The 144,179-nt window shown below is 42.5% G+C and overlaps 6 protein-coding genes across 13 annotated transcripts in view; all 6 read right to left on the bottom strand.

Annotated features, from left to right (window-relative positions):
• Positions 1-2,458: 2,458 nt before the first annotated feature.
• rapgefl1 (Rap guanine nucleotide exchange factor (GEF)-like 1) lies at positions 2,459-17,399 on the bottom strand. Its single transcript, XM_034057219.3, has 15 exons — positions 16,769-17,399; positions 12,886-12,964; positions 12,418-12,568; positions 12,091-12,188; positions 11,852-11,961; positions 9,220-9,387; positions 8,676-8,773; positions 7,619-7,741; positions 6,105-6,283; positions 5,848-5,938; positions 5,411-5,461; positions 5,087-5,174; positions 4,378-4,442; positions 4,199-4,253; positions 2,459-3,448 (listed from the first exon to the last, which is right to left on the bottom strand). Exons 1-15 carry the CDS (start codon positions 17,226-17,228, stop codon positions 3,324-3,326), a joined length of 1,941 nt encoding a protein of 646 aa, XP_033913110.1. The 5' UTR covers positions 17,229-17,399; the 3' UTR covers positions 2,459-3,323.
• A 15,173-nt stretch (positions 17,400-32,572) lies between these two features.
• On the bottom strand, positions 32,573-53,069 carry LOC117434616 (protein CASC3-like). Its single transcript, XM_059003099.1, has 14 exons — positions 52,847-53,069; positions 50,281-50,308; positions 49,614-49,663; positions 49,293-49,514; positions 47,943-48,094; positions 47,472-47,648; positions 45,897-46,665; positions 44,329-44,527; positions 44,049-44,110; positions 43,737-43,845; positions 42,851-42,949; positions 41,460-41,665; positions 36,571-36,734; positions 32,573-33,252 (listed from the first exon to the last, which is right to left on the bottom strand). The coding sequence occupies exons 1-13, from the start codon at positions 53,036-53,038 to the stop codon at positions 36,600-36,602; spliced, it is 2,400 nt and encodes a 799-aa protein (XP_058859082.1). The 5' UTR covers positions 53,039-53,069; the 3' UTR covers positions 32,573-33,252; positions 36,571-36,599.
• Positions 53,070-55,350: 2,281 nt separating this feature from the next.
• Positions 55,351-64,785, bottom strand: LOC117434457 (male-specific lethal 1 homolog). Of its 5 annotated transcripts, none has more exons than XM_034906870.2 (10): positions 64,465-64,785; positions 64,274-64,380; positions 63,406-64,168; positions 61,177-61,340; positions 60,337-60,698; positions 59,889-59,953; positions 59,563-59,630; positions 58,486-58,610; positions 58,208-58,280; positions 55,351-56,795 (listed from the first exon to the last, which is right to left on the bottom strand). In XM_034906870.2, exons 3-10 carry the CDS (start codon positions 64,069-64,071, stop codon positions 56,705-56,707), a joined length of 1,614 nt encoding a protein of 537 aa, XP_034762761.2. In that variant the 5' UTR covers positions 64,072-64,168; positions 64,274-64,380; positions 64,465-64,785; the 3' UTR covers positions 55,351-56,704. The 5 variants fall into 5 exon arrangements, with proteins under 5 accessions (XP_034762761.2, XP_058859119.1, XP_033912908.3 ...); XM_059003136.1 differs by having other exon boundaries at positions 61,177-61,346; positions 64,465-64,782; XM_034057017.3 differs by having other exon boundaries at positions 61,186-61,346; positions 64,465-64,781.
• Positions 64,786-68,721: 3,936 nt separating this feature from the next.
• si:dkey-225f5.4 (uncharacterized) lies at positions 68,722-78,104 on the bottom strand. 3 transcript variants are annotated; one of them, XM_034057063.3, is made up of 10 exons: positions 77,983-78,104; positions 77,288-77,378; positions 76,532-76,646; positions 75,674-75,840; positions 74,870-74,926; positions 73,181-73,341; positions 72,027-72,174; positions 71,627-71,769; positions 70,564-70,726; positions 68,722-68,898 (listed from the first exon to the last, which is right to left on the bottom strand). In XM_034057063.3, the coding sequence occupies exons 1-10, from the start codon at positions 78,009-78,011 to the stop codon at positions 68,833-68,835; spliced, it is 1,140 nt and encodes a 379-aa protein (XP_033912954.2). In that variant the 5' UTR covers positions 78,012-78,104; the 3' UTR covers positions 68,722-68,832. The 3 variants fall into 3 exon arrangements, with proteins under 3 accessions (XP_033912954.2, XP_058859203.1, XP_058859204.1); XM_059003220.1 differs by having other exon boundaries at positions 77,288-77,405; positions 77,983-78,102; XM_059003221.1 differs by having other exon boundaries at positions 77,288-77,402; positions 77,983-78,102.
• A 2,411-nt stretch (positions 78,105-80,515) lies between these two features.
• On the bottom strand, positions 80,516-130,605 carry LOC117435152 (insulin-like growth factor 2 mRNA-binding protein 1). Of its 2 annotated transcripts, none has more exons than XM_034058144.3 (15): positions 129,992-130,605; positions 128,646-128,706; positions 96,542-96,590; positions 96,309-96,360; positions 95,909-95,972; positions 92,863-93,153; positions 92,528-92,662; positions 91,744-91,866; positions 91,154-91,289; positions 90,872-91,000; positions 90,151-90,270; positions 89,734-89,808; positions 88,797-88,928; positions 87,996-88,109; positions 80,516-87,529 (listed from the first exon to the last, which is right to left on the bottom strand). In XM_034058144.3, exons 1-15 carry the CDS (start codon positions 130,164-130,166, stop codon positions 87,332-87,334), a joined length of 1,854 nt encoding a protein of 617 aa, XP_033914035.2. In that variant the 5' UTR covers positions 130,167-130,605; the 3' UTR covers positions 80,516-87,331. The 2 variants fall into 2 exon arrangements, with proteins under 2 accessions (XP_033914035.2, XP_058858929.1); XM_059002946.1 differs by having other exon boundaries at positions 90,151-90,267.
• Positions 130,606-143,505: 12,900 nt separating this feature from the next.
• Positions 143,506-144,179, bottom strand: part of LOC117434695 (ubiquitin-conjugating enzyme E2 Z-like) — a 7,324-nt gene continuing 6,650 nt past the window's right edge. The window contains exon 7 of the mRNA XM_034057310.3: positions 143,506-144,179. This exon is cut by the window's right edge and continues 943 nt beyond it. The gene's annotated coding sequence lies outside the window, so the exon portion shown is untranslated.

The following is a 144,179-nucleotide window of genomic DNA, read 5'->3' as shown; positions in this document are numbered from 1 at the left end:
TTTACCGCGGGGTCGTGCAGTAAACCCCCAGACGGCTGTAAGTTAGCTAATAAAATCACTTTAAGATATCGAACACAAAGGAAAACACACAGAAACACGCCTTCTGGATTCGACACACGTTTTTATTTATTGAAAATCTGGATTGACACGCCAGGTTCACGCGGAATACACTTTTCGCCGGCGAGGGCAGAGGCTGAGGGGATGGGATCAGAACACAGGCTGTGCTCGGGAAGTAAAGTGACCTCCAGTGAGGCCGACTTACAAGACATACAAACCCAGAGGCTTCTGTTAACAACAAACAAACAAACAAACAAACAAACAAACAAAAAGGTCACCCTTGGAGAAGAGGTCCTTGCAAAAGTTTTTAGTATGCATTGTTGTTGTTTTTTTTTTTAATATGCTTTACAATGCTTCCCTATATGTCCTTATTACACAGTACTATGCTTTACCAGACCTCTCTGTGCTTTACAATGCTTCCCTTTGCTTTACCAGACCTCTCTGTGCTTTACAATGCTTCCCTATGTTTTACCATACCTCTCTGTGCTTTACAATGCTTCCCAATGCTTTACCAGACCTCTGTGCTGTACAATGCTTCCCTATGCTTTACCAGACCTCTCTGTGCTTTACAATGCTTCCCTATGCTTTACCATACATCTCTGTGCTTTACAATGCTTCCCTATGCTTTACCATACCTCTCTGTGCTTTACAATGCTTCCCTATGCTTTACCAGACCTCTCTGTGCTTTACAATGCTTCCCTATGCTTTACCAGACCTCTCTGTGCTTTACAATGCTTCCCTATGCTTTACCAGACCTCTCTGTGCTTTACAATGCTTCCCTATGCTTTACCATACCTCTCTGTGCTTTACAATGCTTCCCTATGCTTTACCATACCTCTCTGTGCTTTACAATGCTTCCCTATGCTTTACCATACCTCTCTGTGCTTTACAATGCTTCCCTATGCTTTACCAGACCTCTCTGTGCTTTACAATGCTTCCCTATGCTTTATCATACCTCTCTGTGCTTTACAATGCTTCCCTATGCTTTACCAGACCTCTCTGTGCTTTACAATGCTTCCCTATGCTTTACCATACCTCTCTGTGCTTTACAATGCTTCCCTATGCTTTACCATACCTCTCTGTGCTTTACAATGCTTCCCTATGCTTTACCAGACCTCTCTGTGCTTTACAATGCTTCCCTATGCTTTACCAGACCTCTCTGTGCTTTACAATGCTTCCCTATTCTTTACCATACCTCTCTGTGCTGTGCTTTTACTGTGGGACACCTTTATAAGGGTTCTCCCAATACATTGCTGTGTTAATGCAGATTATGCAGCTCTGGTCTCTGTTCTCTTAACGCAGCTCTGAGACAATCCCCCAACCCAGTGTGATGTCACAAGACGACGCGTCTGTCTGCTTGACTAAGTTTCTTACAACAGAACCACAAGAAATGAAGCTGGGTGTGTCTGGGTTAGGGCTTTACTGGGATGAAACAAGTTTAAACAAAAACCCATCAACAATACAAGCCTTTGTTTAGAAAAAAACAACATAAAACCCCAGCGTTGTGATGTGCACAGCCCTTCTGAGCAGCGCTGAACATGGACGCGTTCTTCTGTTCATCTCCTCCACTGTCTCCATCATATCTGAAGAAGGACTTGTATCCCAAACGTCCCCATGTCATTCATTTCTTTATTAATTCATTATTCACATTTTTGTGTACCTACATTAACTTTTTTCTTTTTGGTACACAGCAATTTTCCTTTTTCAAATTGTGTATTATATATATATATAATTATATATATACATATATATATACTTTGCCATCTTTCCAAATGCTTCCTACACAAAATATACTCTCTTAAATATTTACATATATATATATATATATACACACACACACACACACACACTTACTCTCTTACATAAATCACTATAATACAGGTGTCTGGCAGTGGGGGGGGGGGGGTAAGTGCACTGATCATGATAATCAAAGGGGGGGGGGGGGTATTCTGTTGGCTTCGAAACTAGCCTTACTGCTGCTGCACCCAGTCCTGGGTTTCAGAACTCCCCTCAGTGAAATCTATTATTAATATGATTATTGAAATGATCAGGAGCCAGGAGTTTGAGCAGGGTTACAAACTCACTAGCCCTGCTGCTGCGCCTGGTCCTGGGCTTCAGGACTGCCTTCAGTTCTATTATTGAAACAAGTTTAAATAAATGATTCCTCCCTCATAGCTGCATGAGCAACTCCTATCAGTGAATCTACAGACTCTCAGGAGAGACGTGTTCACACTGCGATGAGAGTCCGTTCATTCAGAGCAGATTCTGGGCCTGATTGTTCAAACTCCTGCCACCTACCTGGTCATTTCAATAACAGATCACTGCCTGACTGTAGCGCTGTCTAGCGCTATCTGACTGTAGTGCTGTCTGACTAGCGCTATCTGACTGTAGTGCTGTCTCACTGTAGCGCTATCTGACTGTAGTGCTGTCTCACTGTAGCGCTGTCTCACTGTAGTGCTGTCTCACTGTAGTGCTGTCTCACTGTAGTGCTGTCTAGTGCTGTCTTACTGTAGTGCTATCTGACTGTAGTGCTGTCTCACTGTAGCGCTATCTGACTGTAGTGCTGTCTGACTGTAGCGCTGTCTGACTGTAGTGCTGTCTGATTAGTGCTGTCTAGCGCTGTCTCACTGTAGTGCTGTCTAGCGCTGTCTAACTGTAGTGCTGTCTGACTAGCGCTGTCTAGCGCTATCTGACTGTAGTGCTGTCTCACTGTAGCGCTATCTGACTGTAGTGCTGTCTGACTGTAGTGCTGTCTGACTAGCGCTGTCTAGCGCTATCTGACTGTAGTGCTGTCTCACTGTAGCGCTATCTGACTGTAGTGCTGTCTGACTGTAGCGCTGTCTGACTGTAGTGCTGTCTCACACTGTCTGACTGTAGCTGTGTCTGACTGTAGCGCCGTCTCACTGTAGCGCCGTCTCACTGTAGCGCCGTCTGACTTGCTCATAACAAAAGAATTATACCTGAATGCAGACAGCCATCTTTAACCAAACTTCACCCAGACCAGCCAGCTCAGCTGTACCTGGAGCAAGGCAGTAGAAACCAGGCCTTCGTGGCTTACCCAGGGAAATATAACACTTGTACAGTTCACTGTCAAGCATGGACCAAGCCAATGAGTGAATTATCGATGGGTGAGATATCAGGGGGGCGCTGTACCCCAAAAACAGAGTTCTGCCCCCCTGGACTGGGTGCAGCCCCCCGGGATCTGTTCCTAAGGACCCCCCCCCCTCCCCATGACTGTCCATGGTAAGTGCCCGATGGGGTGTGTCTCAGGTGTCTTTGGGCTCCAGTTTGTAGGACATGTTGAACAGCAGGTTCTGATTGTCGATGACCTGCAGCTGCCTGACGAAGGCCTTCGTCTGCAGGTACGAGGGAGTGGAGTCTGTGTCCAGATCTGGGGGGAAAAAACAGAATTCAATTCAATTAAACGAAATCAATACAAAAAATTAAACAGGCAAAAGACTGGTGTAAAAGTTCGTGTCGATGTGCTGATAGAATTCTTGAAAAATTTACTGCACTGTGTGACTTTTCTTTCCACGCAGCTGAAGGAACTAAATAAATTCAATGACAAACATTGTTGAAGACCACTCCGCATCAACAGCAACTTTCTTCAGGTCGCAAACGTTTCAGCTAGCAGTCTTTCTGCTTCAGTCAAGAGATTAAGAAAGTCTTTCAGTCGAATTGTTTGAATTTTACGTATTTCTTTAATTAATTCAAAATTGGACACTTTTCAGAGTTTAATAGGTTTTTATTTCCTCCTTCTTTCTAATATATTCCCATGCATTTGCCAGAGCTGGCCAGCAGATGGCGCCCCAGGACTGTATTTGTGTCAAGTGCACGGTCATTGGTCTAGTCCGAAATCTCAACTTAGCGGAACGCCAATTCAAATATTGATTTTTCTCTCGTGTTTTATTTGTACATTGAACTTGAGGTAACATTTAATAGGTAATGCCTGTGTCTGGCATGTGACTTTTAGCCTCCTCCCGTTGTTCAGTGCTGTCAGATTGGCGTTTTCCAGCCACATTTTGATTTTTTTCAAAGCATCTAGCCGGTAAACGTTGTCTCTGAGGTTTTGCTATTGTTGAGTGCACAGTTCAGTAATCAGAGGGCTGTATTTTGCAGATAGCTGCTGTGCGATACTCACTGGGTGGGGAGCTCCTGTACCTCCGAATGGTCCGTACCATCTCTGCAACCTTGTGCTGCGGGGGGGGGGGGAGAAAGCAGTCATTATAGCAGCGAGCTCAGGATCAAGAGACTGATATCTGATACTGCAAAACTAAATCACTGTGATTGTGTTCGTCTCGTTGTTTTACATTCACTCACCATCTTCTCGAAGTTCACCAGCGGCCCGTGGAAAGTCTTGCTGCTCTCGTGAAGGAATGTCAAGTCTGAGAGAGAGAGAGAAAGAGAGAGAGAGAGAAAGTGATACAAGTTTACCACAGTATTTTTCACTGTTTTTGCAGATCCCCCCTCATACTTTTCCCATGGATATACTCTGCATTTCCCACAGTTTACCCTGGCTTGCCAAGTTTATTAATATCCTTTACCCAGTGGTGTAACTTTGGTTTCAAAAGTGTGTGGGGGGGGGGGGGGGGGGGCAGTTTCTGTAGCTGATGCATGCATAAAGATTATTCTATCTTTACCAGACCTCTCTGTGCTTTACAATGCTTCCCTATGCTTTACCATACCTCTCTGTGCTTTACAATGCTTCCCTATGCTTTACCAGACCTCTCTGTGCTTTACAATGCTTCCATATGCTTTACCAGACCTCTCTGTGCTTTACAATGCTTCCATATGCTTTACCATACCTTCTGTGCTTTACCATGCTTTCACTGTACTTTATTACACTGTGCTGTGCTTTTACTGTGGGAATTTTTGATGAAGCACAGTTCACCCCCCTAGTCTCTGTAAGTTGCTTTGGATAAAAGCGTCTGCTAAATGTACAATTAATAATAATAATAATAATAATAATAATAATAATAATAATAATAATAATAATAATAATAATAATAGTGAAGACAGGGTGCCTTACCTTTGAGGAGCAGGGGGGTGAAGGGGATGATGGGGGGCCTGAGGCTGGAGAGAAGGTCCCGGTAGGACTTGTGATTCCGGGAGGGGTCCTAAACTCGGAAAGAGAAGAGGGGAGAGGCGTCAGAGCCCAGGGCAGCAGCAGCAGCAACAGACTCAGAATCACCGTTCTGATTATGAACCTGATCATCTCAATGCTTCTACTGTGTTTCACTACGCCTTGTTATGCTTTTACCACATCATGGTACTGCAGTAACCTTTACGCAGGGGATGGTTCATTCTCTTCACTGTGCTTTACCGCGCTCTGTTCAGGCTCTCTCTCACTCACCGAGATGCTCTCCAGCTGCTGGAACTGTTTCTTAAACTTACTGGGCAGACCCTGAGAAAGAGAGAGAGAGAGAGAGAGAGAGAGAGAGAGAAAGGGGTTAGAGGCACAGTCACACACCCCCTTCTCTCCCCTCCGACACAGACAGGTTAGAGTCACTACCGCCCCTCTCCCCTCCCCTCCTCCCCTCTCCTGTATTGAAAGCTGGTGTTCACAACTGCACCAATCTCTTCAAATCTAACAAAACTATTAGCATGATTTAGCACAGCAAAAAATATAATAGAGCCAAAGTGCCTCCCTGCCTCTGCCCCCCCAGCCCTCTCCCCCTCCCCTCTCCTCCCAGTCTGCCCCCCCAGCCCCCTCTCCCTCCCCTCTCCTCTCAGTCTGCCCCCCAGCCCCCCCTCCCTCTCCTCCCAGTCTGCCCCCCTCTCTTCTCTCACCTCCCAGGTTTGGCGCAGTCGGCTCAGCGCCGGGTTGTTCAGCCCCAGCACCACAGAGAGGAAGGACAGCAGGTCCTGGTTCTGTTTGCACCTGACAGGAGAGACAGAGACGAGTGAAGTGAAGTGGAACAGGCCAGCGGGTACGCCAAGTAAGAGGGAAGGGAAGGTGCAGTGACGTATTCCGACACAAAGAAGGAAAAACTACAGAACAAAGTGAAGCGAACATTGAAGTGACAAAGTAAAGTGTTTCCACTCACAGTGCCGCGATCTTGATGAACTTGCGCAGCAGCTGCCCCCTCTTGGGCAGAGATTGGCACTGCAGGATCTCAGTGCCCACCCAGTGCTGGACCTCACTGCAGCGCTGCAGTACCAGCTCCAGATTGAGAGGGCGCCAGCGAGCTTCCTCTCCACGGAACACGTAGCGCACAAACTCCACCTGCAGCACAGCACAGGGAGAGTGTTAGAATACAATAAATACAGAGAGATGCAGAGACACAGCACAGAGAGACAGGGACACAGAAACACAAAGAGACAGCACAGAGAGAGAGAGAGAGAGAGAGAGACAGACACAGCACAGAGAGACAGGGACACAGAAACACAAAGAGACAGCAGAGAGAGAGAGAGACACAGCACAGAGAGACAGGGACACAGAAACACAGAGACACAGCAACAGAGACACAGAAACACAGAGAGAGAGAGAGAGACAGACAGAGACACAGCACAGAGAGACAGGGACACAGAGACACAGCAACACAGAGAGAGACAGCACTGAGACACAGGGACACAGCACAGCAAGCTAGGGTTACAATATCATCCATAACTGGTAAACACTCAACAGCACTGAATTTAGAAATGTTAAAAAATCAAATAAATAATTAATTTCATGACGAGAAGTCATTAATTCTTGATGTCTTCAATTTTAAACTGTGTGCTGGGTTTGTTTTGAGTCCTCGTGTGACAAATCACACACACACACACACACACAACGCTGCATGTGCATGCTCTACAGTACAGAAACATCCCCACCCCCCTCTGGCCTTGGCTGAGCCCAGCAGACAGTGCTCGGAGACGGGGTAGACGGAAGGGCGCTGGTGCAGATTACCAGCTCCTGCAAGGCCGTCTGAGCCCAGACGACGCTTTTCTAAACTATATTTAGGAAAGCTAAGAGAACCCTTGCAACAAACTCAACGACAGCAGTTTCCACTAGAAGTATTTCCAAGAGCTCAGGACAGCAACAAGAGCTCAGGACAGCAACAAGAGCTCAGCTCAGCAACAAGAGCTCAGCCCAGCGACAAGAGCTCAGCCCAGCGACAAGAGCTCAGCCCAGCGACAAGAGCTCAGCCCAGCAACAAGAGCTCAGCCCAGCAACAAGAGCTCAGCCCAGCGACAAGAGCTCAGGCTGGCAAACAAAAGTTTTGCATCCACTCGAATTTTAGGATTTAACATCATGTAATCAAAGAAACTACAAAATGATATTGCAAAAGTCTACCGGAAGCCATAACAGCAGTACAGTATTTCATGTTAGATTCCGAAATGTCACATTTTTCCATTTTTGTCAGTTTTTGTCTATGAAAAACTACAAAGCGGTATGTAATTCAATATGTTAATGTAACTTTATGAAGCAAAATTTGTGAATTCTACAGGGTGATGCAAAACTCTTGCCCATAGCTGTATAGCAACAGTATGTTAACACAGACATAGTAACACATGTTTTTTTTTTTTTTATCCCAAGCCCCTCCCAGTCCCCTCGGAGGCCCCTCCCCTCTCTGACCTCATGCACACAGCTGAAGAGCTCCCAGTCGAATGCTAGCAGCTGATTGGCCACCTCCTCAGCGCTCATGTCGTGCAGCCTGCTGTCACCAGGGGACCAGTGGATCTCCTCTGGCAGGGGAACCTGGAGAGAGAGAGACCGAGGGAGGGAGAGAGGGAGAGGGAGAGGGAGAAGGAAGGGGAGTGAAAGTAAGAGGGAGAGGGATAGAGGAGGAGAGTGGAGGGAGGGAGAGAGAGACCGAGGGAGGGAGGGAGAGAGAGGAAGAGGGAGAGGGAGAGGAGAGAAAGTGAGAGAGAGGGAAGGGGAGAGAAAGTGAGAGGGGGAGAGTGGAGAGAGGGAGAGAGAGAGAGAGGAGGAAAGGGAGAGGGAAAGGGAGAGAAAGTAAGAGAGAGGGAGAGAGAGGGGGAAGAGAGAGGCAGAGGGGAAGAGAGAAAGGAAAAGGGAGGGGAGGGAGAGAATTATCTTTGTAAATGTTTACCTCAGTAAATTTACACTGTACGGTCGTTTGAATTGTTTTGCTCTTTTCCCTTATTCCCCTGGGTTTTGCTTCATTCATTCTGAGCAGTTCTGAGTTCTGCTGCTCCAACACCAAGTTATCACCTTTTTCCAGTTGGCTTTGAGCTGCTCTGAGCTCTGACAGAGAAACTGAGTGCTGCCATTTAGCAATTCTGACAAACACTCATGTGTTATTTTAGTTTTTATATCCACTGCCTGTAGACAGCCTGCCCTGTGACCTTGTTTAACTTTGCACTGAATTCCAAAGCCTTGGTGTCTGTCTGTCTGTGTGTGTGTGTGTGTGTGTCTGCATGTGTGCGTGTGTGTGTTTACTGCATTCCTGCAGTGAGGAGTTGTACTCTTTGTACTCTCTCAGAGACAGAGACAGAGAGAAAGCCTTGACAAGTTATGACAGGAATGTAGAATGAAGTCTTTTGAAAACTTGTTTCAAAAACACGTTTTGGGAGGAGTGGCTCAGATAAAAGTAAATGCCTGGCGAACTCGAGTGAACTCTGGGAAATGCAGAATATATAAAAGTGGGGGGGCAGGGAGCCTCACTCACCAGGGCCCCCAGTCGCTCGGGCTCACAGGCAAACAGGTGCGTATTCACTCCCAGTGTGGTGAACACAGAGTCTTCACTGGGGCGGAACACAGCCTTCTCTGAAACACAGGGCAAGCAGAGAGACTCAGTCACTCACAGTCTTACTGAGACACACACACACACACACACAGCAAGCACAGACACTGCCAGTCACTCACAGTATCACCCATCACTGATACAGTGTTTGGTGGTTCTCTCTATCTCTTGCATTCTGTGTATGACAGACCCTGACTCCACATGTTGGCCCTTTAGCAAAAGCCCCTCCCAGTTGACTTACAAGCCCCTCCCATTCCTTAAACCACCCCCGTGTGCATTTAAAACACACCCCTCTCACTTCAAGCCCCTCCCATTTCACCTAACCTTTCTCCCTCCCCTTTAGTTTACACAGACAGTATCATGGCAATGGATTACAGCTCCCGCTTCTTGACCCCCCCCCCCGCCCCCGCCCCCGCCCCCGCCCCCGCCCCCGCCCCCGCCCCCGCCCCAAGGATCGTGGCGCACTTACCCCCAGAAGAGGTGACTGCCACAAGCACCATCGCCCCCTGCTGGCCCTCCTGCTCCTCGCTGTACTGCAGCTTCTCCGAGACCAGAGCCAGGATCTCCTGCACGCTGGAGGACAGGCGACTGCGGATCGTCACGTAGGAGTGATCAGGGGTGTACACACGGCAGAAAACTGAGGGGAAGAGGGGAGAGAGAGGAGGGACAGAGGGGGGGAGAGGGGAGAGATGAGAGAGGGGGGGGGAGACAGAGGGGGGAGAGAGAGGAGGGAGAGAGGGGGGGGAGGGGGGAGGGGGGAGAGAGAGGAGGGAGAGAGAAGGGGAGAGGGGAGAGATGAGAGAGGAGGGGGGAGACAGAGGGGGGAGAGAGGGGAAGGAGAGAGGGGGGAGGGGGGAGAGAGGGGGGGAGGGGGGAGAGAGAGAGGAGGGGAAAGAAAAGGTGAGATTTAACAGTTTAGTTATTTACACTCTACATCTGAAGCCTGGTTGAATTTTAGCCTGTTTCTCTGTCCCTATTGCGTCATGGGATAAATCTGGCCACCCTCTCCCTCTCATCCCTCTCTCCCCTCCCTGTCCCTCTTTCCTTCTCCTTCCCTCTCTCTCTCCCCCACCCCACCTCCTTCACTGCCCTACCTACAATGCCCTAGATTCAAAATATGAGAAAAAACATTTTCTTTAAACCACAAAACACACTGAGACACACACACTGAGACAAGCACGCACGGAGACACACACACACAGAGACACACACACACACACACACAGACACACACACACACACACACACACACACACTGAGACACACACACACACTGAGACACACACACACACACACAGAGACACACACACTGAGACAAGCACGCACGGAGACACACACACACACACTGAGACACACACACACACACACAGAGACACACACAGACACACACAGAGACACACACACACACACACTGAGACACACACACACACACACTGAGACACACACACACACACACTGAGACACACACACACACACTGAGACACACACACTGAGACACACACACACACTGAGACACACACACACACAGAGACACACACACACACAGAGACACACACACACACACACTGAGACACACACACACACACACTGAGACACACACACACACTGAGACACACACACACACTGAGACACACACACTGAGACACGCACACTGAGACACGCACACACACACACACTGAGACGCACACATTGAGACACACACACACACTGAGACACACACACACTGAGACACACACACACACACACTGAGACACACACACTGAGACACACACACTGAGACACACACACACACTGAGACACACACACTGAGACACGCACACACACACACACTGAGACGCACACATTGAGACACACACACACACACACACACACACACTGAGACACACACACTGAGACACACACACTGAGACACACACACACACTGAGACACACACACACACACTGAGACACACACACTGAGACACGCACACACACACACACACTGAGACACACACACACACACACACAGACACACACAGACACACACACTGAGACACACACACACACACAGAGACACACACACACACACACAGAGACACACACAGACACACACACTGAGACACACACACACACTGAGACACACACACACACTGAGACACACACACACACACACACTGAGACACACACACACACACACACAGAGACACACACACTGAGACAAGCACGCACGGAGACACACACACACACACTGAGACACACACACACACACACAGAGACACACACACACACACACACTGAGACACACACACACACACACAGAGACACACACAGACACACACACTGAGACACACACACACACACACACACACACTGAGACACACACACACACACACTGAGACACACACACACACACACACTGAGACACACACACTGAGACACGCACACACTGAGACCCACACATTGAGACACACACACACACACTGAGACACACACACACTGAGACACACACACTGAGACACACACACTGAGACACACACACACACACACTGAGACACACACACTGAGACACACACACACACTGAGACACACACATTGAGACACACACACACACACTGAGACACACACACTGAGACACACACACACTGAGACACACACACACACTGAGACACAGACACACACACTGAGACGCACACACTGAGACACACACTGAGACACAGACACACACACTGAGACACACACTGAGACGCACACACTGAGACACACACACACTGAGACGCACACACACACACACTGAGACACACACTGAGACACAGACACACACACTGAGACACACACTGAGACACAGACACACACACTGAGACACACACACTGAGACACACACTGAGACACAGACACACACTGAGACACACACACTGAGACACACACACACACATTTTTTAAATGAAGAATTTTTTTTTTTTTATCACCTATCCCACCCAGTTGATCTGCACCTGATCTGTCTCACTCTCAGTGTGTGTGTGTGTCTCATTATCTCTGTGACACTCTCTCTCACACACAGAGCGACCCACTCCTTCACTCTCACTCCCTGTCCCACTCTCACTCTCTCACTCTGCGTGACTCACTCTCGTCGGAGCCCCGGAAGGCCTCTCTGGGTTGCAGGCAGGCGTCGACCCGACGGAAGTGTCTGAACAGCGGCCGGACCGGCTTCTTACTGTCGCTCTCCTCCAGAGCCCTGCGGAGAGCAGCCGGGGAGAGACACATGCAGTCAACATCAAAACCCACAGCGTGTAGGGCAATGCACCCCCCCGCCCACCAGTCCCAGTTAGTTCCCAGTGGATTCTCAGTGGAATGAAGCACTCACTGGTCTTGTAGGATCTCAGTCCAGCGTTGCAGTTTGAGAACCTCTTCCACCAGCTCAGGGTACCGAGCAAGATCTTGCACCACACACGCACACAGCTCCTGGGAGAGGGGAGAGGGGAGAGGGGAGAGAGGGGGAGTCACTCATCTCAACTGATAAGCAATATAACGAGGCATAGAGAGAGGCGAGGGAGAGAGTGCATCTGTGCGTGTCTATGTCTGTGTGTGTGTGTCGCTCTGTCACACTCTCTGTGTCTCTCTCTCTCTCTCTGTCTCTCAGTCCTCTCTCTGTCAGCATCTCTCTCTCTCTCTGTCTCTGTCTCTCTCTCACCTTGGGGAAGGTGTGTGATTTCTCCCCCTCATCTTGCAGCAGGTGGCGGTACATCTTGAGGTATCGGAACGCCACGCTCAGCACGGCCTGCTTCCTGTCAGCACTGTCGAACCCGCGGCAGCCCTCGCGAGACTTCCTGTCTGCACGGAACCTGGGAGGTGGGGGGGGTCAAGGAGCAAACCAGGACAGGCAATCTCTATAGGTATAACTACAGGACAGCAGGATCGGGGGGGGGGGTATACCCCTCAAGTATCTTTTAACTTGCAAACTTTCTAAATTGTTATTCAGAGACCCAGCTTCTGTGCTTTTATGTTAAGACCGATGATTAATAATTTCCCCCAAAAGGTGTAATTAACAATTAATTAAGTCAGCAATTGACGACAGACTTTGGAAACTACCAGGAAGTTCCCTCCCCCTCCCTGGCTGTGACAGACGTCAGGGCGGGGTGTGGCATTGTGGGAAGGATACTCCTTCAGGAGGACCTGCTGCAGCTTGTCTGCAGAGAGGAAAATGGGGTGAGTGAGCATGAAGTCATCAAGCAGGATTTCTGAAAGAGAGAGAGAGAGAGAGAGAAGGGACATATTCTTTAAAAAATAAATTGTAATATCAACACTCTGTCTGTCCGTCTCTGCCTGTATCTCAAATTCAAATTCAGATGGACTTTATTGGCACCATAAGTTATTCAAGCATTGCCAAAAGTTATTGTAGAAAATGTACTGGACTCTTTTTCACACAGCCTCTGATGGGAAACGCATAGGGGGAATCTGCCAAAACAGTAAAAAAAATACTGTGGTAAACCTGCATCACTTTCTCTCTGGGCTTTATTGGCATGACAAAAATATTAAAGTTTTGCTACAGCAGTTTATAGCCAATACACATAAATAAGGAATAACATGCATGTTATAATATGTACCATGTGTAAAGGTAGCATATACAGTATGTGCAGTATTTCAAAATGTTCTCCCTCCCTTTCTCACTTCCCCCTTTCTCTCTCCCTCCTCTCCTTTCTCTATCCCTTCCTCCTCCCTCTCTCACCTACCTATCTCCCCCTTTCTCTCTCTCCCTCCTACCTCTTTCTCACCCCCCCCTCTAGCTCCAGACCCTGTTGCTATGAAACCCAATGCTGTCTCTACATGCTTCGCTGGTCCTGGAATCGACTCTCCCTGAAGCACAGCCCTGATCACAAGACACATCCCTCCCCTCTGTGTCAGAGTGTGTGTGGGTGTGTCACTGTGTGTGAATGTCTCCGTATGTGTATTTCTCAGTGCGTGTCTGCATGCATGTGTGTGTGTGCCAGTATTTCTTAGTGTGTGTGAGAGTGTGTCCTTGTATGAGTGTCTCAGTGTGTGCGTGTGTGATAGTGTCTCTCAGTGTGTGTGTGTGTCTCAGTGTGTGTGTGTGTGTGTGTCTGTGTGTGTGTGTGTCTCAGTGTGTGTGTGTCTCTCGGTGTGTGCGTGTGAGTGTCTCTCAGTGTGTGTGTGAGAGTGTCTCTCAGTGTGTGTGTGAGAGAGTGTCTCTCAGTGTGTGTGTGAGAGTGTCTCTCAGTGTGTGTGTGAGAGAGTGTCTCTCAGTGTGTGTGTGAGAGTGTCTCTCAGTGTGTGTGTGAGAGTGTCTCTCAGTGTGTATGTGTGAGAGAGTGTCTCTCGGTGTGTGTGTGTGTGAGAGTGTCTCTCGGTGTGTGTGTGTGTGAGAGTGTCTCTCGGTGTGTGTGTGTGTGTGAGAGTGTCTCTCGGTGTGTGTGTGTGTGTGAGAGTGTCTCTCAGTGTGTGTGTGAGAGTGTCTCTCGGTGTGTGTGTGTGAGAGAGTGTCTCTCGGTGTGTGTGTGTGTGAGAGAGTGTCTCTCGGTGTGTGTGTGTGTGTGAGAGTGTCTCTCAGTGTGTGTGTGAGAGTGTCTCTCGGTGTGTGTGTGTGTGTGAGAGTGTCTCTCGGTGTGTGTGTGTGTGTGTGAGAGTGTCTCTCGGTGTGTGTGTGTGTGTGTGAGAGTGTCTCTCAATGTGTGTGTGTGTGAGAGTGTCTCTCGGTGTGTGTGTGTGTGAGAGTGTCTCTCGGTGTGTGTGTGTGTGTGAGAGTGTTTCTCTGTGTGTGTGTGTGAGAGTGTCTCTCAGTGTGTGTGTGAGAGAGTGTGGGAGTGCGTGTGGGTTTTGCAGAGTTGTCAGGAGTGTTGAGGTGGGAGAGTGTTAGCAGGGGTTGAAAATACTTTTTTTTTATATATACAATAACAGGCTTAATGGCTCTCAATTCTCCACTCCAGGGTTGTGAGGGGGAGAATGCATTTTACAAAATCAATGCAGACAGAATACTAAACACCAAACTCACTCCCACACACACTTCATGCTGTTTACTTTCCAAAAGCAGTTTTATAACATAAAATAAAAAGTTACGTTTCTGTAATAGTTAAAAAAGTACACCGAAGCAAACGTTTCCTTCCATTTTGAACCTTTTTTTTTTCTGCATAGTGTTGAAATATTTCTCAGATAATTGTCTACTTCATAACCCCCTCATGATGAAAGTTTCCGCATGCTGTAACATGTGATCAGTACATCACCACTTTCACTAAGTCAGACGTCATCAGATATTTAGTAACATTTTGGAGTTTTTCTCTCCCTCTCCTTCTCTTTCACTCACCTGTAGCAGGCACAGATTTTAAAGCAGTTCAACCCCCCCCCCCCCCAGTCTTCCCTCTTTTAATATTAATTGTGTCTATAAAACCTGCATGATATAACACACACACAAACACACACACACTCACAAACATGCAAACACAACCCTGACATTTCACAAAGGCCCAATGCAACAGTCTCACGTGCATTCAGTTCAAATGTCCTGCTGCTGAACACAGGTTTTGCTAGGTGCTTGATCAGCCCCAGTGTGTACAGGTAAGCAAGCTCAGACGTGTCTTATTAAACTCGTAGTGAAGCTAGGAATGGATCAAAGCGCTATGCAATGGAAGTCTTTTTATTTTTTCCCCCTCACCCCTGCTTCATGGCAGAATTCTGTATTTGCAATGTGATTATGACTGACAGATGCTCCACAAACGCTCTCATTTCGCTTGAAATGACTGACCTGTTTTTCTCTACGCTTAAAGGTTTTTTTTAGTTTTTTTTTAACTATTTCAACACTACAGACCACACTATGCAGGTCTACAGGAAACAGAACTCAACGCTGAACAGCTGTATAGAGCTCTATAGGAAAGAGAACTCCACTCAACGCTGCAGAGCTGTATAGAGCTCTATAGGAAAGAGAACTCCACTCAACGCTGCAGAGCTGTATAGAGCTCTATAGGAAAGAGAACTCCACTCAACGCTGCAGAGCTGTATAGAGCTCTATAGGAAAGAGAACTCCACTCAACACTGCAGAGCTGTATAGAGCTCTATAGGAAACAGAACTCAACACTGCAAAGCTGTATAGAGGTCTATAGGAAAGAGAACTCAACACTGCAGAGCTGTATAGAGCTCTATAGGAAAGAGAACTCAACACTGCAGAGCTGTATAGAGGTCTATAGGAAAGAGAACTCAACACTGCAGAGCTGTATAGAGGTCTATAGGAAAGAGAACTCAACACTGCAGAGCTGTATAGAGGTCTATAGGAAAGAGAACTCAACACTGCAGAGCTGTATAGAGCTCTATAGGAAAGAGAACTCCACTCAACGCTGCAGAGCTGTATAGAGCTCTATAGGAAAGAGAACTCCACTCAACGCTGCAGAGCTGTATAGAGCTCTATAGGAAAGAGAACTCCACTCAACGCTGCAGAGCTGTATAGAGGTCTATAGGAAAGAGAACTCCACTCAACAATGCAGAGCTAATGTTTGCTGAAGTTATGACAGGAAACTATATATAAATGTATAGAAATCCTACACTTGTTGCAATTTCTATAGGGACCATAGTTTAACACCCAAATAAATACATTAATTGATTCATTAATTAACCCAGCCCTACACAAGACAACAGAAAACGAATGAACTGTGAAACACTTGTAACTACTGTGATTAATGTACTTTTTAAATGATTATTTGTGTGTATTCCTTCATTCATTATGTATTTGTTTTTGCCTGTTGAAACGTTTCCGACACCCACGAATTAAAATCAATAAACCAAACGGTTAAACATTCACAGGAGTTTTTTTTTTTTTCCAACTGCTAAGAAAACAATTATTTACCAAGCTATATATATGTAGAGTATAGTGAAAGCTTAATAATACTTATGACAGTGTGTTGTTACAATTTACAGCAAACTATCAGGGGCTGACAGAATGGGGTTACCCCACAGACCTCCTTGCCAGAAACCGGCTTTGAAAAATGAGATGCATATTAATCCTGGTTAGATATCTGAATCACTTGAGATGTGAAATTTACCTGCGCAGCTCCCGCTCTGTCTCTTGCTCGCCGTGACGCTGTCGAGCAGCGCGAGCACCAGGTTCTCAGGTGTGTCGGGCGCGAGCGGCGCTTCCCCCCAAGCGGCGGTGGCGGTTGTTGGGGTCTCGAGGCTGCCCTCGAGGGCGCTCTGCTCGTCGCTCGAGAGCGAGGGGCTCCGGGAGTCGGAGCGGGAAGAGGACGAGGAGGAGGCGGCGGCGGGAGCTCCGGAGACCGGGCCGGGGTGCCAGGACGGAGTGTCTTCCGCGTCCGGGCTGAACACCTCCCGCGGCGGCTGTGCAGACTCCGGTGACAGGTCCCTGAAGAAGGGAAGGACGCGGGAGACGCTGGTTCTCCTTCGGGGTCCCCCGCTGCCCACTTTGTCACCGAACCCCCCAGCGCGGCTCAGAGCCGAAGTCTGCTTCTTTAAGAACTTTTCCAATGGTTTTATTCCAGCCGGCATATTGAGTCGACAAATGTAATAATAATAATAATAATAATAATAATAATAATAATAATAATAATAAATCCACAATTCCTATGATGTTCTCACGGAAAAACGTTTGTGGAACCCATTTTATGGTATCTTATTAAAACAAAAATAATAATAAAAAAATCTAAATCCACATTTAAATTATATATATATATATATATATATATATATATATATATATATATATATAATTTAAAAAAAAACAAAAAAAAAAAAACACGGTATATTGCTGTATCTACAATAATAACAGTATCTTCGGGTAAACTGAGTATTAAACCCAAGCCCAATGCATGCACAGCGCTCGCTGTATTGCACAGAACCGGTTTACCCCCAAAAATAATCCTGCTTGATTCGACGTCCCTTCTTCTGCTCCGGCTCGCCTGTTTACTTGAATTTTAGTGCCTTCTTGTAACCCTTATCCCAGCACGAAGCAGGCTTTCGTTTTCCATGCAGCGAGGGAGGTTTTAAAAAAAAAAAAACAAAAAAAAAAACACGAGCAGATAAAAACGAGCTTCAAAACGTATTGTTGCTGCTTGTATTACTATTAAATAAAAATATACAAATAATAATAATAATTCTAATAATCCGATAGATGAATTATAAACACAGCAACTTCGGTGGCGTGGCAGTTCAAGTCGGCCAGGAGTCAGTCAGTCGCCTTGTGTATTAATCTTTACCTTTGCACAGGTACGCTGCTTGATGGCTGATCTTTACTGACGATTAATGGCTCTTGCTGGCAGTATTGTTATTCTCCTCATCGTGTAGTGCGTGGGGCTCAGGCGCCTCCCATATTGTTGTGCGATCGGGTTTCATGCCACAGTACCGTGTGTCAGTGCTGCAGCCCGGCTAACACAGCAGCTACACACAGAAGCGAGGAGCAGCTGCATTTCTTTGTTAATACAGGGCAAACGCACGGGCCGCGTCTGCAGCAGCGGGGTAGCCGTGTTAACGATTAAAATCCCTCTGAGTAACCCCCTCCCCCCGTTTTTTGTAACTCCTTAGTCGCCGCACAGGTTTTTTTTTTTTTTTTTTTTTTTGTGTTAAACAGCAGATTTAAGAAAGCATTGCAATACAATTACGCTTAGATCAGTTGCATAAATGCAATCTTACTACTGGTAAAGCAAGAGTATAGATAATGTGCAAATGAACCTTGACAAAAACACAGAGAAAGAGAGAGAGAGAGAGAGAGAGAGAGAGAGAGAGAGAGAGAGAGAGAGAGAGACCCTGATATTGAGGCGATACAGCCCTCTGAAATGTCTTTATAATATACAGCAGACCCTGATATTGATGCGACACAGCCCTCTGAAATGTCTTTATAATATATAGCACTAGACCCTGATATTGATGAGATCCAGCCCTCTGAAATGTCTTTATAATATACAGCACTAGACCCTGATATTGATGTGATCCAGCCCTCTGAAATGTCTTTATAATATACAGCACTAGACCCTGATATTGATGAGATCCAGCCCTCTGAAATGTCTTTATAATATACAGCACTAGACCCTGATATTGGTGAGATCCAGCCCTCTGAAGTGTCTTTATAATATACAGCACTAGACCCTGATATTGATGTGATCCAGCCCTCTGAAATGTCTTTATAATATACAGCACTAGACCCTGATATTGGTGAGATCCAGCCCTCTGAAGTGTCTTTATAATATACAGCGCTAGACCCTGATATTGATGAGATCCAGCCCTCTGAAATGTCTTTATAATATATAGCACTAGACCCTGATATTGATGAGATCCAGCCCTCTGAAATGTCTTTATAATAGATAGCACTAGACCCTGATATTGATGAGATCCAGCCCTCTGAAATGTCTTTATAATATATAGCACTAAACCCTAATATTGATGCGATCCAGCCCTCTGAAATGTCTTTATAATATTCAGCAGACCCTGATATTGATGCGATACAGCCCTCTGAAATTCCTTTACACCAGACGGTTTGTATCACATAGTTAACAGCCCATTACAAGTAGCTCAAATGAAGTAGCTACTCGATTATACTGCCGCTGTGCTGCGAAATGACTGCATCCCCAGTGCTGTACAGGGGGCCAATGCCTGCAATGCAGTGCAATGTGTTCCAACACAGCATCGCACCCGCTCCAGAAAAACAACACCACCCATGTTCTGCATTCATAATGCATTAGTTAGGGAGTCTGTTTAATATACATTATGTATAGGGGATGGACATAGACCCCACCCCCCATCCCATTGCATAGCGCTTTGATCCATTCCTAGTTTCACTACGAGTTTAATAAGAACATAAGAACATAAGAAAGTTTACAAACGAGAGGAGACCCCATTCAGCCCATCTTGCTCGTTTGGTTGTTAGTAGCTTATTGACCCCAGAATTTCATCAAGCAGCTTCTTGAAGGATCCCAGGGTGTCAGCTTCAACAACATTACTGGGGAGTTGGTTCCAGACCCTCACAATTCTCTGTGTAAAAAAAGTGCCTCCTATTTTCTGTTCTGAATGCCCCTTTATCTAATCTCCATTTGTGACCCCTGGTCCTTGTTTCTTTTTTCAGGTCAAAAAAGTCCCCTGCGTCAACATTGTCTATACCTTTTAGGATTTTGAATGTTTGAATCAGATCACCGCGCAGTCTTATTTGTTCAAGACCGAATAGATTCAATTATTTTAGCCTGTCTGCATACGACATGCCTTTTAAACCCGGGATAATTCTGGTTGCTCTTCTTTGCACTCTTTCTAGAGCAGCAATATCCTTTTTGTAACAAGGTGACCAGAACTGAACACAATATTCTAGGTGAGGTCTTACTAATGCATTGTAAAGACACACCTGAGCTTGCTACCTGTACACACTGGGGCTGATCAAGTTCCTAGCAAAACCTCGAATGGGTGACAGTGCTACGCAGTAGGAGTCTGGGTTCAGTTGTGACTTGCTGTAGATTTTGTTCGTCACTCCTTTCAGTTCTGCAGCAGCCAATGACTGGAATGAGTTTCAACCAAAAGTTAGTGTTAGAAACGGTTCGTGTCTGACCCTTTGCTGACTGACATCTGTGCTTGCTGAGTTGCTGCTGGCTTTATATCTAGGAGGCGGTGTGGTCTGGTGGTTAAAGAAAAGGGGCTTGTAACCAGGAGGTCCCCGGTTCAAATCCCACCTCAGCCACAGACTCGCTGTGTGTGACCCTGAGCAAGTCACTTAACCTCCTTGTGCTCCGTCTTTCGGGTGAGACGTAATTGTAAGTGACTCTGCAGCTGATGCATCGTTCACACACCCTCGTCTCTGTAAGTCGCCCTGGATAAACAAACACATAATAATAATAATAATAATAATAATAAGTGATTGATTTTGTTGTTTGTTTTATTTTACTCCTTATTTATGTCTGGTGTTTGGTGTTGTTTGCTGTATTTGAACCCAAAACCTTCAGAGGTAAAAGAACGAGAGGCCAGTGAACTGACTGCTCAACTTTCATTTAAATATAATATATATATTAAAAGACACTATACATGTTATGCAACAGTTTTTTTTCTTATGTAAAATAAATAATAATTTGTGGGAATTTCCAGAACGCAGTTCCCTGCAGACAGTTCAGTTGTGTTATTTATTACAGACACACCTCTTAGGGTAATTGAGGTGAGTCGGGGCGGAGAATGATGACATCACAAAGGTAAACGGAACTCCCTGAGCACGCCCTTATTTGGGTGGCAAAGATTCAAGTCTTAAATATACCATAGTGTATAGCAGAATTAGAATGCAGAAATACATCCGCATTGTAATTTATTATTCAAATGTATACAAAACTACCCAGCGTGACTGTTAATGTTCATTTTAAAGAAGATTGTAAAAATAATGACACAAGTACAGTGTAGAGGACTCTGGACCAACTGCACAGGGGAGAAAGGTCACGGCTTGGCAGGATGTTCTGTGGTGAAGGGACGTGGGGGTGGGGCTAGCGAGGAGAAAAAGCAGCAATGTGAGAAAAAGAGTAATAGTGCAAGCTAGGGCTGGTGAGAGTGAGAGGGGGAGAGGGGGAGAGGGAGAGGGGAGAGGAGAGGGGGAGAGGAGAGAGGAGAGAGGAGAGAGGAGAGAGGGAGAGGGAGTGGAGAGGGGAGAGGAGAGGGGGAGAGTGAGGAGAGGAGAGGAGAGAGGAGAGGGGGAGAGGAGAGGGAGAGGGAGTGGAGAGAGAGAGGAGAGAGGAGAGGGAGTGGAGAGAGAGGGGAGAGGGGAAGAGTGGAAAGGAGAGGAGAGAGGGAGGGGAGAGGAGAGGGGGAGAGTGGAGAGGGGGAGAGGGGAGTGAAGAGAGAGGGGAGAGGGGGGGTGGAGAGGGGGAGAGTGAGAGAGGAGTGGGAGAGGGGGAGAGGGGAGTAGAGAGATGAGAGGGGGGAGGGGGGGAGGGAGAGGGGGAGGGGAGTGGAGAGGGGAGAGGGGGGTGAGGGAGAGAGAGGAGAGAGAGAGCCCAGGCTGTTATTTCATCTGCAGAGCTTAAAGGGAATTGCCTTGTCGGTCTTAAAGGGAAAGCCCAATCTCATTCCTCTGCTTGCTACCCTGACCATTCTCTCTACACTCTTCATATCACCTCCCTCTCTCTCTCTCTCTCTCTCAGCAGTACTCTGTTGGTTCCTATTAATCTCAGCTCTCGCGCTTGTCGGTTCCATTCACAGCAGACTGGCTGTTTCAACAGGAGAAATCTGCACAAGAGGCTGGAGGCATGGAGACTGAACTGCTCCCTCTCTCCCTCTCTCCCTCTGTCCTTCTCTCATCACTCAACCCCTAAGAGAAAGGGTGCTCCCTCCAACCCAGGGCAGTTCCCTTAAGGTGAGCTACACACACACACACACACACACTCACACACTCACACACACACTCATGCACACACTCCTGCAGTGCCTCTGGTTTCATCTATTTGAAGGTTGTTATTTTTCCAAGCAGGTTGCACCTGTTTAAATACTCCCCAAAAATAATTAAAATAGAAAATAAATTATAAAACATGCCACAGCCTGACTAGCGCCCCAGGACTGTTCTGTTCACTGCGAGTACAAGCATTGCACATGGCTAGCTGTTATCCGCGGTGAATAAATCAAGTCATGCAAGCATGGCTAAAGTCAGTGCAGCAAATATATACAATGCAGGGCTTGTCATGCCGATAAAGACCATTTGAATTTAACTGAATTTAACAGAGAGAGAAGAGATCGGGAGATCAAGAGAGAGAGAGAGCATGGAAATGAACTGAGAGGAGAGACTGTGAGTTGTCAGCCTGGTTATATAATCCACTGCATGATCTGACTTGCTCGCTCGCTCTCTCTCTCTCTCTCTGTGTTTTTGTCAAGGTTAATTTGCACATTATCTTTGCAGCCTGTTCTGTGCATTCACAAGGCTCCTTATTACACAAGCTGCTTATTGTTACAAATATTGTTGTGAAACTACATCTCGTGTGAAATAAATCCATAATAATAATAATAATAATTCTTTTTCGGCATGGGAGCAGTTCAGTCTCTGTGCCTCAAGTCTGCCCAGGTAAACTAACCCTTCCCACAGTACAGCACAGTGTAATACAGCACAGCGAAAGCATGGTAAAGCAGGGGGAAGCATTGTGAAGCACAGAGAGGTATGGTAAAGTATAGGGAAGCATTGTGAAGCACAGAGAGGTCTGGTAAAGCATAGGGAAGCATTGTGAAGCACAGAGAGGTATGGTAAAGCATAGGGAAGCATTGTAAAGCACAGAGAGGTCTGGTAAAGCATAGGGAAGCATTGTAAAGAATAGAGAGGTCTGGTAAAGCATATTAAAAAAACAAACCGTGGTAAACGCATAGCATAACCATTGGAAAAGCAAAGAAAGGTGTAATAAAGCACTTGTCACCAATGTAAAGCACACACAACACAAATGTTAAAAACATAGTAAACTATGGAACTGTCAATGCATATTATAACCATGGGAAAAGCATGAGGTGGGGTAACTGCAAAGATCCTGTGCTAATTTACCGCAGTAAACTTGTTGGAAGGTGTGCGCCAGGTAAATCCGTGCCTCCCCTGCAGCTGCACCCAGACTGTCACTCTCCGTCACTCAGCAAATATTTGTCTTTTGTAGTAAAAGAAAACACAATGTCCTGGCCAGCTGTACTGCGTCAACATGCAAATCCTGCCAGGTACAGACTGCACCAGCCCTCGCATCACACCCTGCCAGGTACCGACTGCACCAGCCCTCGCATCACACCCTGCCAGGTACCGACTGCACCAGCCCTGACATCACACCCTGCCAGGTACCGACTGCACCAGCCCTGACATCACACCCTGCCAGGTACCGACTGCACCAGCCCTCGCATCGCACCCTGCCAGGTACCGACTGCACCAGCCCTGACATCACACCCTGCCAGGTACCGACTGCACCAGCCCTCGCATCGCACCCTGCCAGGTACCGACTGCACCAGCCCTGACATCACACCCTGCCAGGTACCGACTGCACCAGCCCTCGCATCGCACCCTGCCAGGTACCGACTGCACCAGCCCTTGCATCGCACCCTGCCAGGTACCGACTGCACCAGCCCTCGCATCGCACCCTGCCAGGTACCGACTGCACCAGCCCTCGCATCGCACCCTGCCAGGTACCGACTGCACCAGCCCTCGCATCCCACCCTGCCAGGTACCGACTGCACCAGCCCTCGCATCGCACCCTGCCAGGTACCGACTGCACCAGCCCTTGCATCGCACCCTGCCAGGTACCGACTGCACCAGCCCTCGCATCGCACCCTGCCAGGTACCGACTGCACCAGCCCTTGCATCGCACCCTGCCAGGTACCGACTGCACCAGCCCTGACATCACACCCTGCCAGGTACCGACTGCACCAGCCCTGGCATCACACCCTGCCAGGTACCGACTGCGCCAGCCCTCGCATCGCACCCTGCCAGGTACCGACTGCACCAGCCCTCGCATCACACCCTGCCAGGTACCGACTGCACCAGCCCTCGCATCGCACCCTGCCAGGTACCGACTGCACCAGCCCTGACATCACACCCTGCCAGGTACCGACTGCACCAGCCCTGACATCACACCCTGCCAGGTACCGACTGCACCAGCCCTGACATCACACCCTGCCAGGTACCGACTGCACCAGCCCTGACATCACACCCTGCCAGGTACCGACTGCACCAGCCCTGACATCACACCCTGCCAGGTACCGACTGCACCAGCCCTGACATCGCACCCTGCCAGGTACCGACTGCACCAGCCCTGACATCACACCCTGCCAGGTACCGACTGCACCAGCCCTCGCATCGCACCCTGCCAGGTACCGACTGCACCAGCCCTCGCATCGCACCCTGCCAGGTACCGTCTGCACCAGCCCTGACATCGCACCCTGCCAGGTACCGACTGCACCAGCCCTGACATCACACCCTGCCAGGTACCGACTGCACCAGCCCTCGCATCGCACCCTGCCAGGTACCGAGACTGCACCAGCCCTGACATCGCACCCTGCCAGGTACCGACTGCACCAGCCCTGACATCGCACCCTGCCAGGTACCGACTGCACCAGCCCTCGCATCACACCCTGCCAGGTACCGACTGCACCAGCCCTCGCATCACACCCTGCCAGGTACCGACTGCACCAGCCCTGACATCACACCCTGCCAGGTACCGACTGCACCAGCCCTCGCATCACATCCTGCCAGGTACCGACTGCACCAGCCCTTGCATTGCACCCTGCCAGGTACCGACTGCACCAGCCCTGACATCACACCCTGCCAGGTACCGACTGCACCAGCCCTCGCATCACACCCTGCCAGGTACCGAGACTGCACCAGCCCTGACATCACACCCTGCCAGGTACCGACTGCACCAGCCCTTGCATCACACCCTGCCAGGTACCGACTGCACCAGCCCTGACATCACACCCTGCCAGGTACCGAGACTGCACCAGCCCTCGCATCGCACCCTGCTAGGTACCGAGACTGCACCAGCCCTCGTATCACACCCTGCCAGGTACCGACTGCACCAGCCCTCGCATCGCACCCTGCCAGGTACCGAGACTGCACCAGCCCTCGCATCGCACCCTGCCAGGTACCGACTGCACCAGCCCTCGCATCGCACCCTGCCAGGTACCGACTGCACCAGCCCTCGCATCGCACCCTGCCAGGTACCGACTGCACCAGCCCTCGCATCGCACCCTGCCAGGTACCGACTGCACCAGCCCTGACATCGCACCCTGCCAGGTACCGAGACTGCACCAGCCCTGACATCACACCCTGCCAGGTACCGACTGCACCAGCCCTCGCATCGTACCCTGCCAGGTACCGACTGCACCAGCCCTCGCATCGCACCCTGCCAGGTACCGACTGCACCAGCCCTCGCATCGCACCCTGCCAGGTACCGACTGCACCAGCCCTCGCATCACACCCTGCCAGGTACCGACTGCACCAGCCCTGACATCACACCCTGCCAGGTACCGACTGCACCAGCCCTCGCATCGCACCCTGCCAGGTACCGAGACTGCACCAGCCCTCGCATCACACCCTGCCAGGTACCGACTGCACCAGCCCTCGCATCGCACCCTGCCAGGTACCGAGACTGCACCAGCCCTCGCATCGCACCCTGCCAGGTACCGAGACTGCACCAGCCCTCGTATCACACCCTGCCAGGTACCGACTGCACCAGCCCTGACATCACACCCTGCCAGGTACCGAGACTGCACCAGCCCTCGCATCGCACCCTGCCAGGTACCGAGACTGCACCAGCCCTCGCATTGCACCCTGCCAGGTACCGACTGCACCAGCCCTCGCATCACACCCTGCCAGGTACCGACTGCACCAGCCCTGACATCACACCCTGCCAGGTACCGACTGCACCAGCCCTCGCATCGCACCCTGCCAGGTACCGACTGCACCAGCCCTCGCATCGCACCCTGCCAGGTACCGAGACTGCACCAGCCCTCGCATCGCACCCTGCCAGGTACCGAGACTGCACCAGCCCTCGCATCACACCCTGCCAGGTACCGACTGCACCAGCCCTCGCATCGCACCCTGCCAGGTACCGAGACTGCAGTCCAGCAGTGACACAGCACACCTGTCCCTCCCTGGGTGGATCTGTTTGTTTATATTGGGAGATATATTTATGTTCTAAATATGTATTGGGGAATGAGGATTTTATTTGTGTGTGTGTGTGTGTGTGTGTATATAATATAATATATAATGTTATTGTTGATTTCTAGTGTGTGTTTAAATGCCTTGGCAATACGGAAGCATCCATTATGCTAATAAAGCTAATTTGAATTTGAATTTGAATTTCAGACTCCGATGAGCTGCGCTGTGATTCTCTCCACCCTGCAAATCAATACTGACCAAGACGGAGAGGACAGGGAGTTGAAACGAGACTGCTTTTAAAATCTAGCATCTCTACCTATAATTTTCACTTGTAGTATTATCATTGGTCTGTCACACACCCCCCCCTCCTCCTGCCAGCCCACCCCACCCCACCCCACCCCACCCCTTTGATATTTTATTTGTAAACACCAACTATTTCAAAGAGTTGAAATATTTAAATATACATATGCTTGAATAAATCAAATTTGTTTTTAAATATTCAAATATTAAAAGTCAAATATTACAAAAACATCTTCAGCTATTCCCAAATAGTTCATGAATAATCAAAAACTAAAACCTAATTATTACCCTGAATGTTTAATTATCTAAGTCTTGTAATTACCACCTGGTGGTTGAGGAGGATTTCTGAGGAGGAAAAACAAAAAATGGTCAATTCAGTAACTTCAAAACAGGCCATTAAAGCAGTGATTAAAGATATATCATTGTTTTCAAATATTTACCCCACTGCAATAAAATATTTCAACTAATTCAAATGAAATATAGATAGATAGGGGCAGTGGTGTGGAGTAGTGGTTAGGGCTCTGGACTCTTGACCGGAGGGTCGTGGGTTCAATCCCAGGTGGGTGACACTGCTGCTGTACCCTTGAGCAAGGTACTTTACCTAGATTGCTCCAGTAAAAACCCAACTGTATAAATGGGTAATTGTATGTAAAAATAATGTGATATCTTGTAACAATTGTAAGTCGCCCTGGATGAGGGCGTCTGCTAAGAAATTAATAATAATAATAATAATAATAATAATAATAATAATAATAATAATAATAATAATAATAATAATAATAATAATAATAATAATAGCTAGATCTCCCAACAGAAAAACCAGCAGTTGTGTTCGCAGGTCAAAGTGAAGTTTCTACACACTGTCCTGTAGGCTGTGGCAGACAGATATTATGCAGCTATGCTTCTCCTCGCACCCCTGCTCTCCAAGCACGATTGGGAGTCTGCTGGGTGTATGAATTGGGTCAGGAATTTAGGGGAAATACCGTCCCTTATTTCTGCCTCTTACTGGCACCAGCAACACTGTCTCTCTCACAGTGTAGTTGCACTGTGCTTTCATCAAGTGAGCATTGCAGAGCCCCAGGTTTGATATTCTTCAGGGTACAAGACATGGTACACGGCTGCAGGGTTAGCAAGGGTTAATTTGCCGAAATGCACCGCGCAAGCAGGAATGGAAACTGTTATAATCTTTGTAGGCTCTAGGAAGGTAGCTACCGACACATGTAATAAATGGGTAAAAAAAAATAATCAGAATAGAAGTAAAACAATGGTTTTAATCCTCCCCTCCCCTCCCCTCCCTCTCCTCTCTTCTAATCGTCATGGAAACTCCACCATGTGTTTGTTCTGTAAATTCATTACATCTCCAGTGTGACGGAAACATGCAGTCAGTGTAATGAAGCAAAAAAAAAAATTCATTAAACAGAAACGAATTTCATTGCGAAAGGGATTCATTAAAATCCATTAAAACATTGAAACCGCAGCGATTAGCGCTCGTTTGTGATGATGGTGTTTTAACAGCAGCGCTCAGCGAGGCTTTAAAATGCATCTTTTGTGCTTCAAATAAAGAGAAAAATTATACATTTCCCCCTCCTATCTATTTATCACTTGTTTTTAACCACCCAAGGTAGTCCCCCCTGTTCACCCCCCAAAGAAGGTGTGACCGGGATTCAGCCCTGCCAAGCTCCTGATTGCAAGACTCAGCCCCCCCCCCCCCCAAAACAGCGTGATCACCCAGCATTTGTTTAGTCTTGAGTATTTATTTATTGAACTGAAAAATGATAACAATTCTCACTGGTCGACAAACATTTCAGGATTGAGAAAACAATAGAAAACGAAATGCCAAGAACCAAGCCCTGTTAGGACTGCTGTTAAGTGGGGAGTGTGTTTTCTTTCTCTCTCTCTTTGGATCCTCTCTTTGTTTCTGGGCAACATCACCACAGATCTGAGAGCATGTCTGAAGCCAGTCTGTGTTCCCCAGGGAGCTGCTGATTGATGCAAAGCAAGAGAGCCGTCTGTTTTTAATAGTGACTCAGGACTAGACCACCAGTCTCCTCCGCTGTGTGACAGAGGCAGTCTCAACGCTGTGTGACAGAGGCAGTCTCCTCCGCTGTGTGACAGAGGCAGTCTCCCTGCTGTGTGACAGAGGCAGTCTCCCTGCTGTGTGACAGAGGCAGTCTCACTGCTGTGTGACAGAGGCAGTCTCCTCCGCTGTGTGACAGAGTCAGTCTCCTCCGCTGTGTGACAGAGGCAGTCTCCCTGCTGTGTGACAGAGGCAGTCTCCCTGCTGTGTGACAGAGGCAGTCTCACTGCTGTGTGACAGAGGCAGTCTCCTCCGCTGTGTGACAGAGTCAGTCTCCTCCGCTGTGTGACAGAGGCAGTCTCCCTGCTGTGTGACAGAGGCAGTCTCCCTGCTGTGTGACAGAGGCAGTCTCCCTGCTGTGTGACAGAGGCAGTCTCCCTGCTGTGTGACAGAGGCAGTCTCAACGCTGTGTGACAGAGGCAGTCTCACTGCTGTGTGACAGAGGCAGTCTCAACGCTGTGTGACAGAGGCAGTCTCAACGCTGTGTGACAGAGGCAGTCTCACTGCTGTGTGACAGAGGCAGTCTCCCTGCTGTGTGACAGAGGCAGTCTCCCTGCTGTGTGACAGAGGCAGTCTCCCTGCTGTGTGACAGAGGCAGTCTCCCTGCTGTGTGACAGAGGCAGTCTCACTGTACACACTGCAGTCAGACTCTGACTCAACCAGAGTGAGTAGGCCAAGAACAGTAATTAAACACGAACCTTACCCTAACCTACTACCTAGTCTGCTTATCGCTGTGGCAGATCAGGGACACCAGCTCAAGAGCACAGCAGTGTTTTTTTTAAACTGTGAAAACTTTGAAAAGGACTTCCTGGTCGAAACGTTTCTCATCGAAAATTCAAAAGAAAATGCAACTATTGCAGTTATATTCAAAATAATTCAAACAAAACACATAAAAAAAAAGTTTAGTTTACAGTTTTTTTTTTTACTCTTTAAAACAAACAACAACCAAAAAAAGACAAAAAATAATTTTAAAAAAACAAACAAAAAAAAAAAAAAAGACTGTATGACTCCCCCTGCACACCACGCGGTCTTGTCGTTACCAGGGGGGACCCCTGCACACCACGCGGTCTTGTCGTTACCAGGGGGGACCCCTGCACACCACGCGGTCTTGTCGTTACCAGGGGGGACCCCTGCACACCACGCTGGAGGCTGTCAAGGTCCCTTAGGATCTACCCCTACAAACACACTTGTGTTTTACGTGCAAGCCGTCCACTCCATGGAGCCCACAAGCCTGCAAAACACAACCGCCAAGGTCAGGTGATCAGAGTTGGCAAAACAAAATGACTAACACCATGAAGCCAGGACTGACACCGAAGCATTGCAATAATAACCACCACTATCATCATCATTATCATTGCATAACCACTCTCGCATTACTCCACGATTACACGTTGCTGTTGTTTGTGTGAATTCTTTCACCTCTGCCGCTCACGCATCAAGCAACACCTTTGTTTATCCGGATGAGTCAACTGGGAATCAAATGACGACTCAGCAACAAACACATTAAATAAGGATTTAAAAAACAAACAAAAAAAACACAACCATAAAAAAAAACTCATCAGGCAGGTGTGTCGACCCGGCGGCAAAAACCAACCTCACACACGAACCGTTTCTAATTTTAACTTTTCTTTTGAAACTCATTTCCGTCATTGGCTGCAGCAGAACTGAAAGGAATGACGAACCAAAAAAAAAAAACTGTTTATGCCCCAGGGAACAACCTGTTTAATACAATTACTCGATCTTCAGCAGTGCAATTAAGAAGAGTGATCCAGAAAACTACGGAAGGAAGCAGCTGGTGTTTTTTTTTTTTAATTTTTTTTTTTACCAGGAGTACTTTGTCCTTTCAAAAGAGGGTGAAAAAATCGAGTCTGTTTACCTCAGATATGAAGCATGAAAAAACACATCAAAACATTATATACCTTAGTACCCATAATCTGCGCAACACTGCCCTCTTGTGGATACACGCAATATAACAATTCATCACCATCAGCAACGAATGCATGTGAAGTCTTTGTAACGCCAGAGAATTTTTTGTTCTGCCAAACGTTCAAGCAAATTGCTGCAAGGGGACGTTTTTAAACAATTTTCAGTTAGCAGCTCTAGAGAGGAGTCTCTCCGAACAGCCGGCTCCTCTGATAGAGAAGTGATCTTTAGCCTCACAAACCGCGGTAGAGGCTAATCGAGCGACCACGTAACTGTGAAGTAATGTCGTGGAGCCCACGCTTTGGACGGAAGCGCAGTTGCGGTCGCTGCGCACATCCCATACATACGTACACACATGTAAAGCAGTCTTTTTCCACCCGGCTGAACAAGGACCTATAGTCTGAAACTTCCTGCTAATATATATATATATATATATATTTTTAAATTAATTTAATCACATTATGTACCTCCATTACCTTTCTGTTTCATCCTTTTTGGTACATAGCAATTTTCCTTTTTCCAATTAAATGTGTGTAATTTATATATATATATATATATATATATATACACACACACTACTGTGCAAAAGTCTTAGACATTTTGCATTTTTCTACTCTGATGCATAAGGAAACAAAAACTTTGTGTTCAATTCATTCAAATACACCTTTATGAAAAATAAAATCTTTTTCTTTTCTTTCAAAACCATTGAAGTTCTTCTCGGGACACTTTCAAATCATTGTGTTATGAACTCTTGTGGAAGGTGTTCCACGACCTTCCAGAGATCATCGAAGTCCTGGGAGTCTTTGTCACTTTTTCTTTGTCCAAATAGTCCCATACAGCTTCAGTGATATTGAGATCTGGGGTTTGAGGGGGCCCGTCCATGCGTTGATGGACTTCAGCTTCCTCTGTCTTTTGCAAATTAGTTTTTTTTTTATCATTACCTTGCTGTAAGACGACGTTTGGACCATAGCATGGTGGATTATACCAGCAATTTTCAGCAATTGTCCCAACACCATTTGAGGACATGCACCCACAAACCTGAACAGAACCTCCTCCATGCTTAACTGTTGGCTTCAAGCAAGGCTCTTTCGAAGTTCAGTTGTTTGTCGTTTCACATGCTGTCTTCAATTAGATCCAAATAACTCGAACTTTGTCTCGTCTGTCCAAAGCACCTTTGACCATTGCTCCATAGTCCAATGTCTGTGTTCTTGTGCATGTTTTAGCCTTTTAGTCTTGTTCCCCTTTCTTAACAGAGGTATTCATACTGCAACACATCCTTCAAGTCCTGATTTCAAGAGTGACCTTCGTACTGTTGATTTGATGGACAGTGACACCTGTGCCTTCTGCCAGTTCTGTTGTCAATTCAACGCTTGTCTTCTTTCTGTTCCTTAAGGATATTATCTTCAAGTATTGCTCATCCTTGTTAGACAAAGGAAAGTGAAGCAAATCTAGAACTTTGAGTTTATAATATCCGCCCCCCCCCCCCCCAAATAATGAAAACATATTAAACAAAACTGGACTGCCCCCCCCCAATAATGAAAACATATTAAACAAAACTGGTTAAACAAACCACGCAAGTATGTGTGCAGACAGGCATCTATAACAGTGGTACTCAACTCTGGCCCTCGAGATCCAGTCCAGCCTAATCCAGACCAGGTTTTTACTCCAAGCAGGTTCTAATGTAGTTAACTGGAGCTGTTAAGAGGCAATGAACTAATTTAGAACCTGGTTGGAATAAAGACCAGGACTGAAATTACTCTCGAGAGTTGATACCACTGAGCTATAAGATGCTCAGGTAATACTTGACTATACCTGGAATCAAACACACAGGGGCACCTGACACTTCAGAAAGCCCAACATCAAACTAAAAGCCTGGCATATTACTGAATTGATACCCATTTGCTTAGTGCATTGTGGCTATTTCCACAGATACCAAAATAAAAGCTTGCTTTTCGTAAAAAACAAACAAACAACTGTTTAAATTGTTTATTTATTTAGGTCTTCAATAAATTGGTCTCTTTCTTTTCAAAAAGAAATTACAGTTTTAGCTTTACATTGCTATTAAATACACAGAACAAAAAGGCTACTGAACATTCATTCAAAAAAATAATATAAATTAGTCTGGGTAGGTTTTGGTGTCACTTTATATTGGTATTTAGCACATTATTTTGACAACACTTTTTTTAAATATAAAAAGGGTGTGTTGGGTGTTGTGCTGTGTGTTGCAATACCTCAGTTTACCACAGGGGGGCACTAAACTACAGGGGAGTAAAACCGTGCAGCAATCTTTAGCAAGTATTCTAGGCTTTGATATCTGGGCTAGATGGTCTAGCCAGCTTGCATCAGGCTGCATTGAGAGTGGGTGATCAATTCTGGGAAAGCAGAATGGATGAGGAGGATTAGGAGGGGGGGGAGGATTAGGAGGGGGGGGGGGATTAGGAGGGGGGGGAGGATTAGGAGGGGGGGGGGGATTGGGGGGGGTTTGGAGGGCTTTCTGAGAGACATTAAAATTAAAAAATACAAGTTTAAAATAAAACATTAAAAATAAAGTGTTCAAAGATTGTTCCTGGTCCGGTCCGGTCCGGTCCGTACTGACAGCACCCGGCCCAGTCCAGGTGCTGCTCTTCTAATTCACCGTTTCATTTTTCATCCTGAAAAAAATTAAATAAAATAGGAGGAGTCAGCACTCGCATACCCAACACTATAAAATTCTGACTTGAGTGACGGTTAAACGCGTGCGACGCATATCTGATTATTTTATTTTGGCCCGTCCAACCCTTGCCCGTTTTTCAGGGAACACAAAAAAGATACAATATCAGAAATATAATTTTGAAAGGACTGTTTTAAAATATGTAGGCTTCCTTTTAGATGTACTATATTTTCAAGCAGTATTTTAATTCAGAACAATAGGATTCTGAAAATATCACTTGCCAAAAGAGACTGGACATGTGGATTGTAATACAGAACATACTTTTAAATCCGGTACGTATTGTAGCAGTATGTAAAATTCCCCATTAACGACCCAACAGCAAAATGAAATCAAAATGCTACCCATGCAGAGAAATGTAAAAATATAAAAGGCAATGCAATTTAGCAAAAGATAAAAAAAAAAAAAAAAACAGTTTCCAGAATTAACAGTATTCCAAGTCAGTATTTAAAACTGCAGAATGTAGTGCTCAATACGGCCCTAACTCCAAATGAAAATGCACAAAAACAACTAAAGACCACGGTATCTCAAACTGTTTAATGCTTAACTGCTACATTACCCTGGCCCGTCTCGATCGTTTTGTTTTGGCTGCATTTTTGTCGGGTGAAGCTGGAGGAAGCGCTGTGTAACTGCACAATAAATGACTAACTGATTTGCGCACTCGAAAAAATGCAGACTGTGACGGATAATCAAATAAATTGTAACATTGAAGAGATGGGCTTTGTATCAGAAAACTGGTGACGAAGTCAGAAATCGTGTGTGACGGGTAAATGTGTGAATTTGTTAGAGAGAGAGATGTCGCTGTCCATCAAATCAACAGTATGAAGATCACTCTTGAAATCAGGACTTGAAGGATGTGTTGCAGTAAGAATACCTCTGTTAGGAAAGGGGAACAAGACTAAAAGGCTAAAATATGCACAAGAACACAGACATTGGACTATGGAACAATGGTCAAAGGTGCTTTGGACTGTTGATGGATGGACGACGACACCTGTGCCCTGTGCCAGTTCTGTTGTCAATTCAACGCTTGTCTTCTTTCTATTCCTTAAGGATATTATTTTCAGGTATCGCTCATCCTTGTTAGACAGCTTTTTGTGTCTTCCAGTCCTGGGTTTGTCAATTACAGATGCTGTTTCTCTGTGCTTGTTGATTATGTTTTGGATACCACACCTTGAAAATCGAGTGATGTGAGATATTTCACTCAATGCGTTTCCTTCTTCATGCAAGTCAAGGTTGTTATAAGAGTAGAAAACACTAGTGGAGGCTTTGAGTAAAATGTTGATGCTCATAATGCATCAGAGTAGAACAATGCAACATGCCTAAGACTTTTGCACAGCAGTGTGTGTACATATAAAAACACACAACATGGGAATTGATTTTATTCTTAATACAAGGATGGTAAACAGGACTGACGTGTATCTGGGAATCGTATAAGAGTGTTGACTATCTAGAATACACATTATTATTAGTGGCTGGAGTGCGCAAGTTAATGTTTGAGTTTAAATTTGTTCTCCCTATGTATTCAAATAAATAAAAATCAGGACCAGCATGTATAAAGTTCAGGGATGGGAACATGACTCCCATTGCAGAGCAGTGTGATCCATTCTAATACGACACACCTGAGCTTGTTACCTGTACACTGTGGCTAAAATCAAGCTGGTAGTAAAACCTGGATTGGGTGAAACTACTGTGCAACAGGAGTCTTATTTCCATCCCTTAACCCTTTGCGGTCCATTGTCGGACCTGGTCCGACATTGCAATTATTCCTATCTGGTCCATTGTCGGAACCTGTCCGACATCATCAAAAAAACGCAAAAAACGGGTTTCTAGTCGTTTTTTCTCCGGAAAAAGCAGAGAAAACCATTCAATGGCCCGAGTGGGAAAGTCAGGAGCCGAGACAAGCCCATAAAAAAAAAAAAGGCGTATCTCATGAATAGTCATACTTGCCCCTGGCATCCCATATGGGCGGTCATAAGGAAACAAGCTGGATGTTACTGTATCAGCGCACAGAGACTATCAAAGACATTTGCAGAGCTTTCTTGAGATGTTATAGTAATAAAATAATGACTTGGATCGCATTATTGAGGAGTTTGGTGATAAAACGAGTGATCAGGAGATGATCGATCGGTATGTACGACTATTATTATTATTATTATTTATTTCTTACATAGCTGAACGCTATAGCGAATGAAAGGGTGGGGCGGGGCTGGAGATGCCTAGTGAGTGCTTTGTTGATATGCAGGGCCTTTTAAACCCGTTTGACTGTGGAAAAAAAATACTTTTAAACAGCGCGTCTAAAATTAACTGCGTGTGAAAATAAATTAGACCTGGCGTGCCTGACGCGCATTTAATAAATGGACTGCAAAGGGTTAAGTTATATTTAAGCAAACCTTTTCTTTTATATAGTTACACAAAAACGGTGCTGTTTTATTAGATACAAGCTGTCATTTTCATATTTACAAAAGTTAGCAAAAAAACCCAACACAGCATATAGACAAGTAATTAATGCCTGGAACATAGATGGAGTATTTGTGAGCACACAGATGTTACACACTGACCTATCTTTAGTTGATCCTATTAAAAAAAAAAAAGCAGAAACAGCCATGCTCACAAACTTTCCATGTGAACCTGCAGCACGACTACTCACACAGAACTGAAAAATAAGATATTTTTAAAATATGAAGACTTTAACTTAAAACAGCTATAGCCAAAATGTGGCATCACCCTATCTAGAGATTGAGCTCATTTTTCTTCATGAAGTCCAATGCAACCTGCTGAATAATGTTACGTTAAAATCTTGAATTACGTACCACTTTGTAGCTTTCCTATATACTTAGACAATAAGTGTGACACTTCAAAATCTAACATGAAATAATGTACTATTACTGTTTCCTGTAGACTTTTGCGATATTGTTTTGTAGTTTCTGTGTGTGTAGGTTAACCCAGCCTGCCCTGTGTGTTGTAGTTATTATTATTATTATTATTATTTATTTCTTAGCAGACGCCCTTATCCAGGGTGACTTACAATTGTTACAAGATATCACATTATTTTTACATACAATTACATTATTTTTACATACAATTACCCATTTATACAGTTGGGTTTTTACTGGAGCAATCTAGGTAAAGTACCTTGCTCAAGGGTACAGCAACAGTGTCCCCCACCTGGGATTGAACCCACGACCCTCCGGTCAGGAGTCCAGAGCCCTAACCACTACTCCACACTGCTAGTTGTATTATTATTATTTGCAGTGAGACTTGCCCCCTGAGAAGGTCAGCAGGCAGGCAGCTCTACTCCGGGAGCAGGTGCGGGACCTCAGGGGGAGGGGGCTTGATGGAGACTGGCTGGGAGGTCCTGCGAGGCGGGGAGGGCTTGGACTGAGCCTGCTGCTGAACCGTGCTGTAGTACGTGACCCCGCCGTACACCTGAGAGAGAGAGAGAGAGAGAGAGCGAGAGAGCGAACGAGAGGGGGAGAGAGCGAGAGCAGGCGAGTGAGAGAGAGAGAGCGAGGGAGGGGGGAAGGGAGGAAGGGAGGGAGAGAGGGAGGGAGCGAGCGAGCGAGCGAGAGGGAGCAGGGGAGGGAGAGAGCGAGGGGGAGGGAGAGAGGGAGAGAGCGAGAGGGGGAAGGAGAGAGAGAGAGAGAGAGAGAGAGAGAGAGAGAGAGAGAGAGAGAGAGAGAGAGAGAGAGAGACACACACACAGATTAGTCTCCCACAAAGACAGTCTAATGATACCAAACGTTTGTTAATATTCTGTATGCCAAATACAAAATAAAATATGAATCTCGAATTCAGCTACACGGTAATTGCCAGGATAAAATAGACTACAGTGTGCTTTCTCTATTACAGGGTTTCGGCAGTGCTGACCTGAGGGTTGGGGTACATGGGGGGCAGTGTGATAAAATAGACTACAGTGTGCTTTCTCTATTACAGGGTTTCGGCAGTGCTGACCTGAGGGTTGGGGTACATGGGGGGCAGTGTGATAAAATAGACTACAGTGTGCTTTCTCTATTACAGGGTTTCGGCAGTGCTGACCTGAGGGTTGGGGTACATGGGGGGCAGTGTGATAAAATAGACTACAGTGTGCTTTCTCTATTACAGGGTTTCGGCAGTGCTGACCTGAGGGTTGGGGTACATGGGGGGCAGTGTGATAAAATAGACTACAGTGTGCTTTCTCTATTACAGGGTTTCGGCAGTGCTGACCTGAGGGTTGGGGTACATGGGGGGCAGTGTGATAAAATAGACTACAGTGTGCTTTCTCTATTACAGGGTTTCGGCAGTGCTGACCTGAGGGTTGGGGTACATGGGGGGCAGTGTGATAAAATAGACTACAGTGTGCTTTCTCTATTACAGGGTTTCGGCAGTGCTGACCTGAGGGTTGGGGTACATGGGGGGCAGTGTGATAAAATAGACTACAGTGTGCTTTCTCTATTACAGGGTTTCGGCAGTGCTGACCTGAGGGTTGGGGTACATGGGGGGCAGTGTGATAAAATAGACTACAGTGTGCTTTCTCTATTACAGGGTTTCGGCAGTGCTGACCTGAGGGTTGGGGTACATGGGGGGCAGTGTGATAAAATAGACTACAGTGTGCTTTCTCTATTACAGGGTTTCGGCAGTGCTGACCTGAGGGTTGGGGTACATGGGGGGCAGTGTGATAAAATAGACTACAGTGTGCTTTCTCTATTACAGGGTTTCGGCAGTGCTGACCTGAGGGTTGGGGTACATGGGGGGCAGTGTGATAAAATAGACTACAGTGTGCTTTCTCTATTACAGGGTTTCGGCAGTGCTGACCTGAGGGTTGGGGTACATGGGGGGCAGTGTGATAAAATAGACTACAGTGTGCTTTCTCTATTACAGGGTTTCGGCAGTGCTGACCTGAGGGTTGGGGTACATGGGGGGCAGTGTGATAAAATAGACTACAGTGTGCTTTCTCTATTACAGGGTTTCGGCAGTGCTGACCTGAGGGTTGGGGTACATGGGGGGCAGTGTGATAAAATAGACTACAGTGTGCTTTCTCTATTACAGGGTTTCGGCAGTGCTGACCTGAGGGTTGGGGTACATGGGGGGCAGTGTGATAAAATAGACTACAGTGTGCTTTCTCTATTACAGGGTTTCGGCAGTGCTGACCTGAGGGTTGGGGTACATGGGGGGCAGTGTGATAAAATAGACTACAGTGTGCTTTCTCTATTACAGGGTTTCGGCAGTGCTGACCTGAGGGTTGGGGTACATGGGGGGCAGTGTGATAAAATAGACTACAGTGTGCTTTCTCTATTACAGGGTTTCGGCAGTGCTGACCTGAGGGTTGGGGTACATGGGGGGCAGTGTGATAAAATAGACTACAGTGTGCTTTCTCTATTACAGGGTTTCGGCAGTGCTGACCTGAGGGTTGGGGTACATGGGGGGCAGTGTGATAAAATAGACTACAGTGTGCTTTCTCTATTACAGGGTTTCGGCAGTGCTGACCTGAGGGTTGGGGTACATGGGGGGCAGTGTGATAAAATAGACTACAGTGTGCTTTCTCTATTACAGGGTTTCGGCAGTGCTGACCTGAGGGTTGGGGTACATGGGGGGCAGTGTGATAAAATAGACTACAGTGTGCTTTCTCTATTACAGGGTTTCGGCAGTGCTGACCTGAGGGTTGGGGTACATGGGGGGCAGTGTGATAAAATAGACTACAGTGTGCTTTCTCTATTACAGGGTTTCGGCAGTGCTGACCTGAGGGTTGGGGTACATGGGGGGCAGTGTGATAAAATAGACTACAGTGTGCTTTCTCTATTACAGGGTTTCGGCAGTGCTGACCTGAGGGTTGGGGTACATGGGGGGCAGTGTGATAAAATAGACTACAGTGTGCTTTCTCTATTACAGGGTTTCGGCAGTGCTGACCTGAGGGTTGGGGTACATGGGGGGCAGTGTGATAAAATAGACTACAGTGTGCTTTCTCTATTACAGGGTTTCGGCAGTGCTGACCTGAGGGTTGGGGTACATGGGGGGCAGTGTGATAAAATAGACTACACTGTGCTTTCTCTATTACAGGGTTTCGGCAGTGCTGACCTGAGGGTTGGGGTACATGGGGGGCAGTGTGATAAAATAGACTACAGTGTGCTTTCTCTATTACAGGGTTTCGGCAGTGCTGACCTGAGGGTTGGGGTACATGGGGGGCAGTGTGATAAAATAGACTACAGTGTGCTTTCTCTATTACAGGGTTTCGGCAGTGCTGACCTGAGGGTTGGGGTACATGGGGGGCAGTGTGATAAAATAGACTACAGTGTGCTTTCTCTATTACAGGGTTTCGGCAGTGCTGACCTGAGGGTTGGGGTACATGGGGGGCAGTGTGATAAAATAGACTACAGTGTGCTTTCTCTATTACAGGGTTTCGGCAGTGCTGACCTGAGGGTTGGGGTACATGGGGGGCAGTGTGATAAAATAGACTACAGTGTGCTTTCTCTATTACAGGGTTTCGGCAGTGCTGACCTGAGGGTTGGGGTACATGGGGGGCAGTGTGATAAAATAGACTACAGTGTGCTTTCTCTATTACAGGGTTTTGGCAGTGCTGACCTGAGGGTTGGGGTACATGGGGGGCAGTGTGATAAAATAGACTACAGTGTGCTTTCTCTATTACAGGGTTTCGGCAGTGCTGACCTGAGGGTTGGGGTACATGGGGGGCAGTGTGATAAAATAGACTACAGTGTGCTTTCTCTATTACAGGGTTTCGGCAGTGCTGACCTGAGGGTTGGGGTACATGGGGGGCAGTGTGATAAAATAGACTACAGTGTGCTTTCTCTATTACAGGGTTTCGGCAGTGCTGACCTGAGGGTTGGGGTACATGGGGGGCAGTGTGATAAAATAGACTACAGTGTGCTTTCTCTATTACAGGGTTTCGGCAGTGCTGACCTGAGGGTTGGGGTACATGGGGGGCAGTGTGATAAAATAGACTACAGTGTGCTTTCTCTATTACAGGGTTTCGGCAGTGCTGACCTGAGGGTTGGGGTACATGGGGGGCAGTGTGATAAAATAGACTACAGTGTGCTTTCTCTATTACAGGGTTTCGGCAGTGCTGACCTGAGGGTTGGGGTACATGGGGGGCAGTGTGATAAAATAGACTACAGTGTGCTTTCTCTATTACAGGGTTTCGGCAGTGCTGACCTGAGGGTTGGGGTACATGGGGGGCAGTGTGATAAAATAGACTACAGTGTGCTTTCTCTATTACAGGGTTTCGGCAGTGCTGACCTGAGGGTTGGGGTACATGGGGGGCAGTGTGATAAAATAGACTACAGTGTGCTTTCTCTATTACAGGGTTTCGGCAGTGCTGACCTGAGGGTTGGGGTACATGGGGGGCAGTGTGATAAAATAGACTACAGTGTGCTTTCTCTATTACAGGGTTTCGGCAGTGCTGACCTGAGGGTTGGGGTACATGGGGGGCAGTGTGATAAAATAGACTACAGTGTGCTTTCTCTATTACAGGGTTTCGGCAGTGCTGACCTGAGGGTTGGGGTACATGGGGGGCAGTGTGATAAAATAGACTACAGTGTGCTTTCTCTATTACAGGGTTTCGGCAGTGCTGACCTGAGGGTTGGGGTACATGGGGGGCAGTGTGATAAAATAGACTACAGTGTGCTTTCTCTATTACAGGGTTTCGGCAGTGCTGACCTGAGGGTTGGGGTACATGGGGGGCAGTGTGATAAAATAGACTACAGTGTGCTTTCTCTATTACAGGGTTTCGGCAGTGCTGACCTGAGGGTTGGGGTACATGGGGGGCAGTGTGATAAAATAGACTACAGTGTGCTTTCTCTATTACAGGGTTTCGGCAGTGCTGACCTGAGGGTTGGGGTACATGGGGGGCAGTGTGATAAAATAGACTACAGTGTGCTTTCTCTATTACAGGGTTTCAGCAGTGCTGACCTGAGGGTTGGGGTACATGGGGGGCAGTGTGATAAAATAGACTACAGTGTGCTTTCTCTATTACAGGGTTTCGGCAGTGCTGACCTGAGGGTTGGGGTACATGGGGGGCAGTGTGATAAAATAGACTACAGTGTGCTTTCTCTATTACAGGGTTTCGGCAGTGCTGACCTGAGGGTTGGGGTACATGGGGGGCAGTGTGATAAAATAGACTACAGTGTGCTTTCTCTATTACAGGGTTTCGGCAGTGCTGACCTGAGGGTTGGGGTACATGGGGGGCAGTGTGGCTCCAGCAGGGTAGGAGAAGTTTGTGTTGCTGAAGGCCATCACCCCCGGGGGGGAGTAGTACGCGGGTGCGAGGAGCGGTCCTGGGGGGGGCTGCCCTGGAGACATAGAGACGGGGGGGCCGGCGTACAGACCAGGGTTCGGAAGCGGGGCGGGGGGCTGGTGGGGGTGCAGACCTGCAGACGAGAGAAAAACAAACAAACCAAAAAAAGGGCACATTAACTGATTTGATTAACGAAAAAAAAAAAAAAAAAAAAAACACACCTTAAACAGATCTGAAAATGTGTAAAAGGCTTTATAATAATGATGGGGTAACAAACAGCCACTAAGGTACAGATTTGTATAACCAACGACAAAATCCATGAACCAGCTGGCCACTGTGACTGTCTCCTAATTCAACAAGAGATGGAAATAAGACTCCCATTGCATAGCAGTTTGATCCATTCCTGGTTTTACTAGGAGTGAAATAACAAACACTTGAGGTTGTTCTCTATACACTGTGGCCAAAAGTTTTGCCTCGCCCCACACATTAAACCTATTGAATTAAATACAGCTTTGTAGTTTCCCAATACACTTCATGTGACATTACAAAATCTAACATGAAATGCTGTGCTACTATTACGGCTTCCTTCTGGTAGACTTTTGCAATATCATTATGTAGTTTCTTTGACTATATCTAAATTTATGTTCTCAATTATATATACATTACATTACATAATATATATACACATTACATATATATATACACATTACATATATATATATATATATATATATATATATATACATATACATATATATATATATATATATATATATATATATATACACACACACACACACACATATATATATATATATATATATATATAAGGAATACAAGGAAGGCTATATTTGCATCCTGAGCCAATTGAAACAAAAGCATAATTATTATTATTATTTATTTCTTAGCTGACACCCTTATCCAGGGGGACTTACAATTGTTACAAGATATCACTTTTTTTTTTTTTACATCCAATTCCCCATTTATACAGTTGGGTTTTTACCCACAATACAGAAATGTTCATTAATGATCAACAAAATGAAACCGGGTGAAACTGCTGTGCACGAGGATTCTTATTCCCTTCCCTGCAGTGTCTATATCAGGGGTCTCCAGCCCTGGTCCTGGAGAGCCCCTGTCCAGCAGGTTTTATCGGTGTCTTTACATCATCAGTGGCCAAAGATCTGGAACACCTGTTAATCTTGACTAAGCCAATAACTGGTTCAATTAAATAACAGAGATTGGTTGCAACGAAAACTAGTAGCTCTCCAGGACTGGGTTTGTAGCCCCGTGACCCGTATGTATCGGATTGTCGGCTCACCTGGGTGCGCCAGGTGCATTTCGGGCTGGACCATCATGCCCTGCGGGGGGAGGGAGGCGGGGCTCTCGCTGTGAGTGTAGATTGGTCCTTGGAAAGGTACTGCAGTGAGAGGGCGACACAGGGACAAGCATGGATTCAAACGTTCATCCCCTAAACCAAGTTACTCTGTATAAGGACATACTGTTTATTGAACCTCTCTTCTATTCAAGTGTTAATGCAGACCAACAGTTCTTTGCATTGTAGTGTGTTATGTATTGTAACAAAAAAAAAAGTTACAGATGTAGCTTAATATACTAAAAGAAAAATAAATCTGTTGACAAAGACTAGAAGTCTTACTAAATGATTTAAATCAATCAATCAATCAATAAATCAATCGAACTTTGAGTTGAACCGTTTGTCATTGAATTTCCAGTGAAACCTCTAATTGATGTCTGTCAGTCAGGGGACCAACAAAATGTTGTCTTAATATTTTAGGTCTATTGCACTGAAGTCAACGGACCCCAGACAGTGTTTTTACAGCTGTGGCCAAAAGTTTTGCATCACCCTACAGCATTAACTCATTTTGCTTCATAAAGATGAATTAAACCTGCTGAGTAATGAAGTTGTAGTTTTTCCCCCCTATACTTAATGACAAAAAAAATGTCTCAAGCCTAAAATTCTAGACGATGCAAAACCTTTGGCCACAGCTGCAGATCCAGCACTAGCGAGTGTGATCCTGTGCTGCTGCAATGGGGGAAGCAGTTTGGGCTGACATTAGGCAGGTTGAAACAGTGGATTCTTTTAAATCTAAACTGAATACAAGCTTTTGTATAAATGGGTTGAGCTCTGGGATGCCACGGCGTGATGGGTGGGCGCTGTATTGTATTGTGTGGAGGGAGGTGCTCACGCGGGTCGTAGTAGTGTCCCTCCATGATGCCGATGTGCATGGCTGCGGGTTCGGGGACTGGGCGCTGCCGCTGGGAGGAGTAACGCTTCGCTCGGCCCACTCCCACACCCTGAGAGAGAGAAAGAGAGAGAGAGAGAGAGAGAGAGAGATTTATAATGTCCAATAAATAAAAGGGCAGTGATATAAACTTCCGTTCTCCGACCCCCAAAGTTTGTCGTTTGCTTTACTACACACCCCACAATTGACCAAGAAAAAGGCTCACACACTTATGTTCATACGGTTTAGAGAAGGTCAAACGATTATTAAACTCACCATCTCATCGATCCTGCTGTACTGATGAGAGGCGGCTCCCATGTGCATCTGATTGGGAATGCCTGCGAGAGAGACGGACAGAGAGAAAGGATTGAAACGCAACAAAATCACTTTTTAAATGCTATAAATATGCATTAACTAAATCATTAATTTATTTGTATTTTATAACAGCTTTAAAAAAGTAAAGGTGATCCAAAATCTGCAAATCATTTTTCATGCACTCTTGCAGGACAGTAAGAAAAGCAGAATTCCCCACTCCACTCCACTCCACTCCACTCACCCCTCATCTCTCCGGGGATGTAGGGAGGCTGGCTTGGGGCCCAGCTCTGCTGTGCGCTCAGGTTCATACAGGCCATCTCGTGCTCCAGTCCCCCTGAGCCCCCCGCCCCTCCAACCCCTTCGAGGGGGGGCTCCCAGGACTCCGCCTTCACCACCGGGTGGGCTGGGGGGGTCAGCTGGGCCTTCTGAGGGGGGGGCACCTGAACAGAAAGAAAGAAGAAAAAAAAAACGCATCTTAATTGTGCAAGACATGAAGTCATGATCAGGCTGTGACGATACTTCATGCGTAGGGCTTCTGATTTTCGGTGTTTCACCCCGGCAATTGATCCCTGTTAAAGACATTCGTGTGTCTCAAATCACAACTGAGAAACACGTTAACAGTAACATTGATTTAATTTACAGGGTTTTTCTGTGAAACAACTAAAAACGCTTTTTAAAAAAAAAAATCAGCCAAGCCTTAATTTTTCATTTACAAGCAGAACGTACAAACGAAATTGCAACAGAGTGAGTAATCTTTATTAATGCTTCAATAAAAAATGAAGTATTTTATGCTGGAAACACTATTCGAATCGTAATGTCTAACTGATTTACATAGAAGAGTCGCTTCTGCTTTGAAATGAAAGACTTCAGATTTAACCCTTTAAGGACCATGAGTTTCAGTGGGATGCTCCCCCACGACCAGGTTTTTTTTGGCTGTAGTTCACTCATAAATTCACTAAAAATCTGTTTTACAGTAGCATCCTGGAATTGGTGTCCTTTTCAGAACACTCTGGGGAACATTATAAAATACTTCACAAGCCAAACAAGCTTTTTGCTTTCTCAAATCTCAGCATATTTATTTTTTCTTTTAAATTTGAAGTAGTTTTTTTTCTTGTTAATGTATTCTGCTTCGAGTTACATGAATAAAAACATTTTATTCTAATGACCCAAGGTACCCTACAATACTTTTGTTTTAAAATATTGATGTTTGGGCAAATTACAAGATGTTGTTTCACGTGAGTGATTACAATGACACACTACGCGTTCGTTCTCAGGCTCTTTATAAGCAATAATGGACATTACTCTATTATTTTCGATAAATATTCATAAATAAAATAGTTCTTCGTTCCAAGAAGGAAAAAAAAAAAACATACCGGATAACTTTAGCTCATGAAATAGTATCTGCTTATATCCTGACATTTACACATGTTCCAACACATATATATTAAAACACATGACAATAAATGTTCTAATATAATCAAGTCAAATACATCGGACTTAGTGTTTTCCCATTTTTTTTAGCTGTAAGTATGTTCTTGTGTCATGTTTTACTGGACTTTACTCATGTAGGCAAATAGTTTCTCTAAGTTTTAACTATTTGCCTATATGAGTAGGTGCAATCTAATAAAATTACTAAAACTATGTATTTTTCCTATTAACCCCAAGTTTGAATTAATCAATATGAAATATAAAAGTTTAATACTACATTCAATTAAACTACTGTATAGGATCCTTAAACTGAACAGCACAGAACACCACGTAGTGTCAAATCCACACAGCGGGAAATTGCATCAATCTGGGCCCCCTAACCTGAGCAGCAGAGTCCGGCAGGGTCCCCCCGAGCTGCAGGGGATGCAGGGGCTCCTCCACCGAAGCCTGCTTCCCAATCTCCGAAGCCTTATTCCGGGTCCTCCTGGCTCGGGAATACGACTTCTTTTCCACAGTCCTTTCAGGAGCCGCGGCAGGAGACGGAGGGAGAGGGGAGGAGGCGCCACCCCGATCCCTGGCTGGGAAAGCCGTGTCTGGGTGAACGCCGCTGCCCTCCTCCTCCTCCTCCTCCTCCTCCTTCCTCCGGGACGGGGCTGTGAAATCCCTCTCCTGGGACTGTCTGGAACAATAAGACTCCTTCGTCTCTCTTCCCTCCCACTCCCCCTCGCCCCCTTCATCCTGATACTCCTCCACCACCACGTTAGGAGAAGACTGGGGCTCGTATTTGGAGCGGGTGCGGTGGTTGTTGCTGTAGTTTCGGTCGCGCTCTCGTTCGCTGTAACCGTGCTGTTCTGCAGGCTTGAAGTTCGTGCGTCCTTCTCTGTAAGCACTGGAGGAGGGCGAGGGGTTACTGGGGGCAGTCCTGCTGTTCTGGAAGGTGCGCGGTTGCTGGGAGACGCGTCCGGACCCCCCTGTGGAGTTGCGGGCTGCCCCGTAAGGCCGCGAGGACTGGGGTGTGCCGTGCTGCTGCTGCGGTGAGGGAGGTGGGGGGTGGTGGTTGGTGGTGCCGCTGGAGTGCCACGGAACACGGTTCGGCTTCTCCGCGTCGTGCCACCTCTTGTCCCGCCCCGGAGGGGGGCTGCCGCTGTACCTTGAGAGGGGAAATCGATATCAATGAGAGGAGAGACCTGGGTCAATCAGAATTGTAATGGTAGACAGAGAGGAGGAGAGGCGATATCTTTTATTAGACTAACTGAACAATAATTCAATCGCAAGCTTTCAAGATCTCAAAGGTCTCTTCAGGTGAAAGTAGAAAAGAGAGATGGTTTCATCTTTCAACTGAAGAGGAGACCTCTAAGGTCTTGAAAGCTTGTGGCTGATTCTTGTTTAGTTCATCCAATTAAAAGGTAGGAGCTCTCCTCCTCGGTGTGTCATCCCTGGCCTGCTACCGCTATTATTTCGCCCGTCAACGACCATGGAAGAAATTGTAATTGTGAATAGCAATTTACAATGCAGCTGCAGCTTAACCTAATTCTGCCATATAATTGATTCCGATTACAGTTCAAATCACACACGTATCTGTCATTCGATCATTGTTCTATTTTCAAGTTATGTAGCATGTTTCAGTACTTGTACCTGTGATCATTGCTTGGTTATTTAGAATTGAGTAAACATGTTTTTGTGTGTAGTTGCTTGTTATTTTAGTGCAATTGTAATTACTGCAGTATAAATCGCAACTGTGATTAAATAAAATGCAACAGCAATTCTAGTAAAGCATTGTAATTGCCCCTAGGTCTGCACCGTCCAACCTTCCTAGTGCTAACCAGTGTGTGTGCCTGTCTCTGTCTGTACCAGAAGGGGGCACTGCCTCTCACTTCTATAATGACACTGGCCGATCCAGTCTGTGCTACTTGGACGAGGAGTTCAGGAGCTGCCTGCACATCGTTCAGGGGGTACCTGGGTTTGCGGCAGCGCTGGGGTTGGAGGTCGGAGGGCCCGCTCGCGTGGCGGATATCGTAGCCGTACACGGAGACGAGCTCCTCGCGGGATTTGGGTGCCTGCTCGTCCTCGCGGAACTTGTCGTGAACCCAGCGGCCCTCGTCCTTCCACAGCTTCTTGTGGCGCCCCTTCGGTCTGTGGAGAGGGAGAGGGAGGGAGACCCTTTATACACACCATACAGCTTCACAAATTGCCGTTCCTGCAATCGGCAGGGACGGCAATACGACTCCTACTGCATAGCAGTTTCACCCATTCCAGGTTTTACTACAAGCTCAATAAACGCATAGTAAAAAAAAAACAAAAAAAACACCTGTATCCAATTTGATACATTTTTTTCTTTACAAGAGTAGCCTGACCTCAAATTAGGAAGTCACTTCAATAGGTTCAAAGCAGCCAGCACTACGTTAGCCGCCCCCACCCCTCCCTCACCGCATGTCCTCCTCCTGCGCCGCCCCCCTCACGTCGTGCTCGAAGAACAGCCCCTTGCGGGGGATGTAGGCCGGGTTCTTGCGATCCTCGTCATCGTCCAGCTTGCTCCCCGGTTCATCCCCAGGCTTGCTCTCCGGTGTCTCTGTGCTCTCCTTCGAGAGAGAGAGAAAGAGAGAGAGAGAGAGTTATATACGAAATATACACAACACTGTCATTAGCTTCATCTTTAAGAAACAGGTTATAATTCCAGTTTAAATGTGGTTTCCTTAGGAATAGCTAGAAAGACTGTTTATATAAAAAAGAGAAAAACAATAGTCAATAGCTCTGCTTTCTTCCCTTTACAAAACAGGGTTATAATTCATGTTTAAAGATTGAATAAACTTTGAATAAACTATAAAGCTTACAAAATGAATAATTTTAGCCCCAACCACCCCTCAAGTTTTTTCAGTATGAAACGTGACACACTGTCAAAATGAAAACATTACTAAGTTAGTATCGAGTATGACCGCCCTGAGCATTCCTGGCAGCGCTGATGCATAGACCTGATCAGCCTCTGGATAGATTGCTGTGGGATGTTCCGCCACTCTTCCTGTGCAGCTGCAGCCAGCTGGCGAAGGTTGGCTGGTCGCGGTTGTCTCCTGTGGATGGTGCTGGCGGGTTGGTCCCACAGATGTTCTATTGGACTCAGATCAGGAGAAAAAGCTGGCCACGGCAAGATCTCGACATTGTTTTCTTGAAGTCGTGCAATTGTAATCCTAGCACTGTGGGGTCTTGCATTGTCCTGCTGGAAAATCCACACTTCTGGATTGGCTTGCAGGAACGGAAAAACTGTTGCCTGGAGGACTTCGTCAATGTATCGCTGAGCAGTAAGGTTACCCTCAATCTGCACCAAAGGCCTTCTTGTGTTAAAGAAGATTCCTCCCCACATCACACTTTCACCGCCCACAGAAGTGTTCTCATTTGAATGCAAGTCGTGCCTTTTCATTTAACAATTACGCACAACGGTGTTTTTAGTTATTAGATCTTCTGTTAAAAAAAATAAGCTAACGTTTGTTTATTTTGAAAAATAAAACATCAATGCATCGATTACCGTCAATGTCTATACAATAATCGAATACAAAAATAAGGGTGCCAATTGCAGCTCTAAATAAATCTCACACATCACACAGAGCTCTCTCATTTGCCAGTTTTTAAAACTGTCGTGTCATTTCTAGTGAATATGAACATCTGATTTTTACGTGTCAAAAGATATTCGTTCGACTATTCGGATATTTGTTCCAGCACTAATATACACACACGCGTACACACAGTTAGACTGCTCGATGAGGTGTGGGAAAGCGATGGGAGTACCTGTCCATCTCCACTCTGCCTCTCCCCTGCCAGCGTCTTCCCCTTCTCCTGTGCTTTCTCCTCCTTGCTCAGGGCTGCCTCAGTCTCCTCCTCCACTGCGCCCCCCTGCTCTCCAGAGACCGGCTCGCTCTCCACTGGCTGCTCGGGTGTCTCCTCCTGGCTGAACTCTTCTTCTTCTCCTCCTCCTCCTCCTCCCCCCTGTCCCTCCTCTTCCTCCTCGGCCTGGAAGAATGACAGTCAGAGTGTGTTTATAGGAGCCCCTGTATTCAAACAGCGCAAGTATCCTTCATCATAATTTGGTTTGGACTATGTTCAACCTACCTCGGAGCGAGAGCCATTTTCTTCTGCACTTTCATAATCAGACAAGACAACTGTAATGAGAAAAAACAAGTCACATTATATTATTACTGTCACACTGATGATATCATTTCATTTACTGTTACCTGGTGACCAATTACCGTCACATAAACAAATAGGTATATAAAAAAATGTTTTTGTACTAGGGCAAAGGGTTGAAGCATCAAAGCCAACTTCCTTAATGCAAGACTATTTATATTTGTGTAGCCTTTTCTGTTATCACAAGTATTCAATAAAAGACTTACAAGGACTGAAACAGAAAACGATACACAAAGCGAACATGAACAGGGGGTCCCTCATCGCACAGCAGTGTGATCCATTCCTGGTTTCACTACGAGTTTAATAAGACACACCTCAGCTTGTTACCTATACACACTGTGGCTAATCAAGCTCAGATTAAACCCTGGAACGGATTACACTGCTACGCAATCGGAGTCTTATTTCCATCCCTGGTTAACATCAAGGAGGATGCATTTGTTGAAAACTCATAAGTGCCAAGTTGTTGTTTACAGTGCTGATAGCATCCACAACGAACCCCTATGTGCTGGGGGTGGTGTCATGCCTATTTCTACAAGGGAGTCGTCCCCCCCCCCCCCCAAAAAAAGATTTTCAAATCAGGTGGTGTACTTACCATCCCCTTCTATGCCATCTTCGCTCTCCTGCAGAGAGAAAGAAAGCCCGGTTACACGCCATGAAGAGTTCACTCCTATAATCACTTCCACAAAGTGCATCAGGGAGGGGAAGACGACTCCCCCTGCACACCACTTTGAGCCATTCTTGGGATTACTAGGACTAAAATCAGCCACACCCTGAGCTTGAGACCTCTACACTGAGGCTAACCAAGCTCCTAGCAAAACCAGGAATGGGAGGGGGCGGACTGCTACGCAATAGGAGTCCTATTTATTACAGGGATGGAAATAAGACTCCTATTGCAGAGCTGGTTCACCCATTCCAGGTTTATTATTACGAGCTTGATTGGCCCCAGCGTGTATAGGTAACAAGCTCAGGTGCGTCTTAATCAACTCCTAGTAAAACCAGGAATGGAGTAAACTTCTACGCAACGGGAGTCTTATTTCCATCCCTGGTTTCAGAAATCGGGATGCGATCTTTATTAAATCTACAGCTGGCCTCCAGGGGAATCTCTGCCAACACAGTCAAACAATCAGATCAGTTAAACAGAGGAAAGAACCAGCCATTGGTTTGTATGTGTTTCTAATTGTGAAGTGCCTGGAGGTGTTTTACATAAAAGGCGCTATACAGAAAGATTATTATATACAATAGACAGAAGAAAAAAAAATATATCAGCGGAGTGCAGGTCAGAGGTACTCCGCCAGCATCACAAGCAAACAAACTAAAGAAGCTGGATGTGCGATTTTTACTTAAAAAACGTCCGGTTTTATCATTATCATCAGTCAAAAACGGAACTGTTGGCACATTACAAAATTTTAGCTGGTCTGAATAAGTCAGCCAGACTATGAGGACTAACCCATAATAAGCCTCTACAAGTGCGGACTGAAATTCACAATTTAAGGTGTAAAGACAAAGTCAGACATCTTGTACATCATCACTACAAACATCTGATTAAAAACTTTGAGGATATTGAAAGCACCAGCCTATTAATGATAGAAGCGTGTTTATTAGGCGTGATTCGGGCCGACGCATTTAAAATCCATATTCATAATCTATTTCGAGAGGCCTGACTGTACTTGTATTTTTGTGCACATTCCACACTAGCGGATCATACTTGCATTTTAAGTCGCTGGTACTCTATTGCTGCTTTGGCACTGAACGTTAAGTTATAAATGTGTTGTTTATATAATACTAATTATACATGTGGCGTTTCCGTCGGTTAAACGGTATAAATCAAACCTGCATTTTTGTATTATTATTATTTAAATATAGGAGTATATTATTGTGTGACACTATTATAGTTTTTGCAACATTTTTAAGAATAAAACAAAAACAGTCTCTTCAGAATATTTTGTTCCTCAACCATAATAAATGAGAAAAAGTTTGAAATAAGAATGAAGCGAAACAGAATCAGGCTCAGTCGAGATATGAAGGTAAAAACAGGCGACACTGTTGTCATTAACAGATATTCCTGAGTTTAATTAGGAAACAGAATCGGTGCAAAATAACTTTAAAAAGGTACATCATGTGATCAAAGATAAAAGCAGAGAAATTCAAGCCTTAACTTATAAAGAAAGCTTTGCAGCTGCTACAAAATGTCAATCATATATTCATATATATAGAGAGACAGTAAGACAATATTTGTAAATCGCACTGCACCTTCGATCCCCATCAGTCCCCCAGTTTTTGCAGACAAAAGTGCTGAATCACATCCCAAGCAGTAAAAACACAACCAGATAGCTGGATGAGAATGTATTGTATGCATTTCACGAACTGAACAACTAGCCCAGGCTTGTTTGTTTTGCACTGTATGTTTCGTACACAAAAACAAGGTCAGTTTACACTGTCGGTGTTTGTTTAGTTTTGTATAAATCTACGAAAAAGTACCTTGTAAACATGGGATTACTGGGAAACTCCAAAAAGGCTAACGCACGCACGCACGCAAGCATGTCTTAGATTTAAGATCAATAAGAATTTGGGTTTAGAATGCAAAACAAAAAATAATTAAAAATGTTAACAAACTAAGTTAGTTAGGAACCGGTGATGCTAAAAATGTAGGACGTGCTTCTCAGCACCTGACTGACCGATACATGCTGCACTGTGTGCGTGTTGAGCGCCACGTTTTCAAATTCAATTTTGGGTCTACTACTAGTATTGCTAGTTAGTTAGCGGTACCCCTATATTTTCAAAACACGAGACCCCCCCCCCAAAAAAAACCAAATACACCAAAGCCCTTCCTCAATTACTGTTAAAACTAGACAACGTTGTGGAAAACGAATAAGACGTATTTGTTCAGACACTAAAACACCCTTATACCCCCCCCCCCCCCGGGCCTTTAAAACAGCCGTATTTGCCCCCTCCCGACCACAGCTCCCAAGCCCCACTGCTCCCAAAGCTGTGGCGGTGACTCCGCCGCCCTGCAACACCGCCCCTGACTTTCCCGGAGGATTTGATACCGTTAACCCGAGGCTCAGCGGCCTGGACGAGTTATGCTCAGTCGGCAGACTGTTTTTCAGCCCAATTAAGAAAACACTAGACCGCTTGCTTGTACGGCTGTCGAAACTCACACACTCCGACTCGTGTTCCCTGTCCGCCTTGACCCTGACGCTTATCGGCGGCAGTGCCACGGGTTCTGGGACCCGGACCCTGTTCTTCGTCGCGGCCGAACCGGACCCCGCGGTACCGGTACCGGAGCCGGACTCATCCTCATCTTCGCTGTCTTGGGACGCGCGCTTACGCCGCCGCCGCCTGTCAGCCATCTTGGAAATCGAATGGCATTTACCGGCCGCGCGCGGGCTTATGGGTGGAGGAGGAAAACACTACAATTCCCGACAAGCACCACCCGCTGATCGGGACTTGCCGCGATGGGTTCTGGGGAATGTAGTCTTTGTGAATAAAATCCCTGCATTGCTATGGCACAGCAAGCCCTGGGCAAGGATGGGCAGTATGAACAATACATGCCGTTGAAATACCGTACCTGCTTTCATTTGTGTTTTTTGTAATTTGTAATGCACATGCTAATGTAGAAGCATGTTGTGTTTTTGTATTGAAAAATACACATGCCTGATTTGTAATTTCAAAATAAAATTTTTAAAAAATACTTCTTGTTTTACTTTGCTGCTGTGCCACCCGGCGCTAAATTAATCGCAGGATCTTGACTTTTTCGCTGTGAGTTTTGTAAAAAAAAAAACAACGTTTTGTTTACACGATGTCCTTTTCTGTACCCGTATGGTTTGCATCTGAAATAAAATTAACCGTCATCTGACTAAAAACGAAATTATCTCCTAAATTCTTCCTTGTGCAGTGTACATATAACTCCAGCCAGGAATTCCCGCCAGCAGCCCAAAGAAAACACTTAACTTATCAGCACATCAGATAAGAAACCTTTCTTTTGTATCCGAATCTGCTTGTGGGAGACCCGATGACGTCATTGTTTTCAGTGATAGCAAATCCAAGATAACGACAAAGCTGAGTTGGATATACTTCATGTTTTTGAAGACACTCGGAAGGCAGGGTTTGCCAAATTGGCTTTTCTTTTAAGCCAGATTTTACAATTTTGTCTTTTTTTTTCAATGGTTGTTTGGCTTTGAAAATAACAGTTGGCATTCTTACATATTTTTGCCTTTTTTATGTCTTTGTCAAATTATTATTTTTATTTTTTAGTATGAACTTGAGATTTCTTCTAAAATGTAGTAACAGTATTCAGTCACGATACTCATACACGGCGCTAGATGGCGCACTAATCCCGATACACATCAAAACAATATCCTTACAAGTCCCCCCAAAAAAACATAATCTTGTTTGTTTTTTTTTTTATTTTCTTTCTTTATCCAGTTCCGTTTTCATGGGTCACATGTTTGCTCGCGAAAACCACGACACTCGATACCAATTTCAAAATGACATCCAAACGAAAGGCAATTACGATAGAGGAAGGAGCTATGTTCGCGTTTCAAAGGCATCAGATGGCACAGAAAACGCATTTTGTAATCTGGGTAGAGTTCCCACCCAGCCAGCTGTGAAAGCATTGGATTTCAGTCAGTTTCCTCCATTTCCAGTCTGTGTCTCCACTCACGACGGAGTTTGAAAGACTCAATGCATTTGTTCAAGCTGTCAACGCTGACCCTGAGGAAATGTATAAGGGGCTCTCCACACACTGAAGAACCTGCACAGCAGCCTTTATGATGAGCGTGGAACTCCATCAAGAGGGGAATTTGGAGCAACGTTTGAAGCCGAAGCAAAGCAGCATGTAGCCGCTCATCAAAACCATGAATGTTCTTATAGAAGCAGGTAGAAAGCCGCCTCCCTATCCAGGATGATCTCTGCATGGGAGCAGCGGCTGATACCCCAGCAAGCTCTTGAGCTAAACAGCAAGAATTCCATTAGCTCAACTTCTCTTTGCTTAGAGATCCTCACTATAGGAAGATTTTGCACACAAACTGGTGAGAGGAATCGGTATTTGGTGGAGCTGTACCAGGCGATACGGTTACCATTTGGTCTGGGATTCGAAAGCATAAAAAATCTGCTTGGACAAAATCCATTCAAGGAGTTGGCAAACTATGCGCTTGCGCAGTCGTGGAGAGAGAGAGGATTGGGATGTGGATTAAGCGTTTTTACTTTACAGCTACCTGAGGTGGGCTGTCCCGGCTGGCCACTCGGGGTGCTTCTGTCCTCTGTTGAGCGGCGGTGGCGATGGTGCGCTGGACGGAGAGGGTCCGGTTGAATCGCTCTGGGGGAGCAGCGGCGTGGTGCGTGTCTCACGGATCCCTAGTCGGTCAACAAGTCTCAGCGAAGACCCACGACAGGGCATCAGCATTGGTATGGCGCTCCCCAGCCCAGTGTTGGATCTGGTCGTTGAAGGGTGGTCTTGCTCTGTCTGGATGCCCTCACTGCCCACTGTGTGCGTGACCTCGCTCAACGAAGTGGCGCTTGTCCGTATGGAGCTTCAGCTAGCCGGCCGCCTCCAGCCGTTACATCTCCTCGCACAGGCTGTGCAGGGTCCTCAAAGGTCAGGGTTTTATCTAGTTCATATAGTATGAAAACTAAGGAACTGACCGAGACGAGAAGGCATGAAAACAGTTTTTCAATTTTATTTAAAAAAAAAAAAAAACAATTCCACTTTATCAATTATTTTTCACATACAAGCAGTTTTTTAAAAAAAATACCAATATAAACACTGAAGACATTTTTTTATCTAAGAATTCGAACTTTTAAATAATAATAAAAAATAACAGCCACTTTACAGAAGTGATCAAATTGACACCAGGTAAAGTGAGGATGAGTATGGAGTCAAAGAACGCACAGGGCGAAGAAACTGCATTGCACCAATATTAAAACCTTTGCATCAAAACAGACCAAGACAGCTACTGTACACATGTATTCAACAGAAACAGGCTTTGGGACAAAAATACCCATTAGGTGTGTACTGAGCACTCAAGTATTAGCTAGAAGACTCCCCCCTAAACCTTTTCACTGTAGGTTTACCTTTATATAGTCATCACAACCTATTTTATAAGTGCGGCTCTATATTTGAAAGCTATTGCAAAGTTCAGAATTTAGCATTACAGCAGGTGAAACGGTCAAAACACGCACGGACGCAGTGGTGGACTAAGAACGTGGTTCTACATTTAAAAAAACAACGCGTGGATACTTGCGGAGTTCAGAGCTTCCAAAGCTGTACCGGATGTGTGCAGGCTGGGTTTGCATAATGTTCAGCAGGTCGGAAAATAAAAACGAATGCATTTATACAGCATCAATCATTTTCCAACCAGAATCTTTTCACATGTAGTGTGGTATTCATCATATATTGTCTTTTTTTTTTTTTTTTTCTGGCACCAAGGTGGCTGATAACGCCGAATAAATGGGCAGCAGTGTGGAGTAGTGGTTAGGGCTTTGGACTCTTGACCGGAGGGTTGTGGGTTCAATCCCCAGTGGGGGACACTGCTGTTGTACCCTTGAGCAAGGTACTTTACCTAGAATGCTCCAGTAAAAACCCGACTGTATAAATGGGTAATTGTATGTAAAAATAATGTGATATCTTGTAACAATTGTAAGTCGCCCTGGATATATATATGCAAAACCAGAACAGAACCGTCACCGAATGCTGTTTTTAGTCTCTCCTGTGCCATTCACGTTAAAATATTAAGAACAAACACATCAGGGTTTATTAATTGGAACAAGAGTGGAGGAGGAGGAGGAGAGAGAGAGAAGGGAGGGAGGGTGGCAGAATACTGCACTGTGACAGAGACGTTATATAAAAACTTTTGTTCATTTTCTTAATATATTTTAAACTGTTTATTTAGTTTTTTTTTTTTTTTTGTCGTTTTAAAGATGTTGTCCGTGTCTTCTGCAGAGTTCGTTGAGCTTTTTGTCCTCCGGCTGAACAGCGTGAGGGGGAGGAGGAGGAGGAGATGAAGAAAGCCTCTTCCTCACTTCCGGCAGGTCCGGTGTGGGGTCTGTTTCTTCTGGATCTCGATCCGACAGCGGCTTCGCTGATCCAGCCAGGGAAGCTCGAAATTCCTGCAGGGAGACAGAGAGGGAAAGCATGGAGGAGAGGACAGTCCCAATGCCCAGGAAGGGGATCAGGTCCCGATTCATTTTAAAATCAATTGGACCTGAAAAAGAATAATTGACTCCAACCCTGTAAGTGACTGAGCCACTCCAAGCTGTACTACAATTTATTTCTCTCTTTAAAATAAACCACACACACTGCCCTAATTTGAAGATTTGAAGCAAATGTAACCAAGTGTAATGCTAGCAGGAAAGACCCTGTGCGCTGGTGTGATTTTGGCCTCTGCTTTTTTTGTTGTCATTTTAAAACTGTTGTCATTTTGTACCTCCGAAGTTAAATTAAAAATCTTAACAGCTTTTAAGTTAAATGATCTGATACAGCAAAACATTTTTCATCCAACTAACCATACATACATCCAGGCATGAAATTAAGACTCCTATTCCACGCCCGTTTCACCCATTCCAGGTTTTACTACCAGCTTGATCAGCCACAGTGTGTCTGGGTAACAAGATCAGGTGCGTCTTATTAAACTCCTAGTAAAACCAGGAATGGATCAAAGTGCTGTGCAACAGGAGTCTTAATTCCACCCCTGATACAACAACACACACATTTACAAATATTGAAAGAAACTTAATAAATTTAATGACAATCCCTTCGCTGAAAAAGTCGAGACATCTGTCATAGAATTTATGTCGTTTCTTTTATTTATTTAATTTACCCTAGTGGAGTTGTGGACAGCACAGCTGCAGTAGGCAGTAAAACAAAACAAATAAACATGTATTTATAAAACATAAATAAGGGCATTGGTGTTTTTTACTTGCATTTCGAAGGCTGCCGTTTCTGTTAAACTCTCATTAGCCCCTCTGCGGCCCTGGGATACCATCTTGAAATAAATTTACGAACACTGAAACAGCTCCTCACTCATCACGCTTCTACAGAGTGCCTTCCTCAAACCCTCCAGGACTTCTTAATCTTTGTTATCGACCTTTGAACAATGATAGCCCAGTTTGTTTAACCCTTTCAGTCCTGGCAGGACCTCACGGGACTCTGGTACAGTCAAGAGCACACTCAGAAGTGCAACACATAGACGTGATAACAGGCAAGTAAATACGAGATCAGCTGCATTGTTATACAAGCGAGTACAAACATGTTTGAGGCCAAAGGTTCCTCAACTGTAATTACACAAGTTATTTTTCATTATGTGGGGTTTAGAGTACCAACAGGATTTTAAAGTTGACCAGGTGTGTCTTATTAAACTCACTGTAAAACCAGGAATGGATCAAACTGCTTTGCAACGGGAATCTTGTTTCCATCCCTGAAGTGTCTCCATAGGTAAATGACAGAGAAGGCCGATGATTGGAGACCACAGAACAGGAGAACCAATGAAACAGAGTAACGGAGAGGAAGGGGCGGGACTTACTGCTGTGTGAGTTTTGGTAACGGCTGTCCGAACGCTACGACAGGCAGGAAAGGGGTGATCATCAGAGACTCCACTGGGAAGAGGGACAGACAGGAAAATGAACAAAAACGCAGCTTAAGATCAGAGAAGGTAAAAAAATAATTGACAGAAAAAAAAAATACTTAACATTGTGCGCCTACACCACAATATCACAACGATCTTCAAATTCACGTGGGGCTGACTTTCCCCTGCTTAAACTACTTCCTTGCTCTCCCCTCCCCTCCCTCTCCCCCTCGTACCATCGTCAGTCTCTGGGTAGAAGGAGGACACCTCTGGCTCTGACTCCTGGATGCCTTTCTTCTTGTACATGCGCTGCTGCAGCCGCTGAAACATGCGCTGCTCCCTGATGCGCTGGATATCCCACCTGCACACACACACACAGCGATCAGAAGCCATTAGACAAAGCTCACAGGATCAAAACCGTACAATTAGTCGCATCAAGCACTCATTCGTAGTGGTAATCCTGCGACGAGAAACCTTGGTTTGATACAAATCCAGGGCAATTTCACTGGTGAAATGACCCAGCTGCGGGTTACAGACGTGGTTCGCACGGGACTAAAAAAAAAGACACAGGGCGTCAGAGTTTGAAATTTTACAGGTGGTCTCGATGTCCTGTTTAAAAAAAAAATAATAAATTGCGAGGACCTCTAAAGAAAATTATCAGGGATAAAAATAAATGGGACAATTTGCGTGGTACTAAATTTATCGTTTAAAAATTTGGCGCATCCGGTAAAGGCGCTCCGCTTGGAGCGAAGGATGCGCCCTCTAGCCTGGAGGTTGCCGGTTCGAGTCCAGGCTATTCCACTGCCGACCGTGGACGGGAGCTCCCAAAGGGCGGTGCATAATTGGCCGAGCGTTGCCCGGGTGGGGAGGGCTCAGGTCGGCCAGGGTGTCCTCGGCTCACCGCGCACCAGCGACCCCTGTAGTCTGGCCGGGCACCTGCGGGTTTGCCTGTAAGCTGCCCAAGGCTGCATTGTCCTCCAACGCTGTAACTGAGGCGGCTGCATGGTGAGTCCGCAGTGTGAAAAAAAGCGGTCGGCTGACGGCACACGGTTCGGAGGACAGTGTGTGTTCGTCTTCGCCCCTCCCGAGTCCGCGCAGGGGTGGTAACGGTGAGCTGAGCCTAAAATAATTGGCTATTTCAAATTGGGAGAAAAACAGGGTAAAAATGAATTGGCGACTACTAAATTAAAAAGATAAATGAAAAGGAATTTCCCAGGCCACCTGTTTTTCTGGGGATTTTTAGTCCCATGCGAAATCGGGCTTCACACCCCAGTTGGGTACAGCCTGTTCTTAGTTTACGTAAAAAAACAAACCTTTTTCTCCTCTTTTCATCTAGCTCCAACTTCGCGTGACGCTTCAAAAAGACGCTGTCATCCAAATTCTAGAAGAAAAAAAAAAGAGACGCCAAATGATTTATTATTTCAATGTTGTTTTCCTGATACACAGAAACACTGTGCACGTGTATCTGGGTCACACAAACACTGCAGTGCTACACCGGAGCCCACCAAAGGGACTTCTGAACATTGAGGGCTGCTTATTCAAAACAGTGCCCCGGGCTTTTTACAAACCCAGAAATAAAACGTTGCAGAATTACTGTGGTTCGGCATGTTTTAATATTTTCAATAGAAGCCCATCTTACCTCTACGAAATCAGGGGGAGTCATCTCCTTCAAGGGTTCCATAGAGTGCTCTCTCCAGGAAGGGACTGGGAGGAGACCAGAAAAAACAATTAAAAACAAGGTTACGTTTTTCTGAAAATCACCGTCTAAGGCAGGAGAATGACTAGGAGAGGCAACAGTTTGGAGGAAAACAGAAAATAAACTAAATCAACACATTTATAAAAAATCCACTCGCTAGGTACAGTAGGTATAAAATGTGTAGTTTTCAAAGAAACTCTTAGCAAAAACGGGCGTGCACGTAATCTGTACTTTCATTTAACAAACTGGGCGAGCTGAAAATGAAAATACATGTTTTAGAATATGCAAAAACACATTATATAAATAAAACGTGTGTGTGGGAGGGGGGAGCATGCAATACGTATTATTTCTCAGCTATCCCCACTCTCATTGCCAGGAAGGAGGGACTCACTGGCTACGCTCCCCTCTTTCTTGCTGGTGGTCTCGCGCCGCGGGGAGGGGCGGGGCTGCTGCCAGCGGCACAGGTACATTTCAGTGGTGGACATGAAGGGCAGCTCCTCTGGCTCCACACCCGAGCTGCGGGGCTGCGGGCTCGGGGGGCTCCCCCAGAGCGGTGTGGGGGAGTCTCCCTGCACCCTCGCAGCCGCGGACACCTTCTCGGGGGTCTCCTTGCTGCGCAGCTCCCACTGGAAAGGGCCCCCCCCGGGCTCGGACTCCTTCAGCGGGGAGAACTTGGGGGTCTTGCCCCTGGCTTTCGTGAACTCCGACGTCAGCGTCTTGACCGGGGTCTTTGTGTTCCAGAAACCGAACTTCCTGCGGGATTTAAGGATTGTGAGGTCAGTGACAGTGATTGTGTCTCGCTGTGGCTCATCACCCACCCACCCCACCCCAGAGCCGTTTCAACCATTGCTGGGTGTTACTACAAACTTGATGAGCCACAGCGAGACACAACAAGCATGGATGCGTCTTAGTAAACTCATAGTTTAGAAAAAAACAAAAACAGGAATGGTTCAAACTGCTATGCTATGGGAGTCTTATCTCCATCCCCCGAATTAGGAAAACTTATTTTCTTATTAAAATAAGCAGACGCTTTTTATCGAAAGCGACTTGCAGAGACTAGGGGGTGAACTATGCATCACTGCTGCTGCTGCTGCAGAGTCACTTCCAATAAGACCTCGGTCTGAATTAACAAAATGTGCGACTTCTCGAAATGGGGAAATAGAGGGGGAGCGCTGTGTTCGGTTAGTGACAGAGCTGCGTTACACAGAACACCAGGGGAGCGCCTGCCTGCCTGCTGTACCGCTTGTGCCCCTTCCCCCCGCGTCCGAAGGGCACGGGCTTTGGGGAGGGGGGCTGCGGGGTCTCCGCCCCTCCCTCCTGAGGCTCCTCCCTCTCGCTGTGCTCCGACTCCGCCTTCACCAGCTGCATCCTCCTCTCCATCCGCTCCATCCGAGCCTGCAGCTGCCAGGGAAACAAGAAACAAAAAAAACACATTCAAACTGGAACCAGCCCTGCTGCACCCATTCCAGGGTTTCCGAGCTCCCCTTGTTTAGCTACAGGGATGAAATAAGACTCCCACTGCACAGCATTTTGATCCACTCCTGGTTTCACTGTGGGTTTAAGAAGACACACCTGAGCTTATTACCGATACACCGTGACTAATCAACACATTCAAACCTGGAATGGGTGAAACAGCTATACAACAGCAGTATCCCTGAGCTATATTATTGAAATGAAGGAATTTGGGCGCACTGCATCTGAACTGATGGTACTTCTGTAAGAGAGAACAGGATGTGCATGTGGAATAACAAAGTTAAATAAATACACATTAGAAAGAAAGAAAGAAACAACCAGGACGTGACTCAGCAAGTCAAAATAAACATTTTTTTTCTACAAGCGGTTGCAAGCAGGGTTGGGGTCAATGCCTGTTAAGCCTTCCCCAAATCCAATTGCTTTGAAGGAATTGAAACCAATAGTTTTGTGACATAACTGCTGTGCTTGTTCAGCTGCTTTCATTTTAAGCCAATTTCACCGACTCACAAAACACTGACTTCAGTTTGAGTCATTTGTTGCCACAGCGAGAAGCTCATTTCAACAGAACACTGCCAATAGCAATTGTGATCAGTGGTGTATTCGGATTAACTGAAAGGGAATGGTAATTGGAAATTGTTTATAAAAGAAATAGGAACTGAAAAACAGGACTTCACCCCATGGGTTGTAAACACACACACACACACACACACACACACACGTGGGTGCAGCAGCTGCTGCAGGCTCCCACAAAGCCAGGCCCCCTGACCGCCGGTTCATACAGACAGGCTCAGGGATACACACAAGGATTCAATCTTGGGAACTCAGAGATGGAAATAAGACTCCTATTGCATTGCAGCTTTCACCCATTGCAGATTTTACTTGACAGCCCCAGTGTGTCTAGGTAACAAGCTCTGGTGTGTCTTATTAAACTCATAGTAGAAGCAGGAAGTGACTAAACTGCTGTGCAATGGGAGTCCATCCCACTGACAGCGACCGCATTTATATGAACTATAACTGTATACACTGGGGGGCTAATCAAGCTCCTAGTAAAACCTGGAACGGGTGAAACTGCTATGCAATAGGAGTCTTAGTTCCATCCCTGTACAGTTATTGCACTAAACGAGATCACCATATCTATTGTGCAGCAGTGTGGAGTAGTGGTCAGGGCTCTGGACTCTTGACCGGAGGGTTGTGGGTTCAATCCCTTGTGGGGGACACTGCTGCTGTACCCTTGAGCAAGGTACTTTACCTAGATTGCTCCAGTAAAAACCCAACTGTGTAAATGGGTAATTGTATGTAAAAATAATGTGATATCTTGTAACAATTGTAAGTCGCTCTGGATAAGGGCGTCTATCTGCACTATGGGATAAATGCAGCCAGGAAGCATAAAGCATAAATTCATTTTCAAATTAAGCACGTTGGAACCTCTTGAAATTAACATTCTATTCTGAAGACAAACTCCTCCGATCAGATCTATATTACACAAAACAAAGCCCTTACACGTCTCTATTTTACAGACGCTATTCCATTAAGGAGTCCATCATTGTCCAGCAATATCCATATACCAGTATGTATCACAATCTACAAAAAATAAAAACTACAAACATGTCCACCGACACTTTAAAAGAGACTTTGGAGGTCTTGGAAGCTAGTGTTTGTACAATACGGTTAATCTAATAAACTATATCAAACCTTTAACATGGTTTACATGGATCCTGCCACATCACTGTTATTATTAGTACCCTTTTATCAGTTTCATAAACCCGACTGATATCTTTGCAGGCAAGGTTCACAGAACTGCAACACCACGATAAACAACGCCAGTACCGCCAGCCCTGCCAATTGTATTGCTAAACAGATGTTAACCCAAAAACACCTTTTCCCAGCGAGTGCCTATCCTAGAGTTTGCATACTAGACAGGTAATATAGCTCAGTCCTGTTATCAGCGTTATACGCGGATGCACCTTTAATTAACCCCTTTGCGTACCGTTTCCTTCTCGGATTTCAGCTCGTCGATCTCCTTGTCTTTCGTCTGCAGCTGCTGCTGCTGCTGCTCGATCAGGTCCAGTTGCAGCAGCAGGATCTGTCGGAGGCAGGTCGCCTGGGTCGGTCTTTTTTTCAAGTTTTTCCACTTGCTTTCCATGTTCAGCTCCAAAGACCCCGCTCCGCCCGCCGCAGCCTCGGTGCCCCCGGGGTCTCTCTTCTTAGCATTAGCTGTAGTGTTAACCGGGGTCCCGGTAACCGTCTTAATATTACTGGCAGCCTGTCCCGTTATGAATACGTTATTATGAATCCCCTCCAAACTCAACCAGGTCTTCCCCTGCCCGAGACCCAAGCACCCCCCCTGCGCTTTGTTCAGCCCGGCAGCTCCGCCGGGGTTGCGGCTGCCGGGTTTGTTTTTATTGCCGTTGTTCTCCTTCAGCTTGCGGTTCTTGCCGTGGTGGTGCTGGTTCTGGTTCTGGTTGGCGCCGTTGTGGATGTTGCCCAGCACGGCGGGCAAACCGCCACCGTGTCCGGGTTCCAGGACCGGCTCGCCCGGTTCTCGCTTGATGTTGACACCGCTTTGCACCTTTTCAAAGTCGGGCTTCTCCGGGTTTAAATCTCTATCAAGCTTGAGCCCCCCCGGTTTGAACACCGTGGATCTCATAGTCATGATTTACACCCCCCCCCCCCACACCCCACACCGTTTCCAGGCGTCCGGTGGGTTTTTATTAATGTTCGTGTTAAAGTGTTTTTCGAAAGCCTTCGTCCTAGAAGAGAAAAGAAAATCTAATCAAACCAACAGCACACTGACACGAGCGACTCTTATTTATTTATTAAAACACACATGCCATTTTATCCAGTTTGTGGTTTACCTGTTCGCCTGTCTAAGTTACTGTGGTCTTTACAATCCCGTTTGAAACGCATCGCAAGGCTGAAGAAGAAGCAGCCTCCATTTTGCGTGTCCTCACGCTCCCGCACTCTTTTAAAAAAACAAATAATACAGAAATACATTGTCAACTATTTTAATAAATACGACCACAAGGGAAATGTCCCGACCACTTACCTGTTTACGTGTGTCTTTGTCTTTAAAAAAAAACCTCTCTACGTGTTTATGTTTTATTTTATAAAAGGATTCGAGGTTTTCAATCACAACTGCTGCTGCTCCTCCTCCATTTTAGATCTGGCTAAGGTGTGAGAGAGATAAAACAATAACAGTTATTATTTTACTCGTTTTCACCCCATTTCTCTGCCTGTTTCAACTACAGCCCTTGATCGCCAGTACTGTTTGAAGTGCCTCTCAAGGCGCATGCGTAGCTCACTCAGAGGCGGATTTCGGCAGCTCTGCATTTTTCTAAAAGGCGTGCAGCAAAGTGAGGACCAAAAAAAGATGGGGTCGTAATTGCTGCTGCACAGGAAGTGATCCTATGAAGTGGGACCTACTGACGTCATTAACGACTGAAGGTTCGGCTGAAGGTTCTATAGAATTTCTGAAAAATCGAATTCTACACATCATGCTACTGCAGTACACTTTCCTTACCACTAGAGGGGGCCAGAAGCTAATTTGAAAACAAATGTCTGAAGTTCTGAATTTTCTTTTATGAATTACCTTCGTTTTACCACGCTCTCACTGTGCTTTATTACACGCTGATATACTATACAATGCACAGAGACGCCTTTATCCAAAGTGATTTTTGAAATACAGAGAATCCAAAAATTAATCATATATAAAAACCAGAGCCCCTCGATGCAATTATAGCGTCATATGTCACCATAATGCAGTATAAACCAGTGCTAATGAACTCCCAGATCTCTAACGCGCAGAGAGAGAGAGAGAGAGAGAGAGAGAGAGAGAGATCGAGAGATCGAGAGATCTCGCTTTGCGGCTCAAATTGGAAAAAAAAACAGCTAACTGTGATTTTGGATTCACATCGCATCCCTAACACAGACATAACGCGACCGCGGTGAGCAGGGAGGGCTGAATCCGCTTACGAACACACCAAGAGCCGCGAAGAAACCAGAGGAAAGTCCCGACTCAATAGCGTTTTTTTTGCAAAGGTGTATTTATTTCCCGCTAAAGTTCCAGAAGAAGACATAGACAATGGACCCCAATAACAACAACACCGGTGACTATCCCTTAGCGCTGCGCCGCTGCCGCACGGTGCTTATCAATCACGGACCGTGTTGTATCGGTGTTGGAAACGCTGTATGCTTATAATCTTGCTGGATCAAAGTCTGCTTGTAACTATATAGTAACGACTTGTATCCGTGCAATGGTTTGCAATGTGCTTGGTGATGCTAGTGACAGTCTTTGCTTAAATGTGAGGCACAATGTTTCGCAAACCTAGCCTGAAAACATGGACTGTTGGGCGGACAGGACAGCCACTGACATCGGTGGGTGTTATATGCAGCTTATTGTGAAAACCATGCTTTACCCTTGCAATTATTATTTTTGTTATTATCAATATTTTAATGATCTGCAATTATAATCAATCTAAGAGTAGAAATACTACATGCTTTTAAACAGCTAAAAATAGAGATAGCTAGCTAGCTAGCTAGATAAGACACGAATCAATGTAAGCAATTGACTGTCGAAATTGGATATAATTCACTTTGAATTTAAAATGCATTAAAATAATCATTGGCATCTTTGCTTAAATATTCATTGTAACACGTCTAAATTAATGTTGCGAAACGTTTCACTAAATATCTGACACACCGAACTTTATATATATAGGCACGTTTCAATTTTGCAAAGGTAAAGTACAGAAATGCCTCGACCTTGCTAGATCGGAAACAGTGCTTTTAATTATAGCCCCAGAGAATTGTACCTTCCGAGTTTCTGTCACCTCTTCAGGGAACAGTTGCGAGGATCTCATTTCCAGAGTGCCACGCTTCCCTCAGTCCTGCGCGCCCGTGTAACACCGGGACCTCGCCGCAGAGCCATGTGCGCTTTGTTTTCATTCACGGATTTACTTCCTTCCCATTGGCCGCGCCGAACCGCCCTCCTCATTATAATATTTACATAATTCGACGTCAGCTCAGTGCTCTTCGCCGGACCGGATTGAAAAGCGACATAGATCACCCCAGCATTATACTGTTTACGTAAGCTGGTATACCATGAAATGTCCTCGTTAATATACCGGTAATAATAATAATAATAATAATAATAATAATAATACCGCTACATAAAAAACGGGGCGTGGTCTGCTACAATGACGTGCCTGGTTTTCAGGAACACGTGGAGCAGGGGCGTGGTTCCGGTTGATAACTGCTCGACCAGAGTTGCCAAGTCCGCTTATAATAAGCGGGATTGGGCTTGTTTTGAGAGTCGCGGGATTGGGCTTGTTTTGAGAGTCGCGGGTTTGAATCTGCATAAACGCCCATACTCTAACATGGGTCGCGCTTGTACTGGTCTTGTTTGGAAGGACGAAGACACTATTTTCCTGTCAGAAATCTGACAACCCGGAGTTCGTTTCGTTGACCTTTATTCCAATCCTGATGAAAGCAGAATGAAACTCACAATAACTTATAAATATAGTGCATAATAATAATAACGCATGTAGGTTTTGATTTTTTTTTTTTTTTGATTCCTGAATTGGAACGTCGGTTTCACGAAAATGTAAAATACAGTAAGTGGATGCATATTGATTGACTCGTTGATTGATTGATTGATTGCAACTGTAAAATTATATTATTATTATTATTATTATTATTATTATTATTATTATTATTATTGCTATAAATATTGATTGTTACTGTGCTTATACATTGTTATATAAAAACAATATTGCTTTGGCAATACCTAAAGTCATGCCAATAAAGCACATTTTGAATTTGAATTTTGAATTTGAGAGAGAGAGAGAGAGGGAGAGGCTGCACGTGTTAAAGTCATGGTTACACCTGACACAGTGACCCTTTGACCTTTTGTTCCCTCCGTGAATTATGTCATCAGATAGAACGCCGCATTTGGAATCCCGGCTTCCATTCAGTTCCTTTTTAAAATTCAAATCTCCTCCTCACGCGGCCAAGAACGAATTTGGCAACGGTCACTTTAATCTCCGGCAGCTGGAACTGTCTGTCATGACATTAAAACAAACACACACACACACAAATAAACGAGCAGGATAAGATAAGATGCATCATACATTTGTGTATTCTTTTATTAATAATTAAATAACGCTTTCTGAGTTGCAATAAAAAAACAAAATAGAGTTGATTATATTTTAAGACCCGTAATAAAACCGAATTTCGGTATTAATAATGTAAAATGTACGGTAGTATTTATCGTGAACAACGTTTGCAATTTTGCGACGCTTCAAAGCAATTGCGGGAGATTCGTTGTTATGCATAATGTATTACTGTAGTTGGAAAAAGGGGGTAGCTGGAAAACGAAACATCATTGTAGAAGATGGACACTATTCGTAACTCATCAGCAGTATCACAATCTATGAATAATTCACGTATTTCTGGGAAACTTGTGCCTGAGGGAATTAATTCACTGTCCTGTTTCCTCCGCAACATAACACAGCCTAATCAGAGTAGATTTAAGACCTGAGTAGGAGCATTAGACTACACAGCAGTTTTCTTTTTCATTTTAGTTAACTATTTGTTTTTGGCTACATAAAATTCCTGTGACATCACTGGGTTTGACAACCACACTAAACAGACATGCAGATACATATTAAATGATTTTTTTTTTGTTATATTAAAAACAATTACGTCTGATATTATTGGTGTATTTACAGCAGTGTCTTTTTCAAATCCTCCTGTCGGCTGAATTTAGGGCTGCAGAAGACCAGTTTGGGGGCACAGCAATAGCAGTGGTCTTTGTTACAGCTGTCTGAATTTCTTTGGTGTAATATATTCATGGCACTGTGATGTTTTATTGGAGCCTCACATTGCTGTAAAAGTGTGTCTAGTTGCTGGGGTGTGTTCCCTGGTGTCTAACTAACACCGTCTCCAGGCCTGTCCGATGAACATGCACCCCCACAGCGACGGGCTTCACTCCCCCCCAGGAGATGCATGCCTCAACAGCATGCACTCCGAGAAGCTGCTCTCCTTCCGAGTGGAGGCAAGCTTTCTATCATGAGCTCAGTGTACCGCTACACCCCTGACCACAGCTGCAGATACAGGGTAGTTCCTTTCACCCTGTGATTCCCATTTCTGTAATGCTTCAGTCAGTCCTCTATATTCTTTTTTAAATCCAGTCTCACAAGCCAGAATTTTTTATATGCAGTTTGGTACAAGAAACTGAATCTAGTTACATAAATAAAAGCAGCTTTCCTCATTTAAATGCATAAACACAAGATGAGACAGCAGCTATTGGGAGACGTATAAAAACACAGAAAAATACTTTATTTAAGTAAAAAAGTTTACAAGAGGAGGGCAATTTCGAGAGAGCTAGAGGCGACGAGGAAGCAGGAAGAGACACTCAGACATCGGGAGAGGAATCGAGAAACTCCAACCAATCCAGGAGAGAGGGGTTCGGCTGTGGAGGCTGGAGAGAGGGGAGGGGGAGTAGAGCGAGGAGAGAGGGGGAGAAAAAGAGGGGGAGAGAGAGAGAGGAGATAATCAATTACTGAAACACCAAACAAGGATATAACATTTTTAAGTTGATCATATTGATGAAGACTGTTTCCTATTTTTATCCTGCTGCCACACTAAAATGCACTTCCTTCCTTCCTTCCTGTGCAGCAGATATTCGGTCCCCCCAACCCCGTATCAGAGAGAGAGAACTAGAGAGACGCCAAGGTTCCAGCTGGGGGTCCCAATACCTGGTGCACAGGACGTGAATGCTGGAGATAAACAATACATACATACATAAATAATTGGGATGGCTGAGACTGCAATTGAAGCCCAGGGATGGAAATAAAACTCCCAATTGCTTAGCAGTTTGATCCATTCCTGGTTTCACTGTGAGTTTAGTAAGACACATACCTGAGCTTGTTACCTATACACACTGTGGCTGATCAAGCTCATTGTAAAACCTGGAATGGGTGAAACGTTAGGTTATATATCTTAATCCTGGTTTCCTGAAATAGAAATGTTATTCCATTATCGATTGGGATATACGTCTGAACTGTGAGTCAAAGCACCGAGACCCCGCCCCCGAGGAGTCAAGCACCAAGACCCCGCCCCCGAGGAGTCAAGCACCGAGACCCCGCCCCCGAGGAGTCAAGCACCGAGACCCCGCCCCCGAGGAGTCAAGCACCGAGACCCCGCCCCCGAGGAGTCAGGCACCGAGACCCCGCCCCCGAGGAGTCAGCCACCGAGACCCCGCCCCCGAGGAGTCAGGCCCCGAGACCCCGCCCCCGAGGAGTCAGCCACCGAGACCCCGCCCCCGAGGACTAAAAAAAAAAACAACTAAAAGGCTCCTAGTAAAATTGCCCACACTTGATTTGAAACCAATGTATCTTATTTTTGTATGCCTAATATCAGTAGAACTGCTTGCTTTTATTCTGAGGCAGGCCTGACTTCCATAAAAGGTGTTACGATTGTAAAACTAGTAAGAAAAAACTCAAAAGAATAATTTAATTGAATTGCTCCAACCGGCAACACATTTGTTTCTTGATAGTCTCATAATATTGATGATGTTTTTTACTTTCAGAAAAAAATGGGGGCAATTACTTCAAAAATCGGACCTGTAATATCACGTTAATTTCAGCACTAATACCGCGATACTGAAAAAGTTCATATCGCGATATCCCTAGTCTGGGGGTAAATAGCGCTCTCTGAAATCTAATGATGCTGCTGTCCTCTGCTGGTCCAGAGTGGTACTTCTCCTAGTCGTGCCAGTTTTTACACCCAGAAAATACAAAAATAATAATAATAATAATAATAATAATAATAATAATAATAATAATAAGGGATGGAAATGAGACTCCTGTTGCATAGCAGTTTCACTCATTCCAAGTTTTAATACAAGCTTGATTAGCCCCAGTGTACAGGTAACAAGTTCTGGTGTGTCAAACTCACAGTAAAATGCAATGGGAGTCTTACTTCCATCCCTGTAATAATAATAATAATAATAATAATAATACAGGAAGCAGCTGCAGGTCATTAAGATTCACAATGAAACTGCATCTAATTGTATGCCATGCTGAGATGCATGAACAGCACCAGATTAGTGTTGAGTTACACAGCACGGAGAGGAGAGGCTCACCCTGAGTGAGGCCGCGTGGACGGGCTGGGCCTTGCCCTGCACCGAGACCAGCTGGACCTGCCCACGAGAGGGGAACCCCTCCTCCACGGCCAGGGTGCAGACCACCGAGGCGGACTTCAGAAACAGCAGCCTCCGATCTGCAGCGTGCCAGTCGATAGCAAACCTGGAGGAGAGGAGAGGAGAGGAGAGAATCAACTGCGTGACTGTTTAGAGAATCCAGAAATGACATGAAAAATATATCTTTAATATAATCTTCAGCCCCTATATCCCCTTCAGCTTCCTGATCACATGCCCCAGTCCCTTCCACCCCCCCACCCTCTATCTCCCCCCCAGCCCCTCTCACCTGCCCTTGCAGCCCCTCCTCACCCCCCAGCCCCTCTCACCTGCCCTGCAGCCCCTCCCCACCCCCCAGCCCCTCTCACCTGCCCTGCAGCCCCTCCTCACCCCCCAGCCCCTCTCACCTGCCCCTGCAGCCCCTCCTCACCCCCCAGCCCCTCTCACCTGCCCCTGCAGCCCCTCCCCACCCCCCAGCCCCTCTCACCTGCCCTGCAGCCCCTCCTCACCCCCCAGCCCCTCTCACCTGCCCTTGCAGCCCCTCCTCACCCCCCAGCCCCCCTCACCTGCCCTGCAGCCCCTCCTCACCCCCCAGCCCCCCTCATCTGCCCTTGCAGCCCCTCTCACCTGCCCTGCAGCCCCTCCCACCTGCCCTTGCAGCCCCTCCTCACCCCCCAGCCCCCCTCACCTGCCCTGCAGCCCCTCCTCACCCCCCAGCCCCCCTCATCTGCCCTTGCAGCCCCTCTCACCTGCCCTTGCAGCCCCTCCTCACCCCCCAGCCCCTCCCACCTGCCCTTGCAGCCCCTCCTCACCCCCCAACCCCCCTCACCTGCCCTGCAGCCCCTCCTCACCCCCCAGCCCCCCTCATCTGCCCTTGCAGCCCCTCTCACCTGCCCTTGCAGCCCCTCCTCACCCCCCAGCCCCTCTCACCTGCCCTTGCAGCCCCTCCTCACCCCCCAGCCCCCCTCACCTGCCCTGCAGCCCCTCCTCACCCCCCAGCCCCCCTCACCTGCCCTGCAGCCCCTGTATGTCAGAGAGCAGGCTGGCCTGGCTGCTGTAGCAGTGCAGTGCCTCCAGGATCACGCTCTTCACGTCCCCCAGCGGCTCCCGCAGCAGCATGGCCTCACACAGTCCCGCTCCTGCGCTGCTCATCTGCGGGGGAGATTTCAGAAAACTTTATTTTAGTGTTACTTACTGCCGTACCGACGAGTGGGTTACCCACCGCTCTGACTGCAAGCGGCTGAAAACCAGCTTGTATCTACACAGCTATACTAATATATATTAGTATATATATATATTCATGGACACTTATATGTGACTTGCCTGTAGAGCGAGTACCTGCATGTTTAGTCTGTATCCCTGGTATCTGTATGCACCTGCCTGTAGCCCTGGTCTCTCTCTGTCCTTACCTGCACGTGCAGCGTCTCGTCCCCCCTCCAGTGCAGGCTCACGTGCAGCGGTTCTGTGTGTGAGGCGGCTCGGAGCTGCACAGTGATCCCCTCCTCGCTCAGGGACAGGATCCCCACACCCTGCAGCTCCCGAAACAGCTCCAGAGTCCTGGAATAACAGAGACACGACAACATGTACAATATCAGCACTGATAATAATAATGAGGCTGCTGATGATAACAACAACGATAATACTAAGAATGGCTGTAAAAGGTTTAAAAACAAAATAAATTACAAAAAAATTAAACTCCTGTGCAACGGGAGTCTATCTCCATCCCTGCTGTATTATAAGACATTAACAATGAGCCCACAATGCATTTAAATGAACTGCACTTCAGTTTAACAAGACTCGCGATGCACAGCAGTTTGATCCACTCCTGGTTTTACTATGAGTTTAATAAGACACATCTGAGCTCTTTACCTAAACTGCTGTGCAAAAGTCTTAGACTTGTTGCATTGTTCTACTCTGATGCATTTTGAGCATCAACAATTTACTCAAAGCCTCCACTAGAGTTTTCTATTATTATAACAACCTTGACTTGCATAAAGAAGGAAACACATTGAGTGAAATCGCTCGCATCACTCGATTTTCAAGGTGTGGTATCCGAAGCATAATCAACAAGTACAGAGAATCAGCATCTGTAATTGACAAACCCAGGACTGGAAGACCCAAAAAGCTGTCTAACAAGGATGAGCGATACCTGAAGATAATATCCTTAAGGAATAGAAAGAAGACAAGTGTTGAATTGACAACAGAACTGGCACAGGGCACAGGTGTCGCTGTCCATCAAATCAACAGAACGAAGGTCACTCTTGAAATCAGGACTTGAAGGATGTGTTGCAGTAAGAATACCTCTATTAAGAAAGGGGAACAAGACTAAAAGGCTAAAACATGCACAAGAACACAGGCATTGGACTATGGAACAATGGTCAGTGGTGCTTTGGACCGTTGATGGATGGACGACGACACCTGTGCCCTGTGCCAGTTCTGTTGTCAGTTCAACGCTTGTCTTCTTTCTATTCCTGGCGCTAACCAATCTGGTGATACAAAACCTGGAAAGGGTAACTCTGCTGTGCAACAGGAGTCTCATTTCCATCCCTGACTCTGCGCTCACCTGTCGAGCTCCCTGGTGCCCTGGCCGAACTGCTTCTGCATGTCCTGCACTTCCTGTTTGAGCTGCAGGATGTTCTCGTCACAGCGCTGCAGGTTCCTCCTGCCCTGCTCCAGTGCAGCCTCCAGCTCCTCCCTCCGCTGCAGAAAACACTGCGCCCTGTCCTGCGACACACAGACAACGACAAACACAAACAAACAAATAAACAAACAAACAAATAAATAAATCTTACGCAGTGGTTCCAAACCCTGGTCCTCTGGTTTCCGTTTCAACTGAGCTCTCACTTACTTAACCCAACCCTTAACTGAACCAATCGTGAATTGGACCAGGGTTGAGAACCACTGATCTAACTGTTGAAACAAAAATGTAATTAAGAATAATCATCACATACAGCTCTGGACAAAAATTTGCTTCCGATCGGCTTTTTAAACACTCAGTGCGGGAAGTTAATTGCCATTGGTTGGTACTCGGTTGTAAAGGTGAGGGAAGGACAGCTTTTCTTATTTTGAAATCAACACATTCATGAATGCATATATTTAATACTGTCCGATAACTAATAATAACAATAACAATAATAATATGAGGCTGTGTGGTCCAGAGGTTAAAGAAAAAGGCTTGCAACCAGGAGGTGCCCGGTTCAAATCCCACCTCAGCCACTGACTTACTGTGACCCTGAGCAAGTCACTTAACCTCCTTGTGCTCCGTCTTTCGGGTGAGATGTAATTGTAAGTGACTCTGCAGCTGATGCACAGTTCACACACCCTAGTCTCTGTAAGTCACCCTGGATAAAGGCGTCTGCTAAATAAACAAATAATAATAATAATAATAATAATAATAATAATAATAATAATAATAATAATAATAATAATAACAAACTTTAATTTAAATATAGCGCCTTTCGCACCGCAGTGTCCAAAGGCACTGCACAATCAAAATGTCCAAAATACAAATGAATTTATAAACATTGTAAACTTAAATACAAACAAGATAAAATCAGAATTTTCCAAATACATTGGTAAAAAAAAAAAAAAACAGTGTAAGCATAAAAACAAGATTAAAAAAGTTAATAAAAATCTCTTATTTCATATTTCAAATCCTCGGAAACCTAAGACCAGCAGACAGCTGAAAGAGGTGTGTTTTGAGAGAAGTTCTAAACTGAGAAACTGAAGCAGAGTTTCTAATGCAGCTGGGCAGAGAGCTCCTTAAGGAAGGTGCAATGCAACTACAGCTGTGCCCACCCAGAGGAATAGGCTTGGGTGAAATGCATTGAAGAAGTCCTGAATCGGAAGACCTGAGCCGTCTCCCTGGGATGTATGGGCTCAGAAGGTCCATGATGTCAGAAGGACCCTGACCATGTAGGGTCTTGTCTGTCAGCAGCAGAATCTTGGAAGTGGCACGGGAACAGACAGCAAGCCAGCGCAAACGCGCAAGTCTAGTGCCCATCCAGAGTCCAGCCGCTGCACTGTGTGCCAGCTGCAAACGACCGAGCGAGCGAGCAGGAAGATGAAAAAGGGGCATTGCAATAATCGAAGAGAGACGTGACAAAGGCATGAACCAAGGACCTCCGCATCCTCTGCGGGTCCGAGGGTTAGCACACCCCCTATTAGCTACAAGGACTTTAACAGAGAATGGGATGCGGACACTAAAAACCTTCAAACTAAACCCGAACGCAAATAAAAAAAACGCCCAAACCTTGTCCTGCTGCTGCTTTGCCATTTGACTTTGCTGGTTTTCTTCAAATTTCGCTTTCTTTAAAAGAAAAAAATAAATAAAAGAAATAAAGTGTTAAACAAGACAGAATTGGTGAACCTCTCACCCCACCATCACTTATAAAAGCTTCCCATAGTGAAAGCACAGCACAGTGTAATAAAGCACAGTGACAGCATGGTAAAGCACAGAGAGGTATGGTAAAGCATAGGGAGGCATTGTAAAGCACAGAGAGGTATGGTAAAGCATAGGGAGGCATTGTAAAGCACAGAGAGGTATGGTAAAGCATAGGCAAGCATTGTAAAGCAGAGAGAGGTATGGTAAAGCACAGAGAGGTCTGGTAAAGCATAGGGAAGCATTGTAAAGCACAGAGAGGTATGGTAAAGCATAGAGAAGCATTGTAAAGCACAGGGAAGCATTGTAAAGCACAGAGAGGTGTGGTAAAGCATAGGGAAGCATTGTAAAGCACAGTGACAGCATGGTAAAGCATAGGGAAGCATTGTAAAGCACAGAGAGGTATGGTAAAGCATAGGCAAGCATTGTAAAGCACAGAGAGTTATGGTAAAGCATAGGGAAGCATTGTAAAGCACAGAGAGGTGTGGTAAAGCATAGGCAAGCATTGTAAAGCACAGAGAGGTATGGTAGCACATTAATAAACATGTCAAACTATGGTAAATGCACAGTAAAACTGCAAAAGTACCATGCAACAACACTGTGGTAGACTTTTACAAGGGATCCCACTCGTAAGAACGGCAGTCAGCTGTGTGGAGGCTGCACTGGGACGAATACCTTCAGCTCCAGTTTGTGCAGCAGCTCCTCGAGGGCTCCCCTAGCCTCCTGCAGGCGCCTCCCCTTCTCCAGAGCCACAGCGATCAGTGCCTCGTTCTGCTGCCTCTCCTCCTGGAACTGACGTTTCAAGCCCTTCCACACCCCGTGCATCTCCTTCTCACCCGCGCCTCGATTACAAAAAAATAAACCACCGCGCCATTTTAGATGTCCACAGAGCGGTTCTTGAATGAAGAATATGTGTGTGTGTGTGTTACAGCTGGTTGGGAAATGCATGCTATCCTACCTCATTATTTTTTTTTTTCAACTGAACAGTTCGTCATTAAATGATCGTTTTGTCTTCTTATGCTTTGCACAAAATGCACCGTATCGGGATCACCCTAGTAATAAGCAAATGACACATTGGCCAAGCAGCTGTTCCTTCTCTCTGAATGCAAACCAGCCCGATCGACACCAGCGACCATCGTCTGTGGAGAGCTCGATCAGAATCAATCGATCTGTGCCGCACGAAAAGGAAAGCGATCATCTCATAACAGCGGTCTTAATATCGGTTAAAGCGTGCTTTCTTTCCCACACGTTGCAGGGGTGGAAATAGGACTCCAGTTGCATAGCAGTTTTACCCATTCCGGGGTTTTTACTACTAGTTTGATTTGCCCCATCGTACAGGTAACAAGCTCAGGTGTGTCTTACTATTAAACCCACAGTGAAAGCAGGAAGGGATCAAACCGCTGTGCAGCGGGAGTCTCGCTTCCATCCCTGCATCGCGCTTGCCACAGAGTCAGAACATGCATGAGGGTGTCCTGTGCTTATTACTGTTTCTTTGGAAGGTGGCTGAACAGAATATTAAGAGTGGAGGCTTACGGAAGTCTTGGGGGTCTGGGTCCAGGTTTTGGGGGTCCATGGTTTCAAGCACAGACAGGAGGGAGTCCAGCACATGCAGCTGACGACACAGCAGTTGGTTCTTCCTGCAGCTTTCCTGATAAGAGAGAGAAGCCTTCATATTATCCAGCACAGGGGCCAAACTCCATTCCTGGAGGGGCCGCGGTGTCTTCAGACTTTTTGTTTCGTTTTTTTTAAATCCTCAACTGTAAAAGACCTAGAAAAATATTAATATAACAAATCATTCCATCAATTAAGTTAATTGAGAGCTGAAGTTGGAATGAAAACCGGAAGGCGACCCTCGAAGGCTGGAGTTTGACACCCGTGTTTATTCAGGGATGGAAATGACTCCTGTTGCATAGCAATCTGATCCATTCCTGGTTTTACTAAGAGTTTAATAAGACACACCTGAGCTTGTTCGCTACACACACTGTAGCTAATCAAGCTCCTAGTAAAACCTGGATTGGGTGAAACTGGGAAGTATACATAAGCAGTGCTGGGACACTCTCCCATTGTAATTTACATATAGGTTTCCTTTGCAAGATATGTTTTGATAAAGTCATTTATAAATTCTGTTTCATGAAAAAATACGAGCATGGTCGTTTATTTATTTAATACATTTAATGCAGGGTTTGCTTAGGAATATACGGATATTTGTTCCAGGGGTAAATGATCACCCCAGTGCGGGAAGGGTGTGACACACAGTGGGGCAGGGTACTGGTAGCGTCGTGTACTCACCACGAAGTATCCCAAGAGAACCTCGATTTTGTCATGTTTATCCGGCACAGAGTGGGGAGAGACCGCCGCGCCGTCACACCGCTCCAGCAAGCTGCCAGCAGAAAACATGACCGCACTTCTTAAAAAAAAAAAACATGCTGGTGCAGCTCTATCCCGAAACACCACCCTGGGTTAGCTCACACATTTACAGAAATCAAACTGCTGGCAGATCTGTCGTTTTTTTAAACAGTAAAGATGTTTTACTGTCAAAGGCAGCTGCTGACGATAGTCGCCGCACAAAGCACGTTCTTAAAATACAAAACTGTTAAATTTCAGCGCCAGTAAAATATAATCATTCTCGCCCCCATCGTCCTTGGCTTACTACTGCAGTCTTTGGAGTTTGATTAGCGGCAGTATCATTTCTACTGGCATTATAAGAAAGCCCCAAAAGGCGGCTGTGAGTATTTATTCTTGTTATGGATAACATTAATTACATTTTTTATATATGTGGAACGTTTTAAACTCTGTTTGTAAAATATTCAACATATTTATTTTCGACAGTGAAAGCGGCACACGACACCGTCTTCCAAATTCGAATCCTTCCTTCCCCTAAATATTATTACAACTTAAAAAAATATTATTTCGTCCCAACTAATGTGGCATAACAATATATATCTTTATGTTGATTAAATATGCAAGTGTTATTGTAAACTTACATTCTCACAGATTCCTCAGCCGTCGCCATCTTTCCGAATGAATAAGATTTTCAAAAACAACCGGCCCGCGAGTCATATTCTGATCGGCTTCCCATTGGTCAAACCTTGAGGTCGGTTGAAGAAGTCTAGCGAATCACAAGGCAAGAGGAAGACAGTCAAACCCCGCCGGACTTCGGGCGCCATCTTGTGTGTGGCAAGTGAAGCGTTGACGTCGTTTCACGAATTGATGTTGCTTCTTCAAATCCACGCATTTTTTTTTTCAGTTTACATTCAGTTTAACCCCAAATGAACAGGTTCTTCAATAGGGAAGCCATGCCAAGACTAGCCTTTATGTGATGTTTGCAATCACTTGGGTCTTTCGTACGAGTTCTGTAGCGGTGTCTAAAAGTTTGGAATCCCCTAGAATTTTAGGATTGAGACATTCATTAAAAAAAATGTATGCACATAATTTTGATCTTTTATTTATCATGTAATCAAAGAAACTGCAAAATGATATGGCAAAAGTCTACCGGAAGCCATAGCCTAATGGTAGTACAGTATTTCGTGTTGATTTTAAAATGTCACATTTTTCAATTTAGTTAGTTTTTCGTTATGTATCTGGAAAACTACAAAGCGTAATTCGATATGTTAACGTGACATTATTCGGCTGGTTTCATTCGACTTTATAAAGTAAAATCAGTTAATTATATAGGGTGATGCTATATTTTGGGACACAGCTGTAGTTGCTGTAGTTGCTATAGCCATAGACATCGTAATCCAGGCTAGATGTCGCGTCCGGTCTAGTGCGCTGCGGGTCTTGCCAGCCGTTCTCAAGGAAAGCGTGTACAGGATGCGAACGGCTCTTAATGCTATAAAGACACCCTGGCAGATCTAGCCTGGGTTACAGATCTCTATGGCAGGAAACTGGAACAGTGGAGCAACTCCTGAACTGAAACACCGGAACAGATCCGGACTGAATGTATATATGCTCAGTATTTGAGTAACTGCAATACTGACCACTAAGGACAAGAAAGAAAATACATAATTTGATAACACCCAGTCCGTAATATATTGTGTGAACACACACAGGCACACAGACAAGCAAGCAAGCAAGCAGAGGTACACACACACACACTAGCAAGCAGAGGTACACACACACACACACACACAGACACACACACACACACACACACACACACACAAGCAAGCAAGCAGAGGGCAGCAGTGTGGAGTAGTGGTTAGGGCTCTGGACTCTTGACTGGAGGGTTGTGGGTTCAATCCCCAGTGGGGGACACTGCTGTTGTACCCTTGAGCAAGGTACTTTACCTAGATTGCTCCAGTAAAAACCCAACTGTATAAATGGGTAATTGTATGTAAAAATAATGTGATATCAGTATAATGTGAAATAATGTATAATGTGATATCTTTTTACAATTGTAAGTCGCCCTGGATAAGGGCGTCTGCTAAGAAATAAATAAATAAAGAGGTACACACACACACACACACACACACACACACAAGCAAGCAAGCAGAGGCACACACACACACACACACACACACACACAAGCAAGCAAGCAGAGGCACACACACACACACACACACACACACAAGCAAGCAAGCAGAGGCACACACAAGCAAGCAAGCAGAAACACACACACACACACACACACAAGCAAGCAAGCAGAGGCACACACACACACACACAAGCAAGCAGAGACACACACACACACACACAAGCAAGCAAGCAGAGGCACACACACACACACGCAAGCAAGCAGAGACACACACAAGCAAGCAAGCAGAAACACACACACACACAAGCAAGCAGAGGCACACACACAAGCAAGCAGAGGCACACACACAAGCAAGCAGAGGCACACACACACAAGCAAGCAGAGGCACAAGCAAGCAAGCAAGCAGAGGCACACACACACACACACACACACAAGCAAGCAAGCAGAGGCACACACACACAGAGAGGTACACACACACACACAAGCAAGCAGAGGTACACACACACACACACACACACACACACAAGCAAGCAGAGGTACACACACAGAGAGGTACACACACACACAAGCAAGCAAGCAGAGGCACACACACACACACACACAAGCAAGCAGAGGCACACACACACACAAGCAAGCAGAGGTACACACACACAAGCAAGCAGAGGTACACACACAGAGGTACACACACACAAGCAAGCAAGCAGAGGTACACACACACACACACACCAGCAAGCAGAGGTACACACACAGAGAGGTACACACACACAAGCAAGCAGAGGTACACACACAGAGAGGTACACACACACACACACAAGCAAGCAGAGGTACACACACAGAGAGGTACACACACACACACACAAGCAAGCAGAGGTACACACACACACAAGCAAGCAGAGGTACACACAGAGGTACACACACACACACACAGTCTCAACGTGGTCTTGTCAACATTGGAAAACACACTACAAATGAAAGCAAAGTTGAATACCTTTTTTTTCAAACACAGTGGATTATATATAAATATACGATGAACGCAAAGCTTTATTTTTAAAGTTTTTATTAACACATTGTTTTCTATGCGTTGTTTGTTTACAAGGAGTTAAAAAGTGTTGCTGTAGAACTAAAACAAAACAGGTTCAAGAAAGAAAGAAAAAAACACGCGTGGCGTGCCCCTGCACCCTATCACAATCCTTTTGAATATTGTTGATCTTTTATTAACATGCTGATTGAAACATCCTTTACCAGCTTAGTTTACAGAGAAAGAAATATTCTAATGCAACAATTAAACAAGAATTACAATCCCATGTCATCATTGTAAAATCAATACAAAAAGTGTAAGAATTCGAGGTTAAAATGCAAGAACCGAATGAGGAAGGACTACATGAAAATGGGAAATAAAACCGAGTACTTTTCTCATTTTTCTTTAATTATTTTACTTTTTGTTCTAGTTATGGGGGGAGCAAAAATCATCTTTGGAAGAAGTTAAAAGTATTTGTACATTTTATTTTATTTTTTTAAATGCCACTAACCGATTTCTTCTTTTTTTTTACTTTTTAATTAGTAGGCTATTGTTATTACTATTTTTTTTTGCTATTATATCCTAAGAGGTAGATCAACAAAAACATTTCAATGGTTAAAACAAAGAAAGAAAAGAAAAAGCTAATCGTGCGTGCTGGATTGGAAGTGCGAGGCGGGTCTGTGCCGTGCTTGGAGAGAGTTTGGGCGGGAGGAGTTGGCGATGTAACGGGGAAACGTTCTGAACCCCCCCAGGATATTTTGACCATCGCTACCCCAGTTAACAGGACGTGGCGCTTCAGTCATGAAATCTCAGAGAGTTCACTTAACTGGCGGTCTTCCTCTGATCTATAGAATATAATTAAAATGGCTGTATCTTAAGAATCGAGAATTTTCCGCCTTACTCCGTTTGACCCGCCCAACCGGGCCCGGTAATATTTTTCTCTTCGCGTCGACACACGCTCGCTCCTGTGCACTTTTTTTTTTTTTTTTTTTTTTTTTTACAAACCCAACCCGGAGAGGAATACAAAATAATAATAATAATAATAATATTAATAAAATAAAATACAAATTATTAAAAAAAACAGGATTCTTGCGTGTGTTTTTGAGAAAAAACAAAAGAAAAAAAAACGACATGGTAGCAGAGAAGATATTGCAAATGTTAGGATTCATTATTATTATTATTTTGTTAATTTATTTATGTATTTATTTGTGTTAAACAATCTTTTGACAAAAGTGTTGAGGTAGTTGTATTAATTAATGAATGCATTCTGTCCGGCGTGACGCCTTTCAGTCGTGTTGGGTGTTTGTATAAAAACAAGATTTAACAGTGACGTTGCCCTCTATTCCAGTCAGAGTGTGATGATGAAGGACCAAGCAAAAAATTAAAAAAAGACATTCTCGATTTTTTATGGTTCTTTGCAAAAGTAGCAGTTTGTGATTCTATCAACATCACCAGAGAGCATGCATGTGCTTAATACAACTAAGAAAAGCGAGGCCATTTGCACCAGTCTTCCTATAAGAGGCTCAAGGGATGGAAATAAGGCTCCGTACTGCATAGCAGTGTCACCCATTCCAGCCACACAATAGGCAGTAAGCTCAGAGGGGTCTTATTAAACTCATACTAAGACCAGGAATGGAGCACACTGCTATGCAAAGGGAGTCCCATCCCCGCAGGCGGCTGTAAATCCTTGCTTTACTTTTAACATAGGCCTATATATGTTTTTATTTAAAAAATGATACCATCAATGTATTTCATTGAGATAAAACATTAGCTATACTGTACATATATTAACTCCTATACTGTCTTAACCAAACACATCTGAAAGCAGGGAACCTGTGACAAACGCTGCACCCCCTTCGTGAAAAACACACACAAGTACCGAGGTGTTTATTAATAGATAAGTCTGAAACCCTAGACTAGACAAAACGACAAAACAACTGGTCTAGCCTGGCCTTTTTACTGGGCTAACTTCTACCTAAGGCGCCCTACACGACAGCGCCGTTGCTGTACTGTAAAATAATATTGATTGAATCGAGGTGTGTGCGAATCGGTTTTAAATGACAGTCAATCAAAAAGCTGCTAGGCTGATGCGTTGTTTTGTTACGTATCTCTTTTCGGTTCGTTCATTTTAAGTCACATAATTAGTTTGTTAAATACACGACAAAATACAGACGATTGCTCAAACTGCATGTGATGATGTAACCTTTTTTCATATCTTTAAAATCAACCATCATTTTGTATATATATATATAGCACACACACAAAATGATGGTTTATATATATTTATATTTGTGTTTGTGTATTGGTTTTATTTCGGCAAAGCGATTCTACTGTGCCATATTGTCAAAAACAAACGGAAAAAATAATGAAAATAAAACAAAATAATAATAATAATAACCACCCCGAAAAAAAGACTGAAGTCTAAGAAAACAGAAATTTAGGAAGCGGGTGAGGGGCGATTTTGTAGAGGGGTTAAGAGGTCCCCATCGTCGTACTGCTAGAGAGAGAGAGAGAGAGATGAGAGGGAGGAGAAAGAGAGGAGAGGAGAGAGAGGAGAGGGAGGAGAAAGAGAGGAGAGAAGAGAGAGGAGAGGGAGGAGAAAGAGAGGAGAGAAGAGAGAGGAGAGGGAGGAGAGAGAAAGAGAGAGTGGAGAGAAAGAGGAGAGGGAGGAGATAGAGAGGACAGAGGGAGGAGAGAGAAAGAGAGTGGAGAGAAAGAGGAGATAGGAGAGAGACAGATAAAGAGAGAGATAGGAGAGAGACAGATAGAGAAGAGAGAGATAGGAGAGAGATAGAGAGAAGAGAGAGAGAGAGAAGAGAGAGCTGCAGTGTCCCACACACTCACGCTCCCCTCCCCATATACAATTATTTGTTATTAATCCAAATAGCACTTTTTTTTTTTACTTTGATTTTTTTTTCTTTTGAGATTTTGGTTGATGCTGATGAAACACTTGTTATAACCAGATGTCCGAATATCGCTTGCTGTTCAACATAAAAAAAATTAAAACAGAATGAAAAAAGAAAACGTTAAAAGAAATACAATAAAATGCCGAAGTCTGAATAAGTTGTGTGTGTGCCGTTGCATGAGCAGTTTTATATAGAGGCTTTAAGACAGGCAATCCTAACATTCTGTGATTATTTTTGGCGGGACATACAGGTAGATCTCTGGTAAAGACCTGACTTACCACTCCAGACAGTCTGTGCGCTTTAGACGTCAGAATTATAATTAGAATATATTGTAATTAACAGCAAATATGCATGAAGATCACACACACCCGTTTTCATAAGTCCGATGAATAGTTGGATAACAACCAATAACTCGTTAATGATGCAAGGTATTATTGGTAGCAGTGTCGAATGTAGAATAAAAGGTTAAATGTTATATTAGTCTATTTCAGGGTGGTGTGGACTATTAGTGCTCTGTAATGTATTTATAATGACTTATTTAAAATGGTATTGTGAGAAGCTATAGTAAAATGAAATGATATTTTCCCAGTCGCATTTTTAGTGGTCACAATCGTCTGCTTCGTTTCATTTATACTTGTATAGCACAAAGAAAACACAAATTCTGAATTTGAGCGTTTCCACTCTACAGCTGCCATTACACGACCGGCACTGTAGGTGGCGCATGTCATGACTCCAGCACGATTGCACGTAATCACATGCGAGCGTCACTTCTGGGAGTTTCTATAAATCTCATGAATAATGATGACCAGGACTATAGTATATAGGCCTTTTATGCCTTCTGCAATTTGGCCATTTAAAAAAAAAAAAAAATCTGCCTGTCTGTATGACACCCCCCCCCCCTCCAAAAAATACTCAGAATGATAGATAATCCTTCTCTTTAAAAAAATATAAAAATAAAACGGAAGCACAAATAATGGAATAGACTAACTTCTGATAAGGTACATATTTAAACGCTACTGTGCTTTCTCGATGGCGGTGTGTTTCTTAAAGAAGCGATCGGTGGAGCAGGTGTGGATGGAGATGTTTTCCTCTGCTATTTACGTGTCATACTAGGCAATACAGGTTTTGTTTACTTTGTATGTTGTAGTCATTTTTTGTTTTTACGTATAGTCATGTATTTGTTTGATCCCATTTAAATTCCTCTGTTTAAAAAAGAAAGACGTAAACCGAGGCTATCGCTAGTCATTTTGTAAATCTTTTTTTTTGTTTGTTTCTTTACAGAACCTCGTTGTCTGGAGGATGAGAGGTAACGGTCTGACCTGACTGTCCGCGTCACGCTCATTTTAAATACTGTATTTACATGATGGACTTACTTCATGCAGTATCACTGCACACCACACAACAGCGCACAATGGAAATGCACGATTCAAATGGAAATTATTTCCCTTTGTTTGAACTCTGTGGGTTTCAAGAAGTTGCTAAAACTGTGAAAAACATCTATGCATTTATACACGCTTTTCCAAAGGACAGAAATCCCTACGGGGCAAAAATAATGTGAAGTAGAGTCTACAGTATCAAATCCTCGCCTCCACTTTGGATGGATCCGCTCAGAACACTTGTAGAAGCACGAATGAAATGACTTACTTGTGTGCATTTAGCAATGTGTACCGTGACAGTGACACGTCTGTATCCGCGTAACCCCACAGGCAAGGCCGACCTATTTTAAAATTAAAAAAAAAAAAATCCTCCACAAGCTCGCGCCGCACCTTTTTATAAACGTTATTAATATTATTATATCTGACTTTCCTAACACGTATAGCGCAGCCCTGTGGCTCATCTCAACGTAAAACAAACAGAAAAAAATTACCTTCTATCGCTCTCTCTCGCTTTTTTATTTAAAAAAATAAAATATTCAAGACTATCAGCTTTATATAAAATACCAGCAAGCAAAAAAAAAAAAAAAAGTAAGGGACAAACATTGAGGTAACTACACCTTGAGGTAGGTTTTTTTTTTCTTTTCTCGTTCTTTCTTTCTCACCCTCTTATCCTCCCTTCCGTCTCTCGAAACCCGCACGGTTGAGCGGCGCAGTTTAGGGTGTGCGCTCTCTCCTCTTTTTTCACTTCTCTCTCTCTCTCCCTCTCTCTCCAGGGGAAGCGTTAGGCGTTTAAACACTTATAAAATGTTTTATAATAAAATTAAAAATTAAAAAAAACAAGCAGCGTTTCTTTTTTCTGAAGTGGGCAAACTCGCCCCCAGAGGTACTGTAACTAATTAGCTGCAACGTTTTGGCTTCCGCCTTCTTCAGATAGCTTGGTGGAAATAGCCGGGCAGACTGATGCTGTAAAATGTGAAAGTTCAAGTGACTTACAGATGAATGTTCTAGAACACTGTGACATAGACAGTTCTGATGTGGAGTTCCAATTCTAAAATGATATAGATATGGGTAGAACAGTTTAGACTATATGGATTTTTGTCATGTTCCTTCGTTATTATTTGTATGCTGGTGTACACAACGCATTCTAGAGATTACTCAGTTTGCCAACTTCAGATACAACTCCGCGTGCGAACACAGGAGTAATGCTCTATCGCACCGCCAGGGGGCAGCCTCCCCTTAACAATACTGGAAACTCCCGGCCTCACAACTTTCTTGCTGTTTCCACGCTTTGTTCAAGGAAGAGAAGATCATTCTATATATATATACGTCATTATAGCACACTTAAATGCAAACACTGTGCGCATACACTACAGTTGGCTCGTTCATTTTTAGCTAGCATCTGATGACGGCATCTAAACTGTCTGCAACGTCTCTGATCTTAACAGCGTGCCGGTTGCTTCAGCTAATTATTTTTAAATAAAATATGTTGAAATTGTTGGCAATGGTAAGTATAAATGGCCGCCTCCTCTCTCGCATGCTCGCTTGCCTTGTCATGTGACCAGCGGGCTCGGCATTCTGATGACATCATTACGCACAGAGAGCGACCGAGACTGTCGAACGCAAGCTACGCAACCCCTGTTCTCTTACCTTTCTAGGTTTCCTCATTGCTCTAATATAATAGTTTAATCTCTTTATATACATATTCTTAAAAGAAAAACACCTTTAAAATGAAGAATGACTGGAAATGAAGACATTTTATTTACTTCTTACAGAACACTATAGAAAGGGGATATATCCCCCCCCCCACCATTATGTTCATAATTGAGAGCTTTTTTCACAACATCAAAGTCATGTTTTATTTGAATGTTATTTTAATAAAGGTTTCAATAAACCATGTGATCATAACAGAATTAAAAAAAATAATAATACAATTGTATTAATAATAATACAAAATGTATAATAATAAAACTTGAATATTTGATAATACACATTTAAAAATATTCAGATGGAGAGGAAAAATAATATCACAAGCAATAGCAAATATATTGCTGGTGTTTATATATATAAAAAAATGTATCCAAGACTTTGTGTTTGTCAAAAGCTGTCAAGTCAGTCAGTACATGCAGAATCAAACTACAGCACGCTGGTCACTCTGTCTGTGTGCCCTTGTAAACGTTTACCGCAGTAAATTTGCAGGGTCATTTTACCATTTCCCATCATTTACCATGTTTTTTTTTTTAAAACACGCTTTCCCACGCTTGCCTATGCTTTGCCATGCTTTCTCTATGCTTTATTACACTTTGCTATAACTTTTATTAAGGGAGTGCATTTAGTTTTAATTTTGTAACATTTAAATTTTTTTCATTTCCAGTCATCCTTTGGCCTGGCATCTGGTTTCCATTTTCTTTTCTTTTCTGTCTTATTTTTTCTATCTCTCTTTCTCTATTTACTCATTTGGATTTTCTCTTTCGCAGGGTTTCATTTTTTTCTTTCGTTCTTTGTTTCTCTCTCTCTCTCTCTGTCTCTCTCTCGGTGTTCTCCCTGCTCCCTGTCGCCTCACTTTCTCCGCCCCGCCTGCTGCTCAAGCTGCTGCGGCTGGGGAGGAGGGGGTTGGGACTGGGACACAGCCTCCTCCTCCTCAGGCTGTTGCTGGGAGTGCTGGATTTGCTGGGAGTGCTGGTGATGCTGGTGGAACCCTCCTTTCTGCTGCTGCTTCACCTGTGCCAGGATGTCTCTGATCTTGCGCTGTGCCAGCTAGGAGGAGAAGAAGAACAGGAATCAATCGATCTGTCAAACTGACTTGATCCCTTACAGTTTCAGAGGGACCTCAAGGTCTATATTAACTTTCAAAGAACACCACGGCCTGTGAGAAGGTAAGAAACGCTGAGAAGCGGCCGAAGTCAGCGTTTGGGGGTCAAGTCCCGTTTTTCAATTCCCATTCCCTTTTAATGAATTCCAACTCACCATAGAAATTGCAATTGGCAGCATTCTGTTAAAATGAGCGTCTCACAACAGTGGCAACAAATGACTTCAACTGAAGTCGCAGTTTGTTAGTCAATTAAACTGGCTTCAAATGAAAGCGTTGAACCATCATCACGACAATCATTACGTCTCTAAAATATCAATTCCAATTCCTTCAACGGTCTCCTGGAAGCAGGTTTCAAGACACTGTTCCTGAAGAAGAGCCGCTGTGTTTCTCCCCTCAGCTTTATAAGCGTACCTGGCTGGCATAGAAGTGTCCGATGATCTTGACGATGACCTGCTCGTTCTCATCGGGGGTCTGCTCTCTCGGGACCACCACCTCCGCAGCGGTGAGGTTCTGGAGCTCGTTCACCTGAATGAATTAAAGGAATGTTGATATTCTGCTGGCTAGAACCTTTCCTTGGATATCGAGCTGTGCTGTATTAATGAAAACAGGCTTTAAATAAAAGGACTGCACAGTAATTTTACAGTTTCCCCCACATGCTTTTCCCATGGTTATAATTTGCATTTACCATAGTTTACCATGGTTTACCATATTAAATTTACCATACATCTCTTCACTTTACAGTGCTAATATGTGCCTGACCATGCTTTTACTGTGCTCTATTACACTTTGCTGTGCTTTTACAATGGATAAACTTTTATAAGGGATCTCCACTTGATTTTGGTTCAAACAGCTCCTATAATTGCTATAAAGGGTTTGGCGTTAGAGGCGACTGGGAAAAGGTTTATAATCCGCAGTGAGTCAGCGAGACAGCTCAGCTCTCTACAAAGGAGGCTGTGTGGTCCAGTAGTTAAAGAAAAGGACTTGTAACCAGGTTAAAATCCCGGCTCACTCACTGACTCACTGTGTGACCCTGAGCAAGTCACTTAACCTCCTTGTGCTCCGTCTTTCGGGTGAGACGTAGTTGTAAGTGACTCTGCAGCTGATGCATAGTTCACACACCCTAGTCTCTGTAAGTCGCCTTGGAGAAAGGCGTCTGCTAAATAAACAAATACACTGCGGCTCACACAGGGGTCCCTGTGTCCCGTCTCTCACCGTCTTGCCCCCCTTGCCGATGACCCTCCCCGCGGCCGAGGCTGCCACCTTGATGTGCGTCTCCAGCTTCACCTCCTCTTTGGGGCCGAAGAAATTCTCCTCCTTCAGCTTCCCATAGAGCCGGCCCTGCGCCTGCCAAGCGGACAAACAGACAGAGGAACAGTTAACACAGGCAAGCAGAGAGACAGAGAGTCAGACAGAGAGACAGAGGAACAGTAACACAGGCAAGCAGAGAGACAGAGAGTCAGACAGAGAGACAGAGGAACAGAGACAGTCAGACAGAAAGAGTCAGACAGAGAGACAGAGGAACAGTAACACAGGCAAGCAGAGAGACAGAGAGTCAGACAGAGAGACAGAGAAACAGTAACACAGGCAAGCAGAGAGACAGAGAGTCAGACAGAGAGACAGAGAAACAGACAGTCAGACAGAAAGAGTCAGACAGAGAGACAGAGGAACAGTAACACAGGCAAGCAGAGAGACAGAGAGTCAGACAGAGAGACAGAGGAACAGAGACAGTCAGAGAGAGAGTCAGACAGAGAGACAGAGGAACAGAGACAGAGAGAGAGAGACAGAGACACAGAGGAACAGTAACACAGGCAAGCAGAGAGACAGAGAGTCAGACAGAGAGACAGAGGAACAGTAACACAGGCAAGCAGAGAGACAGAGAGTCAGACAGAGAGACAGAGGAACAGTAACACAGGCAAACAGAGAGACAGAGACAGTCAGCGAGAAAGAGTCAGACAGATGGAGACACAATCAGACACAGAGAGAGAGAGAAAGAAAGGCAGTCAGACAGAGAGAGAGAGAAAGAAAAAGAAAGAAAGTCAGACAGACAGACAGAGAGTGTTCACAGGAGCTAACAGGTGTTTCTGTCCTTAAATAGTTCACTACAGACTGAAGGAAAGAGAAGAAATGAAACTCGGAACCAGATCAGTACCTTAAACTGAGCCTCTGGAGGTCCAGAAATGATCACCATCCTCACCTTGGAGTCTGGAGCCTCAGGGGGGGCGATCTACGAGGGAGCAGCCAGTTAATACATGCATTAAAACCTTACCAGCGAGGTGTGCATTACAATTACAGGCAGGTAAAAAACATCATTCATATAATAGCAAGCAGGTCTGTACATGATCATCTGGGATTTGAGAACCCCCTCGCTATTCCTGTTTTTACACAGTAATGAAAATAATATCCAAATAAAATTACTAAAATAAATAAATGAACATTTCCATGCATATCATAGACTGCAGAGGCTTACAGATCGAGAGACAGACAGACAAGTTGACAGAGACACACAGACAGACACTGAGAGTTTTATAGACAGAGACACACAGACAGACAGGTAGACGGTCCGCACCTTGATAGAGGCCCCTGCGAAGCGGGACAGCTGTTTGATGTGCTGGCCCTTCTTGCCGATGATGGCCCCCACAGCCTGTGCAGGGATGAACACGTGGACTGTCTCCTGCTCTGGGGTCTGCTGTGGGGGGGGGGGTTAGAAGAACAGCGTGTATCAAAACAGAGATCCTGCTCTGGGGGGGGGGTTAGAAGAACAGCGTGTATCAAAACAGAGAGCCTGCTCTTGGGGGGGGTTAGAAGAACAGCGTGTATCAAAACAGAGATCCTGCTCTGGGGGGGGTTAGAAGAACAGCATGTATCAAAACAGAGATCCTGCTCTGGGGGGGTTAGAAGAACAGCGTGTATCAAAACAGAGATCCTGCTCTGGGGGTGGTTATAAGAACAGCGTGTATCAAAACAGAGACTCTTCTCGACAAACATTTCATCTCGTGCCAGCACACTGAAGAAGGAGCTAGAAAAGCATTTTGACAGAAGTGTGTTGACTCAGGGAGGGGTTAAATTACAGGCTTTAACAACATTAGGGAGATAGAGTACGTTTACAATTAGGTGTGCTTAAAATTCAAACCGATCGTTCAAACTGGGGCATTGACTCATCAGAATCTGGTAGAATATCTAACAGTTGATAGCATAATTAGTAATGTGTTTATAGACTGTATATAACCAGTTATAGAGCTGCGTTGCTTTTGTTCCTGCCTGGGAATTTGAATGGAAGGTGCGCTTACCCCGAATGACCCGTAGGGGGCGGCGGCGGCTGAGTTCCCTTGTGGTGGCGGAGGTACGCCAGAGGTGGCAGAGGGGGGGAAAAGACCCAGAGCGTTGAGGTTCAAACCTGGGATCAAGTGGGCCTGGAGCTGGGGAGGGAATTAGGAGCAGAGGGGGGTGGGTGAGCACAGAATACAATTCACTGTACAGCAATGCAATGCAATTCACTGTACAGCACAGTAATCGACAGTACAGCAATGTAATGTGATTCACAGCACAGGCAAGCAGGCAGGCAGACTCACGTTCATGGCAGCAATGTCATTTTCGTATGCCTCTCTCACTTTCTTCATTATCTCCTCCTCGGCCTGGCAGCACGCCTCGATGGGGCCCTTCACAGTGATGGTGCGCTCGGGGTTATACAGGGTGAGGTCCTGCAGCCTGGTGGACAAGTGGGAAAAGGGGGGCAGGGGGTCAGCACTGAAACGTGAATCATTGTGCACTTCCCCTCCAATTGGAACAGGCCAACTAAACGTGTGTGTGCCTGAATGGATGGACTGAGCTGACTGGAGGGGAATGGAAAAATGACGTGGGCTGGCTGCGCTGGGCTGGGTTGGGTAGGCTGGGCTATGCTAGGGTAGGCTGTGCTGGGCTGTGCTGGGCAGGCTAGGCTAGGCAGGCTAGGCTGGGCTGGGCTGGGCTGGGTAGGCTAGGCTAGGCAGGCTAGGCTGGGCTGGGCTGGGCTGGGTAGGCTAGGCTAGGCAGGCTAGGCTGGGCTGGGCTGGGTAGGCTAGGCTGGGTTGGGTATGCTGGGCTAGGCTGGGCTGGGCTGTGCTGGGCCGGGCTAGGCTAGGCTGGGCTATGCTGGGCTGGTACGCAGTGCACAGACACTCACGGTGAGATGGTGATCTTGGTGTCAGTGTCCTGCTCCACTTTCTTCAGGTTCCTCCCCTCCTTGCCGATCAGACGCCCCACAAAGTTGTTGTGAGCAAGGATCTTCAGGGGCACCTCCTCCGCCCTGATTGGACAAGAAACACAATCCAGTCAGCTCTGATTGGACAAGCAACACAATCCAGTCAGCTCTGATTGGACAAGCAACACAATCCAGTCAGCTCTGATTGGACAAGCAACACAATCCAGTCAGCTCTGATTGGACAAGCAACACAATCCAGTCAGCTCTGATTGGACAAGCAGCACAATCCAGTCAGCTCTGAATGGACCATTTTTTTATTTTTTATTCTTTTTTTGAATCCTCCCTATTTGTATGCCCAGTCTTCTCTGGGCTTTTACCGTGGGATAGCTGAGCAGTAGACTGCATGGTGATTGGTTCCCTGATTCATACCTAATAAAAGTTTCTCAAAAGTAAAAGCATAAGAAAGTGTAATAAAGCATAGAGAAAGCATGGTACAGCATAGTTAAGCATTGTAAAGAATATAGGAGCATGGTAAAGCATTTTAATAAACATGGCACACCAGTGTAAACTAGGGTAAATGCAAAGCATAAATATGGGGGAAAACTGCAAAATTACCGTGCAAATTTTCTGCGATAAACTTTTATAAGGGCTACTCCCCCGACTAGCTGCCCAGTTCCCTGGGTAGTTACCCTGTCTTCCTGCCCTGTGCCCTGGGTAGCTGCCCCGCCTCCCTGCCTCGCTCCCCTGTTCCCTGGGTGAGACTCACGTCTTGGTGTCCTTGGCCTCTTGGTGCATGATCTCCAGGACCATCTTGCAAGCAGCAGAGCAGCCCTCGGGGGTCGAGTGGACGCTGATCGGCTTCTCAGCAGCGCCAGCGTTCTCCTTGCGGTGCACGTCGATCCTGAGACACGGAGATCAGTGTATGGGGTCACACAGAGACACACAGGCTCAATGCATACACTAAAATTGGGTCTGCTAGTCTGCATAAACGTCCCTGCTTGTGTGTGTTAGGGCGTGTGTGTGTGTGTGTGTTTCTCTGTGTGTCTCAGTGTCTCTATCTGTATGGGTCCCTCATTGTCTCTGTGTCTCTGTTGGACTCACTTGCTCTGGGTCTGTTTGGTGATGTTCCTGATGGTGGCCCCCTCCTTCCCGATGATGGCCCCCACGTACTGCGTGGGTACAAGCAGTCTCAGGGGGATGTCTGCGTGCTGATGTTTGTGGGGGCCCCCTGATCCGGGGGAGCCCTGTCTGGGCGTCCCTCGGGAGCCGTACCCCGACCTCTTCCCGTTGTCGGGCCCCTGCTGGCCCCCCTGCGCGGACTGATCGTCAGGGATGTAGGAGACCTGCAGTGCGTTGTTCTCAAACTGGTATCCGTTCAGCTTCTGAATCGCCCTGCGGAGAGGAGGGACAGGTCAGGGGTCAACACGTCTATATACCGCCCCCGTCATCCACTCTCAGTTAGTGCTGCACAAACCCATTATTCAGAACAAGCTCTCCACAGGTGAGGGTCATTGCTGTTGATTAGGCTAATTTACCATTTAGAGAGAAAAGAGTGAAGAAACAGCTGCTTGGGTTTGTGATGATCGCTGCTTTTCTTAAGACTCTGTGGAGAACAGCGATCCTCACAAACTCCAGCAGCTGTTTCTTCACTCTTACTTAGAATGGTAAATTAGCCCGATTGACACCAATTACCCTCACTTGTGGAGATCTTGTACAGCTGATCCTGTCTCTTATATCAGTTAGTATGTACAGCTGACCCTGTCTCTTAGATCATCTCTTCAAATACTACCTTGACTTGAGTCAGTCAGTGTGTACTCCTCTCTGTATTAAGTTAGGGAGCACAATGTAGTGAAAGAAAACAAAAAGAGTTTAACTTGCAAATAATATATATATATATATATATATATATTATATATATACACACACACACACACACACACACACACACAGTCAAAAGTAGTCAAAAAGTTTACATACCCCAATGGAAATTTATAATTTCTAGAAATTTCTCGAATACAAATTATAGGAAAAATCTTTTGTAGCAAAATGTTAATTCAGAAGTATTCATACCCTGACAAGTAAAATGAAATTAATAGCTAGTTGAGGCACCTTTAGCAACAATAACCTGTTTTAAACGATTAGGATATTTGTCTATGAGCTTTTGGCGTGATTCTTTAGTGATTTTTGACCATTCTTCAACTCAAAATTGTTCCAGTTCATTCAGATTCCGAGGACTTCTCTTGTGCACAGCCTTCTTCAACTCATACCAAAGATTCTCAATCGGATTTAGATCGGGACTTTGACTAGGCCATTCCTGAACCTTGATTGTATTCTTCTTTAACCATTCTGAAGTAGATTTTGATGTGTGCTTTGGATCGTTGTTGTGTTGGAACGTCCAGTTGCGCTTTAAACCAAGTTTTGTAGCGGAGGGTTTCATTGGCCAATATCTTTTGGTATGCTATGGAATCCATTTTGCCATGTATTGGAACTAAATTTCCTGTGCCATTAGAGGAAAACCAGCCCTATAGAAGGATATTACCACCTCCATGCTTGACAGTAGGTATGGTGTTCTTTTCTTTGTATGCCTCACCAGACTTAATCCAAACGTTTAAGCGATTGTCCTTGTGACGTTTTCCTAAGAGTGGCTTTTTCCTTGGCCTGCAACCACTGAAACCCCAGTCCCAGTTGCAGCCAATTCACTTTGAATATCTTTGGCAGTCAATCTCGTATCTTCCTCACAATTCTTCTACTTGTTCTTTGTGAAAGAACCTTCTTTCTTCCAGACTGGGGAGCGTTGTGACAGTGCCATGAGTCTTGTACTTCTTGATAATAGAAACAATAGTTGAAATTGGGATACACAAATGCTTGGAAATCTTCTTGTACCCTTCTCCAGCTTTATGACAGTCTTCAGATGGCTCTTTACTTTTTCCCATATTGACTTATTGGTAATGACAGCAATCATCCTATGCTTAACCCTTTTATACACTCTAAGAATGTCCAGCATTTTCTAGAATTAGGTTCTGCATTATCATATTGAAATTTCACGCACCTTGTAGACAATACTATCACAGCATCAAGGGGTATGAATACTTTTGAATTAGCATTTTTGGAGTTTTGCCAAAATATTGCTGAAATAAATAATTGTAGACATCTATTGCTTGTAACATTTTTTCCTCCTCCACAAAAGCAAAACTTTTGCTACAAAAGATTTTTCCTAAAATTCTTTGTTTTCGAGAAATTTCTAGAAATTATACATTTCCATTGGGGTATGTAAACTTTTGACTACAACTGTAATATATATATATATATATATATATATATATATATATATATATATATATATATATATATATAGTCATTATCATTATTATTATTTTTATAATATATTTTTTTGCATGTGAACCTATAATGCAATACTGCAGTGCTTGATCAGAATTTTAATAATTCAATAATTCACTTATAACCATGGATGGGTGGCTGATGCAATTCAGGGTGATTCACCAGTATTGTAAAATGCTCTAATTCCCTGTAGAATATTGTACTATATCTTACTGTCTAACTGCACTAAAAATGCAATGTGTGTTGCTATATGCTATGCCACAGACAGATGGCGCTGGTTGTACAGAAGATGTTTTGTGTGCCTCTGTGTGTGTCTCAGTGTGTATGCATTTACATTATTATTATTTATTATTATTATCTATTTGGTAGATGACTTTATTCAAGGCGACTTACAGGTGTTACAGGGCAGGGTTACAATGCAAGATTCATATTTAAATACAGTGTAGTTTACAGTAAGTGCAAATACTACTATTAAAATGCAATATGAAATATGATGCAACAAGTTATATCTACAATTACATATCTACAATTACAATAGTGCATGCACTTCATTTCTTCACGTATGGTCCTGAGTCATTCATAAAACATGTATTTGATGCTTTAGTCTTATAAAAATCATAGCAAAGTCCAATACCGCATTGTGAAAACATAGTAAAGCATAGGTAAGCACTGTAAAGCCCACAGTGGTGTGGTAAAGCATATTAATAAACATGGCAAACCAGGGTAAAGTATGGGGAATGCACAGCAAGGAAAAAGTGCTGCACACATTTCACAGGGAACCCCATGCCTGATGAATCTGCACACTTACTGTCTGGCTTGATCCCGCGTTCCGTACGTCGCGTTAACTACGGCAGTCTCGCTCTCTGTGTTCACTGTGGGAGGAGAGGAGAGGGAGTGTGAGCAGGGCACAGGCACATCGATTTAGAAACACTGAAAGAAACTGAAAGCAAGTTCAGTGACGATTCAAGAAGCCTTTCTCGATGTCTTCAATCGACTAGACGGCTTTCTGGGTTGCCTCCCTAACCCACGGGAGCGCCAGAGTCAATGCGACACCACCTCCATAATCCCCAGTTGAGACTGGTGACTTTGCACAGCCAAGATGCAAACCTGCGCTGTATGACTCACCCTCCACACCACACTGCTGTGCTTTTACCAGAGGAGACACTCGGGGGACCTTAATCTGATGCTGTTTTAAAAAACATCCTTACCTTGTTCACAGTTATCCACAGTCCCATACTGGGCCAACAGACCATCCAGTACCTGCAAAGAAACATGATATGAATGTGGAAGAGACATATTTTCAAAGCGTTTACTCTAGTCTTTAATTAACTCCTGTTTTTTGAAAGCGGTGAAACACCAACCAACCAACAAAACTACAACCAAACAAGCAGGTAATACAACCCAAGTCCTCTTGAGCATTGAAAAGGTGTTTCTTTCTCACCTCCCATTGCAGGTGTGGGGGAATATTCCGGATTTGGATTTTACGAGTCCTGAAAGAAATAACAACAAAAAAAAGATATATTAATAAAAAGCATCAACCAGAACACACACACACGTCTGCATCCTTATATTTGTGGGGACTTCTCATTGACTCTCACTATATTTTTATTTACTATTTCTAACTCCAGTCAGACAAAACTCCACACCGGGTGAAAGTCGACAATAAACTAAATATTTTGGCACTTTTATTATTTTTCTTAGGCATATTTAATTCTTAGTTTCTCAAATTGTGTCCGCACATTGATAGTAATACACACACACACCCAGACATACGCACACACTAATTCAGTAGTATTTAGTGTCCAATCGAAATAAAAATAAAAAAGATTAATAAAAACACACACAGTAGCATTTAGCATCCCATCAGCTGACCCACTCTGTCAGCCCGGTTTGTAGCCCTGTTAATGACAGCAGGTTTAATACTCGCAGTCCCACACAAACACAGCACTGCCCAGCCAGCAAGCCTGACTCCGCCACAGACTGGAAGCATCTGAATAAATCAGAGCCATTGAAACGCAGGGCCGGAAATCAAACTACACTAGAATCAAAAACACACCGATAAGCAATACACTGCACTATTCTTCCTGGTTTGTTTATAAGCTGTTAATAGGATCCCTCTGACTCTCTCCTTCTCTCTCCCTCCCCCCCTCTCTCCGTCACAGTGTCTCACAGTATATAAAGAACAGAGCACATGCCTCTAGCTCTACACTCTCAGTAAAACCTGGAATTCATACAAACAACGCCCAGCCCATGTATTTCTTAATTATTATTATTATTTATTTCTTAGCAGACGCCTTTATCCAGGGCGACTTACAATTGTTACAAGATATCACATTATTTTTACATACAATTATATTATTTTTTACATATGGGCAGCAGTGTGGAGTAGTGGTTAGGGCTCTGGACTCTTGACCGGAGGGTCGTGGGTTCAATCCCTGATGGGGACACTGCTGCTGTACCCTTGAGCAAGGTACTTTACCTAGATTGCTTCAGTAAAAACCCAACTGTATAAATGGGTAATTGTATGTAAAAATAATGCGATATCTTGTAACAATTGTAAGTCGCCCTGGATAAGGGTGTCAGCTAAGAAATAAATAACAATAATAATAATAATAATAATAACATACAATTACCCACTTACACAGTTGGGTTTTTACTGGAGCAATCTAGGTAAAGTAAGTACCTTGCTCAAGGGTATGTCCATAAGGGTTTGGTGGCTCCCTCTAATCGAGTTGAGTGTATTTCTCGCATACTCTCTGCTGCGTCTTCTATTTATTATTATTAGGAGTATTATTATTATCATCTGTTACTATCCCAGTGCTGAGTTGTGTGGTTGTTTTTATGATGTGGGACTAACCATTGAAGAAGTCTATTGACAAATTTGCAAAAAACACCAAAATAAACATGGTTATACTGCACACACTCATATCAGTGGCGACTCATCATAAGAGGCTACGGAGGCTAAGCCTATGTGTCATTTTGTAAAAGTAAAAAAAGTATTTCTTTAAAAATAAATCGCAGTGCAATAACCATACTGATCTGTGATAGCCGTGTATCGCGGGTGTGTTTCGTTTCGTCTCTAGCGCCTGTTCCATACATTTTCTAACCTTAAGCATGCTTTCCAAGGTCTACTGTATTGCTATTGGCTAATGCTACACGATACATGTTTGAGGCTAGCCTCCACCACTCATAATTAGACTTAATCTTGACGTGTCTGTTACCAGGCAGGGTATGCGTCATGAACATTTTGCTGGAGAGGAAGACAGACAGGTTGTGTTTTTCAACAAATGACATCACTCAGGATTCATCAATATCAGGTGAGTCCACACATTTCTTTTGTTATATTCAGTTGCGTGCTTTGTGCTGTGTATACTATATTACTGTATATTTCATATTAAATTACGAAGTACCTTTTGAAACATGCAATGTTTTATTGTGTATAGTAAAAAGTACTTCAAAATAATATTGAAATGCAGTTGCTTATACACACACACGTATATAAAACACATAGACTAGCATTTACCAATAAAGGCAACCAGATAACGAAGTCCACAATGGAACTGGAAAAAGTAATTAAATGCCATTGAAAACTCCAGATTGCATGGCAAACTTTCATAACCTTAACTACATTATAAAATGTTCACTGCTGTAATTATGCAAGGTCATTTTTTATAGTTTTCCTCCCTTGCTTTTCCCATGGTTATACTGCACACACTCAGTGGAGTAACTTTGGTTTCAAAAGTTAGGGGGACATGTCCCCATGTAAATTACGCCTATACACACAAACACACATACGCACACACCCTCACACACAGAGACACAGCATTTCCTCTCCTGGCTATTTCTGACAGGGAATTCCACCCGCGTGTCTCATTATAAATACGAGCAGCTGGCTGCCTCCGCATTAGCAGCTGTAACAGTATCTTTGGGTTTACATCACCGCACTGCTTCCGTGCATGATGTCACCCAAAAACTCACACAGAGACACACTAACACACACTTACACACACCCACAAGCACACACATAATCACTCACACCCACTCACTGACGAACACAAACACACCAGGCTGAGATATACAGTTATTTGCACTTTTAAAAGCTGTTGAAGTGACTGCCGTGGTTGTCACTAACCCCAGAGCACCGTAAGAGACGGTGGGACGTGACTGCCTGCCGGGGACTCCTTACTGTAAGTTAATAAATCACAACTGTCACAGAGAGAGAGCTGTGCAAATCTCCTATCCAAGCACCAGCTTCAAGTCACTGCACATCCATGAGCTTTAATATTTTAGGAAAACAAGGAAGGGGCCAGCGCCTCGAGAGTTAACGTGTCCGGAATGCCTGGAATGTCTCCGGAATCTTTTTTTTTTTTTTTCCCAAGGGAGAGAGAGTGAGAGAGAGACACGCCCCAATCCTGTCCACCAACCCCGGCTGAACCTTACAAGACACGCCTCCTGGGGGGAGGAGAAAAGGGAGGGGAAAGCTCGGTTGTCAGTGCCACGGCCACACCCCCCTCCCACAGCACTCGACTTCCAATCAGCATGGCTTTTCTTTCACATAAATCTATGCAGTCTGCAGGCCAAGCATTAAAACGCAGGGCAGGCTGACAATGGGTAGTGTTCACACAGCACTTACTGAGTTTGCACCAACTCCTAATGTTTCAGAGTAGCAAGGAAGAACAGCTGAGGCACATTACTCTTAAAGAGTAGACAGATGTCTCCTGAGATATTCATGTTTCTAATCATTCACAGCGGTTCCTATTACTGCAGATCCGATGTTACTTCTTTGATAGGTTTGTGTTAAGGTGCCTTCACCTTGCTTGTTTGCCATGGAGATATACAGTAGTCTGTGTATTGGAGCACCTCCTAAGAGAACACTTTGGCTTAGGGTGGTGACACTGAATTTTCCCATTGTAAATGAACACCTTTTTGGCACCAATAGCTGATCCAGGACTGTTTTGTAACCTGATAACTCATCATCATCAAACTTCAATTCAAATGGTTTATTCAATCTTTTTCAAAAAGGACTTGTCATCGCAGGAGTAATCTAGAGCGGCTGCATTTTTTAACGTTTGTAGGGGTGCTGTGTTAACCATTGTGTTCAAATTCATGCTTGTTTTGAATAGTGCTCTCGTATTCACAATTACTGTTAAAGCCGCTGCTGCATTTTATAACGTATGTGGGGGTGCTTTGTTAATTTAGTTGGTCAGTTAGTTATAGTTTATTAACATATGCTTGCCTATTGCTTTTCTCTTACTTATTCCGTTCATTTTATATGTTGATGCACGTGCGTCATGACATAAGTAATAAATACATTTGGATTTATTGATTCATATCATGATTAGCCATGGCACATTGTGTCCGGTGGTCAACTCTGTTCCCTTAGCCAGAGACTACTGTATATATCTAGATAGATGTATTCTGTGAAAGCTGGGCGTTGGATCTGTGTATTCCAATAAGAAACCGTAGGGTTTTGGGGTCACTGGTAGGGGAGCAGTACACACCAGGGCTGTGACCAGCTGGCTGGAGAGGGACAGGGAAAGAGGGAGAGTGAAAGGGGAGAGGGAGTGAGTGGGGAGAGGAGAGGAATGAGGGGAGGAAGGGAGAGTGAGAGGGGAGAGAAGAGGAATGAGGGGAGGAAGGGAGAGTGAGAGGGGAGAGGAGAGGAATGAGGGGAGGAAGGGAGAGTGAGAGGGGAGAGGGAGAGAGGAATGGGGGGAGGAAGGGAGAATGAGAGGGGAGAGGGAGAGAGGGGGAGAGGGAGTGAGGGGGAGAGAGGAAAGATAGGAGAAAGGGGAGGGAGGGAGAGCAAGAGGGGAGAGGGAGTGAGAGGGGACGGGAGGGAGGGAGAGAGGGGAGGAGGGGCCTGACCTGCATTTCAAAGGCTTTGTGAATACAATGAGGAAGCGGGAGGGAGGGCACGCCACAAACAACAACCAGGGTGGAAAGAATTCGAAAAGAGAGAGGGGAGGCCAGATCAAACCCAAAGAAAACTGTGTGTGCACCGGGGGGCCTCAATCGCGAAGCAAGTGCAAAGAGCAGAGGAGCATAGCAACTGGAGCACTGGGGTTATAACAGCAGCAGAGAAAGGACTTGGCTGCAGGTACTGCAGGAGAGGAGGGAGCAGTTCAATTACCGCCTCGTGGTGTCCTGCTGGTTTTGTAGCTCTGGAGCAGGGGTGTTAGTTTAAGTTTCCTTTCCGTTTAAACTCCAGGATTAAACACGTTTAAACGTCTCAACTTTAACATAATGGGAATGCTTGTAACCAATCAGAAAATGATTCAACATAACAAGCCCTCCATCACTGCTTTATAAATGACTGCGACATGTACCTAAGACTGTGTGTGTCTATGGAAAAAGACGAATTATGGAATATGAAAAATATTTTTGACAACGGTTACATGTTTCAGTGAAATTCGAAATGTTTAAAACTCAAACACTCTCCTAGTACACTCCACATAAAAATTAAAAAAAAAAACTCTAAAAGGGGAAGCAGTGTTGTTAAAGGGGAACTGATTCGAGCCGTAATGCTCTGAATTACAAGATAACCAGCTCATTAGACTGGGGATCAGATTTAACCCCACGTCCATTAATCTCGCCTGGACCACCACTAAAAAAAACCTTCAAAACAAACCCGAAAGAGAAATTCCTCCCATTCATGCTAGCACTACCCCCACCCCCACCCCCACCTCACTCCCTTTGATGTTCACTCTCGCTCATTCTTCCCACCCTGATCAAATTCCTTCCTGTCCCAACAAGATGGCTCCTGATTACTCTCTTTCCTCTGAACTCTGACCTTGTTGACAACCCCTCCCCCCCACACCCCTCCCAGTGTTCTCGTCTCCATTTTAGATTTCGCTCACAGAAGCACACTAAACTCGCTCACAACCTCACTCACACACACAAACATATTGACACAAACTCACACACACTCTTGTGTTACAAGTTTTACAGATTGTCATGACAATGGTATCTTTCTGTGGTTAGGTTTTAGAATGTTTGCACACACACACAAAAAATGTAAAGAATAAAATTGTATGGATTTTTTGGGGGGAGGGGGGAGGAGAGAAATAATTTCATTAAAAACAAAACCTATGACAAATCTGCCCTTCATGTCTTTTTAAAAAAAATCTGACGTTAACCGTTTCCTTGTAGCAGCAACCACAGCAAGCTGCCATGCGTTAACCCTGAGAGGCCCACGCTGCAAAACACAGGTCAGAGGTCAGGCCAGGAAACTGGTTCCACAGGAAGTAGCAGTGCTTATATTCCATTGCAACTTCCTGTCATTTTTCAAACAGGCGAATGGAGGAGCAGCCCTGCTCAGTGTGCACAATAGGATTCCATTACAGCACAGGACCCTGGGAGGCTGACTCAAACCCAGCCATGACACCACAGCAGTGGGCTTTCTGCGGTCTCTAAGAGCATTTTTGCAATACGTAAGTCAGCGACAAACAGGGCGTTTTTTCCTCCCATGTTCGAATATTCTTTCAAAAATCGAAACAAATATTCAAATGCTCTTTAAATTTCTAATTGGTTTAGAAAACAAAAAGGTGTCATAAACCCGGTCCAATTTCAAAAGCTCACAGTACACAAACAAACACAATATTTAACAATTAAAAGTATGTTGCACAGTTAAGCAGTATTTACACCCATCGTTTACCCTGGTTTCCATGTTTTATAATATGCTTTACCCTGCCTTTATGTGCTTTGCAATGCTTCCCTATGCTTCCACTGTACTTTATTACACTTTGCTGTGATTTTAGGGGGAAACTTTTCTGAGGGTGTCCTGTGCTGCTGGACGATCAAAGCCCTGGCATGGTGGGTCAGTGGTTCTCTCTCATCTTTAAACATGATGGCCGCATCTTCGCATTCATCAGCCTCGGCCGTTCCTGACCTGCAGTAGGGTCAGAGGGAGGGGTCAGTCTTCAATCAGCGAAGGCCAACAAGCGCCAAGCCCCCTTCCCCCACCTCAAGCCTCCCAACAATAGCCCATCTGTTTAATCCGATTGGGTGGCTACACTGACCACAGCCCCCCCCAAGAGGTAAAACTCAATAAATGACTGATCGATTATAAGCAGGCAATGGAGGTCTGACTACCTCCCTCGCTGTAATGTCTGCTAATACATGGATACTGTCAGACCCTGTATCACAAGCAAATTATTAAAAAATATGAGTAGTAAAAAGATTGTAACTCAGAATTAGCATTACATTATTAGTTAGATGATTCTAGGTCAGTGTGGTAACGATAGTATTTTTTTTTTTTTTTTTTTTAAAGATCCAAACACCTAATTCAATTAGGTGACTGCTCAAGGATGATTGTAGGGCAGTGAGCGCGGCAAATAATGATGCAGTAATTGGAAACATGGTGAACGTGGTGTAACCGCCTTGGTTCTGCCCCGATCTTCTCCAAACTTCACCAATTTTGTAACCTTTTAACCCGTGCTGTGTGATGGCGAGGGCCGTCGTGCGCTGGATCAGGGGCGGTAGCCGGCAACATGACAAATCTGTTGCGTGACTCGGTTCTCTGGGGATTGGAGCAGAGGAATCATCTTTGGGGGAGGGGGAGGGGGCAGGGCGTGTCTCTCCAGCTCAGCTTCACTGCTACTGCAGGGTAATCAGTGAGCTGGAAGACTGCAGCGTGGTCGTGCCTCCTGCATTTAGGACCATCTTCTGCACCCCCCCCCCCCCCCCAATCCAACTCATTCACTCCCCCCCTTGCACTGGGGTGAAAGGTCATTACACAACATAGACAAAATCAGCAGCTCCTGTTTTTCTGTTAACCTTTTCATTGTCACTGGAGTGCTCTGATTGGAGCAAAATAAATAAATAAATAAATAAATACAATTAACAGTCAACATTTCTACAATACTGCATTTGCTATTGGCATTTCATCTAATTAATAAAGTAAAATTAGAATCAATATGTTTACCCCCTTTCTCTCTCTCTCTCTCTCTCTCTCTCTCTCTCTCTCTCTATATATATATATAGTAGCTAGTTGTGAAAATAGTGAGTTATCAGTTTATCAGTTACTTCTTCATTATATATGTCATGTGAAATGACATTTTACACTACTTTTTAAATATTTTCTCTATAGTACATATTTATATTGTAAGTCGCCCTGGATAAGGGCGTCTGCTAAGAAATAAATAATAATAATAATAATAATAATAATAATAATAATAATAATAATAATAATAATAATAATAATATGCATACACACACATGCACTGTATATATATTCAAATGCAGACTTGTGAAGGGCAGTCCTTCTGTATTTAAAGGGTAACCTGACATGGTGTATAAGGATTCAATTACAGTTCTGTAGTACAGTCTATCGCTAGAAACAGGAATGAAAAAAAAAGATTTGGCTAGTAAATTTTTAATAGGGGCGATCATGGCACCACTAAGCATCCCATTTTAAATGAATATTTAATCGTCCTTAAAAAAATGCTCGGGTTTCTATAGACCACTTCGATCTCCTCTCTCCTAGCACGGCCTCGTTTCCCATTGTCTCTTCAAACTCATTTTATTTCATGGTGTGTTACAGTGTTGACTGTATCGAATCACTCACAGCCAGAGCCGTCTCAACTGTGTAGCACCATTACAACAAAAAAAACTGTCAAACTTGAATGAGTAAAACATAAAATAAAACTACTTAGTTCAGCGCACAACTTGTTTTCGTGTATTTCTGTCTTAAAATCTGCGCTGTGCAGTTAAACCCCCCAAACCAAAGAGACAGCACTGTGTGCTTTGCAAAAATGACTTGTATGCATGTATGTAGGTGTGTAAGTTTACTCTAGAACGAACAATAATTAGGGTGGACTTGATTGAATAAAATATTTTAAGAAAAAGGTGACAAGGTTAACCCTAGCCGGCAGAGACATTTTTACTCAGAAAGTGGGGAGGGTATGTAATGGGTTACAAAGAGTTAATAATGCTTAATCACTGGGATTCTTTGAGACGCGAAGATTTGAGATCAATCGGCTACGAGGTACAAGACCAGCTTAGATGGGTTGAATGGGCTGCAGTAGGCTGCAAATTTCTTTATGTTCATACGCATGTGTGTAAGTATGTCTGTATATATATATGCATGCATACCTATATGCATGTGTGCATGGCTATATGTGTGTATGCATGTATCTATTTAACCAGAAAGAAACGGATAAGACTCATGCTCGCCTTTTGACCACCGAATTGACAAGCTGACCTGGACAAACCCAGCAGAGCTGAAGCACAGCCTCCGAGGAGTCCTGTCCCTTTAACCCTGGGATTGCTAGCTCCGATTACCCTCAGCACTGGTTACAGGAGCAGCCACTGCGGGCAGACCGACTCGACAGGAGATCGACGAGCCAGGAACTGACAGAGCGCATGGCAGAGAGAGGCTCACACGCTGTCCTGCTCCAGGGAGGGAGTTTACTGGGACTGAGGGAGACGGGCTACCAACACAGGGCTCTGATTAATCAGCAAAGGATCATCAGAGGACAGGGTGTACCTGGGCTGCGTCTGAGGGGGTCCTTCTTGCTAGAATTGGGTAACCCAGTCACCCATAGTGTTCACAAGGACTCAGCATTGACCATACAGTGCAGATTTCCTGTTCTAAACCTCAACACAATAAGTTACAGGAGCTAGAGGAAATGTTCACTGAAACTGCATTGCAAGTTTTTATTTTCAAACTGTTTTTTTATTATTATTTATATGTTTAAGCATGACACTATAAAAAAGGGCACTAAGAAAAACACTCATATGCGCACACACACATTCAGAGAAAATACTGCTGTTGAGTTCACACAAAAAACTAACAAGGGATGCAAATAAGACTCCAATTGCATATAGGTTTGACCCATTCCTGGTTTCACTAGGAGTTTAACTAGACACACCTGAGCTTGTTGCCTACACACTGTGGCTAATTGAGCTCAGTAAAAGCTGGAATGGGTGAAAGTGCTATGCAATAGGAGTCTTACTTCCAGCCCTGCTCTATAATACCTGAAACACAGAAAAGAAAGAAGGAAGTGAGCAGGGAGAGAGAAAAGCAAGCTCCTCCAAACTCCTAGCACTGTGGACGCGTGATCTTGCCAGAATGCTGTTGTTTGAACAATGCTGTTTTTTAAAAAAAAAATTTTAAAGCCTTTAAATGTGTTGGTTTCGTCCCAGCTGAAGTGTCCTTTGCACCGCCTCCTTCCTGGATTCACACAACAAGCTCCATAATCATGGAGCTGCAGCCCAATGAGGACTTCCAGGGCTCCAAGCAGCCGCTGTGTGATAATTACCACAAATGGGTGACAGCCAGCGGAGCAAAACAAACAACAAAACAGGGCAGAAGAGCAAAAACCAGTACTGAAAAAATGACCCTGTTGTGAGTGTATTAAGAAAACGCTACTTTGCCTGCAATAATGCCTGCTGATTCATAATAATAATAATAATAATAATAATAATTTATTGTTTTAACATGATTGCACAAGATTACATCAGTTACACCTAAACCCAAAGCAATGGGTTGTGCCACTCAATCCTAAATGTAACAGGTTATATTTATTCTCCTTAGATTTTATTTTGCATTGCCTTCTTGTAACAGGAATAAGGATTTGGCATGCAGTGCCACCCGTTGGTAACATCTGAATATTTTGCACACTTACAATGCAAAAGTCAACGTTTGCAAAACTGCATGTAAACAAGCCATCTTAACAGAATTCAGCCCTTTTTTTGTTTGTAAATGACCGAGATTCACACAGGGACCCATTCTGTGCAAGCAATCCTAGGAAAGTTAACATTTCCTGAATTTCTTGTTGACTCCCCTCACCTCCTACAAAACCAGAACGCACTCGGTCACCCGCTGCTCAGGAGGCCATGCTCTCTCTCTCTCTCTCTCTCCCAAAAGGCTTCCCAGCTCCTCCTTATTTTCCCACCCGACTTTGTGATCAGTCCCGACCTCGGATCCCGACCTTTGCCCCTGCTCCAGATTAGGAATGCTCTGGTTGCTCTGTTTAAAAAGGTTTGGGGGGAAGGGGGTGTTGGCTGAAGGGGCTCGGGGGTAGGGAACAGGACTTTGAAAGAGGAGTGGGCTTTTGGAGTGAATGAGGGAGGGCTTGAAACTTAAAAGAAACTCTCTTTAAAAAAGGAAAAAAAAGAAACAAAACAACAATTGCAGTTCTACCAACCCCCCACATTCCCCCAACCACATGCTCAGGCTGGAGAGAGGGTATGTATTGTAAACATCTAAAAACAACAGCGCAGCCCCATAGCAGACACAAGCGTGGTCTACAGGGTGTTCATTATGTGGTGCTGGTTTTCCAATCGCTGCATACCAGGCAGCTCTAGTGAATATATTGGAGAGGGTGGATTTAAAGCAATACATGTATATATGCTGGAACTGAAAGGAAAATACACTTTTACAATATTTTTTTATGGGGAGAGATCAATGCTAGCATGCCAGTGTTTGAAAACACGGCAACGAATACTTTAAACCAATGTAAGTTGTATATAAAATAGCTAAGTTGAATGACAATACAACGTTTCTCTGGCCAACAAATGAGGACTGAGGGACGGGAGGCCGGAAAGGGTGCGGTGCGTTGGGGGGTGGCTGGCGGGGGGCGTGCCTCTCCAGCAGGTCAAAGTTCAAAGCTGTGTTCAATAATAACCTGCACCATGGAACATTTTGTGAGGTTGCGGTGGTACATCAGAAACAATGTAAAGTTTATATAATAATATATATATTTTATATATATATATATAATATTGACCTCTGTAGCTTGTACCGCTGCACATAGTATGTGATGTTATGCTTGTAAGGTTACCAGTCACGAAATATCGCTGTTTCATTTTTCTTAAAAAAAATAAAAAAACAAATCACACACACATTATATATATATATATATAATACACACACAATTCCTGTTAGTTCTGTGTGAGGTATCCCTAAAGCACAGGTGATGGTGATTTTTGCATTGTTTTTGTTGGCCAATGTATGAATGAGTCTGGTTTGTTATGCAAATTACTCATAAGAACACACAACAAAATCCTGGCTGGGTTGTTGGGTATTTACTTGTTTTTATTATATAGTTTATAATATATATATATATATATATATATATATATATATATATATATATATATATATATATATATATATATATATATATTACTAGGGGCACTATAGGTCATATGGACTTTGGTGCAGAACACTTTACGACATACAGTACACGTTATATAACTGCGAAAATGAAACAGAAAATCAGCAACTTTTATTTTACTCGTGCTAGATTAAACTAACTCAATGGCCCGTGTTGTAGACGATATTCGAGTTTAATAGATTTTGCTAAACTACAACTAATGTAGTTTTAAAAGCCCCGAGTATTAAACACACACACACACACAGACACACACACATTACTGGAACGCGTTCAGGGCTACCAAAATATATAACCTAATACAGTATAATATAAAAGCTGTATAGGGTGAGTGGGCCATGCTCATTGTTTGCGAGTTGTACAAAAAATGTCATTATTACGAAGTTCAAACACTTGTGCCTCTCTCCCTTAGACAGGTTAATAAAATGTTCCCTTAGACAATAATAAGTTAATATTTCTTCTGACAGGCTGTGTATCTGCTCTCTCTCTCTCTCCCTCCCTCCCTCCCTCCTTCTCTCACGCCATTTTACCAGTAGGTTGTAGGAAAGCCTCCATGCAAAGGCGTACAGTGGTAGCACGGTTGCTTTCACATTTGGTGATTATGAAATCCTCATGTTTTATTACAACTTTTGTGTTCGCCTTCCTTTTATAAACTAAATATCACCACCAAGAACAACGTTAAAATTGCCCGAGCAATGCGTTTCTACAGACACTGTGCACTATCAACATAATAAAATATACATTTTTAACCATAGTTACCAATGAAAAGAACTGTAACAATTACTGTGATTGTAAAGTTGGTAACGCGCTGCTACACATGTTTTGAACTGTGCCACAGATTCTAAGAAACCAGGCACCGTTTTGTGTAGACAGCAATAGCGAGAACAGGCACAATAACACATGAATGTATTAACATGTGATGTTATGTAATAGTTTTTTTTTTAATTATTATTATTAATTTGTAACTTTTTTTTGTAAAAATAAAACAAACATATTGCATGCACAGATATTTAACAAACCATGCATTACGCAAAACCGTCCAGCATTACCCATATGTTCCTCCGCTCCATAAACTCTACAAACAAACATTGACACACGTGTGTTTATGTTGAAGTGAATGTTAATTATGTTGCTTTACTGAGATTTTACAAAAAAAACAAAAAACAAAAAAAAAACACACTCGTATTTTGGACGCTGCGACTTTCCTGTTGTGAACGGACTGTCGAAAATAATGCAATGCATTGCATCATACTGAATTTGCTTTGCATACTATTTTTAAGAGAAACTGCTCATATTTTAAATACATATACATAAATAAGATGTACGGACTGTAGTAAAGCTAAAGAAATCTACTTCTACAACTAGATAAAGCCTACATAGGTAAGATATATGAAACGAATATAGGTTATCATTTGGGTGGGTAAATGAAAAAAACAAACTGCATACATACATGCAACGAGGACTTTAATAAAAAGATTAAATGTATATTTGTATCTATGCATTTCTATACATTGATGGCGCTATCGGGTAGCTTGAGGCTACCACTGAAATGCAGTATTTTATTGCGGAGCCCCCGGACTGTAGCGGGCTGAGGAAGGAGACTCGTCGCGGTATGTTTTGAGCTAGGCCGTGGAATTTGGGTGGGGCGGTATGGAGGATTTTTCTTTTTCTGTTTCCAGTCGTGCTTTTCCCTCACTGAGGTTTTGCGAATCTGCTTCCCTTATAAAAACGGAATGTAAACGTCAATATTGTCAACCCACCTCTTCCCTTCCTCTGTTCTCAATCTATAAATAGAATTGCCCCCAGTCAACTAACTTCCCACGTATATAACGCCTTAGTATGTGTTTATAATGTGTGTGTAAAACTTGAATGGCTCATTGAGACCTCCGTTATTGAAATGGATACTGAATACACACAGCTTCGTTGTTTAGTTTCCAAAGACAAAACACACGGCCCATCCCAGTAATATAAAAAGAGATGTGTATTTTCCATGTGTGGTAAGAGTACTACGGCGAGGATAGGAACATCCAGACTTAATAACAACAACAATTATTTATGTTCTATTTATTTTGTATTGTAAAAAGATATATTGAGACTAGGACCCGGGCGTCCATGCATACAGAATACTCTCTACAGATTTTCCTGTATAGGAAATAGAATCCATTGTGCTCGGCTATACGTGTTCCAGACTCCACACGCACAGTATAGCCATTTGATACAGCCCGCAATAGCACACTGAGCAGCAAGCAAACATTCAGAAGGCATACAGTGCACAGGGCGTGCCAGTGGTAAACAACCCTTACAATGGTACGGTCACGCTGTCTTTGGGATTAACCAGAGACATTTCTAATTAATTAAGGCGATTCGCACTCCTTGTCGATTGCGCTGATCCAGCAAAAGGGACGGGTTGGGAAACTGACACGACGTTGCCAGGATTTGATAGCAGTTCCTAGCCATATACTGCCATTTCCAATCAATACAATTTAAACCTGCTTTAGGGGGAATGTAAACACAGTGGGTAGTCAACAATATCTTTTTTTCTGATAGTGAATTGAAGGCTAAACTATGTAAGGAAAAGCCCAAGGGAGCCACATATTAGTATAACATTGAAAGTGACTGCCGCTTTAACGGGTTAACAAAGAAATTAATTAATAACGATGCTCTACAAAAGAAAAAACAAACCATTTAAAATGAACGCGGTTTTAGTATTATATCCACATACAATATGATTAAGACGATTACTGTATATGGTGTTTTCTTTTTCTTGCTTATTAATTTTCACTGTCGCCTTTCCATTTGTTTATTTGTTATCTGGCTGAGCGAATGCAAAGCCGTATCCGCCCCCACACCGTTTGCTTCCTAAGCTGCTCTGCTTGTGCTTGTTGCCTCGTACTACACACTACAACCTCGCGCGCAGAGCTCCATTCATAAACTCTATCCATACTACTACAGCGCGACGAGGAGGCAGCGCGGCCACTACCAGCTCCGCCCACACGAGAGAGGGAGAGAGAGGGGGGAGAGAGAGAGAGAGAGAGAGAGAGAGAGAGAGAGAGAGAGAGAGAGAGAGAGAGGGGGAGAGAGGGGGGGGGGGGGGCAGAGCTTTAAACAGATATAGGCAAATCTAAGTTTTTTTAAAAATGTAGTTTATTAATCCAACCAATTTTAAACACCCTTGTCTTTATTGTAATGCTTATAAGGTAATCAATACGTTCTACCGATCATTACCTTTAGGGAAGTGGTGTTCGTTTTATTAGGTGCGTTTCTAGAACGGTCAATGCAGAACACAATGCACGAGCCGCAGCCCAAACAACTGGGGAGCCCACGGGTGTAGAACGTGGGAGTGAGTAATGCCACACACCAACAGGTCAGGGACACTGTGTTCTGTGGGGAAATGCAGACAAACGTGACGAAACTGAGGGAAAAAAAACGGCTGCTTCCAGTTTCTCCTGACTTGCGTTTCCCAAACCCCCACGTGAAAGTGCAGAGCTGGTTCGTGACCGTCCACGAGCTAGGCTTTCAATGGCTTCTTCTCTTTGCTGGGAAACACATTAGAAACTAATTCGTGGAGTAGCCTAGATATAAAATATAGTTTTCTTACAAATCAAACAAAAAATGCACCTCTGGTTCAAAATGCAGGGCAAAAGAAATACAAAACACGATTTATATTGATCCCAAATGAATATGAATTCATGAAGTAGAAATAAACAAGGATATAGTATTCTGTAAATTAAAAAAAAAAGTAACGAATCAAAGAAAAGAAAAGGAAGTGGAAAGAAATTGCAATGAAAGTTAAGCTTCAACACTGGTCCTCCGCGAGATGGCAAAGAGGTTCTCAAGAAATGGCAGGATTCAGCTTATGTGAACGTTTATTGCAACGAGCCCAGTCGAGGGCATCTGTGGTGTTGACGATTCAAAACAACTATCCTCTGAACAGCAACTAAGTTCTGTCTTTATGTTCCCTCAGTGCATTACAGCCATCGGGTCAAGATCACGCCAGACCACTCGTGAACCCAAGTAGTCGTTGAAGAGCGACTGGAGTTATGGTGTTTAGGAAAAACACTACAGTTTGCAAACGCTGCACCGGACGGTTTGACGATGCTGGTTAGGTTAAAGCTGCTTTTGGGAAACGGGCCTTGTTCTATTCCAGCCTCGGAAACTAAGCTCAAAAACTAAGATTAACTTGACGGAAAATTGAAATCCGAGTATTTCCGAAACTTCCAGTATTGAGTCAGTCACATAACACTTCTGACATTCAGATGACAATGTTAATTAATGAGTTTATTTTTATTCTTTGGTGTGAAATCTATTAACATTCTACTGAACAGTAACAGATTCTCAGGACCGTTTTCAAGATCTGAAACGTTTTAATGACTGTTTGCTACAAAAAACGTCTTTACTAAGCTACAATCTGAGATATAGAACATTATCTTTAGAACATTATTCTTATGAAGGCATACAACATAAAGTTAATCAAACAGACACTGGTGATTTTCAAAAGTAAATCATTTCAGTTAAATAGTTTTCTAGTTTTCATTTTCTTTGATCATTTTTTAAATGTATAAAACCCCACAAATCTCTTCAAATTGATTCTTGCACTTAAAACACCCCAAATGTTGTAGCTATGGTTTTAGTGTTTAACATGTTAACACTGTAAAAAAGAACAGTTTTATGATCTATATTTAAAACTGGGGTGAAAAATAACCTTTTTAATGTTAACTCTGCTTGAAGAGATCTTTGAGTTCTTTACCTACAACTGCGAATCAATCACAAAACAGTAAGCACACTGTCACAAAGAGTGTGTGGAGCTAACACTAGTTTAGTAATTAAAAGATCAGAAATGCAATTATTTAAAATACAAAACTCAAGATAGATGTTCCATATCTTCTTTTTAAAATTTTCTTTCATATCTTACTGTTACTTAGCAGATCACTGAATTTAGGGATTTTGAACTGCAATGTTGGAACAGAGGCTTTGTGTTAAACCCAAGCAGTGAACTTTGTAGAAAAAAACTTTGCACAAATTATTGTAATGACGATAATTATCATCATGACCCATTTGAAGTTACTGTTAAATAGGATGTTTGATTTAGAAGCCCGGAAAGTTAATTTTAAATGAACCACACGCAGATTTAGATCTCAAAGTGATGTGTGGTCCCCTTCAGTTTTCCTTGCATGCAATATACTTTCAATTACAAACTGTATCTTTTCTGAATTTCTCTCTCTCTCTCTCTCTCTCTCTCTCTCTCTCTCTCTCTCTCTCTCTCTCTCTCTCTCTCTCTCTCTCTCTCTCTCTCTCTCTCTCTCTCTCTCTCTCTCTCTCTCTCTCTCTCTCTCTCTCTCTCTATATATATATACACAACTTTTAGAGTTTATAGTTTAGAATTTTAGAATTTAGAGTTTAGACTTTAGAATTAAGTTTGAAATCAAGTGGTGAGTAGAACTCTCCATCAATTATTTTAAGAATACAGGTTTATTTTGCTTTATGGGACTAAAATGGAAGCACTAATCCAAATTTAAGTCTAACTTTTTTTTTATTTTTATTTTTTAATTCAAACCAAATCCAAAATATTGTGTTCTGTTGCCCAATTGTTAGTACACCACTGGTTTTGTGGCTCTGATTATAATCAGAAACAATGTTCATTTGTAATGTTAATTTTAATTTAAGATTTGTAAATGAAAGAGAACAAACTGTGTTTCAGGTTTACTGCATAACAGTGCATGAATGTAACTCCCAATCAAGTCAATTTTTTTTATCTAAACATATTTCTAAATACTGCAGACCTTTATTTTTTCATAATGCATGATTTTATACTGAATAAAAAAATAAATTTGTTTCATTGTTAAAAAATACTGAGTACTTGCCCTAAGAAAACTTCTTAATTTAAAACTGTTATCACATTTTAAGATGCCAAAGTGTATCAACTTAAACCAGAAGCAGCAAAACAAAACACGTCTGAGTAATAATAACCCAAAAAGGATAGATACTTTTAACACTTGTTTCATTACTGTCTTTTTTTAAATAATTCGCTCACTAAGGAAGCCCCAGTGATTTGAAATCAAAGGTTCTGCAATTAGATCCTCCACACTTAAACATGCACTTGTGCAATTGTTAAACACTTACTACTTTAATTTGTTTTAAAAGCCGGGTGGTGTGTTACAGTTCTGGTTAAGGAGATAAGAAGATCTCGTTTTGAATCTTGAGCAGTTGTCCCCCCAGTTGTCGGGTTTAAAGTCTCAGTTTACCTTCCAAATTGCAGACTCTAGTCATTGGTGGACAATACCTTTGCACCCCCCCATTTGCTGTTAACTGTCTCCACCCCTATTGGATAGTTCAACAAGAATGGCTTTGAAGTCACGCCTCAGCAAAAGACACACATTAGGGAGAGTTGGTTTTACATTTTATGCAAAAAAAAAAAAAAACACTCTTAGTTTTCATTAGAATTAAAAAAGGTTAGTCTTACTAATCTGAAGAATAGGAAGAAGCCATTTTAAAAACGCAATTCTTCTTTGAAAACCCTTTTGAGCAAAATAAGCTATGCAAAAACAAAGTATAAAGAAATTATATTTGTGTTTTTTTGTTTGCCTTTTTTTATAACCTTGATCTGAAAACCAATTGCGTTTAGTCTGTGATGATAAAATATTTATTTTAAACAAGATGAAACAAAGCAAGTATTTACAGTCTATTTAAACTCATTATTCTCCATTAATTCTTAAAACTATGCTAACAATATTTTTTCCAACCAATGTTTCTTTGCAATATAAATGTCTTACAAAATACACACTAACTGAGGCTTTTAAAATGTTTAAAATGTTTTTACAGAACAAATATGTTCAATAAGACATCATTTCAAATGCATGTCAGATGACCTACAGCTAACACTAACCCTTTAAACTGACGGTGCGTGTAAATATTTAGATCCACCTTGAAAAACCAAATCATCCAATTTTATTGTTTTGTTGGATTGTCCAGTTAATAAAACATAACTATTAGATTTAAAAAAAAAAAAAAAACAAAAAAAAAAAACTGTTGGTACTGTATGTAAAATCTGCAGAAAATATGGCACCAAATTACAGATACATTACTTTTTTTTAATTATTCTTTTTTTTGTACACAACATGCAATTAATGCCAGTTATTTTATTTAATTTAAATAGACAAAAAACAGTTTCTAGATCTTAAAAAAACGATGTTCTTTTATTTTGTTTTTTTCACTGTACTTATATTAAAACAGTATCTATATCATCCCAATAACTATAAAACTTACTGACTGACATATCTACATTCAGTTCATACTGTACTTGTGTAGTTTTCAGTATTAAACACAGTGTGCAGATGTTATACAAAACACACACAAAACATGGGTTGATTGATATAAAAAGATTGAGATGCATAAAAATACAGTTTTAAAGTGTGTCTACACCCTGCATCTTAGATTTCCTTTATCTGTATATAGTTTAAATAAAAATAAAAAATAAATTTGTTACAATTCTAAGCTATACAGTGATAAATCAATACTTTTCTGCATTAAAAAATGTGAAAGTCATTTAAAAAATAATTAAAACATTTTTAAAGAGATTCACAAATGACAACTATAGCGCAAATATTTCAAGTTGTATAGCTCAGCATACAGCTCACATATAAACAAGTAGTTTAAAAAAAAAGATTTAGTGAAGTTGTGCCTGGAAGTTGCAGACCCACATGTTTAGAAACGAGAGAGAGAGAGAGAGAGAGAGAGAGAGAGAGAGACATGTGACTAGTAGGCTCCATTTTATCAGCCCTCACTGCTGGGGCGAGGATAGAACAGCCACCCCTGAGTTCTTATGAGTGCTGCCCTGTTCAATCATTACCAAACTTGTGTCACTTGCATTAACTGACAAATCTGACCCAGAGCTTGTTTGGTTTAAGTTTCCTTGATTGATATGAATTTAATACTATTTAATCATATCCTGATGTAACTATCACTATTATCTGCTGTATTATTGAATTGTGGTTTGTCACACTTGTACTTTGCTTGAACAAAAGTTATTGTATTTCTTGCTCTTATTGTATCACTTGTATTGTAACACTTGAAATGTATTTGCTTACGATTGTAAGTCGCCCTGGATAAGGGTGTCTGCTAAGAAATAAATAAATAACAATAACAATAATAATAATAATAATAATAATAATAATAATAATAATAATAATTTATTTTCAGATGTCAAAGTATGCACAAGCAGCAAAACTTTATAGTTTATAAAAGGCCACAGGCTTTCATTGCTGTTATTTAAAAAAATGCCACAATCAATTTAAATCAACAGGAGTGCCATTACAAATGCCCTGTTTATAAATTTACTTGTGCAAAAAAATGAAGTTAAAAAAGCCTTTTTTTATATAAAAATGTGTGAATCTACAAGGAAACAAAAAACGGAATAATTAATCTGGTTAAACAAAATTGTATCTCTTTTTCTGTGTAAAAACTGCTTTTCACCTCCCCAAACAAGTTTACAATTCATGAAGTCATTTTATTTACCCTTTAAAGCAATTTCTATTGAAAAAACATCAAGCACAGTATTGTACAATTTTTTATTATGAATGAATAATCTTACCAAGACTAACGTTTAACCCTAAAAGTCATGTTTTATATGGATGTTGCATTTTGCATTCACAAAGTTCTGGTGCATGGCAAACCACTGTAATTGTTTGCTGCATGTGAAAATCAATATGAAATAAATATAAAAGTGAAATATAAAGATCACTATAAATTCTTAAAATCGTGTCTACTTTATTCATTGAATGTGTGTCTGACAGCTTAAACGGCCAATAACCTTTTACACAAAATGTCTGAAACGTTCATTCTATTAAACACCGATTTACAGCCTCACAGTCAAAAACAGTGAAGAGTTTCAGAACTCTGTGACAAGGGGCTGGCTATGGAGTGACATTTTATTAAGCCGTTGTTAATAAAGACTTCTAGACACGCAAAGCGCACTACGCATTGAATATTGCAACTGTTTGGGGATAGATTGATGCTATTGCAACATAAATTAAACTACACTGAACTAAACAAAGTATACATGGACTAAAGTGATCCAGTTAGCAGAGAAGCAAAGCATTGAACAAATTCACATTTGTAAAGTTGATTTTTTAAAATTTTCTTTTGACGCAAGACAGGACGGAAACTCAACTTAGCTAAATTAGGGGAGGTTTGAAACCTACAAAATGCAAGAAATATGTATTATTTGAAAATTCAAGATTATACTTTAAGGAAACTGAATGAACTATTGGCAGGAATTCGCTTGAATTACTGTTGGCTTTCTAAATCTGATGAAGGCATCTAGCATTTCTGTTATAAAGAAGTCACAATCAACACTACAATCCATTCTCTTACCTCTTGTTAGGATTTGAGGCTTTTTCCAGCATATAAGAAAAGAAAAAAAACTTCACAAATGTTTTAGCTTGTGCCTTCATCAGTGTCTATAAAAGTATTTTTTATTTTCCCCGGACACATTGCCTATATATTAAAATATCAGAATTGCTGCTTCCTGATACCTAATCACTTCCTGCTTTGTAGGTCACATGCTGGAATTTAAACAACTGAATCTGATCTACAGAAAAGTGATTAGCTACCAAGAAGTAACTTTACTGTATTCAAACTAAACTGCATTCAATTTATATAAAACAAACAAACAAACAAGTTAAAGGGAGAGCTGCGTTTAGAGTAATAATGCTAATGCTAACCATGAAGTAAGCAAAGAGATTTGAAACCCTTGAAGAGAAAAGTCCATCAAAGAAGCACATGGTTTATAGTGAGGGTCTGGGTATGAGAGCATTACCGCATAACATAAAGGCACTGCCTAGGGGAGGAGGGACAAATTCAACTACAGTAGTAGTGCATACAAAGATAGTATGATGCCAAGCACATGGCTTAATCCAACTACTACAGGTGTACACGGCACACAGTCCCTTTAGAAGAGAAAAATAACATGCAAATGCGGACCAGTGCCTTCATTAGGGTTATACATTAAAAAACTAAAATCTGGTCAAAACTGCAAAGGTGTCATCATGAGTGTAAAGACCCTTTTTTCCATAAGATATCTAACATTTCTAAAATCACAGAGATATAGATAAATAAATAATAAGACGTGAGCTTCAAAACTTAGCACCCTTGTTTGACATTCTGTCTTGTTTACATTGTCCATAGAATTGAGTTATATGAATTCTGTTTATTATTATTATTATTATTATTATTATTATTATTATTATTATTATTATTATTATTATTTTATTTAATTTAAAGGTTTTTGGAAATGAAAGAAATAAAAAAGACATATACTAATTTGTGGAACTTTATGTGGAACATTTTCAGGTGTGATTTTAACAATGTGGCATTTTCAACAATAAAACACATTTCTAAACAATGAAAAAATAATACAAAAAACAACTTTGTTTCACAAATAAGTTCACACTATTAATACACACACTAGTAATATAATAGAGTATTGTAAGCATAGTGTTTCAAACCGTACATGTTTTTGGTTTGTTTTCATCACAGAAATGCCTCAATGGAGCTTTTCAATGTCTTTCTGCACTTCAGCACTTTTCTCTAGACACCACCACAGATGCAAACCCTCAAATCACATGTCCTGATTTCACAAAGACAGACAAATAAACTTTCAACTGAACAGCCAGGTGCCCAGTGTCTTGTTTCAAACTCAGGATGCTTCTGAGTTTAAGATTTAAAACATCAAAAGCATTCATCTTTCCACCACGACAGCCTTTCAGCCAATAGTTTGCACAGGCGGTTGTAACCCTTGATAGCATCTCTCACGCGAAGCAAACCTATTGTCATTAATGTGAACACAAATGTGTACATGAAACGACTTTGAAGAAATAATCAATAAATATCTTTACACTGTATATTTACTACTGTATAAACTTGAAGGCCAACATCTACATTCCACATGTGCATTTCTGATTTAAACGTTTAGAATAACGATGTTAACACCCCTGATAAACGATAGAAGCACAGTTTGTTTCCCTCACTCTCGTTGGTACTGAAGTGGTGTTCGACAGATCTGATGTGCATCAATGTAATAACGCGTTAAAAGAGCTTCTTATTTACACACACAGGACCCTTTCAAACCGAAAGAATCGCACAGTACTGGAATACAAAACGTTCTGGGAAAGCAACACTTTTTTTTTTTAAATCACAAGGTACATATATATGACGCTGTGGGCAAGCTACACAAAGACAGCAGATTGTGTCAAGGCCATCTATACTAGGGTATTGATTGTACAGGCACAGACTATGGAAAATGTGCACAGTGAAGTGTAATAAGGCACACAGTAAAGCATATTAATTAACATGACCAGGGTTAACTATAGTAAATGCAAACTACAAGCATGGCAAAAGCATGGTAAAACTGCAAAAAATACGCAAAAAATACTTTTGGGTGTGTTATACTGTTTGAATGTACTGTCTGAAAAGCAGTGTGTAGCTGTTCACACTTTCTGAATCAACGCTGTGAGGAGGGGTGTGAGTTTTCTGAGCACATGCACAGTGAGTCAATGGGACAGCATGAGGTAGGAAGTGATGGCCCCTTCTTATTACATAGCTCCATGTTTCAATGAAGCAAACAGACCGACTGCTTGCATGAATTGCACACAGTTACAGCAGACAGGAGATTTCCTGACATCTTGCTGCAAGGACACCCCACCATTAAGTGGACCATTGGCTATCATTAAGATGTTTGTCAATCAATTTGTAAAAACGAAGAAAAGCAATATTTACAAACAAAATGCTTGCTTAGTCAAGAGTATTTGTGAATGTATCCATTAGATATCCATTGAATTCCCCAACCCAAATATTATTAATTTCATTTAAGGTATATGTACTGTTTCTACATAATGAAAAACCTCTTTGCAAGCACTTGTTTGTTTTTCCTATGTCTTATTAGTTTTAAAAGGAGATTAGTTTCACAAACAAATGACACATTCAATTTGTTGAATGCTGTTTGTCAGAAGTGAGGCTCGGCAAGAACAAAAGGTCACAGACAACTCTATCAGAATCTGAAGAGGAGATAACCTGGTGAAATGTTCAGATCTAATATTTATTATTTTACCTGCTGTTTGAGTTCAGCAACCCTGACAGAACTCAAATCTAAAATCCAACTTTCCACACACACACACACACACACACACATATACATATATTTTTTTATTACAGTTTTTGTTTTTTAAACAGTGTTTTTCTGGAAATACCTGATGTACAGACAGACACACACACACACATATACACTGACACAAACTCAAAGTAATGGAGGACAGTACTTTGAACTACAATTTTGTAGAAGTTTACATGGGACTACAAGTTTTCATCACTTTTTGTTTCATAGCCTAGTTTTTGCCCACACTGTGTGGTTTACAGAAGTCACTGTCTTTCTGGAGACTTCATTTATTTTTTGTAAACGTTGACCCCCAGGGCTTAGAAAGACACACTGAGCAAGAAGCAAGAAGAGTATGCTAATTCCAGCAGGAGGGGCCAAGCCCAGACAGGACCACAAAGAAGGGGCCAATCCTGAGCACTGTACAGGATGGCACGCCTTTATCACTTAAAGCTGCAGACACAGTATTTCCCCTACATTTTACAATGGCTTCTCATTATGGTAATTAAGAACACAAACTCTCTCAAGCCGAAAAAAAAAAACCTACACAACCTTAAATATTGCATCATTTTCATTTGAATCCATAAAAAAAACAAAAAAACAGTTGAGAACTTTTTGAAGCTAAACACAACAGTGCATTTTAATTAATACAGCCACATTTAAATAAAGGAGACCAGAACAATAATGAATGAATCAAGTGGGATCTACTCAAGTTAATTCTCCCTATTTGCAAAGACCTAATTGCCACAGTCTTGTTCATCTTTATTATTAGTAAAAGCGACATTTTAAATAAATAAACAAAACACTTTTTACAAGTCTTTATGACCCATGTTTTCATGACTTAATCGTCTGTTTAATTGTTTATTTATTTTACTGCTCTTTTACAAAACAATAGTGCAAACTGCACACTGTGTAGCAAAGGCCTTGGTGAATTAGCTTCACCCGCTAATGGTATGAAACCAGCAAGAACAACTAATAACAATCATTGAATTCCTCCTACTAGCAACAAAGTTAGATTCAAGATTACTTTTTTTTTCCAGTTGCTTAACATTCCAGCTCTATGTTATACCACAGTTAGCCACATATTGCAATACACATGACATCACTGTTTGTGGAATTCATCAGTACGAAGGACACACACAGACATAGTAAAAAGAACACTTCTGATTCAACGGAATGTTTCAAATTAACACTCAACCATGAGGAGAAAAACAACGTATTTCTGAAAACATTTTAGCTGATGGAAGGACGGTCTAAAAAAATCTCTTGAATAAACTTTATTTCATTCACTGCTTTGTACACTGTGATCATTTCTCATCTTTTGAACTTTTTGAATTTATATAAGCGTGCTGAATGTATTTTCTTTTTAGTTCAGGTTTATTGTGGCAATCAGAAGTGTGCTAGGGTGGAAAACACAAGCTATCTTCCTTTATAAACATACACACCTGTCTTTTGTTACTTTTAGCACTAATAGCAGCTTGGTTACCTCCTTAATACTAGGAGTATATTACTTTCAAACCAGACGCTTTACCATGGACATATAAGCAGCATCGTACCTGTTTGAAATTTTTCTGAAAGGAAAGAAAACAACAGATCCTATTTCCCCTGTGGTGGAATGATAAGGCATGACGTATTTAATGTTGCAAGATCAAAAAAGGATGCTATAATAATTCTCTTAATTACATATATTACAGTTTATTTGCATATTTCTTGTCAAGTTATACTGGATATTTAACTTAGTTAATAAGTTAAATACAACTTACACCAAATGTAACAAAAACTATCAAGAATCAACCAGGATTGTTTTCAGTTTGCTTGTTTTATTAAAAAAAAAAATCAAATTTATTTGTACTCAATCAGGACTAGAAAAAAAGATGTGTGGAGAAAAATGCAGTGATCAAGCCTTGGTACTAAAACTGAAGTTTGGTTTATTTAATTTAACTTCATTTCAATGTGTTCCTCTTCTAATAAACCTTTTCTAAAAGCACAACATTTTAACCCTACATTATCAATGAAACTACAATGCCAACATTTCAGTCTCAGGGTTAGATAGTTTGCGTTCTCAATCCATGTATTACATTACTGTGTATAATCATATGCACAGTCACTTGGATTTGAAGGCTTCTGAGTTTATGCCTCTTGCTTTTGAATACTAAAGTGACCTCAATGCATAAATTATTGTGAATTACCTGTCCAATATTGCACTCAGAAATTGGTTACTGATATATATATATATATATATATATATATATATATATATATATATATATATATACACACACCGGTATGTATAATTAAGAACATTTCATTTATACTATGCATTTTGGTACAGTGAATCCTCACAGTGTGACTGCCACTGCCTGATTTCTCCCTGTGCAATGTAGACACTCTATTCAGAATGCATACTTTTGTTGTCACCTGCGATGAAAAGCAGATTTAGGGGTAATACCTGGAGCATCTCCCTGAGATCGATAGCAGGCTTCTATTGCCCTCTTTAACAATGCACAATCTTCGAGGAATCTGAAAATAGGAATGCGTTGCTGCAGCTCTGTTGCATTCGCTGAATAAGCATGCATGCATCCTGTTTGAGGTCGTTATTGATAATCAGCAGATGATCTCTTGCTGCTTTTACTCTCTGCTCTTTTGGTATCCCAGAAATACATGTTGCAGATTCCTGTTTTGCAAAACTTGTTTTTTAGTTCACGCATTCCTAATAAATAAAGCATTTTAAATGGCGAGCGGTGATTTTTTCGTGATCCTGGTCTTTTTATTTCTTTATTTATTTTTATTTTTTTCTAATTTCCTAAATGTTTAAACTGCAGGACTAAACGTGTTTAACTGTTTAAACTTGAATCAGTTGAATCATCGTATATCTGATCGGAAAATCTGTCTCCATTAGAGTGATGCGAGTTCTGTTTTCACTACAGCATTAGTGTATGAGACTGCATGGGTATAGGGAAATGACTTGTACACATCCTACTGTATACAATGTTATTATTTATTTCTTAGCAGACGTGCATCTTTGACAGTGTTTGAATGCATAGGAACAATTCTAAACACTTTACAATAGGAATCTAACCTTACATTCACTCATTCAAACCTAACACCGCTGTTAGAAATTACACTGCATTGGTAAGCACAGTGGAGCTTGGGATAAAGGAAATCTGCCTTTTAAATTAAACATACCTTTGTTTCCCATACATTATATAAACTATGAATGTTCATGGATTGCTGTTTTTTTGTGCTTGTTCACTCGCCATCTTTACAGAGCTGGTCCTGTTATTCCACAGCACCCTATAAGCGCTTATTTCCACAACAGTCAACTACTTATAGCTGTACTCGATTAAAAGCAACAGCAATAAATCACAATGATGAATGGTAAAGGCAAACACTCTGTCTGTCTATATCTTTTAGACAGAAACTGCTTCTTGTTTTGAATATTTTCTTCTGATTTTGATACTTCAGCCATGCAGTAGCATTCAGCTGTTGCTGGTTCTGATTCACGCATTATGTGTATCTCGCTCAAGAGCTTAGCATTCACACTGAAGACACACACACACAGATTACTGGTAGGGACTACAATTCTTACACCACGTTTTAAATAGACGTGTGTAAATATTGGGACAAAGTGTGATGGTCCGCAACAGTCAAATTGTAAGACAAATTGCATTATCTTCCAAGCGAAATACATTTAACAGAAACTGACTGTAATAAATATATAGGACAGGTTTTAATTGGGTATTTATGCCAAAGAAGTGCCTTCAGAAGATTTAGTGCCATATTTTCACAGCATTTCCTCCATTCTTTAATGAACTCGTATTTTTTGAAAGGAGAATAAAGATGTTATAAAACGAGAAACACCTCGAGAGTACTTAAGAGAACTTGAAATACAAAATGTAGTTGGGAATACAGCACCAAGACCACACCTGATTAGGGTTATATATACTGTGTGTTTATATACACACTCACAGGGGACTTCTCCATGCAATTATCTGTGATTTCATTGTTAGTAAATGTACAGTAATAATAATAATATTTTTTTATTTTAAAAAAGATATCCACAGGCACAAAAGCTTTACCCAAGTCACCAAACAAAGCAGTACATTAGAATTATTACAGGAGAGACTTAAACCATGATAGCAAAGCTTTTCTATTCAAGAAGCTCATTCATACAATTCCCATCTAAGGGAACGTGTTTTCATGCATAGAAGCCATAAACCTCACACTGCATTTGAGCCTCAAGCATCAGCTGGCAACCTGAACAATATTCAGGTAATTGCAACAGTGAAAAAGCAATGAAAGTAAGCAATGAATTAGCTGGGAGTCAACAGCAGGAGGAACTTCTGTAACCAGCTGCATACAGGGTGGGAGGCTTACACTAAAAAATGGTTTCTTTCCCAGGTGAAAACAGATGTGTGTGTCATTGCATTTAATATAGATATGATGTAGCTATGTGATTTGCACAGTACATTTTCAGCATTGTTGATTTTAAGTGTAATCTGTGTGCAGCTCTTTTTTGCCCTCCTAGTACTGTTTGTGACATCACAAATCTTTACCAGAGCGATACACTCACAACAAACGTGATATTGTGACCTTGCTGAGCGGGGACAGATTTACTTAATTAATACTTTTGTCTACAGTTATGCATTTTTCTACTAATATCCAATGATGAACCCCATTTTAAATGCTGGTGAAACTGTAGTGTACTGTTCTGAAACTTTGTTAGGAAAATGCATGTATGGTGATGATCTGGCAGGAAATGTAAAGGAAATGCTTAAATAACATGAAAGGCCATACCTTGAGTCACATGCTTGCATTGCATAGTGCAAGAGGCACTACTTGGCACACAGTGTTTTTGACCTATATTCTGTATTACAATTCATATAATCTCTTAATTTTGACTTCAAATATCAAATAAAAAAACCCAATAAAAACAGCCTTTGTTAACTGAACCAGGTAAACGCACAGTTTCAGTAAAATTTCACCCCTTCTCCTTAACATTAAATCAGCTAACACCTTTTAAATGTATTTCTGATGCAACTTCCAATGACAAATGACACTCCAGGCAAATTCCTTGAGAATACAGAAGTTCCACAAAATATAAAACATAAGACTCTCCACGCTAGCCGTATTATTTTTTTTTAAATGTAATCTGCAAAGATTTACGTACACATATGGCTAAAATAATCGTGCTAGACAACAAACCCAAACATAGCCTACTTGCTTGCTACTTGCATTTCCATGGCTGCAGTATGTGACACGTAACATTTTCCCATTTTGTATTTTTTTCATGATCAAGAATTCAGCACAGTTAATGTGTATATATTTTTTAAACAACCAATAAACAGTTAAAATGTCCTTAGAAACAGCACAACAATGCTAAAATACACAATATAAAATATACATTACTGCGTGACATGAGCATGTCACACAGTATGCTATGAGGGGAGAATGCGTCAGACAAATCTATTTGGAGTTTCTTCATATCATTATTATTATTATTATTATTATTATTATTATTATTATTATTATTATTATTATTATCCACTATAATTTTAAAACACACTTTTACACCTTTTACAAAAACACGTCTTTCTCCACCTCCCACACAAAAAATATACACATAAATTGAATTATATGTCAGTAAATAATTTTGATAAATTGGAAGAACTAATGTTGACCAAACAAATCTTTCTTAGGAACAATCACTCCAAAATGCAATAATACCATACATGATTTATTTATATGAGAACCACTGCTTAGAACACTAAAGAGTAGAAGGCAACATGACTACACACAAAGATATTCAAAACAGGAAATGTACTAAAATACACACTGTGCTGATCAGTGCTTTAAACATTACACAGCTCTTAAATTACATAAAAGTCAATTGTACGATAATAAAATGGAACCCAGTAATACAATTGGAAAAAAAAAAATGAACTTGCTGGCATACCTTATTTGATTTGTTTTGGTGAACAAATATAATTTGCTATGCAGTTAGAATGATAACTGCACAATAAATCAAATTGTGGTTGTGAACCAAAAAACAAAACACAAAAAAGCATCAGGACACTAGAAAACTTTTTTTTAAGTATAACTTGTTGCAAAATATGTACACACTCTTTGAAACATGGTCACAGACCTCAGATGTTACTAGTATCTATTTATAAGTGGACTTTGTTTTTAACAATTCAATCAAAGTTTTTTTTCCAAAAACAGATACAATGTATTGACAGCTATTCAGCTACGCTGAGGAATAAATGATAAAAGGGAAATATACAGAGGTTAGATATCCAAGTAAAAGATTTTCATAGTGAATTAACATTAACATGACAATGAGAAAGCCACCATTTGAAAGCCCCATTTTGGAAAAAAAAACACACACACACAACCCAAAAACAAGTTTATGCTACACTATTAAAAAAAAAAGTATGCACGCAAAGCACCTTTAAGCCTTTTGAAGAAATAAACGTGGAGTTTAATTCTGCCTTTACATAAATTGCACAGAAGGTAATAGTGGCCTGGTAAAAACAGTGAATTAATGGCAACACTTTTTACAACACACACATTAATGCTGGCATGACTTACACTCGCTCTCTCTCAAAGGCCCACATGTGCTATGTGCTTGTCTTCATTGTCACTGGTGGCCAAAAAAATGGGGAAGCAGAAAAAAGGCAGGGGGCTAGGGGTCCCCTTAAGCCCTGAGCAGCAGCAGAATCTTATTATTGTATTCTGACTGACAACACTTTTCATATCTTAACATTTTACCCCAATTTGGCTCTTAAACACATTTTCTCCACTAGCCAGCCAAAAAAAGAAAACAGTAGCCCATTATAGTTATTCTAATGAACTTAACTGTTACACACTGCCAGCATATAAAAAAATGCACTGTATACCAACATTAATATAGCATTTAGATTGCAAGACCACATCCCTAGTATACTTCGCATAACATCTCTTCTAAACAAAGTTGTTAAGGAAGGAGAAAGGCAGGCAGAAAGCAAGCACATCCTATCAACTTCATCTGCTAAACTTAAATAAATGACCAACAAAATAATGCTATACCGTTCTGTACATATGACATTTATTTAATAAAAAGGAAGCAATTCAGCCAAACTTTAATTCTAGAGCAAGACACATTTCAATTTCAAGAAACAAAACGAAACGGTACTCTTAATTACACACACACATATAGATACAGATTTTTTTTATTTCTTTCTTTATTTATTTTTTAGTGTGATAATTTAAATGAATCAATCTATAGGCATTTGCTATTCCCTTCTAAACCGCTCTCGTCAGTATTACCAGTATCCGAGGTCATTAATGTGGGATGGCACATGCCTGGTGATTGGCTAAAACAAGCAAAAGGGGAGGGGGAGGCATGCCACCCTGGGCTATGTTTTAGATGGCTTTACTCAGTGTTCCATGCAAACCAACTGAAAACACTGAAGAATATGATTGGCTAATAGACATGCTAATCAGAACTACAGAGGGACGACAGCGCATCTGCCTCCTCAGAATGTACTGCTGTGACTGAATGGAGAATTTGGATGGGAAGGTTGCCTCAGCGTTAAAGCTATGTATTTATTATTATATAACATATTACATATAACTATATGAATAAAAAAGCGTATTTGTTTCAAAATGTTCGAGTAGGCAGTGCCTCCTCTGACGAGCCGCAACAGATTTGTCAGACTTTTTTTTTTCTTCACAAAGATGAAAAACAGAACAAAAACTTTAAATAAAGAAACTTCAACTTAGCTGTTTCATTAGAAGGCCACTGGAATCGCAGATGTGAATTGAACAGTGGCAGTTAATACAACATTTGACTCATGAGATTTACCATAAGAGTTACACGGAAATACACCATTTATTTAAAAAAAAAATAATAATTGTACTTGGGAGGGAAAAAAACTGATATACAAATTTTAAAAAAAAACAATGCGCAACTAACAAAGTTCAAAATAAACAAATAACTATAACTTTTTAAATGCATTTCAGTGGGGTAAATGTATAATAGTCATTGAAACCCAACACATTAAAATAAAATCAAAACTTAAACAATGTGAACATTTAGAAAAGTTAAATAAATAAATAAATAAATAGGCTACTGTCTGTAGGAAGGCCTAAGGGACCCACCTTTGCCAGCTCTCCACATTTCTCCTGGGCAGCCCGGATTTGATTGTGAAATTCAGAAATGTACATATATGTGTATCACTCAACTAGAACACAGGTCAAACCTTTTAGCAAGTAAAATAAAACTGAAAGACAAATACCTTTGCTTTTTGGGGACAGAATGTTCCACTTCTATGCGTTTTCCGTGGAGCTCCACATTCCCTGAAAACAAAATGTATTCATTTTTTTTTCTTAATTGAATTTGTAGGTTGACCAGTTTTTACATTGTCCTGCTGTTGGTCACATTGTGTTGCCCTGTGCCCAGATAATTTCGTTCAAATTGTTTTTTTGTTTTTTTTATATTATTATTATTATTATTATTATTATTGAAAATGAATTGTATTGAAGTGATCCCCTAATTCTTAAGACCAGAAGGTGTAGTTGTTTTATACCCCCACAAACTCATCTCAGTGCGAAAGCGAGTTTTAGAACTGTACACTAACGCATCATAAAATGCCCAAAAAAAAACAAAAAAAACAAAACATTTCAGAATTAACATTTCCTTATTAAAACGTATGGGCCACTTGTGTTTTTATTTTAGTTTTTCCTGTGTGTGAGTGTCTCTCAGTTTTAACTTTCTTGTAATATTTTTCGCTGCTGCTGCTGTTGTTTTTATGGTTACAACTACTGTACTACTACCAGAGAAAATGAAATGGGCTGTGCTAGTGGTATCCAGCACATACTTCAACAGCATGGCGACCTTCGCGCTATATACTATAGAACACATCACATCACTTGCTACGTGAAATGTACAAAATACAAATAATAATAATAATACTAATACTACTACGACTACGACTACTACTACTACTACTACTAATAATAATGTAACATCATTTTCAATCACAATTTTCAAATCCCCCCCCCGCCCAATTCCATTGACGGATGGGCTTTCCACAATAGAAACATTTGACTTGAGCGCACCTCAAAACCATAGACGGGTTTGACCTAATAAGTGGCTATTTCTGCACAAATATAATTGAATTCTTGTATCTGTAAAGGCCTGCCGTACCTTAGGGGGAGGGGTGCAGTGCTATCGCATAGCATGGACGTATAGAGAGACCTGCAGCGTTCCACCTCTCTCGTAATTGTTTTTAGAACGGGCACCAGCGTTCTACAGGAAAGCGATTATTTAACGCATTTCCCAATAGTCCACGATGAAAAACAAATTGAAATATTTAACGAATTATGTTTTAAGAGAGGCACTAAACTGTCGGTACGCTCCCAAAAGTTGATGTCTCGTAAAAGCAGCAATTGGGTGACTTATCCTCTTCCATGCATTAAAAACAACCATTAAAATCCAATTGTTTTTTTTTTCTACTTAAAATAAAGTGTTTAGAAAGAATGCATGGGTATTTACAAAAATGTGAAAATGCCTTCGTTATATTGATTAACCTTAAAAACACACACAAATGCAAAAGGATATCCTTTTTTTAAAGTGGCTTACCAGAAAATGCCTCGATGGCTTTCATTGCCCACTGGTCATCGGGGCAATCGACAAACGCGTAGCCAGTTTTCACCAAAAACTGCCCGGTGAACGAAATCTTCGAGTCTTGAAACACTTTTTCCAAGTCTTCGGGTGTCACGCTTTCGCTCAGATTCCCAATGTACAGCTTGTTCATTATGGATGGCTATAGTACGATACGGGTCCCAAACCGCAAAAATAAAAAATAAAAATAAAACAAAACGAAATAATAAAAAAGACACTAGTCGTTCGCAATAATAAAATGAGAAATGCTGGTAATGATAAAAAATAAGAAGAAGAAAGAAAAAAGAAAAAAGTTACGCTCAGTATGCTCAGCAACACGAACTGAAGAGCTGAGAGCGAAGCGCTTGTGAAACAGAGAGGGAGAAAAAAAAATCGGCCAATGCAAAACCCCCTTGATGAAAATTATTATAACAAGAGTTTGGTGTTGGATTAAACTGGTGGCGGTGGTAGTATGGCGGGATCAGGAAAAAATGTTGCTTTCTCGCTACCCTAGACCTCGGAGAGTCGTACCCAGCGTTGTCACACAGCCTTCCCCCGGTCGATGGCACCGCCTCTAAATAAAACCAACCTGAAAAATTGACTCAAATTATTTTTTTTGTTTGCAAAGAGGAAACCACGTGGTCGGGGAGTAACGGATGGAACAGCCCATTTCACGAGTAGAAGAAAAAGTGTGGGGGGGGAGGGGGGTGTGTTATCTTCGTATTTTTACTGCAGTTTTAAATGTGTGTATTTGTATGTGTGTCGGTGTGTGTTTGAGTGGTTATTTTAATTTATACACATTTAAAAAAAGACGCCAGGGGTTGTTTAGTATGTAAGCACGGGCCCATCTGCTGGTTGCAGTTGAAAGCAGACGGGGGGGGGGGGGGGGGGTGTAGGCATGGTGCGGGGTCTGATCGATTCTTTTTGGAACAATTGCAAAAGAATGAATGATCTGGAATTTTGACCTAGCCCCAACACCTCCCCCTCCTCCCCTCCCCCCGGGTCTTGTGATTTTGAATGTGGTTCTTGGGGTGGGGGTGGGGGGTTATGTTGTGTTTTTTGTTAATAGGAGCATTTTGTGTGCCTGGCGCCAAGTAGGATAGTCTTGGGACGTGTATTTATTTATTTATTTATTTATTTATTTAAATTGATTTTTGCAATCAAAATTGTCTTATCTAGGAGGCTAATACTAGCCAATTGTGATCTTTAAAAAAATACAATAATGACAATACTCAACAGACCTACAATAAAATAGAGCGTATGATGGCAACTGACGACAAGAGATATTGTATTGGCAGCTCCGCGGCAGCAGTCGTAGTCGTGGTAGTAATTAATGGTCGGATACATTAAGTACATTAAGTACACTGGTCTTTAAACGATGGTACACAATGTTTTTGGGACACTCCGGATGTTGCCCCCCTCCCTCCCGCACCGCCTCCAGTCACGCTGCAAACAGGCACGCTTGGGCCTACCAACTCTTTAAATGGCTTCTCTCCCTTTCCCAAAGCGACGACACTGCTTCAAACCTAACGTCGTTTGTGACTCGAGCGGATACAGATCTCTCTGGTAGCGCATGCACCAAAGCAAAGCCAACTGCAGAAGCGCAACAGCTTCACTTCGCTTGTGGAACTATAGAGCACATTTATTTTAGCCTGCTGCTGATTTCTACAACGAGGTGTAGACCAGTCTTACAAAAAGGAAACAATCGCCCAAGTGCGTGTGTAATATACACACAGTGCTGCTGTAGTATGACCCAAATACAGGTTAAAATACATTTTCAAAGGTTAGGGTGACAACTGCCGTTGATTTCTCATTAGTTATGGTAACATTGTTTCAAAAACGGAGCACGTTTGTTTGTTGTTGGGCTGGACCGAACAATGAAAACGGAAACCACAGAATAGTCATAATAATTTGTATATTATTATTATTATTATTATTATTATTATTATTATTATTATTATTATTATTATTATTATCAGTAGTAGTAGAATTATGATGATTGTTATTAATAATATATGTATATATCATTTTAGATAAGTGTCCTGTAACAGCACTAACACAAATCCCTATAGTGAACCTATAGTACTAATGACACATCAGTTTGTATACAGGACTGTACATTTCCCAGTAAACACTGACAGACATACACATTAAACTAACTGCAATTGACCTTGTTGCTATGGCAGCCAATAGTACGTGCAGTTCTGAAACTAAACTGAAACTTCCTAATGCATTGGAACACTGCACTCAACCTGTTGTGTCACAATCACAACTTGCAACAGTTCGGAGTTATAATAAATTACACTTTCAAGGATAGTTAACAAAAATAAAAAAATAAAAAGATATATATATATATATACAGTATGCAGATGTTATACAAAACACACACAAAACATGGGTTGATTGATATAAAAAGATTGAGATGCATAAAAATACAGTTTTAAAGTGTGTCTACACCCTGCATCTTAGATTTCCTTTATCTGTATATAGTTTAAATAAAAATAAAAAAACAACTTTGTTACAATTCTAAGCTATACAGTGATAAATCAATACTTTTCTGCATTAAAAAATGTGAAAGTCATTTAAAAAATAATTAAAACATTTTTAAAGAGATTCACAAATGACAACTATAGTGCAAATATTTCAAGTTGTATAGCTCAGCATACAGCTCACATATAAACAAGTAGTTTAAAAAAAAAGATTTAGTGAAGTTGTGCCTGGAAGTTGCAGACCCACATGTTTAGAAACGAGAGAGAGAGAGAGAGAGAGAGAGAGAGAGAGAGAGAACGACATTACAGCATGTAAGAATAAATCATGGATTTGAATATAAACAATAACAAGTAGTTGTCATGCCATCAAACACCTATAAATATCTCCAATGTTTTGATTCAAACACAGGCTCCCTTGAGAAAGATATGTACAACAGATAGATAGATACATCTTTTTTCTGATGGTGTTTTATAATACTGATACAATTGTATAAATGTATAGATCAAAGATTTGATACTTCCACATGGGCTGGTATAGTGTGTATAGTATATGCAAGTCATGTAAACACTATTTGAAAACCATATGACACATTGTTTTAACATATTGTCATAAAGTTTAATGCTCCCTCCTCACATGCTATCAGTTTTTCCACAAGCATTCATTTTCACACCTAGATTTAGATTTTAGTGAAGGGTTTGCAATATAGTCTCAATGTTTTGAGAATTTAAGGGAAACACAGGTTCCTGACAACTTTGGAGTGACAGAGATTTGAGGGAAATGTACTTTTCATGTTTTTAACATTGAAACTAAATCAGATGAGTCTGTTATGCTGGTAAAGATCTGGAATTTAAATTAAACACACTGCTGTTTTAGTCAAAAAGTTAACAGTTTAGGGCTTTACTTCACATTAACCTGCAACTTATATTTATATAAACAGTATATATTTTGTTCTGTGTAAGTGTGCTTCTGTGGGTCTGTTTGAAAATGTATATTATATTTGACCATTGCGTTTATATAAATAACTTTTCTGTCAAGTGTGTTAAGAAAGTTTATTGCATATGCAGAAAAGAATGCTGAATACCTGCATAGTTTTTCAGTTCTTTAAATTATCTCAGGGGTGATGTGGAGCTTTCAGTGACCTTTTACTCCCAAAGCCAACACATTTTGCTGACAGATTGAATGGAGACTGTGGGAGGTTTTTGTTTCATGTCCATACCTTTACGTAAATGAATTTAAACTCTGGTGCACTTTAAAAAACATTTTAAACATTTGATTTATTGAAGAACATTTAAAACCACTGTCATTATTATTATTATTATTATTATTATTATTATTATTATTATTATTATTATTATTATTATTATTACTAAATGCTTTTCATGAATGCGCTGCAAAGTTATGACAGTCACACTGAAGTAGCAAATCACGTGCACTGTAAAAGCACCTAATATGTATTCCATTTGAAATATGCATATATTTGTAGCAAAATTGATTACATAATAATTTAAGCAGTGGGGGGATCAAAACACTGGTTGTTAAAATAATTAATAGCGCACAAGATCTTAAAAATCAAACATCAGATAGTTCATAGTAGTCTTTTAGTTTATTTCTGTCTGTAAAAATATGAAAAGAAATAACTCTGGAAGCTTTATAATTTAATGGTTTAAATGACTAAGGGTTTTAGATCCAGACCTTTAAATCAATTCAGTAGATCCCAATGGCTTCAGTGTGCAATTAGCTATTTTTTAATAGAAAAGACCGGTAAGGTCAAAGAAATAATATAAGAAACAACTCAAGAGTTTGAATGATCCTACTCAGTTGTTTCTCACTAGTTTTATTTTTTAGAATGATCACTTTTATTTTGTTTCTAAAAAAAACCCAAAAAAACACTATTTATTTCTATATATATATATATATTTAAAGGCAAAGAATGTAGTTGATATACTAACATTTTTTAAAATTGTATATCACTTTGGTTGTATCATCATCATTGTTTAAATAAAAACACAAAAGTTGACACTTAAAAAAAGGGTAATACTACAAAACTGCAGTAAATGGGTATTGCCTTTATCGTAAAGTGCAGTTTAAAGAATGACTGCTGTTTTGTTACTGCTATAACATTATAGGAGTGACAGAGATTTGAGGGAAATGTACTTTTAATGTATTTTGTCTGTTTGTATTTTGTCTGTTTGTTTTTAACACTGAAACAAAATCAGATGAGTTTATTATGCTGGTAAAGATTTTGAAATTGAAATGAAACACACTGCTGTTTGAATAAATCAAGTTTACAATAGGGTGAAGTGGTGTGAAGATGAAAGTACACTCTCCTATGGTTAAGCAAAGTTAGAGATTTCCTTCACTAGATTTGATAAGCAATAGAACTTTGACTTTGATTTAATTTGCCTGAAGTTGCTGTCTTAGCAAGAATATCAGACACACTTCCAATAAAAACACACACTAACTAATCAAGGTTATTTAATCTTGATTTGCAAACCTTTAAATATATATATATATATATATATATATATATATATATATATATATATATATATATATATATATATATATATGAAAACATTACAAGTTGTTTAAGGTTTACATTAATAGATATTTCTAATATGTATGTTTTAATTTTAAACATCTAATTCATTGTAAAGTTGCAGGGTTGATTTTATGTATTTTATGTAACTGGATCTCTGGGACAAAACATGGCATTGTATTCCTGGAAGAACAAACTCTATTAATACATTTATATTTTCCTTGAAAGTATCAAAAAAAAAAAATTCTGCACTGTGATATCAACTCCAAAGTCTATGGAATAAGTGAATAATGATTTTATTGGTGAAACTGGAGAGTGCAGCATATTTCTTTTAAAGCAAATGACAGGGATACTAATTTAGTACATAAGACCACATTATTTAAAATAACATTCATTAAGGACAATCTTCAAGGGACATAATATGTAAAATAAAAGCACATTGTCAATATACATACATTGTTTTGTTGCATGGTGGTAAATGTGTTAGTTTTTGGTTAGTATTTCTTTAATTAATATGCTACAGTAAAAGGGAATTTATATATTTTAAATGCTTTTGAGCCAGCATAGACACTGTATTTTTGTAGGCTAAATAATAATAATAATAATAATAATAATAATAATAATAATAATAATAATAAACTCTCTCCTTTGCTAAACTACACACAGGTGAATTAAACCAAATGAAATCGTGAATTTATAACAAAATACAAAAAGTATTATTAAGACTGTCCCTCTCTACTGTAAATAATCTCCCAGCAATGGCGAGGACATGAGTATACATTTATTGTACAATTTAATGAAGCACATTCTTGTGAAAGAAAGACACGAATGCAGTTCGAGTCTGTTTTTTTCAGTGCTTCCGGTTATATTTTTCAGGGCTTACACATGTATTTTGGGTGTGTACATTCAACAGTTTATAAATAAATGCATATACTGCCACCGATTACCGCGTCCTTCGGTAGAAAGTCCTGTCTTTGATAAAATCCGGTTGCCTTGAATCACAAAGCACCGACTCCTACGCGCGCATTCACACACACAACAAAGTCACATTTCACAAGTGTTGAAAAAATGCTCTTTTTAAAATGAAAATCATATATTACGTTATTTTTTAAAAGAAATATATACAAACAAAACAACTTGGGGGTGCAAGTGGTAATCGTTAAAATAACAATCGGAAGTGTTTACTTAAGCGTTGGAACAATACCGTATATCAATACGACTTACTTTGCACCCAAGCACGTTAGTCGAAAGTCACATCTCCACTACCTGAACTGGCAATAGGACCAAAGTCGAGTTTTTAGAAAAGAACAAAGACATTTTCACAAACAAGTTGCATAAAATATAAATAAATAATATATAACACAAGGAAACACAGTCGTTACCAGATGCAAGTTTCAACACATCTGATTGGTATTAGTATTCAGTCAATTTCTGCAAGCGCAGATCTCTGCACGGGGCCGATGCAGCACAGTTCCAATTTCTTTCAGTTGCCGCCACCGTGTGGACATTCGTGGTAATGCAAACACGTGAAGATGTACTGTACGAATCTTATTAAATATGTAATTAAGTAATTAGCCATTACATTAGCGAGACACGTGAGCGTTAAATGGCAATGTCGTAGTTCACAGTACGGTTATACACGGAATACCGTTTTTAGAACATCTGAATTTAACAAATAAAACGCAGTTTAAGTTCAACTTTTTTTTAGTTGTGGTTCTTCGTTATTCGTGAAACAACACGGAGAAAAAACAAACAAACAAACAAACAAACAAACAAACAAACAAACATACAAACACCTACATTTTGGTCCGCCATATACATATTCCCCACAGCTCTGTGCTGTTTTGTCACCTGTCTCCCAATTTCAGTAAAAACAACATAGCGCTTCATATCATTTGAAGGAGTGTATGTGGACCGTCCGACGCGGATTTTTTTTTTTTTTTTACTAAAACACTAACCAAAAATCCTAAAAATCTTTTTTTTATTTATTACACTTTATTGTCTCCCCCCCCCCCCCCCACCCACCCCACACACACATTTCCCTTTCTCTTTCTTAAGTCCTCATATTAATCAGTAAAACAACTGCCAAATTCCTATCAACAACGAAAGTGCCCAATTATTAACCTCTTATTGTTTTCGTTTAAAAATACTTAACTTTATAGTTTCACAGTATCCGTGTCCGGACCAAGATTCCTATAATACTCGGACAATACTCATATAATACGAGTGCGAAGTGCAGAGAGAAATTGCCTGAGCAGAATACAAATATTTATTATGGAACAGTTAGTTTATTGTTGAGTAGTTTCTTGTTGGTTTTATATCGTTATAATTATTTAAATCCTCCTTATTAAAATGTCCTTTGTACTTTCTTCAGCGTGTATAGAACTGCATATACATTCACGTCATATCCAGTAAAAACAAAAAGCACAAATTAAGCAAACAATTTAACAAAAACACAAATTTTCAAATCGGATGAGAATTATAAAAATCTTGTAGTTTCTTTTTTTTTCTTTCTTCGATGACACCCCCTCCCCCTCCCCCGTCATTTTAAATAAATCAACGGGACTTAAATATACCCGAAGCCACCATTTTACCTGTCATAGTATGTTGCAATATCTTCGGTTGATTAAGAGTAATACGAAATAAAAAGGTTATTACTTGGAAAACTATACTATTGCCCATGAAATTTGACTGAAATATATGTTTTTGCTTATTAGAGGTTTAGGACATTTGTGCTGGCTACATTTTTCTTCATATTTGGTGTGTTTACGAAAAATAAACAATTTAAGGTTTTATTAGTTAGTCACAAATAACGACGTTTTTCTTTTTTTTTCCTGTTTGTATTTAACGTGCTATGCCCTGTATTTCACTGTATTTAATGTATTATGCATTGTCCCTCACTATCTTGTAAAGCGCTTTGTGATGGCGGTCCAAGAAAGGCGCTATATAAAATAAAGATTGATTGATCGATTGATATTCATTTCAGTGAACGTTTCACTTGATAGGCTAATAACGTTTGCTTTAAACGTTTAACGTTTTAAATGAGAAATAATTCGGGGGGGGGGGGGGGGGGGACAAATATAATAATAATAATAATAATAATAATAATAATAATAATAATAATAATAATAATAATAATAATAATAATGGAAGGCTACCATACCCTATTTATTATCAGCGTTGTTTTTTTTCCGCCGGATTCCCTTTGGTAGATATTTGATGTTTGCATATTGATAAGCCGGTATTTCCTCTGAAATGATAAAAAAATAAAAAAATAAAAAATAATAAAAAAAAAAAAAATCCGACAAATACATTTAAAACATTGTACATCCCTCAAAGTAGATTAACGTCCGTTAATTTTCATCCGTGTCATTGTGTGCCTCAAAGAAATAAATAAATTTAAATTTAAAAAAAAAATAACCGTTACTGCGTAACCTGCTCGAGCCGGGTTTGAATCTCATCTCGGCGCCCGTCTCGCACCTGCACTGCAGCGCGTGCGAGCGTTCCAGGCGTTCCAGGCTCAGCACGAACGCATTAAAATGGTTTTTGTCTATATCTTAAAACACAGGGTCAGGACATCAGCCCCTATTAAAACACATTACCAAGGTATATTATTAATGTATCTCTAGAACGTGATAAGAGGCATCTATATCTTTTTTTAAAAACAATCTGAATTGACTTTCTTTCTTTCTTTCTTTCTTTTGAAACGCCCTTAAAAAAAAAAACATTAAAAAACAACAACAAAAAATAAAAAAATAAAAAAAAATAAAACACGTTAAAGCTATTTTGAGTACCCACTTGATTAGTAAATTAATACCGCTCAAAAAGACCACTTCGTTTTCCTGTGTGGAAAAACTAAGATAATCGGTCAGTGAAAGCGTTTAATGTCGCTCCAGTTATTTCCTGGAAAATAAAACATAAAAATAAACATACCGCTTCAGTTGCCGTGAACCGCCAGCGTTATAAAAAGGCAATAAACTGATTCATAAAATAATAATAATCACTGTACTGTACCAGTCCCCCAAACTATAGGGTGTAAATCAAGCGCCTATGACACGGTAAAAGGCTAGATGTGCTTCTGTGCTGTTTTGAGCTATTTGAAATCGGTTAGTGACCGTGAGGAAATGAAAACTACTTACAAAATAATAGACTAATTATAGCGTGTTCTATAACACTACACAGTATAAATGGACTGCAAATGGCCGGAAACACTAAACTACATGCGTGACGTGTAGGCTCTACATTAGTGCCCACATTACATTATGACGGATAATTAATATTTAATATGCGTCAACTGAACTTTAATGAGCTGCAAGGACATTTCTACCTATGCAGTGTATGTTTGATCTATCTATCTATCTATCTATCTATCTATCTATCTATCTATCTATGTTTTAGCATTGTTTTGCTTTATAGTGCCTTCAGGACACAGATATTTTAAGTCTGTATGGCTGTTCTGGGTGCTTGAAGAGTCTCTAGTTTATAATCCAATTTTAAAATGCCACCTTTTAGAATTAAAGAGGTTTATTTCACTTTTGATTTCCAGAGGGGTAATTAAGGTTGGGAGCTTCATCGATTTTGATAACAGAGCCTGGAAAAGCCTTGAATCCCTGGCGAGTGAGCTGGGGGTGAAGTCAGCGCTTGTGGTGGGGGACAACAACAGTTGAGCCATTTAAAAAAAAAAAAATTTGCAGGAAAATGTAAGCTGGACTTAGAACCTCCAGTATTGGACCTGCAGACAAGTGATACCGTGGGGCAGATTCCGCAGGTTGAGAAACTGTGTGGGGTTCAGTTTGGGGTATGAATGAAAGATACACACTGGGGAGAGAGGCTGTAAGTAGATGAGTCCCTCACACCTGCATGGGGGGATCTGTATAGGCCACTAGTAGCAAAAATAGATTGACAGTGGAGAGTATTGCACAGCATCGTGGCCACAAACTCCATCCTCGCCACCTTTCAGCCAGGGCTGAATGACAACTGTTTATTCTGCTTGAAAAGGGAGACCGTATTTCATTATTTTCAGTTTTGTCCCCCGGTTACAGCCTTTGTTCGAGGTACTGAATGATTTGTTCCATGCAGTGGGGCCAGGCAAAAAAATTAAAGACCAGGAAAAACAGAATTAATGGGGGTTATAACCGCTGCGGTGGTGCCAGTTGTAATTGAGGGTTAAATGCTAAGCTGTTAGTTTCTATCTTATTTTGGGGTATTGAGTGTGAGATGACTGGGTGCGCATTTAATTGGCATTTCTGTAATGTTTTACCCTTAACTTGCTACAATACTCTTGTACAGTATTGTCTACCAATCAGTCTATCTATCAGTCAATTTATCTAGATATCTAACCAATCTATCTATCTATATATATATATATATATATATATATATATATATATATATAGCTGTCTGTCTTTATCATTGTCTATCTATCTATCTATCTATCTATCTATCTATCTATCTATATATATATATATATATATATATATATATATATATATATATATATATATATATATAACAACTACATTCAATATGTCTTTAGGGTATAGATATTGTCAATGCTGCTGTTTAAGCTCTCCAGTATGTTCAGCACCAGCTATGTTTCTGATCCAGGTGGAGATATCGATCTGCAAATGAAGGTTAATTAACCCTAATTGGCAGAAAATAAGCAGAATGCAATGATTAGAATTGTTGTTCCAGCTGCCCTTTTTCTAAGATAATGTCCCTAATGTTGCTGAAATAACGCGTGTCGGTCCTTGGATCACCGAGGGCTATGCCACGCCCATTCCCAGCTCTGTATAAAACAAGGGTACCTGAGCACCCAAGCAACAGGACACCCCAGCGCAAGCAGATTGAGAACCTGCAGGAACAAGGTAGGCTTCGGAACGCTCTGATCGAATTTAGAACGGCTTAGTGTAGCAAAGCACAGTGAAGATAACGAACCAGCTCCGGCTAAAAGCCTTACTAAAGTAATCTATGGTGAAGGCATAGCAATGTGAACTGAAAATAACGATCTATAGCTCCTAAAGGTTCACTGCTCTGGTATCACGCTTCAGCCGTCTTTTCCCTGCCTTGTGGACCTAATATTGAAGTCGTTCCCTCTGCAGGCTAGCACAGCGAAGATGCCCGGGTTCAAAGCCTCCGTTGTGTTATTGTGTCTCCTGGCTCTCGTCCTGGCTGACAAGGAGCAGAGTGAACGCAGGTACGAACAGGCTTTCAGGTTCTATTCAGTATAACTGGCATTGTTGTCATTATGTATTCATTTATTTCAGCTGTTTGCGAAGCTCACGAAAGCTTGTTTCAACCTCCAACTGCAGGCAGTGGTACTGGGTGTGTTCACGGAGAGCATTCTGCGCAGATTCTGTACAGAATCTGACCAATTTAGCCAATGATCTTCTATGAACTGGTCAGATTCTGCACATAATGACCACCGTGAACGCACCCAACATTCCTAGTGCCAATAAACTGTAATACAACGGCGGGTGTGCCTGTGTGTCCCCCAGGCTGAGCGCCGCGTCCGGGGAGGGAGGCCGGCTCTTGGAGAGACGCTACTCGGAGTCGACCATTGCGAGCGACATGAGCAAGATCGTGGACTCCATGGTGCAGAAGAACTTCATCAACTTCCTACTGACACACCGGGAGAAGAAGAGCAAGTGAGTGGTGGGCGGGGCGGGCGGGAGGGGCGTGGTTACCATGTACGCAATGCATTCTGGTAAGTGTAGTTCTGCTGTGAAAAGTACCTGAGAGACAGGTAAAATGCACTAGACTGTATTGGGGGTATGAATTGAAAAGCTTAACCTGTCCCAAACTGTCCTCGTGTACACGGATCACACAGTAACCCTACCAATACTGTATATTGACACTTACTGCTTAAAATATACTAAAAATATCTTAATTATGAGGTGGTCTTTTTCACGGAGGTGGTCTTAAAGCCACCGCTGTGGTTTAATGTTTGATTTCACTTTTTTTTAACTTGGAGCGCAGTGGCCCTAAACACTTACTTTTTCCGCACTCCTGGTCTTAAAAAACTGAACCGATGAGACCGGTACTTCAGATCCAGGCTGAAGTAGTTAATTACACTCTCTAGAACCCGACACCTTGACCAATCGGACGCTGCCTTGCTTTCCCAGGCACTCCACAGCCCCCGAAGGGAGCGAGTCACATGATCTGCTCAACAGCCTCATCAAGCAGGAGTTTGTGGAGTGGGTTCTTAACAAAGCCAGCTAAGAAAGGTGAGGAGGGCAGGTGAGGAGTGCCGTTACCGTAACCCTGTGTTTAAATGTCCGGAAACGAACCTTTCAGTGACAGGGAGTAGCCTGCTATTCGAGATGCAATGATTTATTGATCCCCATGGCTACTGTTTTGCCTAAACATTAATTGATCAGTTATTGGTCCTGGAACCTCGCCTATTTATCAGGTATACTGTAAAGCCATACATATTTGGGACCAAAATATTTGGCGAACCAAACCCATAAAACCTGTTTTGCTCCAGAAATGTTAGCGACCTGTTGCAATATAAGATGTATGTATTAGTGGAATTTGATATTCGTGCCGAATATCATTGCTTTTTTTTTTTCATACGCCAAAACGCACAATAAAAAGCTTGCAGCAATGTATGGCTTTACAGTATTTGAAAGCTGTTTTGCTTCTTGCGTTTTCAGCATTTATTTTTCTCAATGATAAATCATCAGGTTATTTTTTTTTTTACTCGATTGACAAACATTTTTCTCATTTTACCCGCTATGGTATTATGCATATTTAACAGGCAATAACCAATAAAGCTCAGAGTCATGTCGACCTTCCAATACAAGAACCCGCACCACTCTGCCCCCTAGCGGATGAGATAAACACCACTTTTGTTCCAGATGTGTTTTCTCTGTATTCCCTTCACTGGAGGCACAGTGCAGAAGGGCTTACTCGACACCAAGCAGAAAATGAGTTGAATAAATACATCTGCCTTTTTTTTTTTTTTCAGAGCTCAATGATGTCACCCTTCAGCGCCAGCTGGATCCTCCAATCAGAAGAGAGCAGAGTAGTCGATATGACAAACCGATTGACTCAAAGTTCTTGATTTTTAGATTTTAATTAATTCTATTGTAAATACAGCATGGAAAATGTACATGTAAAATAAATCAGTGATGAAATCAAATAAAACTACATATCACTTTTATTTTTGTGTGTCGTAATGTGTGCGAGAGTTCTTGTTTTATTCATAAATAATGAATTGGTAATTTGAACTCCTAAATGTACTGAAAAGACACAATTAAACACACACTCTCACACCACGCAATTAAACACACACACGCAGACCATCAAACCACCTAATTTAACACACACACAAACACACTGCAATTAAACACAGCCACTATGCAATTAAACACACACACTTGCACCATCCAATCACACACACACAGACACCCCGCACTCAGCAACACTGCCAGGTGGAAACTACACACGGACAATTGTTAAACCCTTTTCAGCCAGTCATTTATTTTTCATTATGGTTACACAGATATGACTTCTTCCACAGACCCCTGATCATCACCAGTCCTGGACGAGCTAATGTCACCTGAGGCCAGGCAGTCCAAGACTAGCACTGATCCGGATCTATCAAACCCGCTCACTGTGTCCCAACAACCAGGCATCATCACAGGAATAACTGCCAGGAACAGAAGCCTCTTTCAGGCATGAAATTAAAGAAAGCAGAAGGATGGCATTCAGGATTGCTGTGGATAGTTAAGAGGGAGAGGCCTCCCTATTTAACAGAGAGCTCCCTAATGGGCAGAATACAGGGATGGGAATAAGACTCCCATTGCATAGCGGTCTGATCGACTGCTGGTTTTACTGGGAGTTTAATAAGACACATGCACACAAGCTTGCTAGCTAGACACACTGGGGCTAATCAAGCTGGTAGTAAAACCTGGAATGGGTGAAACTGCTATGCAACAGGAGTCTTATTGCCATATAATATATAATATTGTCCTTGATGTCTGATTTATGGAACACCATATATATATATATATATATATCTATCTATCTATATATATATATATATATATATCTATCTATCTATCTATCTATCTATCTATCTATCTATCTATCTATCTATCTATCTATATATATATCTATCTATCTATATCTATA

Source organism: Acipenser ruthenus, chromosome 28 (genome assembly GCF_902713425.1).
Source record: "Acipenser ruthenus chromosome 28, fAciRut3.2 maternal haplotype, whole genome shotgun sequence".
In the NCBI taxonomy this organism is placed as follows: Eukaryota; Metazoa; Chordata; class Actinopteri; order Acipenseriformes; family Acipenseridae; genus Acipenser; species Acipenser ruthenus.
This window is presented reverse-complemented; position numbering and strand designations above follow the sequence as displayed.

What these genes read in the sequence shown, in the direction of transcription:
- rapgefl1 (XM_034057219.3), bottom strand. Translation starts at nt 17,228, where the DNA reads ATGCCGGCTGGAATAAAACCATTGGAAAAGTTCTTAAAGAAGCAGACT. An exon ending in AGCAGCTGGAGAGCATCTCG is followed by an intron (nt 5,175 to 5,410) that starts GTGAGTGAGAGA and finishes TTCCGAGTTTAG; the next exon opens with GACCCCTCCCGGAATCACAA. An exon ending in GTACAGGAGCTCCCCACCCA is followed by an intron (nt 3,449 to 4,198) that starts GTGAGTATCGCA and finishes TTTTCCCCCCAG; the next exon opens with ATCTGGACACAGACTCCACT.
- LOC117434616 (XM_059003099.1), bottom strand. Translation starts at nt 53,038, where the DNA reads ATGGCTGACAGGCGGCGGCGGCGTAAGCGCGCGTCCCAAGACAGCGAA. An exon ending in AGATGGCATAGAAGGGGATG is followed by an intron (nt 49,664 to 50,280) that starts GTAAGTACACCA and finishes TTCTCATTACAG; the next exon opens with TTGTCTTGTCTGATTATGAA. An exon ending in CAGCGCTGCCGCAAACCCAG is followed by an intron (nt 46,666 to 47,471) that starts GTACCCCCTGAA and finishes TCCCCTCTCAAG; the next exon opens with GTACAGCGGCAGCCCCCCTC.
- LOC117434457 (XM_059003136.1), bottom strand. Translation starts at nt 64,071, where the DNA reads ATGACTATGAGATCCACGGTGTTCAAACCGGGGGGGCTCAAGCTTGAT. An exon ending in GGGCACAAGCGGTACAGCAG is followed by an intron (nt 60,699 to 61,176) that starts GCAGGCAGGCGC and finishes TAAATCCCGCAG; the next exon opens with GAAGTTCGGTTTCTGGAACA. An exon ending in GAAAGAGGGGAGCGTAGCCA is followed by an intron (nt 59,954 to 60,336) that starts GTGAGTCCCTCC and finishes GTCTCCTCCCAG; the next exon opens with TCCCTTCCTGGAGAGAGCAC.
- si:dkey-225f5.4 (XM_059003220.1), bottom strand. Translation starts at nt 78,011, where the DNA reads ATGGCGACGGCTGAGGAATCTGTGAGAAT. An exon ending in TGCACAAACTGGAGCTGAAG is followed by an intron (nt 74,927 to 75,673) that starts GTATTCGTCCCA and finishes TTTCTTTTAAAG; the next exon opens with AAAGCGAAATTTGAAGAAAA. An exon ending in ACGAGACGCTGCACGTGCAG is followed by an intron (nt 71,770 to 72,026) that starts GTAAGGACAGAG and finishes TCTCCCCCGCAG; the next exon opens with ATGAGCAGCGCAGGAGCGGG.
- LOC117435152 (XM_034058144.3), bottom strand. Translation starts at nt 130,166, where the DNA reads ATGAACAAGCTGTACATTGGGAATCTGAGCGAAAGCGTGACACCCGAA. An exon ending in CTCCAGAGGCTCAGTTTAAG is followed by an intron (nt 88,929 to 89,733) that starts GTACTGATCTGG and finishes TCCGCTTGGCAG; the next exon opens with GCGCAGGGCCGGCTCTATGG. An exon ending in GACACTTCTATGCCAGCCAG is followed by an intron (nt 87,530 to 87,995) that starts GTACGCTTATAA and finishes TTCTCCTCCTAG; the next exon opens with CTGGCACAGCGCAAGATCAG.